At 41.4% G+C, this 144,179-nt stretch overlaps 9 protein-coding genes, 4 long non-coding RNA genes and 2 pseudogenes across 14 annotated transcripts in view; 10 read left to right on the top strand and 5 right to left on the bottom strand.

Moving 5' to 3' along the window:
* Positions 1-2,257, bottom strand: part of LOC115115975 (homeobox protein XHOX-3-like) — a 4,374-nt gene extending 2,117 nt beyond the window's left edge. Inside the window, exons 1-2 of the mRNA XM_029644459.2 lie at positions 1,885-2,257; positions 658-893 (exon numbers count right to left, since the gene is read on the bottom strand). Of these exons, the coding sequence (XP_029500319.2) occupies positions 658-893; positions 1,885-2,257 (609 nt within the window). The remainder of the gene's footprint in view (positions 1-657; positions 894-1,884) is intronic.
* Positions 2,258-18,702: 16,445 nt separating this feature from the next.
* On the top strand, positions 18,703-20,843 carry LOC115115974 (homeobox protein Hox-A13a). Its single transcript, XM_029644458.1, has 2 exons — positions 18,703-19,464; positions 19,900-20,843. The coding sequence occupies exons 1-2, from the start codon at positions 18,747-18,749 to the stop codon at positions 20,145-20,147; spliced, it is 966 nt and encodes a 321-aa protein (XP_029500318.1). The 5' UTR covers positions 18,703-18,746; the 3' UTR covers positions 20,148-20,843.
* An 11,833-nt stretch (positions 20,844-32,676) lies between these two features.
* On the top strand, positions 32,677-35,643 carry LOC115115972 (homeobox protein Hox-A11a-like). The gene is made up of 2 exons (XM_029644457.2): positions 32,677-33,418; positions 34,249-35,643. Exons 1-2 carry the CDS (start codon positions 32,776-32,778, stop codon positions 34,479-34,481), a joined length of 876 nt encoding a protein of 291 aa, XP_029500317.1. The 5' UTR covers positions 32,677-32,775; the 3' UTR covers positions 34,482-35,643.
* A 1,215-nt stretch (positions 35,644-36,858) lies between these two features.
* On the top strand, positions 36,859-42,756 carry LOC115115971 (homeobox protein Hox-A10-like). The gene is given in 5 exon segments (XM_029644456.2): positions 36,859-37,137; positions 38,759-38,946; positions 40,038-40,847; positions 40,850-41,068; positions 41,775-42,756. Coding segments are annotated over 3 exon segments (1,161 nt in total). The 5' UTR covers positions 36,859-37,137; positions 38,759-38,946; positions 40,038-40,180; the 3' UTR covers positions 42,050-42,756.
* A 286-nt stretch (positions 42,757-43,042) lies between these two features.
* Positions 43,043-49,414, top strand: LOC115115970 (homeobox protein Hox-A9-like). Its single transcript, XM_029644454.2, has 2 exons — positions 43,043-47,917; positions 48,309-49,414. Exons 1-2 carry the CDS (start codon positions 47,368-47,370, stop codon positions 48,551-48,553), a joined length of 795 nt encoding a protein of 264 aa, XP_029500314.1. The 5' UTR covers positions 43,043-47,367; the 3' UTR covers positions 48,554-49,414.
* A 78-nt stretch (positions 49,415-49,492) lies between these two features.
* LOC115115966 (homeobox protein Hox-A7-like) lies at positions 49,493-56,174 on the top strand. The gene is made up of 2 exons (XM_029644453.2): positions 49,493-53,729; positions 55,310-56,174. The coding sequence occupies exons 1-2, from the start codon at positions 53,369-53,371 to the stop codon at positions 55,690-55,692; spliced, it is 744 nt and encodes a 247-aa protein (XP_029500313.1). The 5' UTR covers positions 49,493-53,368; the 3' UTR covers positions 55,693-56,174.
* On the bottom strand, positions 54,926-57,689 carry LOC135571470 (uncharacterized). The gene is made up of 2 exons (XR_010463845.1): positions 57,601-57,689; positions 54,926-55,645 (listed from the first exon to the last, which is right to left on the bottom strand). It is a non-coding gene; the product is annotated as an uncharacterized LOC135571470 (long non-coding RNA).
* Positions 57,690-57,702: 13 nt separating this feature from the next.
* Positions 57,703-93,666, top strand: LOC115115962 (homeobox protein Hox-A3a-like). The gene is given in 6 exon segments (XM_029644442.2): positions 57,703-57,789; positions 66,009-66,116; positions 84,397-84,457; positions 88,012-88,410; positions 88,413-88,596; positions 91,995-93,666. Coding segments are annotated over 3 exon segments (1,266 nt in total). The 5' UTR covers positions 57,703-57,789; positions 66,009-66,116; positions 84,397-84,457; positions 88,012-88,128; the 3' UTR covers positions 92,795-93,666.
* LOC115115964 (homeobox protein Hox-A5-like) lies at positions 61,763-65,354 on the top strand (annotated as a pseudogene).
* LOC115115967 (uncharacterized) lies at positions 67,737-75,312 on the bottom strand. 2 transcript variants are annotated; one of them, XR_003861476.2, is made up of 4 exons: positions 75,210-75,312; positions 71,818-71,883; positions 70,423-70,476; positions 67,737-68,053 (listed from the first exon to the last, which is right to left on the bottom strand). It is a non-coding gene; the product is annotated as an uncharacterized LOC115115967 (long non-coding RNA). The 2 variants fall into 2 exon arrangements; XR_003861475.2 differs by lacking the exon at positions 75,210-75,312 and adding an exon at positions 74,521-74,610.
* LOC115115965 (homeobox protein Hox-A4-like) lies at positions 73,748-76,381 on the top strand. The gene is made up of 2 exons (XM_029644452.2): positions 73,748-74,683; positions 75,196-76,381. The coding sequence occupies exons 1-2, from the start codon at positions 74,269-74,271 to the stop codon at positions 75,534-75,536; spliced, it is 756 nt and encodes a 251-aa protein (XP_029500312.1). The 5' UTR covers positions 73,748-74,268; the 3' UTR covers positions 75,537-76,381.
* LOC115115968 (uncharacterized) lies at positions 80,187-82,944 on the bottom strand. The gene is made up of 2 exons (XR_003861478.2): positions 81,287-82,944; positions 80,187-81,145 (listed from the first exon to the last, which is right to left on the bottom strand). It is a non-coding gene; the product is annotated as an uncharacterized LOC115115968 (long non-coding RNA).
* LOC115115969 (uncharacterized) lies at positions 93,121-95,706 on the bottom strand. Its single transcript, XR_003861479.2, has 2 exons — positions 95,299-95,706; positions 93,121-94,060 (listed from the first exon to the last, which is right to left on the bottom strand). It is a non-coding gene; the product is annotated as an uncharacterized LOC115115969 (long non-coding RNA).
* An 86-nt stretch (positions 95,707-95,792) lies between these two features.
* LOC115115963 (homeobox protein Hox-A2a-like) lies at positions 95,793-99,580 on the top strand. Its single transcript, XM_029644449.2, has 2 exons — positions 95,793-97,452; positions 98,105-99,580. The coding sequence occupies exons 1-2, from the start codon at positions 97,089-97,091 to the stop codon at positions 98,863-98,865; spliced, it is 1,125 nt and encodes a 374-aa protein (XP_029500309.1). The 5' UTR covers positions 95,793-97,088; the 3' UTR covers positions 98,866-99,580.
* A 6,524-nt stretch (positions 99,581-106,104) lies between these two features.
* LOC115115976 (homeobox protein Hox-A1a-like) lies at positions 106,105-108,066 on the top strand (annotated as a pseudogene).
* The last annotated feature ends 36,113 nt before the right edge of the window (positions 108,067-144,179 follow it).

Below are 144,179 nucleotides of genomic sequence, written 5' to 3'. Positions count from 1 at the left end.
GCCTTGAGACAATTGAGACATGGATTGTGTATGTGTGACTTTGAGGGCGAATAGGCAAGACAAAATATTTAAGTGCCTTTGAACGGGGTATGGTAGCAGGTGGAGGCAGGTGCACGGGTTTGAGTGTGTCAAGAACTGCAACGCTGCAGGGTTTTTCACTCTCAACAGTTTTCTGCCCCGACGAATTGAGGCTGTTCTGAGGGCAAAAGGGGGTGCAGCTCGATATTAGAAAGGTGTTCCTAATGTTTTGCAAGCTCAGTATATATATATATATATATATATATATATATATATATATATATATATACTATAGGCCTATGCAAATTCCAGCTCATTAATGGATACTTAAGCTCGCCCCTTAAATGTTTTCTGTTTAATCATTAACACAATGATTTAACGTTTAATTTAGGTAAATATTGCCCGTGAAATTGCATTTACTGTATTGTTTTGAGAACCCACATAAATATAGGCTGAGTCGCCTAGGCCTCCATTTGTCTGATATGATTTCAAGTGAACTCATATTTTCTTTTTAGATTTGCAACTAAGATATGTCCTTTCTATGCCAAATATGTTATATTGGAAATAGGCTTATATGTTGTAGAGAAACATTATGATGTTGAAATAGGCCACTGTTAAAGCCGAAGAGCCTCATCTTACCTTGATTGTGGTCTCTGGTAAATTTAGTGAAGCCGCCAGTTCACATCTCCTCGGCCTGGACACGTAATTCTCCCGGTAGAATTCCTTCTCCAACCGACCGATTTGCTCCCGAGTGAATGCTGTCCGGTACCGTCGCATCGCGTCGGCCCCGTAGGACAGCGAGCCCTGTCCCGAACCCATCTTACCAAGATCCATGCCGCTGTCACTCGGGTGGCAGGGGGAATCACCGTTTCGACCTGGAATGGGTTTAAAACATGAATCAGATTATTAGTTATAGAATAGCCTAAAGGTACATTTGATGACAATAGTATCCTACAATTAAGTGTTGTACAGGTTTTCTTTTGTTATTTTTGTTTTTGTATAATTGTCACTGCAGCCTTTATTTTTCGTTTGGCTGAGGTTGACAAAAATCACCACAACTAGCTAAAATGCATCTCATCATAAATTAAGCCTATGTAGGCCTAGAGTAAACTAAATAATCCAGATAAATGAATACCATAGCTAACTGCTGAAGGGATAATTATATTAATCCATCATTGTGATAGTTATATGTTACGCAGAACCCGATGTGAAGATAATAGCATATATAATCATTCGTTCAACATGTAGGATACTGTTTCCCATTCATTTGAAAGCAGGACCTAAAAATACATATGTTAAGCATTAGACAATTCATTTGGAGCCTCTTTTTCATAAAGACATGACCAGTCTGATGTCAGTTCTCCTGGGGTATGGTCCCTAGATAGTTCCAATCAGTCTCTACTAGCAGTATGCGTGCAGATTGGTTCATTTGCGACAGGGTATCTGTCTGGCCCCGGGGTAACTCGTTTTAAAAGTGACACTGGTTAAAACCCTAGCTAAGAAGGTGCAACCCAATAACAAGCTGAGATCTCTCATGAGTGTGGATGTAACAATCTATAGAGAAATTAATTCATTACAAATTAACGTTGTTATAAAAACAATAACAATTATGTTCAGTAAATTGTCACTCCCTATCCATAATTCAATCGTACGGAATATCTTGAGTATGTTACGCCATAATTTACTTTTTTTTTAATTCTGGACTCTACATGCACAGAGATAGGCTACTAGCAATCGATTGTAGACCATGTTTACACAGTCACATCGATTGCATTCATTAATTTACATTTTCCCACCTTCAAAATCACATCCATGCAATGTGTTGAGAAAACGAAATGAATAGTGTCATGACGTTTTTTCCATTACCTTTCCCATTGGGGTAGTCCATGCTTTCTGGCGTGCAGCTCACATCAATTTCCTCATAGAAGTCTGACTCAGTGTCCGAGCTGCTGGTTTCTTTGTTGGTGTGATCTATCCGGTGTCTCTCGGTAGAAGAGGACATGCCAACCGGCCTTACATCAGCGCACACGCGTCCCTGTGCGCCTTCCACCTCTTCGTCCGCTCTGTCTCGCGAGTAGGGTGCAGAACCCGGGCTCAGGCAGTTCCTGTTGACCGTCTTTCCTTGCGGTTCTTGCGCGGGGCTTCCAACTGCTTCCGAGAAATTAGAGCCCGTCTTGCCAACCACGGTGCCAAGTTGACCTCCCTCCGCGAGCATCACCATCTCCTTTCTGTTTTCCATTACCGACGAACGAACGAACGCGCGTGGAATGAACGGGCGCCAAATCACTATGGAGAGAGCCAAGCTGTCTGTGACACTGCAGGCTACGGATGGCGAGGGGATTCAGTCGTGAGAGTGGAGAAAAAAAGAGTAGAGGAATTGATTGAAATGAGAGGAGAGAAGAGAGGGGGGATGTACGTTCTGATCCTGCGAGGCGAGCGCTTCAGAGTGCGGCACAAGCCCTGGGAGGGATCACCATTGCATTCTCTTTCTCTCGAGCTGTCATTCTTAATAGGGCAGTCGTCATAATGGCACCCCTGATGACGCCACGCATCGATTGGATGTGGATAAACAGAGAACGAGCAATCACAACTGCGGGATGAGAGATACTAGGGAAGACAGGCATCTTTGGACAGTGTTGGCTACAAGCACATTATTACCGCATGAGAAACGAGCAAATTATTTTGTGCAGGTATAAAGAGTATATATAGTCCACTGAACGTCAATGTTCTCTAATCCTCAATTTCCACAATGGAACAAAACCGTTCGAAACGAGGAATTCTGAAAAATCTTCAAGATTTCAATTATATATATTTTTTAAACCGTTCTAAGGGTCATTCTTAAGAGGTACTCAATTATTAAAATTATGAACAATATTGATATGTCAATTATAATGATAAATAATTATTCACTAATTTATAGGACACCAGGTTATGTGTAATGTGATGCCATGAAATAATCCATATTATTAACCCACTATTTACATGACAAGGGGCAAATTATCTGCGTTGTTTGTTGTGACGTGGTCATCAAATAGCCCACACATATTTTTGGAGGGAAATATTATAGTGGTTATTTGAAGCTAAATGGTGAAGCTAATTGGTTTACCATTGTGATATTTGTAATCCACAGCAGGAGCACAATATAACAGTATGGTGAGGTTTGTTGCAACGTGCAAAGGCTCCCCTTTAATTTTGTCATGTAGTACTGTATGTGTGAGTGAATCTGAAGTTGTCAGCTTTCAAAACATATGGCTTGTCTGAAACAAAACCCTGTCTAATGTGAAGAACAATGCATAACAATATAAGGCCTGTTATTCAATTGAAAATCTGATTGCAGGAAGCTGCACTGGACAGAATGAAGACCATATTAATGTATTTGCCAAGTTATTCAGCTTAAAGGAAAGCGTTGCAAACAATACAATCAAAACCGTTGTAGCCACCAATGCATAGGACCATCTTATAACAAAATGACCACGTTGTTATAATACATTGTCCCTGAGACTTCCATTCCACAGGGAAGTTAAATCAGATCTATTCTCAGTGGTGCTTAATAGAGGCGTTTAAAACATGTTCCATTTGGATCAACATGCTTTGTGGGCGCCTCGAAGCGTCTAATGAAATGGAGATGTCCACTCTTTAGTGGCCTGTCCAAGTGTCCATAGAACCCTGCGTAATTGGAACAGAACACGCAATCTTCCTCACATCACAATGCCCCGTCCTATCCCTGTCCATCCCCCCTGTCCCTCTCTCACCCCCTCCTCTAAAGTGGTGTCAAGTAAAGTGCTCAGAGGTCAAGTCCTGGTGGTCAGAGTTAAGATTACCTACCATTTGACATATTAGTCTGAACAACCAACAACATGGGGCTACACAGCCTGGTCTCATAGACTAGACGTAACATAGAAATGTAAATCCGGGACACTAAAAGTAGTATATGTTACTTGGTATGGTTACCTAGATGGTTGCTTAAGGCGAAAACGAAAGTAGGGTGGTTGGACAGGATGGATGGGTGGGCGTATAATGCAAACGTCTAGCAACCCAAAGGCTGTGGGTTTGAATGTTGTCCTGTCTCAGCCTCCAGTATTTATGCTACAGTAGTTTATGTGTCGGGGGGCTAGGGTCAGTTTGTTATATCTGGAGTACTTCTCCTGTCCTATTCGGTGTCCTGTGTGAATTTAAGTGTGCTCTCTCTAATTCTCTCTTTCTCTCTTTCTTTCTCTCTCTTTCGGAGGACCTGAGCCCTAGGACCATGCCTCAGGACTACCTGACATGATGACTCCTTGCTGTCCCCAGTCCACCTGGCTGTGCTGCTGCTCCAGTTTCAACTGTTCTGCCTTATTATTATTTTACCATGCTGCTCATTTATGAACATTTGAACATCTTGGCCATGTTCTGTTATAATCTCCACCCGGCACAGCCAGAAGAGGACTGGCCACCCCACATAGCCTGGTTCCTCTCTAGGTTTCTTCCTAGGTTTTGGCCTTTCTAGGGAGTTTTTCCTAGCCACTGTGCTTCTACACCTGCATTGCTTGCTGTTTGGGGTTTTAGGCTGGGTTTCTGTACAGCACTTTGAGATATCAGCTGATGTACGAAGGGCTATATAAATCAATTTGATTTGATTTTGATTTGATTTAATGGACAACTTTCGCATTTTTGCTAATAAGCAACTTTTATACTACTTACTACTTGTAGCTACTTTGCAACTACTTAGCATGTTAGCCAATTCTTCCCCTTAACCCTAACCTTAACTATTTGAGCTAACCCTTCCCCTAACCTTAACCCCTAACCCTAAACCCTAGCCTAGATAACTTTAGCCAGCTAGCTTACGTTAGCCGCCTAGCCACCTAGCTAGAAGATATTATACACATTTGTAACATATACTACTTTTGCAAATTCGTAACATATTGTACGTTTTTCTAATTATTAACTTATAATACGAATTGTAATTCATAACATATCATACCAAATGGGTGATGGACATCCACAAATTAACACATACCATATGAAACGTAATATATCATACTAGATGGTGTCTCTCGGATTTAAGTACAGAATAATACGAAATACTGTGAAACCAGGTTGGGCTACAGGAACATTTTTTATTACAGCCCAAGACCTATAATTTAGGAAGCATTGTTTTACTGTAATTGCATAGGTTTACCAGGTATACTATAGCCTTCATAATGGCTAGGCATATTTGAACATAGAGGGTGAAACTTTAGAAAATACAAAATAAGCATGTCGCAAACGTCTGTAACTTCAGAAATATTAGAGGGCTACACATTACTGGACTAGTCAACCATTTGATTATTGTGATTTTTTTTTGTTTGTCCAGCCATGTCTCCCGAGTAAAACAAAAAAATATATATTTCTGACATTCTATGTGCACACACGCCTGTGTTCTATGGGGGATTGCGCAAGCGCAGATAAAGGCGACGCCGTGCATGTTTTCTGGATGCGAGACGTCTCCCAACCTCTCTTTGATCCATGTACTCTAGCGCAGTAAACATTCACTAAACACAGCGATAAAGGACAAGGCTTTTATTAAGGCTATGGCCTTTGGGGGAGGTTGAACTTGATATTACCACTTTAAAGATTTCACGGTGTTTTAAGTTGAGCCCTGGAATCGTAATGGGGCCCATTACAACTCCCTGTCTGTTTCTTTTCTGCTTATGCGTCACACATTACACATTACACATAGCATCCTAGGTATTCTTTCTCATTACTATTGAAGGATGGGCTCATATAATTAGGGATTAGGATACCTAATATTAATTTTATATGATTTATATGAATAGGCTAAATATAAGCATCCAGATCAAGCTGTTATTACCTCATTGACGGAGATGAAGTATGGAAAGCTGGGTCCCGATTCTCCAAAATTCTACCAAAGTGCACTTGCACAACAATAACCATCATGGATAAAACATGGTGCTTACACCAATGCAATGCTTTTAAATTCATGATGAGGAGTGTACAAGTGCACGCTTTGGGCGAAGGGTGGAGAATCGGGATGCTAGTGCTAATCATTCTTTCTCCACTCCTTATTGGACTATCCAGTTCTTGTGTCCTCTGATTCCACTGTTAGATTGAGCAGGTTAGGGATGGGGCAGGGAACATGTCTGTAGAATAGGTGCATTGACTCATATTACATGTCCTACAGTTCATACACAGTATCAGTGTACTGGGGACTAGGATGACGTCGTGACAAGGGGATGCCACCAAGCAGTCTCGCGCAGCCATTGCTGTCCTCGTGCGCCCTCGCCTGTTGAAAAATAGGAAGGCACATGAGCCCTCACGGATTCTTAGGGGGGCGACTGACCGAGTGAAATTCCTCTCTCACATTGCACACAGGCCCATCTCCCCTTCCCCCTCTGTCTTCCTTTTCTTCTCTAGCTCTCACTCCCTCTACTCTCCGCTTACAATGACAGTTCACAGTAAAGGTGTTTGAGTCGGTTCTGTAAGGATATTAGATGCCGTTTTTAAGGTCTGCATCTTTTATCTCGCGATTCTCTGTATCCCTCTGAAACACACTACAGTATACTGTTAAAACTATAAACGTTTCAGATTGGATTATACTCTCATTCCTTTGTCTAATCATAGGCTACTCTCTTTGCCCATAGGTCAATTTAGACTTGCATAGGAATTGTTGTATTCTTTATCTCCCATCTGATGATGCTCTGTCTGGCAAAAGCAGTAACTTGTTGCACAATAATTTTGAATCTTCTGTACTAAAAAGCAATTCAGGGAATTATATCTTTTAGATTTATATTTCTATTTATATTTCTGTCTGTCATTTAATTTTGTAAGAAATGTCACTTCAATCATTTGAAGCCCTAGTAGTCTACCATACAATTATTCCACCTGTATGATAAACTTGAAATTAAAATGAGAAAGTGGAGAAAATAATGTTATGTTATTGTCCCTCCTTGAGAAGTTATCATTGAGGACGTTGTCAGTGCTAGATAGATAGATAGGTAGATAGATAGATAGATAGATAGATAGATAGATAGATAGATAGATAGATAGATAGATAGATAGATAGATAGGTAGGTAGATAGATAGATAGATAGATAGATAGATAGATAGATAGATAGATAGATAGATAGATAGATAGATAGATAGATAGATAGATAGACAGACAGCTGGACAGACAGACAGACAGACAGATAGATAGATAGATAGATAGATAGATAGATAGATAGATAGATAGATAGATAGATAGATAGATAGATAGATAGGTAGATAGATAGATAGATAGATAGATAGATAGATAGATAGATAGATAGATAGGTAGGTAGATAGATAGATAGATAGATAGATAGATAGATAGATAGACAGCTGGACAGACAGACAGACAGACAGACAGATAGATAGATAGATAGATAGATAGATAGATAGATAGATAGATAGATAGATAGACAGACAGACAGACAGACAGACAGACAGACAGACAGACAGACAGACAGACAGACAGACAGACAGACAGATAGATAGATAGATAGATAGATAGATAGATAGATAGATAGATAGATAGATAGATAGATAGATAGATAGATAGATAGATAGACAGACAGCTGGACAGACAGACAGACAGACAGATAGATAGATAGATAGATAGATAGATAGATAGATAGATAGATAGATAGATAGATAGATAGATAGATAGATAGATAGATAGATAGATAGATAGATAGATAGATAGATAGATAGATAGATAGACAGCTGGACAGACAGACAGACAGACAGATAGATAGATAGATAGATAGATAGATAGATAGATAGATAGATAGATAGACAGACAGACAGACAGACAGACAGACATACAGACAGACAGACAGACAGACAGACAGACAGACAGATAGATAGATAGATAGATAGATAGATAGATAGATAGATAGATAGATAGATAGATAGATAGATAGATCAAGACAAGCGCGAGAGACATAAACGTTTATGACGTATTCGATCCACCGAGTCACAATCGGAACTATGGTAATAAAACGTATCATTAGAACCTAACTAATATTTCGCTTTTTACTTCAGCAGATACAATTCCACGGTTGGGAGAGACACGAGAGGGAAATGATTTCGGTAAGTCAAGACTGTTTCCTTAAGCCTATGTCCAGAGATAGGGACCTGGCTACCTGGATCAATCAACACTACTGAAAGTGTATGAGTTCCTCGATGTTTTGAAGTTCGAGTTATCAACAAGACATAGCCTACTATGTTTTAAACTATTGTTGGTGGTTTGAGAAACTTTGCGTTATAGGCTATACCCTATATATACTATATTATGTATATACTGTATATACATAATATATAGTCTATATTCCATTGAGCGTTGTTGTATTCATAATATTGCATTAATTGATACCAAAATGTCTTATTTCTTCAAACTATCTTACTTGGATTTTGTTAACACTTAAGGATACTGCCGTTAGTCCTATTGTGTAAATAATCATTACTAATACTTGTTCAGATTAAGAATGACTTCCACACCATGATTCATGTTGGGGTGAAGTTTAGGGTTAACCTGCTGCCATAAGTACAATGTAATAATGAGTAACTAACTACAATACTAATAAATGCTGACCACTGTACCACGGGGGTCTAGGCCTGCTTATAATGCCCCCTTGTATTCATAATATTGGATCATTTAAAACGAATTGCATTTAATACTGTGTAAACCCGAAAATCCCAACGTTTCCATTCCAAAAACATATGTTGGTTAGGCCATTATGCTAGGTTCCACTCTCATTCAACTGTTTTCCCTCCATTCATCTGGGTTCAAGGAAATACACCGACTTGTCTGAGAACACTGAACCTTTTTTTATAGCCCAAGGCTAAATATTTGTAGTAGACATACCCACAATCACAGCCAAATGTAAACCCTCTGTGTATTTTGGCAGTAAAGCATGCCAATGGCTACTCCATAGGCCTAGCTACATAGTTGGTTACCAATTGTTTTATTCTGAATCTCTGATCTGATGATACCCTCTGTGGCATAATCAGTAAGTATCTTTTAGGTTTCTATATCTTCTAGTTTTGCAAGATCATTTTGAGTTTTAAAAATCATATAAAACTTGTTCTACATTAAATATGTATTTGCATAATCCTTTGTGTGGGGTGAAATATAAATGCATTTTTTGTGCTGTAACGCCTATTGAAAATGGATTCCATTGGTCTGTATTTGTTTCTATATACCAAGTAGACGAACATTAAAGTGAAATATTTTTCTGCAATATTTCTTGTAGGCCTACATCACACGTTTCCATTTCTTGTGTATTAGTTAGGCTGCTACACGTTTTGCAATTAATTAATTAATCAGGTTGCATCGGGTATATTAAACATCTAATTTAGAGAATCATTGCAAATATAAATATTTAAATTGATAGTCGTGTTTTATTTTCAATTAATCCCTATGGTGAATTCGGTATAAGTGGGATCCAATTTGCATTTCAGTCTTCTGTTACCTCTTTTGACATCTATCCAACACATTAGCCCAACACATGATACATCTCTGAAATCCTCAAGATGTCTCCTAATCACACTCACACACCAAAAAAAATGATATCTTATTCACAGGAGGCATGACACACCCATTTGTGCTTTTGGGAAACAAGGCACTAATACTCTAGTGGCCGCTCTATCAATGAAAATAAATGTCTTAAAAAATGGAAGGCAGTCGGGAGGAGGCAAGATCAGGTGGGACCATTCTAGCCAATGAGAAGACCAACAGTCTCCACTAGTTACCACAGCCACAAAGTCGGAATTGGGTACATCATAAAAATGTATGAAAACAACCATTTGCTTTTTTGTTTTAATTTAAGTTTATGGTTAGGCATAATGTTCACAGTGTGGTTAAGGTTAGGGTTAGCTTTAAAACACATTTTAAGAAGCGGGGTTTACGACTTTGTGGCTGTAGTAACTAGTGAGAACAAGCCACAACTCCGATATAAAGTGTTTTTTCTAAAAGTTGCCGGGATCTTAGGTGTCTTACTTATATCAGTGCACTTCTAACAACCTACTGATTACGAATCTTCAATTCAATCAAATAAGCAACACATAGCAAATAAGCCATTCAATTTATTGTTACCCAAATTCGACACTCTCTCATTGACCTCCATACAAAAACTCTGCGCTTGGTTAGCGAAAAAACTAACTGTAGAAGACAGATTTTGGGCTCAGTTGTACCTCTCACTTCGCCTCTTCCTCTCTGGTTAGATAAATTGGACACTATTATTATAGTCCTAATTATACGCCAATGGGTTTCAGAAATGTATCATGTGTTGGGCTAATATGTTGGATAGATGCCTGAAGAGGTTACAGAAGAGGGAAATGCATAAAGTGTCCCACCTTTTCTAAATTCAGTCATATAACAGTACAAACAACAGTACTACAATAAATAAATAAATGAACAGGATATAGCACTACAAGAATCAGAGCTCTGCCTAACCTAAGTACAGGGGTCTATAATGGAAACTGGATATCTTTCCTCCATTGGAAAAGCCTATATGACTGTCCCACTTTAGCTACTCCATGCTGTCCTACTTTAGCTACTCCATGCTGTTCTACTTTAGCTACTCCATGCTTTCCTACTTTAGCTACTCCATGCTGTTCTACTTTAGCTACTCCATGCTGTCCTACTTTAGCTACTCCATGCTGTCCCACTTTAGCTACTCCATGCTGTCCCACTTTAGCTACTCCATGTTGTTCTACTTTAGCTACTCCATGCTGTCCTACTTTAGCTACTCCATGCTGTCCTACTTGATCTACTCCATGCTGTTCTACTTTAGCTACTCCATGCTGTCCTACTTTAGCTACTCCATGCTGTCCTACTTTAGCTACTCCATGCTGTCCTACTTTAGCTACTCCATGCTGTTCTACTTTAGCTACTCCATGCTTTCCTACTTTAGCTACTCCATGCTGTCCTACTTTAGCTACTCCATGCTGTTCTACTTTAGCTACTCCATGCTGTTCTACTTTAGCTACTCCATGCTGTCCTACTTTAGCTACTCCATGCTGTCCTACTTTAGCTACTCCACGCTGTCCTACTTTAGCTTCTCCATGCTGTCCTACTTTAGCTACTCCATGCTGTCCTACTTTAGCTACTCCATTCTGTCCCACTTTAGCTACTCCATGCTGTCCTACTTTAGCTACTCCATGCTGTCCTACTTTAGCTACTCCATGCTGTCCTACTTTATCTACTCCATGCTGTCCTACTTTATCTACTCCATGCTGTCCTACTTTATCTACTCCATGCTGTCCTACTTTATCTACTCCATGCTGTCCTACTTTAGCTATGGTTGGGTAAAGCCAACAACAAAAATACTGATTTATAAAATTGATACATAATATTGGCAACTTTTATTGTGCATTTTGATGCACCAGTACGTACATAGTATGCACATTTACATCACAATTTGGCACTGTGCATCATTTATGACAGTTTTATAACCTTAACATAAAAAACAGAATAAAAGCTATGTCACTGATCATACCATGTGCTTTGTGTGGTGAGCTTCCTGTGATGTAATATTGTTCATGTGGTTTCTCTTCAAGGGCTTTAACAATCGCTTTTATTTTCTCTTGCCAGACCAAGAAATAAACACATCAGGAGTAAACTGTTATGATGCCCCAATCTTTCTGAATTCACCCTACCTCTTTTTCACATAGACATGTCTCATGCTCTCTTGGGATATCCTCGTTTGCCACTCTTTGTGCTATAGGATACCAGATAGCCCCTGTGTTACCTGTGAGGAGTTATGCAACTTTGCAGTCAAGACAGATACTATCTTGTGATCTGTCAGCAGATAAGCTAACACTTATAATGCTCTTTTGCGCAATTCAAAGGTGACCTTGTTCGTTTATAGTAGTGGCACTTTATTGTGTGTGTTTTAGATAATGGAACTGGGAGGACAACGGATGAGTTAATATGACTCGTTCATTGTTGGATATACCCAAATACATGTCTGTTCTCCATATAGGTGGGCAACATAAGTGCAAGAACCGGAAGGAAAACGGGACACAGTGTGTTGTGGTTTTGCTCTAGTCTTTGCTATAGTGTCTTATACACCGCGATTAAAAGGGGAAGCGGCCCCCTCAGCAGACATTGCAGATTGCGCCCCTCTCGGTTTTACAAGCGGGCCTAAGGTGAACTTGACCATGGAGTCTGCGCAGTGCGCGATGCAACCCTACTGTCTCAGTATTTTAGTTTTGAACGAGAGTGAGCTATTCCATCAATACCCACCTGGGCAAAACAAATCAAACACGTTCAATTTCAATGGATTTGGTTAGGATTGTTAGTAAAGAGGATATGCCAACGGAAGAATACGCCCTAGCACCTCCACCATCCCGGCTTCAACTTGGCCTTGAAACTGGATGACGCAGCCACCAGAGCATTAAATGCTTTGACCTTGAAACGCGCCCGGAAATATGTCTAGAGAATGCAAGGTGGCTCGAGCTGGATATCTCTTCTCTTGTCATTTTAAGCCCCTCTTCATAGCTCCTCGCGATTCTATTTGTTACCTCTAACTGGTCTTCTCACACGCACTGCATTTCCGTATAACGAAGAGATTAATGAGCCACTGAAACCTACATCACCCCATTAAAACGAAAACACCATTCAGTAGCCGACGGTATGGTTTACCACAATGTCATCCGTAGCGTGGAAAACCGTGACACGCAACACTCACCTGGCGCGAACCTGAAACGCTCCATAGGCCTACCTGTTTTCATCGTTATAACTATAACTCGGCTTTCCATATATTGGGCTTGAAATAGACTCGTAATAATATATAGGCTAGTATATATTTCACCTTCATTCTACCGCTGTTCTAGTGTAGGAAATCAATGTAGAATCCTTATCGATCCGAGTTATGCTTTTGAGTTGGTAAAGCCTATGGAGTACACAAAGCTTGCCTAACTGAAAAGCCAACACACCTGATCCGTTGTCTTATGGTCGAGGAGATCCACATGTTGGCTTTGGGAATCGAAAATGGAGAGCGCCATGCCTTTTCTTTAACTTTCCAGGATATGAAGCCATTGAAATTATAGTATTTTAGAAATATGGCCTTCAACGAATATCTTGACTTTATGTAGCCTATTGCATCATGGTCACACGTTTATTTGTGTTTATCCTTTACAAGTTTGACCAGGTTCACCGAAACCTAGTTTCACTGAAGACCAAATGTTGACCACATAATTTGTAGCCTATGTGCAAATGTTATATTGATAAAGAAGGTGAGACGAGGTGGGTTTGTGCGTTGGTTATATAACAATGCAATTGGAATGTAGCCTAATTTGATATTAATTGTATTGTGTCCAATACGATGTTCATGTTGTTATCCGTGTGTTATTGTGTCTACCTGTGATGTATTGGGAATTATGTTGTGTCGTCGACCCATTGTAACTTATTGACGTGATGAAATGTCTATAGAACTTTTTGAATGAACAACTGAATCTGACATTGTGCAATACTTTGTGTTTCTTTAAGAATGTATATTTGGTTTATGTGAAATCGAAGCTCGTTGTAATGTGACTAACATGGCATGTCTTTGAATAGATTTTATTTGGCATATTTCAGAATGTGAAATAAAGGTTCTATTTTATTCGATCTATTAATTTTTCCCTTACAAAATCGTGTATAGCGGATAACCATTTTGCACCATTGATTGTTTGTCTTACGAATGCAAAACATGTAGGAATTTCCTTTACAAAAATGAATTTTCCTGATGAGACATACGACTAAATCACGACGGATTAGAAGTATTTCTTAACCGAAGTAAAACATAAAATACAATTCCGTTCACAGGAATCAAAGGTCTGTGAAGTTTAGACATTTTTAATCAAAACCAACGGATGTCAATAAAGATGTATTTAAAGTTTGGCTTTTGCACAAATTATGTTAAAAAAAAAAAAAAAAACTAGGAACGGTAAAGCCCATCTAAAAATGTAGGCTAGCCTATATATTTAGGCGAATGGGCATTATTGTTGAACACTTGCAGACTATAGATTATAGGTTTTTTGGTGTAATTTGTTAACACTTTTTTGATGTTCGTTTCCGTAAACTATTGTGTAATATAGCCTGCTGTTTCTGCTTTTGCTGTTTATTGTTAATGACGAATCGTTTGGCCATACAGAAACGCAAATGGTTATACATAGTGAAGCGTTTGTGCCATAGTAATAACGTCATCAGGAAAGAAATTGGTCAACGAAAATGTTAGCCTAATTCCATGGTGACTCGATCTGAGTGAACTTGTTGATAGAGTAGTGATTCACCTTATGACCTCCAGTGGAACAGTAGTGCATCTAGTGTACCTAACTTGTTGATAGGTAGTGAGTGGCTGGATGTTCTGAGCATATATACAGACGTCTTGATTAGAATTTGCTTTAAACATAATGCATTTCCCTTTGTATGTTAACTGGAAAGAGTTCCATGGCCTCGTCCTTGGGACAATAATGTGTAGGAAGGGCTCATTCATCAGAAAGAGCAACAGTATCTTACAGGGGCTGGTGCAAATTAGCCTAATCAGTCCACTGATGGGGGACTGGTAGCGTTCGAAAATACAACAGATGTGCAACTGGCTAGCGGCTGAAGTTTCATTGAAATTAACTGTAGGCCTATATATTTACTGGGATTCCAATGTGGCAATAAATGTAACATGTAGCTTACGGTTTTAGCAGCCCGTTAACAAAATGTTTAAGACTTCCACTTTGTGACACTTTGAGTCAGAGCGAATGTATAACGGAGCTGTCAGTCAAAGGTGCGATTCAAGAGCCACCCTGTTGACTCTTATTTGCCAATTTCCTTTTTATTTTATCCTTTAGTGCCACATCACGTTAAGGGCCGGAGAACATAGAAGAGTTACGTGCCAGGCTGTCCTGTGGTTCACTGGCTCTACCGCAGAAACATATTTGTATTGATTTGGCTTTACTTTCTATACTACAATTTAGTTTCACATCACACCACAACAACTGGATAAGGCACATTTTTCTCACTTTATGGATTGGAAAGAATAGACGGGTTGGGAATAGGCCCGCATCTTTGCAACGTATTCTGCATTTCACCAATTGTCATTGGAAAACGGTAATATGATGATAATTCATAGCTTTCCAAATGGTTTAGATTTTCCTTTAATGGTTTTACAATTATTTTGTAAGCCTATTGTTACGTCACATAGGATGAAAACATTGTTATTTGCTGCGAAATGACAATGCCAGTCGAAACTAAGAATGTCTATGCTCTTGGTAATGACTTTACAGACGGGTCTCCCTAGCCAGTAGAATGTCTGGGCATTGTTGTGGCGCATGACGGTGGTCAGTTCCTCGATAGGGATGTCTATTCGGGTCAGACCACCAAAACAGACTGCATCTGCGCGCGCCATGGTCTCCGTGACAGCTCCCGATTTTTTGATTGCAGGCCCTGCGCCAGAAAACCCGGGTTTAAGACAGAACTTTGCTTACATTGCCATTTATTTTACAAGTTCATGTAAATATTTAATGTAATGTATTACCATTTCAAACGTTTGATTTTGGAACATCTTTGTTGGATCAATACATGTTAATGTGAGCAAAAAGAGAAAGTCCAAATGTAGCCTGACGATTTAAACCTGATTCACAAAACCGTTCTATTTGTGTCATAGCTTCATTGTTATAGGTTAGTTAGGCCTTTACACATCATGGTTAGCTACATAGAAAAGAAAAAGAAATAGCTAGATATTTGATAACGCTAAATCGTGTCATTTCACGATATATATTGAGTAGCTTTCTCAAATTTGTTCATGACTAATTAGGCTATAAAGATAAATATAAAGTTAAGCACCGGATGTGGATTATGTCTAATAGGCCTATCTGAAAAGCTGACATATCAACTTATGTATCACAGATTCTCCTTCCCGGAACATGAAATTGATAAAACATAGGCTATAGATTGGACATATAAGACACATATAAACCACACATATAATTGTTGGTTAAAAAAACCACACACTTATTTCAATATTGCAAGAATAGATTGCCCGTTCACAAGACAAGAGGTACAACGTCAACAATCTATGTCCGACGAATCAGGACTGGGTTAGTTTAATCAAGTTTTTCTAGGAAGATATCAGTCGTCTACTTCTTAAGGATATACATCATGAAGAATCTAGGCTATCCTAACAGCCGAACATATGTATTGATGTGTTTTAATGTCCCGTTACGGCATGTTAACATCTGAGTGCATGCGCAATCTCTGTCATAATGTTATATTTAAAAAAATGTTTAATAAACTATCGCAGTCACCGGCGGCAGGTAGCCAAGTTGTTAGAGCGAAAGGTTGCTGGATCGAGTCCCAGAGCAGACAAGGTAGAAATCTGTCGTTCTGCCCCTGAACAAGGTGCCGAAGGCCTCCGGCGAAAACCGAAGGCCTACCGGCGAACAGTGGGTTAACTGCCTTGTGTTTTATCTTATCCAGAATATGCAGAATATACAAATAACTACAAAGAATTAACTGGTTTGGACCCTACACGCGATCGTGCCTGTATAGCCGACAGGTTAAACAACATTGAGTACATTTGTATTGGAAATCATGTGGAACACTAATGTTAATCAATAAGGTTATGTTTTTCAACGTTTTTCGGATTCAGATAGACATTGTTTGAGGCTTTATGTTCTGTCTCATATTTGACGTCTGTAGTAGTATTTATTAGGATCCCCAATTAGGGGATCTATTCTTCTACTCTTCCTGCGGTCCAAGATGACTACGACAGTTTATTAAGTCCCTCATCCATCAAGAATATTCAAATAATAGGCCTACAAAGAAATAACTGGTTTGACGTGCTAATAATGCCTACGTTTGTTATTACTGTGTAATGGATCATTTGGACCCTGCACGCGATCTAGCTTTAATATCGAATTCGTAATGGTGGTATTTATACTGTGGCTGAGGCACAGTGCTTTTGACGTTTTTATTAACATTATTATGACGTAATAATAGATGAGAATGCCTATGGAAAAATGCATCCTGAATTATGTGATCGCACCACAATAATAGTATTATGGCGCGAAAATAGGCAAGAATGTCTATGAAAAATGCTTGAATTCTATATGAATGAATCTTTGAGCACTTTTGTTGGCTTCCATTTATATATAGCCTGAAACAAACGTTGCCATTTGACGGCTTGCATTATTTCATTTAGGCCTATTATTGTTTTTGTTTTTTTCTTCATGGCATTATACTGTACCAGAGAAAATAGGCTATAGGTAAGTCCAGGCTGGTTTTGCCTATAATATTCTTGCTTTTTTCTCCTGAAACAATATATTTGGAAGGAGAGCCTTAAGGAGAGACATAAACACGACAAAGCAGACAATACACAACGACATGCCTATACTACTTCATATCATTTTCACCCGTCTTCACCAAAAGTCTCCAAAACACGAGACTGGTTTGCAAATGAAACTTTCCGATTAGCCTACTTTTCCAACGTGTGCAAAACACATGATGCATAAGATGTTTCCTTAGACACAACGAGAATAAAACGTTCGAGAAAACAAAATGATAGTAAAAGTTAATGCCCTCCAAAGCTTTCATTAGGCCAGGAATTCTCACCCCTCTTCCGCCCTTTTCAAGAACTCACCCGGGTCCTTCAAAGACTGAATAACCCAACAGACTCGTCGGCTAGACAGCAACTTTCAACTTGACCTTGGCCTCTAACCGCGTCTACCCCGTAGGCTATGTGAAAAACAACCGAGTTGCCAACATTGAGAACTGTTTTCTGTCTTTGCATATTGTAAACATGTCGGAAGCGAGGGATCTGGTATTTGTTGGGCACACTGTCTATCCGAATTCTCACTCATTTCTTGAATGCTCGAACCTGTCGCTCTAATTTGAGTGATATGAAAACGGGGCATTTTGATTGAGAGCATCTCCCATGGATTTGAGCTTAATTATCTTTAGTTGAAAAATGAGATGGACGTGTTGTTCTAAAGCTTGTTTATTTCCCTTCTTTATTCCACTCCCTATCCGATAAGTGTCTCTTGGATGAGTCATCCGTGTTCCCCACAGTGGTTCGGTCTGTTCAAACACTGTTAACATTAGCTAGTAGTCCATCTCCATTGTCGTTTATGGGATATTGGGAAACGTGTCCTTACGCTATGTACTAATTATGTGAGCTGTATTGGGGTGTGTGGCTTTGAATGGATTATACTTTGTGGAATTAATATAGGCCCACCATGTACAAAATAATCAGCAATGACATTGTGTCATAGACATGTTTACACGGACTGCCTTTATGTGCGTAAAAGCAACGTGTATGGATGTATTTAAGTTGGTGAGTCACCGCAGTCTTTTGAAACCGTCTGGACTACTAGGTCCTTTTTATTTAGCTTTCCAATGATAAAATAAAAACCCTTTTCAAACCAATTTAGGTTTGAAGTGTAACCGTATATAGGAGTATATATAAGTATAGATATATAAATATAGATATAGATATTTATTTTTCTATTTACACACGAAACCCTCTCGTTTTGAGCGGCAAAGACAAGCCAAATCCCTTGATAGGTACGGTCATCTTACAAAGCTGCATTTTTTCTACATTTAATTATCCACACTGGGAGATATTTATCGTCCCCTTTGCATAGCCTATCACGTGGCCCCTTCTTGGCCAATAGAGGCGCGACCTTGGTGCACCCGGGCGCGTCAGCGTCGCTTACTCTCTCGGAATCAGTATCTCCTTTTTTCAGCCTCTATGCTTTTTAAAAAAAGAGCCAGAAGCCTCAATGCTGGATGTCGTGCTATGACAACGTCACTGCTCTTCCGTCCTCGCTGGGTCGACCCGTCGGTGATGTTCCTCTACGACAACGGCGGCGGTTCCGATGAAGTGAGCAAGAACATGGACGCTGGCGGTGGTGGTTTTGCGGGAGGCAACTTTGCGGCAAACCAATGCAGGAACCTGATGGCGCACCCCGCGTCCCTCGCTCCGAGCACGGCATACTCGTCAAGCGACGTCCCAACCTCGGGAATGGGCGAGCCATCCAAGCAGTGCAGCCCTTGCTCGGCTGTGCAAAGCTCCTCCAGCGCGTCCCTGCCCTATGGATACTTCGGTAGCGGCTACTATCCGTGCAGAATGTCGCACCACAGTAGCATAAAGTCGTGCGGAACGCAGCCCCCCTCTGCGTACGGGGAGAAGTACATGGACACATCCGCTTCGGGCGATGACTTCACCTCTAGGGCCAAGGAGTTCGCCTTCTATCCGAGCTATGCGTCGGTCCCATACCAGCCCGTACCCAGTTACCTGGACGTGCCAGTTGTACCAACTATGAGCGGGCCAGCAGAACACAGACACGAGCCCCTGCTGCCCATGGAGAGCTACCAGCCGTGGGCTCTAACTAACGGCTGGAACGGGCAGGTCTACTGCACCAAGGAGCAGCCTCAGCTCGGACACATGTGGAAATCCTCCATACCAGGTACAGCATAGGTCCCTCAGGTTTTACGCAATAAACCAGAACAACTTTTCATTGTGTTTGTTTTTGCTTAATCCACAACAAAATGTTAGAGACGATGCCTTTTCTGTAAAAAAAAATAAAACGCGTGTTTGTAAATTCGTTTATGAGAATACAGTCTTAGAAAAAAGGGTTCCAAAAGGGTCATTCGGCAGTCCCCATAGGACAACCCTTTTTGGTTCCTGGATGAACCCCTTTGGGTTCCATGTATAACCTTCTGTGGAAAGGGTTCTATATGGAACCCAAAGGGGTTCTATCGGGAACCAAAAACGGTTATTCGAAGGCTTCTCCTATAGGGACAGCCGAAGAACCCCTTTATGTTTTAGACGTAACCTTTTTTTGTGTATGGTTTGTGAACGGCTTACTATATCCATTTCGCTTTCCGTTTTGCTCCACCAGACGCGGTGTCTCCTGTGGGAGGGGACCTGAGCTCCTTCCGACGTGGAAGAAAGAAGCGCGTGCCATACACCAAGGTGCAACTGAAGGAACTTGAGCGCGAGTACGCGGCCAATAAATTCATAACAAAGGACAAACGAAGGAGGATATCGGCCCAGACGAACCTGTCCGAGCGACAGGTCACTATCTGGTTTCAGAACAGACGCGTAAAGGAGAAGAAGGTGGTCGTCAAAGTGAAGAGTATCAGCTAGTTTTGACTGACATACAACAATGGGATGGGAATTGAACACACACACACACACACAATATGCTATTCACGCCTTTTGATTGGAACAATTTAACCCTTATTTCCCACCGAACATGGTTCACAAATATACTCGTGCCGAGACCTTTATGGAACGAAAATGTAGAAAAACTCTGGACCTTCCATTTTCCTCCATTGTGTATTGTTCTGGGTGAATGGAGACCAAAGCAAGGAGAAAGTTAGGGCCGTATAATTTTTGCAACTGGCATGCAGTAACCTCAGGAAAACAGACACTCTAACTTCACCGTGTGGAGAAAAAAAAACATTTGGAAATCCCCAGGAAGTGACGGCCTTTAGGATTATAGCTTCCACGGTTAAATATTAATCCGTTCCATTTCCCCTTCAACACTCCACTAAACACGTGCATCTTAATTTAAAGTTTAGCTTCTTCAAACGGTTCTCCTGCTCTCACTCATAACCAATCCAAGGTGCAATCCCGCTTGTAATGCATACATCATTTTCTGGAAAATGTGTGCCCATGTGAACCATATGTATTTTATATTGTGTGTGTATTCATGTGGTTGTATATAAAGGTAAACTATACAGACAAAAGTATAATATGTCAAGGCTATCTGTGTCTGTTAAATATGTCGGTGTAAAACTATTGACACAAAAATCTGTCCAATAAAATCCGGACATTGTTGAATCATATATGATATCCACGACCTCTGATTTGAACATCCGTCCAGTATATTACAGAGATGGTTTCGTTTTTGGTGTGACGTTTTGAATGTCAATCGTGATATTTTGTCATAGCTATTCAAATGTGAAAGGATTTGTCATGAATTGGTTGAAGATATTGTTAGATTCAGAAGCAGTGTGAGAGGCTCAATTATCAGGCCTGTTCACCGTGTTGTGAGGAACATGTCTGACCGGCGTATGATTTTATGCTTGAATGCGGAAGATCAGTGTTTGGCCAGACTGTAGAACTACTCTGGGCTCTATCCATTTCGACGTTAATTCCAGGTGTCGCCTGGGTGCGATGGTATTACGAAGTGTCTGAATCTACCTGTTGAGTGCGAAATGTGCATCGAAAATGTCTCACTCAAGCAAATGATGGAAGTGTTGTTGTGTGTATGTGGATTATTATAAGGCCTATATCGCCATCTAGTGATGAGATTGTCTCAAGCACTACAGGTGACTGTTAGTGGAGACACACTTGCATCTGAATAGGCCTAGTCTACCTACGCTACTTCAAGTAGATTTACTACCACAATCTGATAGTAATAACAACAACAACAACAACAATAATAGGCCTATAGGCTACATTTACACGATAACATTGTTGAAATATTTAGGAACAATATTTACACAAACATTAGCCTATTTGAAACGATACGCCTACTTGCTCCAACAACTCTTTGTTTGGCCAATAGTGTTTCCTGTAGACATCAGTTGTGTGTACGTTCAGTTATTCTTTATATTCACTTACATGGTCTTGTTATTTAATACACTTCCATAAGCATTCTTATCATCAAGTCGTAATAAGATGAGGAGAATCTTCAGTCTGATGCACGTTGCCTCAGCCACAGTTAAAATTACCACCACTGAGTCGGTCACAGATTTCAACTATTTAAAAATTGCTTCCATATAAACGCTTCAGCGTCACAGAGGTATCAAATTTGTGTTTTTGAAAACGAGTAGGCCAATGTGCTGCAGATAATAACCATGCAGAGTTTATTGTTGTTTTCCATTTCCTTGAGGTCTTGCAATTAGCTTTGGTTTTTAAATGTATTTTCAATCAGTTCTTCAATCATTTCGTCATCCCAAGGACAAAGCATGCATGCAAATGTTTACCATTTTGGCATTTCTTAATCCCCAAATATGACTGATCATATTTAGTTATAACTGGTGACCGTCTCGCTATCATGTCTGCTGATAATAACAGGACTACCGTGTCAGTGAGGTAACTTGATGCGCAAGGCCATTAATGCTCTCACTTTTTAATTTTCATGGAAAACAAACTAAAATATAGATTTGGATTCTTAGGCTAACTATTGCAGTGTTGGCTGATTACATGCACATCTGTAGTATGTAATGTAGGCCTATAGCCCTTGAATGTGACATCGAGAGAAAAAATGGGCCTCTGCATTTTTATTCGCTGATGATGCAGTATTCCACCCACCAGCCGTAGCAGTACAACTATTAGCCTATACGATTGTGACTAATAAAGGGTTTAAATTTATAATTTAAAAAATATCAATTTCTTAAATACTATTTTGACTTGCACCATGATTGATGAAGATCATCATTTCTAGCGTGTTGCCTACCACTTATGGTTATATTATTGTATTAGTGACATCATATCCGTTTAGTCTCTGTGCACTAGGTTTAGGCCTGCATCATAAATTTATACTATTGCACAGCTCACTGGGCAAAAACTGGTTAAATCAACGTTGTTTCCACGTCATTTCAACAAAAAAAGTAAATGTGATGATGTTGAATCAACATGGAAAAATGATAGAATTTGAAAAAAGTCATCAACATAAGGGAATTTCGTATAGTTGTCACCCAACTTTGAACCTGAATCCAATGACATAGTGAAATGTTTTGGTGATTTCACGTTGAATTCACGTTAGTTGATAACTTATTCCAAATGTAAATCATAACTAGACGTCGAAATGACGTCTGTGCCCAGTGGGAGACCATTCTGCAAATATAAAAAACAACGCAGACATGAAACTAGCAAAGCAAACAAACACATGGTGATTATAGAAGGGAAGGGGTTTACACTCACAGATGCCAATAGCTCCTTGTTGTTATCGTCGTGAATGCAGGCTATGCACATTTACTACAAGCATTTCATGATCAAATAGAAAAAAATGAATCCTGCGGTCACTGAATTTAGCCAAAAAATATAAACACCTAGAAAAAAAGTGAATGAAAAATGTTTTTACAAGCTGTACTAAAATTTCACCCACGAATCACACTGTAGGCCTTCGCCAAGTGTGGCTACATATTTCAATTTCATTGAGGTAAGTTATGTTTGTTTTATGAATAAATATGCTGAGTGCAGGCTATGTCGCATTGCACATACAATGCGTTTAACGCATGAACCAGCAAAGTCAACCATGAAGCCTATATACAGGAAAACATACAAACATATTCGATATTTTCGCCCTGTAGGAGGTTGTGCTATCCATATTTTGTAAAGATATTGATTTCATTGCTGCGGGAGAGTAGGCTTTAACAGAAAATGTATATGCTTAAAGAAAATGTCAGATTTGAAGAAAAGCCTTCGTGTCATAGGGCGTAGTAGGGTATAGTGCCTAGGGAAATAAAGACAGCGTAGTAGGGTATAGTGCATAGGGAAATAAAGACAGCGTAGCCTACCCTACACCTTATTCTTGTAAGCTACCTGTAGCCTTGTCTTTTGCTATTCTGAATCTGGGGACTCACACTTGTGGTGCATGGTATTTGCCTAGCCACCTCTCATTCGGAATCACACATACATTTGGATTAGAACCGTCTCGTCCTTATATTTTTGCTGGTTCGAAACGTTGTTTCTATGATGACAACGATTTAACATCGTTGTAAATTTTATTTTCATAGTCTATAGGCCTAGTCAATGGGTCATCACATCAAAATGGTATAACTTATGAACATATCTAACCCAAATGAGGCTATAAGCTTAAGGCCGCAAGTGCTCAAAATAAATATATATACTTGTATTTAATTCTGTATTAGGCTAATAGTAATACATTAATAAAATATGGTTTATGGTTGAAAATAAATTAGGATTTTTAGTTTATTAAAACATTTTTTTAAATTGGTAACAAGCTATGTAATAATAACTGTTTAAACAATGATGAGCACAACTTAAATTAATGTGTTGTCCAAAATTCATAAAGAATTATAATGTCAAAATATGCTAAATATATAAAGACATTTAACGTCTTAGTTTGTTCATTATTATTTATTAAACATGACACTATTCCTCTTTCTGACAAATTGAAGTCAGGATCAAGAACGCTTCAGCTGAGAGCACAGTCTGCGTGCGCTTGACACGGTTCAGACGCAAACACACGTGAACGTGCACACAACCCAGGGAGAGAAATATTCAAACTGTGGCAGGCGGACAGAGCAGAGCAGAGCTGGACTGGATTCCATATTTGACACACTCCCAGTGCTCACTGCATTGTTGGAGTTTTGCTGCCACCCAAAGGCAAAACTAGGAATGACAGCTTCTGCAAATACTCCATGGAGCAATTCAATTTGGAATTCCCTGTTGCGTAAAATGAATTAAATAGGTTGAGAGAGCTTCACATTACTCACTGTCTTGCTTGATTCACGCTTAGCGGCAAATGGGCAACGTGAAGTAAGAAGTACATGTTCGTCTGTAAATCTTTTTTGCTGCGTTATCAAATCAATCTGATGTGTTTACAGGCTATGTCATTTCACTATACATTTTCCATTTAATATCTGCACTAAAAATTGTTGCCTTCTTCCATGGAGTACGACTTTTTTATCCGTTTTAACAGCTGTTGATGTCGAATCACACGAAACAAAAACACAAACATACATTTTTGTAAGCTTTCAAACATGAATAATGAAATATAAATCCACATGAATAGCCTATATGTAGGCCTATTGTATTAACCGAATAGTTGTCTGGTGGATGAGCAGCCTATACTCTCACACTGAGCCTCGCTCTCCAGTTTGTCAGGCGGGGAGATGAGTAAAGGCCGGGGCTAATGGTGTGCTCTTTACTTTGACCTTCACTGTCTACCTGGGTTATGGAGACTATGGCGAGGGCTGTAATCTTCAACTGGCTATAGCCGAGAGATACCGATAGCGTTTTCCATATGCCTAGCCTGCTTGCCAGAATAGCGCATACAGTTGTGCCCGGTAGACAACGTGGGATACTCCATTTTAAAAGCAGTCAACTTTAGGCTGGTAAACACCGTGAGATACCGGTGTTTTAACAACAGTTAAGCAGAGGATCTTGCCCGAGACTACGTTCAACACGCCTCTGTAGGCTGCACTCATGCCCTGGCCTATTCATTTACTAATTTGTGTAAACGGTGGTATTTTATCCTCTGACGATATACATCCGTAGGTTAATTCTCAATTTCCACGAGGAAGGTCTATGGACACCAATACATGATTTTGTAGTCCTCTCCAAAATTAACCTTGTGTGCGCGCAAATGAGTCTGGCTGTGTAGTCTATTCTTTAAATGAGGTCTTACTTACACACTTTGTTAGTCATTTGTGTCTTAATTACATGATGCTATTGTTCTCCACTTCGTATTGACGGAATTACAGGTAGCCTATACATCCGTTTTCTTGGGCATTTTGCTTTGTTCTCGATGGAATTCTTTGTTATTTTGAACGGCAACACAGCTCATATAAACTAAAGAATAATCTGAGCATACGTATCATTATAGACACATGTGGTTCGTTTTCGTTTCATACCAATCCCTATATAATTTCTTCCCGTATTTATTTTTACTCCGAACTCTAAAACATGATATTATTTTATGGTATAGCCTACTATACGTTAGTTTCATATTTAGAAGTCTAGTTGAATACACTGAGTTGTATGTTAGCTAGGCTATATTCTCTGTTACTGTTCTAGCCTAAAATAATATCACGCAGAACATAGGCCTAAATCATACACACGCCATTTTTTAACATTTTGTTACTCAGATATATGGTGAATTTAGAATCGGAGAAAATCAGCGTATGTATGATTTAGGCTTGTTTGTAGGCCTATGTTCGGCGTGATATTTGTTTAAACTAGAATAATAACGGATAATGTAGCCTAGCTAAAATACAGCTCAATGTGTTCAACTATTCTACTTAACATGAAATGAAAAAAGGCTACAGTGGAGGCATAATTTAGTTTTTGATTGAGCTAAATGTCGAATTGACCCAAGGAACAGTGCACGCGTATACATTGTTGTCACACCTCTATATGGGCAATTCTTTTTACTATCACATTTTTTTTTATTTCACGAGTGCATAATGTAATAGAATAATCACACGTGACGTCCATATGAGAAAATCAAGTTCAAACGCACGAGATGCGTCGACAAAAAGCAGGCCTGTTTTTGTTGCTTCTGTCGCCGTCAGAGAAAAAATATTTGGATATACATAGTTTGCTGCTATTGGTGGGTCTACTTTACCCTATTTTAGACTACATGCCCAAAACTGCTGTGAATACTATAGAAGGCTATAAAATGGAGAGAAAAATACGCAGTTTTGTTTCACAATTTATTAAGCTATAGCCATTGCAACATTATGTACATAGGCTAAGCCAAAGGTCCATGGCGACAATTTTTAAAATGTAGCTTTTGCCTTGTGAAGTTATTTGCTCGCCAATTCTGAGCTAAATCTACATGATTATAACCCATATTCCAACACAAGGTTAGTTCGGTTCTTGCGGTTGTCCACTCTCCATCGCTGATGTCATTTTACTCGTTTTGTGGTACTCTGTCCTTGAGAGTTAAATGAGAGACTGATATCAGTCGTTTCCCTTGAATTGATCCAAGAGATAGTACGGCTAAAGCCACGTCCTCCCATTGACCATGAAGTTGAATCGTGTTCCCACTAGTCGGGGTTTGTCCTTGTGTGGTCCCTCCTCTGTCCCTCTGTCGTCGCCATCGCCCTCTCCCAACATTTCTGTGACCTGTGGATAAATCAACAGTTCTTTACTGATTTAAATAAAGTTCACGCCTCCTGGTATCTTCGTGTTTGTTAATTCGTATTGACGTACATGCCAGGGCTTTTTGATCAAGTTTCATATGAATATATCTGTGTAGTAGTAATCGCCCTCCTTGACGCCCTCTTCGCTTATAGTCATAGACTTGATAACGGCCTACAACTCAACAGCCAATATGGGATATAAGTTTTAAAAAACACCTATATATTTTTTTATAATTTGGGAATGAGATAATCGTAAACTACATTTTAGTTCTACTTTTTACGAATCAAAGGAAGCACGTGTTTGTATGGAAATCCAGAGCAGTCACGTTAATGGTAAAGGCTTTGTGTTTTGTGTTGAGGTAATTGAGTAGCGCCTATGTACAAAATACAAAAAGGTCGAATACTGTTCATTAACTGTTACGTTTCAAGTTTTAATGTCACGTGCACAAGTACAGTGAAATGCCTTTCTTGCAAACTCTAAACCTTTTATCAATATCAATATAGCACTAAAATAACATAACGTAGAACAAAAACACACGATCAATACAAATAAGAAATAAGAAGAACACGATAAAGTAAGAAGCTTTCTACAGGGTCAATTCCAATACCATATTTAGAATGTGCAGGGATACTGGAGTGACAGAGATAGATATGTAGAGGGGTAAGGTGACTAGGCATCAGGATAAACCATAAACAGAGTAGCAGCAGCGTATATTATATGCTCACACATTTATACTGACTCTACACAGAGATATTCTGGGTTAGGTTTAGAATGAATGTTATTGTAACGCGAGAATGGGTTGATGAGATAGATACATTATGCATATAGCCCCATTGGAGGAGCGTATTCGATGTTTACTTTCAACATGTAAACAATCATTCAACTGCAATTGCTGAAGATGTATAGGACAAAGTTTTTTCTTTGAAAACAGTAGACTTAATGCAAGGTCAATTTGAGTAGCATGCGACATTTTGTTTCCCATTCATCGACTCTAAGCTGAACAAATAAACGGTACACAAAACATGGTACACACCACGAAACATGGTACACGCCACAAAACATGGTACACACCACGAAACATGGTACACGCCACAAATAAATGGTACACGCCACAAATAAATGGTACACACCACAAATAAATGGTACACGCCACAAATAAATGGTACACACCACAAATAAATGGTACACACCACAAATAAATGGTACACACCACAAATAAATGGTATACACCACTTTCTGAATGGTAAAATCGCACTTTGACCAACAACAAAAGTGAATGATTGTCAACCTCTAACTTGCTATTGTTGTGTAGGCTATCAACAACCCCTGGGCTTTAGTAGTACGTTTAAATATAATTGAACAACAGAGACAGAAACAGTGTAAAATGTAGGGACATTTTAAAGACATATCCCCGGACAGTAAAGATTGAATTGTTTCATCATGTAAAACGATGTATGCCATGTGTGCCATATTTGTCAAAGGAAACGACAACCAATACTGCAAAAGTACCTAATATTGACTTAGATATGTCTAAAGTTAGTGTTTGGTCTCTCTCTTTAATAATGCTTACTCTGGCAGTCATTTCACCTTCATTACCATCAGTGGGACTATATAAATCCCTATTCATATCCCTTTGATGAGAACAGATCTGGTGAAGTGAATATTTTACTGTGCGTAAAGTGCATTGTTTAATGTAGCAAATGGAGAAGACTATAATCAATGTGCTCTTGATCATTACAATTCTCTGAAGTAATATCAAGTTTGCAACTAATCTCAGTGTAAACTTACTGGTGTCTAGGGTTCTACTGAAAACTACACCAAAACATCTGCTAGTCTAGGACGCAGTCCACGCAAGTTAAGTTCATTTTTAGACCTCACTTCACACATGCAGACGTCGATCGGTCTGGTAACCTAAAGCCACCTTCTTCTTTCCTTAACTCACAGAGTTGCTGCCAGGAGCTGAAAATGCATTTGTAATCAGGGAAACTTCATCCGGGGCATACCGTGCCCTTAAATGGCGTCTGCAGTCCTTCCTTTAAGGGCCTACCCCGTGGGCGGTGACCCTCTCCCTCCCCCGAACTTGAAGTCGACCGCACAGACAAAGCTATGGCGTGGGGGCTTTTACGCAGAAATGCCGTCTCGTTTTTTGGCCACAGAAGAAAAGCCACAATAACTAAAGAGGGATGTCTTAGGGTCGACATGAATCAAGTGTGTTATGAAGCGTCTTCCTCGAACATAAAAACTGTTTACATGAAATGTTGAAACTTAAATGTCTATCTATTGCTTGTTTCTAACTTTAGCTAACTATTTAAAACATCTGGGTCAGTATAGACAAATTGTTTACATTGACAAAAAAAAGTGTTTGCAGCTCATTTCAATTTTGATAAGAGAAAGTTAGAATCTTACCTGTTTAGAATGTCTGTTTTTTTATATGTCGCTGCACGGCTTTGGCTCCTGAGTCCGTGTAGGTGGCAACTTCCTATCACGCCTGGTCGGTTTGATGGTGTCTGGCGGAGAAGGAAAAATAGGAGCTAAGGCACTATAAAAACTCAGGTCTGTGCAGAGCAGCCACTGGTTTTCCTGGGCACCCTGTGCTCAATTACGGCTTAGCACAAGTCGTAGAATGTGTCTGGTTTGACGAAGAGGCGGAGCGTGTGGTCGCGAAGGCATTGTGTTTGTTTGTGTCCCCACAATTATTTAACGTGACGATGCATGGACGGATAACCAGGGATATTCTAATGCTTCTCTTTTTTTTGGAAGAGGGGTTTAGCTCATACTACGTACCGTTTCTTTGTACATGTTATGCTTTCGAAGTCGTATTACATTAGGCCTACATGTGTCATGTTGGCGCGTCCTGAAGCTCCGTGTGTGTGGAGGGAAAGGCAGAGTAGATTTGGGTAAAGCGCTGCGGGACAAGGAGAGAGTCCCCGCGGTCCTAATCCGTCCTCTGGTTGCTCGTTCACAGAACATTGGAGTCAGATTCCACAGTCTCACAAGGCACACAGCACACCGCTGTGGTCCTTTACACTGTTGTTGTGCTTTGGAAATTAACGCATAAGAGAGAACGCATATGAGAGAACAATGCTATACTCTTAGCATTGTAATGAAAAGGTATCATCAAACAACACACTCCAAAAGGATACATCGAGATAGATATTGTTTTTTTTTATTTCAAGGCAACAACTTAATTGTATAATATACTTTATTGGGTTGTTAATGATTCATATGCCTATGTGTTTTCATTCTATTTAATGGTTGCGAAATGGGTAGGCCTACAACACTCGCGAGGAACATGCAGTTTATTGTATTTTGTGTAATTATGAGATAGAGCGGTGGCCTTTTTTTAATGTTTAAGCATTAACCTTTTTTGACTAGTGTTCCACCTTTGGTTAGATTGTCTATACATCACGTGTTAATGATGAAATAAGTGTTTACCCAACATGGTCTTCAGAACGAATAATGGTTTCGAAAATAAATATTGCCCATAGGCCTACGGATTCTCGGGAAATTGTTTAAACGTTTCTCGGGAAATTGGGTTTAAACGAGGATAATATCTGGAGAAATCATTCAAAACAAAAAGTTGATTCAAAATCAATGTATTCCACAATAGTGACAGTTGTAGTGTGTTGACGTTCTCACCAAGAATTCGAATATTGTCTGGACTATTTTCTGGACCGCTGAAGGGGGCTCAGTCGGCAAAAACAAAATTGTATTGTATTTCACAATGTCTTGTAGATCATAGAGGCATGTTTATTTACTCAATGCATAGAAATATCTGTGCGTGAAACGGGAAGTTACGCATTGTGAGATCTGTGCGTATTAATATGCACAGAGCAATATCCGTGTAGGCCTATCATTCACAAGTTGTGGAGTTCAAGCTGAAAACAATCTAATTGTGTAGTAGAAGCCTAATTGTGTAACCTAACTAGTAATGAACTATAATATGTATGATTCAACAAACGTCCATTTCCAATTAGGCCTTTTGTTGGTCTAGCTCTGGGTTTTTCCAAATATCCAGACACCCACAATCGCACATTTCTCTCTATTTATTTAAATACTTCCTGTGTTCCAATATGAAGTAAGCCTACTGATCCAGTGGCTCCCTGGTTATTGCTGTCGTAAATAATATTGTGCAATATTGGCAACTTTTTAAATACCGTTTACAAAACGTCCGTCTTATTTTAGGTGGCAAAAGTAAGATGATCTACGGGTTTGGATTATTCTAAAAGCCAAGCGTCGATATGAGCTATGTCTGTTGGTGTTGTATACGTGCTGCATGGCCTAAAATGTCTGTTTGGTGGCCGCGTCGTCGACACCTGACTGGAGACATGGCCAAACATCAAGGGTTACTTCAACATGACCCTGATTGACAAATGTTGCCGTGAAGCCAAACGGTCATGATATAATATTGTAAAGTATGAGCACACACCTGTGACAAACATCAAACATAACATGAAAATAATATTTGAGTTGTTCTTTTTGCAACTGGTGCGCAGGTAGCCTAGTGGTTATAGCGTTGGGCCAATAACCGAAAGGTTGCTGGATCAAATTCCGGAGCTGACAAGGTAAAAGTATATTGTTCTACCCCTGAAACCCACTGAACCCACTGTTCCCCGGTAGGCCGTCATTGTAAATAAGATTGTGTTCTTAACTGACTTGCCTAGTAAAAACAATCATATTCAGCAGTATTAGAAAAAGTGCAATTCATGAGCGATCAGTGATTATCTGTCCACTACAATACTCACTGGGCACAGATGTCAGATCAACGCGCGATTTACATTTGGTTGAGTTGTCAACGTGAATTCAACGCGTAATGATCAAAAACAATTCACCATGTCATTGGATTTAGGTTAAAAGTTGGTTGAAAAAAAAAATCGAAATGCCCTTACCTTGATGACTTTTGGCAAATCCAATTACTTTTCCACGTCATCACATATATTTTTGGGGGTTGAAATGATGTGGAAAAAACTTTGATTCAACCAGTTTTGCTCAGTGGGTATACACAACAAAACACTATGTCAACTACAATGTTAGCTGTAGGCCAGCCCGCAGGTCCCACTGGTCGTTTTAAACATTCAGGAGCCTTACTGTCGCTGGGACAAAGGATTGTTTTGCACTATTACTTTATGCCCTGGTGCCCTGTGTCATCTCCCTGAGGGGAGTAGCTCAAACTCCTGGTAAAGAGGATGTCTGTGGTCCATCAGTACATTTCGGGCTTTTGTGAGGGCTCTTATATTATAAATGACCTCCAGACCTATTGATTGAAATGCTCGTCCTTTGGTCAAGTCCAGAGGATACAGATATTACACGTGTTGGCACGCCTCAAATGCATAAGGTTTTTACCAACGACGACATCAAACCCTCAGGAATACCATAAAGCTTACAAGACGCATGGATTCAACGAGCACCCCCAGATTAAATGTCGAAATGCACATAGCATCTTTGAAATTGATATTGAATCAGGTTAATCCTTCGATAGCAATATGTCACTTCTATACATTTTAACAACCAATGCAATTATTATTTTTTTCTGACTTGCAGCATATAAGGGAATTAATTTTAGACCGACATAGCGATAAACCACCAATGTCAAGCTTCAGGACAACTTGCAGTCTGTCCCACACTCACACTCAGTCACTGAATAACTCCTCGTGCTCGCACACGCGCGTTCACACTGACTCACACACCCTCTCTCATTGCGCACACACACACGCTCTCATACACGCGAAAGCTGTCAATTTCTGCCGCTGGTCACGTGACCCACGCCTCCCTGGAATGGATGGAGATTGCTCTCCACGTCAGCCTACGTCTAAAAATTTCTGCCTCGCGGACCTGCTTCAAAGAGGCAAGAGCCAGGGCGCTCCAGAGCCATGTAAAGGGCGGCTCTAGAGGCATGACCCACATAGAGTAGTAGAGTGAAGGAGTGATGGATTTTGACGAGCGGGTCCCCGTCGGTTCGAACATGTATTTGCCCAGTTGCACCTACTACGTCTCGGCGGGGGCAGACTTCTCCGGTCTACCCTCGTTTTTGTCCCAGACCCCGTCTACTCGGCCCATGACATACTCGTACTCCTCTAACCTGCCTCAGGTCCAGCCGGTGAGAGAGGTGACGTTCAGGGACTATGCCGCCATTGACGCGTCCGGTAAATGGTCACACCGGGGGAACCTGCCCCAGTGCTACCCCACCACGGAGGACATGGTACATCGGGACTGTATGTCCTCGCAGCCCACCATGGGGGAAATGTTTGCCAAGAACAACCCTACCGCCGCTGCTGCGTATCACCACCACTCCGGCGCGGGCTGTGCAGTGTCCAATTTCTACGGGAACGTTGGCAGAAATGGGGTGCTGCCCCAAGCCTTCGACCAGTTTTTCGACACAGCGTACGCCAACGCCTTAGAAACTCCGTCGTCTAACGACTACTCAGGGGACAAAACGGCCACCAAGCAGACAAGCTCCGCCGCAGAACACGCGCTATCGTGCCGGGAAACGGAGGGGAAGGAGCCGCGCGAAGATACCAGCAGTCCGGAGTCCTCTTCCGGCAACAATGAGGAGAAATCGAGCAGCAGCAGTACGTATTAAGTCAGCACCCTGGTTATGAGAGAAAGTTTGCAATCTAGCGCGCTGCAGTTAAATTTTTTATATGCTGTTTTATAAGCGTATAAGGTTTATATAGGGCCTGTAGATTTCCCCCAACAAAACTTTGTTATAAACTACAGGTTCACGTGCTTTGAATTGAAATTGGCTGTGAAAGACATCAGGGCTAGTGATTTTTCTAAACATTCCCTAAAGTATAAAACAAGCACGTAGTTATGACTGTGAATTGTAAGGTAGCCCTAACACTCCTGGTCGAACATTCATCTTTTGAATCATAAATGTAGCCTAATTTCACGGGTTTCTTGGCGTTAAAATAGCACTCCCGTGTAATGAGGGTGGTGCCTCTGGTTTAGGGGTTAGCACATTGGAGCTCGTGTCCTAAAGCAATCAGTCAGACTGTTTTACACTAGTATGATGTTATTTCCTAACGTGAGTAATCATGACGCTGATCAAATATCATCTATTGATGTGTTATTACTGTTTATATTATTTAAAAATTAATTTAATTTTGTCTATACATACATGCATGCTGCAAACTGTCAATGATCATGTATTAGTGTACATTCCTATCCAGAACACTGCATATGCTATTTCATGGTTTCATAATGTCATTTAAATCACTGCATAATTAAGCTGTAGAAATGAAAGGTAATGGCAATATTTTATTTGGATTGATTTGGCCAATGCGTAATTATAGTCTACCTTAAAGCCTATATAACCTTGCCTATAAATCCTATAACATAGTCATGGATGATTTGAGATATTTAGATTTTTTTATATGACCGACATTTTCTTCTCTTCTAGATGGACAGAGGACTCGTAAAAAAAGATGTCCTTATACAAAATATCAGATCCGAGAACTGGAGAGGGAGTTCTTTTTCAGTGTGTATATCAACAAAGAGAAGAGACTGCAGCTCTCTCGTATGCTGAACCTCACCGACCGCCAAGTGAAAATCTGGTTCCAGAACCGAAGAATGAAGGAAAAGAAATTAAACAGAGACAGATTACAGTATTACACCACGAACCCGCTGCTTTAGGAGTGACTTGTCATATGCGTTTACAGACTGATTGACTCGCTGTGGTCTCTTTCCCCTGACATATGTGTCAGCAACGACAACACAACAACAGCAATGGCTGTAGCTGCAACACGATGCTCAACTGTTCATTTCAAGTTCGTGGACAGGCAACATAATCTCTCCTGATTTCAAACCGTTTTGAGAATGAGCATGATTTAACTGACACACTGACGGTATTTTGGCCATCAGACTTTAAAAAAAAAAAATCTGCGGATGTTGTCCTCACCAAGACTATGTTCTCTTTCTTGTGTATCCTAATATTATTGTGACACAGAGTCGCCTTCATTTTCTTCTCAAAAGGCGGAGAGCCTTATCAGTCTACCAATGACTGACCGGGGTGATTAAAAAATACATCCTCTTGTAAATGAAGTTTTCCGTTTTTAAGATCGTACAAGTGGTGGCGTGGTAGGACTATAGGTTTCCTGTTTCCTGTGACAGTGAATATGTGATGTTGTGCATTTAATAATGGAGGCTAGGACTTTGGTGTGACCAAATAATGAGACTTGGGAGGGTGATATTGTAAACTGTCTTTTTTTGTAAGGTTATTTATTTTGTAGCCACTAATTTCCTAAAGAATGCCAACTGCAAAGCTCTATCAGTAAAATTATAGGGATTCGGTGTTACATTTTGTTGACCCCAAACCCTCTACCATTGTAATATTTTCAAAACAATTCATGTAATCTGGTTGTTTATATTTTGTGTACTTGATTACCACACCCAATTTGGCTTTGAATTTGATGTTAATGCACGGAAAACCCACAATGAGAAGAATGTTAACCCCATACAGACAGAACCAGATATAAGCTTGTTTAACCTCATTGCTGTAGCAGCCTATAGTCGAATTGTTGCCTTGCGACATGCGTGTAGATGGTACAGGTAACGGACAAGGCCGCAGTCTTTTGATACCCAGATTGAGAAAATATGCATCCAGGTTTTGTTCAAATAGGACGAAATATTTTTTTCCATTATTCACAGGTCTTCATGTTTTTCATTGAATTAACATGAATGTTAAATGCGTTTTGAATATACTGTCAGGGACATAATATTGTATCATCTGCTTGTTATGTCCGACACATTCTGTATTATCCTATATTTCCAAATTAAAAATGAAAATATTATTGAAGGAATGTACAAATGTGACTGGTTATTGTACTCAGACTCGAAACTGTTTTGAAAGCTGTTATTTCCGAACACTTCACCTTCGCATAGGCCTTCTACGCACAGCTCAAAACATTTTACGCACAAAAATAAGACAATAAAATAATTTTGAATTGTTCAACCTGTTTTGTTAATTAATAATTGATAGATTAAACATCCAACATTTGGTAAGTATGTTTAAGAGTAATTTACTCGAATTTGAAACTCGTGTGAACTATATTTATGTGAGATATTTATTGATTAATACCATTATTTCTTCAAGCTACTAAGATTACTTATTTATCGTAAACGTTGATATGCACATACATGTTAGGCTACTAATTAGTTAGACTTATATTTCTTATTTGTGAGGTTGTATTTTCTAATGGCTTTTGCTCATTGCAATTTTATAGGGTGACATGCATGCTTCCCACTATAGTCAAAAACTGGTTGAATCAACGTTGTTTCCACGTAATTTCAACCAATAAAATCAATGTGATTACTTTGAATCAACGTGGAAACGGATTGGATTTGCAAAAAGTCATACATTTATGTGATTTTTTCCCCACCCAACTTTTAAAGTAAATCCAATGACTGGGAAATTGCTGGTTGACTTTACGTTGAATTCACGTTTGTTGACAACTCAACCAAATCTAAATCAAAAGTAGACGAACTGATGTATGTGCCCAGTGGGTTATCGCTCAATGGAGTTCATTCATTGGCTTTGAACTTTGAATATTTTTGTCTCAGTTACCCACAACGCTGTGGTAAACAAGCCTAATACAGTCTCCATATGCATCTAATTTTCATTCACCTGCTTGTGACTTGTCTCTCACAGATCAGATTAAAACCACCCCTTCTTGCACAACATCCTCCTAAGTGAGAACCGCCATATTTGCTGTTATTATGACTCTGTTTATGAGTGCCAGCCGCAGCGCAATGGCGTTCATATATGACAGTCAAATGGGCCATTAACGCAGGGAGAGAGAGGCTGAAGTTTATGGTTGCCTCTCTCCGCCATAGTCCGGCCTAGCCTTGCCAGGCTCATCCTTTATGGCGCGCTGGAATTCCGTCCCTAATTACTAGACATCCTCCCCGTTGCCGCAGCAACGCGACCATAAAACCTGTCTGAGAGTCTGGAGCATTTGTACAATTGGAGTGCAGTGCAATAAACCGTCTGAGACCCAAGGTTATTCACTCTCTTACCAAGGAGACGAGAGCGACGATTGAGGAGAGGACGGATAAGAAAAGCCTCTGCTCACCGGCTGCTTCGACTTCATTTGAGAGTGCATTTCCCCCATTGCAGGTTGTCCTTCTTGGATCAGAGTAGTGGCCATGGCCTGGTGCTCATTCGCAGACACTTCCTCCTGCCACCGGGCGGCGCTGTTGAGATCAAAGTCATTGCCGTGGATCTTTTCATCTGCAAGAAGAACCCAGCGTAATAAACCTTCAAGATTCTCGAGGGAAACTTGAAATGCAGGTAGATTCTCGAACAAAGCCCTTGCATAGCTTCATATTCTGTGAGATAACTGGCTTATCCTGTAAGTCGATTCTTTGAACAGTTGTATTATGTCCTGCTGTATTTAAATATTTATTTAATTTAGCTGTTTTGATCATTAGGTTGCACATGTCAATATGGTGGTCAGTATTAGAGTGATTGGCAGTAGAATTGTTGAGGGCCTAGCTAAGATATGAAATGTAGTAACCTAATAATGCAACACATCTGTGCGATGCTGTGTGCTCTGCTAATTTTGTTGGACTTGTATATTTTATATGTAAGCTAGGAGCAAGGCCCAAAATATCTTGCAAAATCTATGCCCAAAATATCCAGCACACAGGCCTACTTTAAGATATCGAGGCTATTTACAGGCTGAACGTATTCTTTCTCAATCAGAGACAGATGTAATTAATGTCTTATCTGAAGTTTTTCATAATTAAATCTTCAGTCAGCGGGTGTTAAATATATATATATACGCGACCATAATATATAATTCATGATTTTTCTGATGACCTGGAACTAATGTACGCCCTCTTAAATCACAAAAATCACATATGAAGTCACTACTCTCACTCAAAGCTTAGCTTTTTGGATCAATCTGCCTTTGGTGTCCTTCCAGAATGCATTACACTCTGGGCGGTGCCAAAGTATAAATTATGTGATTGGGAAAGTATTTGATTGTGAAACGCCAGGAACGTGTGTCCCTTTCCTTCCTGTTATAGAAAGCTAAACAGAGGGGGGGAGATTCGGTATCAGTCCAAGCGGCGAGGGGGGTTCTCCATGGCTGTTGCATGCGCGTGGACTCCCGTCTCCTACTCCTTTGTTTCTCGTGAAAAATAAATACTTCCGCCGGATGTAATAAAAATCCGCATTATTGTTCATAACTGCACACGCGACGAACATGATCCGTTCGAAACGGTCTCCCCGGCCACCATTATATGAGGTTGATCAAAGACATTGGCCAGAGTAAACTGTTTTGGTGGAAATGATAGCTGGACAGCTGTGAAATGAAGATTTAGTAGCCACAATTAGGCTAATAACTGTAACACGGAGATATAACTGATAGGCTACAAGTCAATACAGGAGCGTGGGGTGTGTGCTGACGTTTCCGAGCTGCATGTGCACAACATTAATTAATGTCAACATTGAGTGTTGAATTTCCAATGGCTGATACTTCATAAGATCATAGGATATTTTTTGCTGATGGTGTTTTTGCTGATGTGTCTGGTAGTAAAGTTCACACATAATGTTATGCAAAGTTTACTCATTGTTAATTTTATAGAACAGGCAAATAAATGGTTGGCGCACGGCATTCGTCCCCGGTATATAGTCAACCCCAGTTATGCATCATATAAACATTTTCCTTCCTTATACTTTAGAACTGAATAAACTAATACCAGTTTCACATCTATGTTTAATTGTGAGACATTATATTAAATGTAATTTTTCCTGACTGGAATTTGAAATAATTTCTAACCCTCGAGTAGCCTATATCACACTGGACCTACAACTATGAACCTATATAATGATGTAGAAATGGGCATCTAATGGGCATGCTGTTTTAACATGTTAATGTATCATTCTATTTCCATTCTGCCTTCAGATGGACACCACAGGGTGAAAACCGAGCCGGGAGGCCACAAGCCACCTGGTCCTGGTCAAAGCTGTCCGATATTAACTTCAACCTGAGGATGGAGAGAAGGCGCAGCACACCATGGACGCAACAAAATGGAGGGATACCAATTGTGTCCCTATAATACCCCTAAAAGGGAAAGGGAATGACCTGAGCAAGTACGTAAACATGGTCATTGAACATACATGTGTCCTTAAATGTATACCTATAACCCACAGTGATGTTATGCACGTGGTGTGAATAATGCATGTACAGATAGGACATGGCACACCTTTTTATATTTCGATAAAATCCTAGTAATTAACATCTGCAATAGTTTTTATTTTACATTGCCTTTAGGCTATAACACGCTTTTACACATGGTAATCACACACAATGTACATCAGCAGGCTATATGTTATCATGCTTCGATGCTAAATGTACAATTATTTACAATTAATCAGACACCCCAAAATAATCTAGTGCTGCTATTTGAGTCAGATATACACAGTCTCTTTTGATATCACCATATTTATATCTTATATATATATGAAATAGATGTAAAGCAACAACTCCTTTGAACACCGATGCAGTTGCCGCGCGTGAAGCTTATTATGTTCCTGGTCATTAGGCCTGCTGCCTTCATCAGTCTTTTATTTCTCTAAACCCCATTGACTTGTCAATGAATTAGACCCAGGCAGTGATCTCTTTTATTAAAGCACTGTAAAAGAAAGTGTCGTTTACTTTTCGTGTTGACGCCCTGTTTACTATACCTGTTTGAACATGGGAACCTTAATGTTGCCTTACACGATTGTTGAAAATGTTTGCGCATGAAAAGGTATAGGCCTTTATTGGGCCTGTTGTTGCGTCTGTGTCTTATTTGAAACTAAAATGGTTTCCATGTTGTCTTCTTCTGTGAGATATATGCATATGGAATGTATTAACTATAGAGGCATAGGGAGCAATAGGGAGCCATATAGGGCTTATAGCAAAACGAATACTTTTATTATAATACTTTTATGTTATGCACAGTTCAAACGGATAGGGGTTCAGACAAACTTCTCTTAATGCTGCAAACCAAATTGATAGTCGATAGGTATGCTGCACAACCCCCCTATGCTCATGCATGGACGTGCATATACCCCTTTTTTTATTTTCGAATGTCTGCATTCTGCACATAGGACCTCGCCCCTCCGGCGTTATGGTGGTGCATTAAAGCGAGGTGAGAGATACCCACTGATTGCTGTGCTGTCTTCTTTATCTGCCTCAGACCCATGATGGATATGGTCCCGGTTGCTACGTGGCTCTGGAAGGGGAGGGGCTCTGCGTATCCGAGCGTTCCTATTGGCTCCAGAGTCTGCACGGTGGAGAGGGGGGTACCTCTAATCATATCCAGCATGTTTTGCACAAGAAATGTCAACCAGAAAGGGCTATCTTCTCCCCTCGCCAAAATACACCACAATAATGGCATGCTCGGACAGCCCCGCAGGAAACGCGTTTTTTGTGGATTCTCTGATCAGCGGCCGGACCGAGGGTGGAGGGGGACACTACTACCCGGGCAGCAGCGTGTGTCTACCCCATAACGCCGCATCAGAGGTGTCTTACGGGCTACAGAACTGTGGATACTTCCCAGGTATAGGCAAGCGGAGCGACGCAGGTCCCCAAAACATGATGTCTGTCGCGTCAGGCGCGTATATGTCAGGCATGGAGATGTGGATGGACGCGCAGAGGTCGTGCCGAATGGACCAGCAACAAACTGTGGGTCCCCAGGTCGCGCCCTGCTCGTTCCCGCCGAACATTAAGGAGGAGAGCGCGTACTGTCTCTACGAGCCGCAGAAGTGCCCCAAAGCCTCGACCGCCGAAGACCTGACATACTCCAGGCTAACCACTACAGGCCCAGGTTCAGGCTCGTGCACAGTCACCGACGGCGGCGGTGGTGGGGGTACTGTACCAGTGCCTGGCTACTTCCGCTTGTCTCAGATGCACGCACACTCTCATAAAGTTTACCACGGCGCCCAATCGAACCCCTCTCATTCTCACTTTGGCCTACACCCCCCTGCACATACTCGCTACCACACCCCGACCCCCCACCGTCTTCAGCCTTGGCCTGTTCAGCCACGGCGGCTTACAAGAGAAGAGACACCGAGGAGGCTCTGTCTTCCGGTACCGCGTCCCAGCCCCAGCAGACGCACGCCCCACTGGGGGACGAGGAGGCACGAGCGTCCTCCGACGCGGAACCTTCATCTCCCGAGGAAGCTGAAGAGGAGCTCGAGAAGGAGAAGCCAGCGAAAACACCTAAAGGTGAGCTGAGGTCATTAAAAGGTGTGGTCACTCACTCTGCCACGGTTGGTTTTATTGCGGGCTGTATAGTAAAGCAGGTATGGGGATGCGTAAAAAGGTTATATGGTAACACCTGCCGAGAGACTGATTTCGTCTTTTGCATTCTAAGGTCATTCGGGTGTTTTTATTTAGTGATTATATATGGTTTATGTGGGTCATGCCGTAACCCAAAGGCTAAATGTTTTGTCATTAGCATTAGCAGAGGAGACACCATGCTTTAGTTCAGAGAATTTCGCTGCCTAAAAGTCAAGCGGGTGTTAAAGTTTTGAAAAAAGAATAGAAGTAAACCAGTAAAAATACTGTGGTAAAAAAAAAACTTGTATTATTAAAAATAAATGCAATTACTTGCTTAGGCTTAGACTACTGCAGGTTTCTTTGGACAAAAAATGACTTGACTGGCACCCAATTTAGGGCTAACAAATCGTATATCTACCCATAAACAAATAGGCTACTAAAACCGTTTTTATTTTGGGGCGGGGATATTTGTTCTTATTATAGTAGAGCTAGAATGATAGAAAATGTTTTTTGTTATTATTAGCAAATGTTTCAAGTCCAAGCAAAGTACACAAGGCCATGGAACCTATATCAAACCATTGACTTGCACAACACACACACACACAACCTATCTTATATCTTAGCCTGAAAACATGTATACCATTTTCTTTAGGAGACACAGAAAGCGAATGCACGGCCAACTGGCTAACAGCAAAAAGCGGACGGAAGAAACGTTGCCCATACACCAAGCACCAAACACTGGAGCTCGAGAAGGAGTTCCTCTACAACATGTACCTGACTCGCGAGCGTCGCCTAGAGATCAGTAGGAGCGTGCACCTGACGGACAGGCAGGTCAAAATATGGTTCCAGAATCGCAGAATGAAACTGAAGAAAATGACACGGGAAAACAGGATTCGTGAGCTCACGTCAAATTTTGGTTTCTCGTGATAACTTTGAATGTTTTCAATAAACTTTGTATTGAACTAGCTTTAGTTAAAATGCAAGATGTAAAGGGCACATCTTTAATAGGCCTACATAAAAACCTTGTCTTTGCATCGTCCTATATAAGCTACTGGTAAAACGTGAATGTTATTGGGTTTTCTCTTTTTCTTTATTTTTTCTTAATTGTTCGTTGATTCGGTTCTGTTGCTGTCACTTGTTGGGATAGGTGTGTTGAGTAAAACAATGGAAGGAATTTTCTTTGGGTCTTATAGGATTGTAGCCTACTTAAAATACTTAAAAATAAATATATGTTTGTTGTAGATACAAATATAAATCGCAATTGAGATGTAAGTTTATATTGCATATATGTGGGGAGTTTCCTTTACATTTATACTGCATGAAACAACATGATTCAAATCCATCTTTTCCTGCATTTTGCAATGTGGATCACACTAAAATGTAAGGCCTGTAAGGGAATAAGATGAGTCGCCCTGTAAATGTATTCTTCCGATGTAATGTATGGAGATATTATGATGATTGTAAGTGTACATAGAACAAGATACATTTGATCCACTTTAGGATAATATTGTTGTGCAGACTCGAACTAAGGGAAATGTAGGCTACGTGAGCAGTCTACGTTGTGAAATTGTTTTTGTTGTGTATATCATTATGAGGTTGTGTTTTTGTGTATTGCGTAATAAATTATCAGTTCACAAAAACTCTGTATTTCTCGCTAATTCTTTGTCTGTAAAGAGAATAGGCATTTTGTACAGGCCAGTTGAGGTTGTAAGTGCACTTTGGGTTACTTGTGCATTGCTTGGCTTTTGTCTTCAGAAATGTTTTTAGGATCCATGGAGTAGCTCTCGGAAACGATTTAGATATGACACCAGCCATTATGTCTCAGCGGTATAGGCATAGAACACTGCAAGCCTAACCGGCTTTAGTAGAGTTTTATGACTTGCTCGTATATGACGATTTTCACTCTCCCCAAAGACTGGCTTCAGTCGAGAGAGCCATTAAGCCGGAGAGGAGGCTAGAGACAGTCGTAGAAAGTTACACTGCATTTAGACAGAATTTGACGAAGTCATCTTCTTTTTTCTTGTGATTGGAATAGCGCAATAACTTCGATGAGTGGGTGAGTCAATTTGTTGTTTTGGATTTGGGTTTTCGGGACGCCACATGTTTAAAACATTCAGGTTTCCAGCGTAAGATTTGATACTGAACATGTAAAAACATTGTAGGCTATTTTTAATACAGGCCTCTTATGAACAGCATGGGGGATTGAGATCGAAAACCAAAAGAAGACGTGGCGTTATGCATTGGCGTCGAGCGGACTGTGGAGTGGTTTAGGTAGTTTCATGTTGTTGGGATCCATTTTCTACCTCTACAACACGAAACTGTCTTAATTGGCCCAGTTTAATACATCGAAACGTCAGTCAACTTAATCTGGGACACATGCAATTTAACTGGATTTGATAATATTGAATAGTATTGGGAGTGTTATTTGTGGTGACATAAATAAAAAATAGGACCTTTCTTTCTAAAGACTTGCTGTCGTGTATATCTCTTATCATATCGTCAGTAATATTTATACAACCTCTATTTGTTATTTTTCATCGTTAAATTAAGCCCCTGGATGCCTGCGTCCTATATTTATCTTGGTAAAAGCTCAGCTATAGGAGGGTTGGACTTGGAATTAGCGTAAAGCTATAAGCATGTTTTCTGTCAGTCGTGACGCGGCGACGTCAGACAAGGCCTCGGTTACGACCACTGCATTGGAAAGGAAGTTGAGTGGGCAACAGCGACCTCAGTGGCGCGCCGGTGGGCAATAGAGCCGGATGCTTCCGCTGCGCAATATAGCCCGAACACAAAAGAGGCGAAGGGCTTTATGGCGATATTTAGATCCGCCAGACAAGCTGTTATCTGTGGGCAAAATAAGTAAATAGCCCCTGCGGTTAACTGGGTCCGTGTTGAAAAACACCCTGATTTAGTTTACAGCCTTAAAGTGCCATTGCCTTCCCTTGTGTCTTTTCTTTTGAAAATGCCTGTCTGTTCTGTGTTTTAGTGCGCATAGCCTTTCCCTATCCACTATCCTTTTTGTTTGTTTCTAATGTCTCTAACACATTTTCATCCATGCCTTATCTGATTCTGCACAGTGGTATACGTTCGAGGATGAAATATTATCTGTTCAGTTATAGGTGTGTGGCATAGCCTACTGTTTTTTCATTCAGTAGGAAAATATGCTGGAGTGGATTCTTTAGCAGCAGTGAACCGCCTGTGGCCATGTAGGGTGTTGGCCTAGCTTTCACTTTTATTGGATGGTAATAAATAGAACACGTATTCTGTGTGCAGCTATCTCCATTCTCTAAGGCTATGGTGGGGGGTGGGGGGGTGCAAGGTTCGACACAATGTCTGTAAAGTGTTATGCAGGCGTTACCTCTCTTCCTACTAGTCCATATAGTATCATATGTTGTGTTCAGACTTGGGGTGCACGTTCAGTAGTTTCTCACCTGCTCTTGAATGACCCCACATGTATTAGTTACCCCACAAGTATTAGTTTGTGTTGTGTTGCTTATCCATTCAAAAGATACACCTGAAAATCAAATGCATATATAGTGTAGGCTTGACTATAATTTCCAGCGTCCCTGTCTTGGTTTATATTTGGTGTTTTAAGTTTTAATGTCACATGCACAATGTCACATGCACAATGTCACATGCACAATTACAGTGAAATGCCATTCTTGCAAGCTCTAACCTCAACAATGCAGTAATCAATAACAATGCAATACTAAAAATAACATGAGGTAGACCCAAAACACACAGGAAATAAAAATAAGAAATGAGAAGTATTCGCGAAAGTAAGTCCGCGTACTATATACAGGGTCAGTCAGTTCCAATGCCATATTTACAATGTGCAGGGATACTGCAGTGGTAGAGGTAGATATGTAGGCAGGCCTATAGGGGTAAGGTGACTAGGAATCAGGATGTATGATGAACAGAGTAGCAGCAGCGTATATGATGATTGTATGTCAACGGGTGTGTGTAGAGTCACTATAAATGTATGTTAATATAATGTGTGTGTGAACACATGATGGAGTGAGTGTTTGTGTGTGTGTGTTGGATTGTCAGTGTGCGTGAGTGAGTGTGTAGTATCCTGTGAGTGTGCACAGAGACTTTGCAAAAATAAAATACAAGGGTCAACTCAGATAGTCATTGTAGCCATTTTGCTAGCTATTTAGTTAGCTATTTATTACTCTTATGGCTTGGGGATAGAAGCTGTTCAGGAGCCTGTTGGTGTCAGAATTGATGCACCCGTGCGGAAGCCAAGAGGACAGTCTATGGCTTGGGTGGCTGGAGATTGAAAATGTGTTAGATTTCTGCTATCAAATTTGATTACAACGTGATCTATGTGTCTGAATGACATAAACAACCCCATTTGTAAACTAGTGCCTATCTATTATCTATTAGTTGCATGTAAATGTCACGACGTAGGCCGATCTCCATTTTTTTTGTAGGGAAACTCCTAAACTTCTAAGTGATTTAGTAGTTTACATACATCTTTGTTATAATTTTCTACTTTGTTGTTTTCGTTAGCCACGGCGCATTTCATAATTGACTCGATAGTGCTGATATTTGTAATAGTGCTAGTGTTTCTTATGATATAGTGGTCTCTCATAATAGGCTAATAACATTCCTAGTAATAATAGGATAATGTATTTAATAGGATAATGTATTTAAAAAAGAAGCCAGGTTTTACATGCTACTATGTGCACACTATTTTCTACGACGAATTTTCATAATTGTCGTTTATTTGTTTTAGCTGAATGATTTAAATATGCCACAACTAGGCCATGCTTTTATGCTTCACCATTGGGCTTTTGAGATACATGAATAAACATGTACGTTTTTTCTTCTTCTGTACGCTCAATATAAAAGTTGTTTAATTCCTCGGTTCTGTTTAATAACCAGAATACGTTTTTATCTTGTCCATGGATATACGAATATAATATTAGCCTAGGACAATAGCATGATTCTTTCCCAAATGTATTTTTTTAAGACATCAGTAAATTAACGAACATATTAGGGTTCTATAGCTGTGAGTAAATGGGCCTACTATGCAAACACAAATACAATTCTATGCTAATTTCCATTTTCATGCTCAAAATAATCTTACATTTACTGCATTTTTTTTCCAGTAGCTGATATATAAACAATATCATAGGATGTTGAGGAAATAACAAATGAAACAGTCAGATAGTCAGATATTATTCTCAGCAGGTTTTTAGTCCGATTAGTCTTTAATCTGATATTATATTATTATTGTATAATACCAAACTAATATGTTAATAGGCTATACAAAATAGCACGATATAGCACAACATTATGTGCTTATCTTTAATAGGGGGTGTGCGTAAAACGTTTTTTCTTTGGGAACGTTTGGACATAACTTCTCTGGTTCGAAGACAATGAAAATATGAAAGGTTGAAACATTTTGACGGAAGATGAAAGAGGTTACATACTAGGATGGAAAGCCTATAGGGCTTTAGTTTTAAGGAATAATATCTACATAATTTACGTTATTTTGCGCCATAGAAATAATGCAATTTCAGACATTTGGTTTTGTTAATCAGCCCCAATATGGAGAAGTTATTCTGGTTCATTTCAGCCACTGCGGGTTTTGTTGTGAGTATCATTGGTAATGCTTATTACCCTGTAACGTATGTGTAGATATCCCTCGTTAAATGTGTGTTTTACCTCATTTGGGAGAATTATTTGGGGGATTTACTGGCCTATGCTAACAGGGACAGATACTTTCAATTGTATTTTTCTCAATGGAGTTCAGCCTCTCCCTTGTCACGGGCCAACATTTATATCAGAAATTGCGTACTAATCATATAAAATAATAATAATTTGCTTTTAAAACTAGACGTTGTCACGTTTTAAGACAAGAGACCCGCGAGCATTTAATAGTCAAAGGGATTGATTTATTATTTATTGTTCAGCCTTTGTGATCACGTGCGCGCATCACCCAATCGAATGGCAGCCCTGCGTCCGAACTATTAGTAGACTGTAGTTCTTTGTGGTGCCAAGTTGCTACTTGATTTCTTCAGATTTTTATTTTGTGAGAGTGGGGTTTAGTGCGTGTGTATGTGTGTGTGGTATGTGTGTCGCGCTTGTATTTGTAAGTATCAGTGTATGTGTGTGTGGTGTGTGTGTCGCGCTTGTATTTGTAAGTATCAGTGTATGTGTGTGTGGTGTGTGTGTCGCGCTTGTATTTGTAAGTATCAGTGTATGTGTGCGTACATGTGAAAGTCTCTTTTGCCATGTCGACATCTGGAACGTTGACTAGCTACTACGTCGACTCCCTCATCTTGCCTGAGAGTGAGGCGCTCTCCGCGCCTAGATACTCCTCCGGTCCGGGGGGGCTCCAGCACGCGAGGCAGCCCACATCGATCACCGATCACACTGAGCTTGGGCCCTGCACCTTCCCGACGAAAGCCCCGGTCTTCAGCCCGTCCTGGGGCCATGTACCGACCCAGTTTCCAGCCGCCGTGTCGTCGGTGTACCACCACCCTTACGGGAATCACATAAGCCCGGCTCCAGGCGACCTGGAGGGTCGCTACATGCAGTCCTGGCTGCTGGAGCCCATGTCAGGGTCCTTGCCTTTAACTGGATTACCAACGAGTCACCACTACGGGATCAAATCCGAGAGCCTGGATGCGGGAGCGGACAGCGTGCTGCCTGGATCCCACACCGCGCTGCTCCTGTCCGATTTCGCCGAAGGAACGGCGGCGACTGCATCCCCGGTGGACAAGGACACACTACCAGGCCAGACCGGGGACCTGAACGAGGAGAAACCGGCCCTTGATCCAAGTAAGTGCTGCTTCATCCTTTGACATTTGGCCATGCTATGTTCTGTAAAGCTGTAGGGATGCAGATAGAAATGTGTGAGTAGTAGAGGGGGCGCGTGTTTGAAAATATGCCATTCAAGGCGTGCCATTCATTTATAGCGACTTGATAATAGGCTAGCGTTCTCTCACTCATTTCCGTGTTGTAATAATATGGGTTTCAGATTTTAAACAGGAGTAAGAGCCAAGGATGGGAGTGCATTGCTACTTTGGAACGCATTTATATTTTTATATTCAGAATTAATATCCAGAGCTTTTGTTGTCAGCCTCGTCCCTTGTGGGTCATATGTTTTTAGGACATTTTGCCCAGCAGCACCGGGCTCACACCAGTTTCGTCTCGCACTCCTTCTCTCCAGATAACCCGGTATCCAACTGGCTCCACGCTAGCGCCACGAGAAAAAAGCGCTGTCCATACACCAAGCACCAGATCCTCGAGCTGGAGAAAGAGTTCCTCTTTAACACGTACCTCACGCGGGACCGTAGGTTCGAGGTCGCGAGGCAGCTCAACCTTACGGAGAGACAAGTCAAAATCTGGTTTCAGAACCGCAGAATGAAGATGAAGAAATTTAATAAAGATGGTGGACCGAAAGATGATTTATAGGTATGATTGATTGAATGAGAACGTAAAAACATATCCGAAATAAGGGGGGTATCTGTGAAAAGGCTCTTTCTCTACTGAACTGCATTTTTATAGTCGTTGTTTCATTGTTTTATCCCTAACAGAAGCTGTTATGTGTCTTGTAAAAAGCATGTCCGGCTCTACTCGTCGTTTTGATGCAACTAACTACCTTTATATTGCACAATTTAGCAGTGCGCATTATTTTTTGTTATTGTTATTAGGATGTTAATGAATGAATTAAAGCCTCGGCTGTGAGGGCATCTGTGCAAGGCATGTACCCTATTGATAGGCCTGTTCTCTGTGCTCGTTTGTGTGTGGATGTGAGTAGCTATATGTGTGTGTTCTCCGGTTTGTAGATATAGGCCTCTGTGTATTTCAGGTTAAACTGAATTTAGTTTCAAATGTTGTTGTTGTTGTCGTTATTTCAACTATTGGTCTATTTGAGTTGGAGGGATTGGCTAACGTAATGGTGGCATTTTGAAGCGGGTGCATGAGCATCAAAAAGCCTCTTTAAAATGCATATTGGCCTGTTGATAATGTTACTAGAAGCTACATACAATGATATTGTCTCTCAACTACCTACAATTGCAAGAACCTCATTTCATTTTAACATGACTTTTCGTTGTGAAGAGACTGAATGCTTGTATAGATCGTAAACTATGTCTGAATTTCAGGGAGTAACATTTGAGAGGACATATTTGTTAGAAAGGAGAGAGACTAAATAAACAGAAACACTGTATGCTACCTAATGAATACCTCATGGTCTGGGGACTTTCAGATTTTTGGTTCTCAAATGTAATTTGTACTATTTATTGAATAAAACAAATTATATCTGCGAATGCAGCCACGTTGAATTATTATAATTTCTTGTGCATTTGCATGTCACTGTTCACTCTAAGATTTAATTCAAATGAATGTGATGCTCTAAAAGAAAATGGTCAAATTCTTAAAGCTATTGACACTCAGATGTATTGTAGTTTACAAAATGTAATGTGTATAGGACTATTCTAACATTAGTTTGCACGTATATTTTCTCTCAAACAAAATATTGGAATAATACTAGCAAAAACACTATTCACGGGGTGTTAGAAAATAATAAAAATTACCCATTTATTTCATTTTCCGTGAGGGAATTCGATATTTTGAACGCGCACTTTGTTATTCTTCCTTCAAGCTCGCACGCAACACACACACACACACACACACTATAAAACGGTGTATGTGGGGGGGGTTCAAACAGTCTGTAGTCCGGGAAAACAGGCAGGCCCGGCGGATCGCTGCACGCTTGCTGCTCTGCTCCGCGCGCCTTGGCAGAGGAGGTTGTTAGCTGTATACAGCCATAAAAGACAATTACCACTATAACCGTTTATGGGGTGCAAAGCGCTGCAGGGCGAGAGGACACAACACAAGAAAGATGTCGAAAGCTTTGACAGCTGATGCCTAAAATAATGTAGTATATGTATTCTTCAGCTATGATCTGACACCACCGCTCAGTTTAGACCCGGTGCTTCTGGACACATAATGGTCGCTATGTTTTGAAACCGTCAACATGAGCAGGGCGGTCGACGTATTCAGCGTTCAAAGATTTACTATTTAAAATGTAGCTTTGGCGTCATTCAGATTACAATATATTTGATCTGAGCTTCTATTTAACATTTGTATCAAGAATGAGTTATGTCTATCGATGTGGGCCTGCTTCCACCAAAAACCTTTGGATTATAAATCTAGAGAAATTCCCTCAAATCTGCGCTGTAGCCTAGCAAACAATTTATATCGACAAAAGAGTAGCCAATAAAAATGTAAATGATAGATAGGCCTACTTGTGAAATAGGCTCCAACTGGACCTTGGAACTGTAAAGACACATCCTCACAGAACCGCCCTTGTTTTATCAGACAACATCATTCACATCAGACACGCACATATATTTTAACGAATATATTAGCTTTAGTAAATAAAAACAAGGAAATTGCAGTTGTATGGAGCCATATAGTGGTGTTGTGACGCGCTAGGCCTCGAGGACGCAGATGGACCCCAAACTTCAAAGGCTCAGCCAGAGACATAGCAATAAAACGCCTGGTCTGCTATACTGTCTGGCATTCCACTTTTAATGGGTTTATGGCCGTCCAGACACAATTAGACCGTTTCCAGAACTCGGCACCCATTTGTTTTTTCTCTTTTCTGTGGGACTGCAGCATGGACAAAAGGCCTAGCGGAAATGATCAGCTTTATTGGCCTCTCCCCCGAATGTTGCTCGCCGGACTCATGGTCATCTCGAGCGACCCTTTGTTTGTACCTGGCCTGGGAAAGTTCTCTCTCAGTTTCTCTGGTAGTAGCTAGTGTTCTGTTCACGCGCTGAAAAAACAAAAAGGGCAATAAAACAACAGCATTATATGAGTCAAGACCTAATCTCAGTATAGATGAGACCAACATGAACATTTTAGATATACTACTCTCGATTGTCATCATCGGACCTCCAACATCTATATTCCATGTGGAAATAGAACTGCAGGCAATGAGAGCCACATACATTAATCGCATTCCTATTATGTGATTTATTTATGGATTTGGCCCCTAATGGGGAATGGGTGTGATTCCAGTTCTCAGGGCACTGCACCTTTTCCACACTGCAACTACGTGTAGTGACCAGAGGATGGCGCTGATGTTCCATAACAAGGCTCAAAATGGCCTCGTTTAAACACTTACCCTTTCTGATTATTTTCGGATGAACATATTTTGACATGTTTTGGCCTATTGGTGGATTTTCGTTTTATAACATTGTAATTCTAATTGATGCTTGCTATTATAGTCTTTATAATGATGTTAGCTCTTGTAGACGTTGACACATCCGCGGCAGTATTTAATATTTAATAATAATATACATAAAACATTTAAAATAGTACGCCTTAGTCTAGTCAAATTTTTTTTTGTATGTGTAGGCCTATCTTTTACTTGACGCTACAGAAAAACCTGAAACGTAGTTGTTCCGCGTGTCAAATGAAAGAAATCAGGCTTTTAAAAGGCCTAACTATTATAGTTCAAATGTGTTTATTTCCATCTTTAGTTTAGGCCTATAGGAATAGTAAACATAAGTAGTGCTTTCTCAACGAATGGTTTGTACATATGATACGTAAAGTAATTGGAAAATAATTTGCCCTTTTCAAATAGGCTTATCTTTCATACTCTACATTTGCAATAGCCCTACATAAAATGTGATATGTGTTCAATTTGCTTTAGGCTAATCAATTTTGGAATATTATGATATGGCGTACTAAAATATCATATGTTTGGTGGTAGATGAGCCTAAATGGGTTAGCTATATGCTCAGTAACTCCACATACAGAATTTAGTTCGTTTTTTTGTCCCTTCTGTGTTTTTTTCCAGATTGTGGAATGCGGAAGAATTTACATAAACGTTACCAAATTAGGCCACGGCCTATTGCATATAAATATGTATAGCTATCACTCGTTAAATGTGTGTTTTACATCATTTGGGAGGATTCTTTTTGGGATTTACTGACCTATCCTAATAGGGACAGATACATTCAATGGTCTTTTTCAATGGTATTTTTTTCAATATATATATATTGAGAAAAAAATATATATAAATCTGATTATTTCAACCTCCAAGAAAGCAAAAATAATACAAAAGTAGTAGACGTTTAAATGTAGCTCTGCAAATAACGGTGTTAGTTTTAAATATTCAAATTGACTTATTTAATTTGCTTAACTAACTTTTATGTTTTCAGTTAATACTTTGTTTAATCTAGCATTAGGTTACCACTCAAAATAATTCTAAAATATTTCACTTAGGCCTGTACTTACTTGCAACAATTACTTTTATATTATCTTATTTGAGACGCAACAATGGTAACTGAAAATATTTACAATTGTAAATGGTATTATTTCAATCACCACAATATCAAAGAAACTATTGTAAAATGTTTCAACTGTTTCAATTGATCAGTCCTTTGTAGCCTATAATACAATTATCATGTTTTGATGTTTGTTGTGTCACATAGTTCAGTTTTACCCATATGGAGAAATATATTTATATGAATTGAACAAAACCTTTTGAATGAGTACACAATGCAGTTTTATACTCTTAGTTGTGTATACATTACATATGTTATGAGGTGGTGTAGTATGGTGTGTTATGAAAGGCTAAATGCCACAGTAGACGTTTATTTTATTTTGATGACATTGTATTTTGTGTCATTTCATATGTATAGGCTTCCCACAGTGTTTATGAGAGGGTGTGTGTCCAAAGGAAGAGAAGGTGTCTGTGTGTGTGTGTGTGTGTGTGTGTGTGTGTGTGTGTGTGTGTGTGTGTGTGTGTGTGTGTGTGTGTGTGTGTGTGTGTGAGAGAGAGTTAATCCTGGGAAATTCCATGGTAACAGAGTGATGCTGAGACTCAGATTGTCCACTTTAAAATGTCTAACAAAAAACAATGATTGCAAAGTTAAATAAATCATACAACTCTATGCACAATGGGTACTTTTACACATTTCCACTGTTTTTTGTTTGACATATATTTTTAAGTGAAAATTCGGAGTCTCACCATCACTCTGTTACAATGGAATGGCCCTCCTACTCTGCAGTCTGTGCATTATAATGAAATCTCTGGCCCCGCCGGTGATTGGCTACATCGGTCACAGGGGTGGATCACGTGGGTGAGTTCTTTGGTCCTGGGGAAAATGGGGTTTGGTGTAAATCCAGGGTGTATTGCTGTCATATATCACACTACCTCGTAAAAACGACACTGAAGATTCTGGCCCAACAAATCACAGAGAAAAAAATATGAGTTCTTATTATGTGGATGGTCTTTTTAACAAATATACGGCGAGCGGTTCTTTCTTCCCAAACGCAGACCTAGGTTCGTGCACTCTTGTACCCGATGGAGAAGGACCCGCATCTGCTCACAACGCCGCAGCCCCTGCCTTCCCACCGTCCCTGTCCGGACTTTACAACGTGAACAATGCAATCTACCAGAGCCACCCGATGTTTAGCCCTGGTTATGGCCAGGGACCGGACATTCGCAGTCTGCACTGCAGCTCCTTCGACCAGAGTCGTCTGTTCGGGGACAGCTGTGTCCAGCCGGGGCCCCTCACCTCGCCAGAGGACAAACACTACCGGATGTACCCCTGGATGAAAACATCAGGTACTGTCTAAGATGAGTCCTTCCTTCCCAACCGGCTCCTGCAGAGCTCTGCTGTAATGTCAATGAATCTACAAAACCTTGGGATTACTTACCGTGGTCTTAATGGCGCAATTAATTACTTGAAGCCATTGGTATTTCATGGAAAGAATTGTTCAACTTTTATTGCGCAAGTAATGAGTTCTGTGGCCATAAACGTATTATCCCTTCGCTTCTGCAATGCTTTTTGACTCTGCTTTCTTACTGCTTCTACTCCCCTTTGTGACAATAAAATAACAGACTATGTAACGACAAAATAAAGGAAACACCAACATAAAGTGTCTTAAAAGGGATTTGGGCCACAACGAGCCAGAACAGCTTTAATGCTCCTTGGCATAGATTCTACAAGTGTCTGGAACTCTGTTGGAGGAATGCAACACCATTCTAACACCAGAAATTCCACCATTTGGTGTTTTATTGATGGTTGTGGCGAATGCTGTCTCAGCCACGCTCCAGAATCTCCCATAAGTGTTTAATTGGGTTGAGATCTGGTGAATGAGTGGGCCATCGCATATGATTTACATCATCTCCATGCTCATCAAACCATTCAGTAAACACTCGTGCCCTGTGGATGGGGCATTGTCATCCTATGGGGGCATAGCCATGGTAGCCAAAATAGTGGCCTACCCAACATTTTCTATATGACCCTAAGCATAATGGGGTGTTAATTGCTTAGTTAACTCAGTAACCCAACCTGTGTGGAAGCACCTGCTTTCAGTATACTTTATATCCCTAATTTACTCAAGTGTTTCCATTATTTTGTCAGTTACCTGTATGTTATAGTGTAAATCAGTGACCGTGCGCTCTGCAGTTCAACCTTTTGAATGGGATAGGGATAGCAGATGTGATTATCCTCATCAGTTTCAGAAACCTTTTTGTAGACATGGATATAATCTATATTAATGGTGGTTGTAAATAATATCAATGGTTGGAGCAGTGGTAGCCTATTAATAGTATAGTTTCTGGCTAGTAGGGAATTGGTAGGCAAGCCAGTGTTTACTAAAGATATACCCTACCAATGAAACTAGCAGTAGTAATTGCTTATGGGCTATGTGGGTATGACCTAGAAGTGGTGGACAAGCACATGCTTCTAATTGGAGAGGCATGCAGTGCATTAGCTATAGGCTACAGGCTAGAATCCCAGCTGGAATATTTTTAAGGAAGTCTTTAAAAAAAGTTTATTGAAGTGTATATAGGCTACACGAGGCAAAACATCATTGACTGTCCTAAAACATTTTGAGAAAGACATCTTAGTAACAATGTCACAGGCACAAAATGTTTTTATTTATTAATTGATTAAATTCTATAGAAATAATACATGAATGCAAAATCACATATGTCATTATCAATATCATGATATTATCAGAGTTATTACATATGTCATTATCAATATCATGATATTATCAGAGTTATTACATATGTCATTATCAATATCATGATATTATCAGAGTTATTACATATGTCATGCTTGTGTAGAACATGGTTTTAGTATTTTAGTATTTTTATTCTTGGACCTAGCAGATTGAAACCCTTTTCTCTTGTAGATCCAAACCGAAAGCGTGGACGTCAGACCTACTCCCGGTACCAGACACTGGAGATGGAGAAAGAATTCCACTTCAACCGGTACCTGACCCGTCGGAGGCGCGTAGAGATAGCACAAGTGCTCTGCCTGACCGAACGCCAAATCAAAATCTGGTTCCAGAACCGGAGGATGAAATGGAAGAAAGATCACAAGGACGAGTCCTCAAGCTCGACCCCCGGTGCCACCAGCGAGGACGTAAACGAGGATGATGACAGTGATCCGGTAACCGACGGACAGTCCAAGGCCGAGGACGCCGATGACGGAGATTCCCAGTCCACCCGTGTGGCGTCAGAAACCCCTGCAAGAGGAGATGGAGACAAGGAGGCGATTAGAAACACTCCATAAATGTTCATATTGGTCACTAAGGAAATGTTATAGATGCAGACTGTCACAGAATCGATACACTCTGTTCGATCAGAGCTTAGAAGCCTGATTGAGGAAACGACTTGCAGGGCTGAAATTGAGACGCACTAATTTAATATATACAAGCTAGTGAAAACACTGGCTATAGCTATAAAAATGAATATAGCTCAAGGAAGATGAAAGGGAACGGTACTACCTATTTACTCTACGCTATTACTATGAAAACTCAATTTGATCTTTGAATGTAGAACAAGTCTACTGTAAATGTTTTTCAATATTTAATGTTAATCGTTGGGAACTATTAGATATTTTACTACTGAAATAACATTCCTGAACAGATAACTACCTAAGGCGACAGTTGCGTTCATGCAAAGAATTTACCTCCAGTTTCAATTGACTTCGAGGAACCCCTTTCGCGCTCTTTTTTGTCTCTATTTCAAAGCGAAATAAATGCAAATGTTGAATCATCTGGTGAATATGGCTTTTAACGTTTAACTGTAGCTTATTAACGTTGCATTGCGCTGCTGTCTGTTATCAGGTCTAATGTTGTGAGAGCTTGTCTTTTGGGGTCGAGATTTGTAGAGATTTTGAATAGATATTTGCATGATTTCCAAACAGCAATCAAAAAAAATGAATTGTCCAATTTGTATACCCTACCTCAGATTTTACGTCAGAGACTAAACCTATAGCCTACTACTGTCTCACTGAATTTCAACACTGCCTAAGAAGGACTTATAAACACTGTATTGTAACGTCGTGTTGCTATTGTATTTTCATCTCCTTTTTTGCTTTCAATTATTCTAACTAGCTATAGCCTAGGGTCAATACCATTGTTATAGACGTGAGTGTGTCTGCTTGCACGTGTAAGCCTGTAAATTAAGGAATTTGTGTGTTTGTTTTATTTGAATCTAGGCTATAGAAGAGAAGCGGTCCAGTGTTCAGAAATTAGCATTTGTTTTGCAATGTGACTAGTGTAAATAGACTGCATTCGACACTCACCGCTTTCCCTCTGCGGTATTCATATTGTGACATTATGTAAGATGCAATAGTAATCGAATAAAAGCAAGACCATTCGGTTTGAAAAATAGCTTCGTAACGAATTTCCTGTAAGCCAACCATACATTGATGAAATTTTTAGCCAAAACGTTATGAAATTCAACTTACATGCCAAAATCGATGGTACTACCTACCCTACATTAGGCATGAGTGACCTTTTCACGTTCATTTAGTTATTCTAACATTTTGACATTTAAACCATTTGTTTTTATATGACAAGAAATACTGAGCCTACAAATACGCTACATAAGAACACGGTGGCCTATTTTAACATAGTCTATTTAGCACGAAAAGTAGATTTAGCCAATGCAACATTTGCTTAATAAAGAGACTAAAGTATGTTCACTATGAGGACACAGACTGTACCGGCTGTGTGTGTGTAGCCTATTGTGAAGGGGAAATTACTGCATTCCCCCTCCTTTCGGTAAAATGGCGCCCAAGTTCTGACCTGCCCCGTCCTCTCCCTCTCTGTTTCTTCCCCTCTCCTCCTGTCGCTCTCTCACTGGGTCATAAATCCGTTGTTGTTTATGAAAATTTACAACATTGCAATGCAACTTTACGAGGCTCCTCGGCTCCCCATTGGTCACCGCTGGTCACATGGCATGGAGCCGTGAACATGAACTTTTTATACATAATTTCCTTTTCCAGAATAGAACCGCACTCATTTAAAAGCCTGTGTCTGCCATCCAACCCTTTCTGTAATGTAAAAGCTTTCGCTCTTCCATTTCTTTTCGTCGTGGGTAACGCTGTTTTGCTTTTTAGTTGTTGTTTATTTAACACGCAGTGCAAGGAGCAGTTCCCTTCTCATGGAACCGGACGGTTTGGATTCATTACCGGGGTCCTCGTGACGGTTTGGCACATTGGACGGGTTGAGTGCGTCGTTGCCTGATCCCGGGAGCGTTTGGATTCGTCCAGGATCCAGCTGTCAGAACAGGGGATCTGGTCGCTTTGCGCCAGCGGCACTTGTCCGTCCTCTCCCTGTGACATCACCACACACCATGAGACCCGAACACCTCACATACGGTAAGAATACTACTTGCTTATCATGATTGGATATGATTTTGTAATCATGCAAAATCATAATAGAGTGAGCATTCAAGTAAAAACAACTTTCTATGCTTGTTTAGTTTTAAATAGCGATGGCTTTTCAGAAGAGTGGTTGGAATATTGTGTTGTAGGGTTAAACGGGTTATGTCCGAAAATGTCATTTGATAATAAGAATATGATAATTATTTGCATGATTAATATCAATGCTATGGTTCGTTGATTGTGGTCTCTGGGCTTGACCTATCTAAATATGTTATTCAGTACTAATGTAGGCAAATGCTTTTTCATTATCAGGATTTGAATAATTTATTGGCGATGCATGCTATTTGTGTTTATTTGTTGCTATTCAAATAGGATGGTCTTTCACCAACTCCGAATTGGAACTGTGGCCAATAGGCCTACTCATTGTCGCCCTCTTGTGGGAGAAGTGTGGTGGTGTTTTGGCCACAGCGTTCTGTCCATTTTCTCTCATTTACATTCTATGTGTTAATTGTGTCAACACAGAACTTCCCTTTGTCTTTTTATTCGTGCTATTCGTTAAACCATAAAACAGGGTTGTACATTGCTGTTTGTATCATGATAGCATGGTTTCGGCAGATGTTGCAGTTGTTTTGATTTGAGGAAATTATAGATTAGCTTAATCTAGAGTATTCTTGCTCCAATTTTCCTCTCCTCCATGATGTAACATCAGAACCACATCATCGAAAGGACCTTTCATCAATGACCCATTAATCTCGATGATGTTCACGCTTATAATATTTAGAAACGATATGGCTACAAAAAATATGCTAGTAATGCTATTTTGCTGGTAATATGCAATTCATTTTCATAAGAGTTTTAAATCCTCTACATTGGCACTGCATAAGGCCCAATATAGCTGGAATGTATTGTTCTGAATAGCAGTAGTGCTCAACGTTTTGTTATTAAACTATATGATAGGTAATACTATCTTTGAGCTAATACTACATATATTTTGTCTGTGTTAATTCAGACTAGATATAGAAAATGGCAAGGTGTAGGGTTATGCAAAAAACCTGCAGAATGGTCAAACATCAAGACCTGATGACGAGATAACACCGAAGGAAATAAATGCAATCATTATGAGCACAGGCAGAAAGAAAATACACTCCCCCTTAAAATGGAGTTCTGATTGTGACAACAGACGGTCAAGTGTTCTTTACATAAGATCACCGGACATCACAGAGAGCCAGAACGTCACAATAGACACCATTCATATAACAATAGATTGTCACCTCCAAATGATGTCATAGAATAGAACCTGTGAGACACAATTGATATGGCAAGATTATTACCTCAAAATATGACACAAATTAGACACCGAGAGACCGAAATGTCACAATAGGCATCAATACCATGGAAAAAGTACCAGACAATAGCCTATTGTTGTGATGCATTTTATTACTGTATGCGTGCCTGTCAGATTGCATAGTTTTCTTCGACGAGTTGCGTTTTAGAATTGAATCCGTTATGGTTCACCTCTTAAATGTGTTTTTAGAGTTCCGTTTACCTTAGTGGCTCCAATTCAATATCCTCCTCGATATTTACAGTGGTAATGAAACTAGTCGAGAAAACATTTCATATATTCAGATTAAGAGTGTTTAATAGTCACATGTACAGTGTTCCAGGTGTGATTGCAGGGTACAGTGAAACCCTTAGGCTCCGAGCTCCAAACATTAGAATATAGCCGTGCTGCTACTCCCCTACACTATACAAAATCTAAGGTATCTGAAATGCTGCTTGAACAGTTTTGTCTGTTACGCACGTAATACATCCTATCTAGCTAATGAAATTTATGAGCAAATAAAACTGAAGCATCGTGACATTTTACTCACTCATCAAGGAAGCTGCATTTCAAATTGTTAGCATTTTACCATCTGGAGAGCACGCGCCCCTCCCTGCTCTGTGCGCCACAAGCACGCACACAGAGTCCCTAATCCTGATTCTTTTCTCTCTCTTTTTTCAATTTTTTTACATCCTGACGTTTCTAGCAGATGCAGACACTTGAGTAGAACGCAACTAGTCCGGTCGTTTTTTTTACTCTCGCACTTCCTGATTTGCCCCTGGGTGGGATAATTTCTTGGGAACTTTGTTTCTATTGGCCATTGATGAATCAGATGTTAGCTCTTAGACTCCCTAACAACCTCTTTAAAGCCACAATCACAAACACTACTGGACATTCTAAAGCACAGAACCTATCCTTGCTCCTTCCAACTTCCGGAGCATGCTTGTATGCGCTCTCAAACTATCCCTGAAATGTAAGACCCGGGCTCGCATACAGGGCTCCTTTAGACACCGCTGTACACATCTGGTCCTGAGTGCAGCTTGTTCCTCGGCTACTGCAGTGCCTGAAGGGGCCCTATTACTGCTGTGAGTCTGCATCCTTCGTACAGCGTACTTATCCCTCACGCAGTTAGTGCCGACGCTCTAAACTGACTGTGTGGGGCGTCGTATAGCCTAAATACGGGCCATCGTCTTTTGGGGACTATAGGACCCAGAGGTCCAATGGATTTTGGATAACTAGGGCCTTCGTTGCCAAAACGAGACTACTGTAAACCTGCAGTCGCGTGCCCCAGTTTCTAGTAGCCTAAATATACGTTCCAGATTAACTGCACCATTTCCCGTTTACTAGCCACGTCTCTTTTGTAAGGCTACATGATTTAAAAAGTTATCGCTCTGCCTGTCCTGCCTGTACACTAATATAACCCTGCTCCAGCTATAGAGTCACATTCTCATCAACTATTATTATAATCATCACCACTTCTCCGATTTTAGTTTAGGCCTATATACAGTTTATCTCTACGTTACACCAACAAACCTGCAACTCAACACCGATGAACAGTAGCTATAATCAAATAGTGCTAAATGAATGTCGTCATATGTTTGTTATTGTTATTGCTTGTATTGATTGGGCCTACATTATTATTACTTCTGCTGTTACCGATATATGTCTTTCTTCATATCATATTTCGAACCTAATTTTAGATTGTCATTACATAGTGCCTTATCTTTGTATTTTGAAAACTTGACAACACTTATCACTTAGCCTACTTCTTTCGCTTCCTCACTCCGAGGACATTATTGATGGAAGGAAATGGGTGTGGGGAAGATGCCGAGCAAGGCCAAGGGAAATCATTTCATTTTCCCTTTGCTATTTATCCATGTAAAATGAACGAACATTCCTACACAAAAAGATCAAGTTTATTTCGCCTATCGTCAGACATTCTTTGAAAATGTATCTTCTAATCTGTGTTTAGATTAAAACATGTGTTTAGATTAAAACATGTGTTTAGATTAAAACATGTGTTTAGATTACAACATGTGTTTAGATTACATGTGTTTAGATTACAACATGTGTTTAGATTACATGTGTTTAGATTACAACATGTGTTAGATTACATGTGTTTAGATTACAACATGTGTTTAGATTACAACATGTGTTAGATTACAACATGTGTTTAGATTACAACATGTGTTAGATTACATGTGTTTAGATTACAACATGTGTTAGATTACATGTGTTTAGATTACATGTGTTTAGATTACAACATGTGTTAGATTACATGTGTTTAGATTACAACATGTGTTTAGATTACAACATGTGTTTAGATTACATGTGTTTAGATTACAACATGTGTTTAGATTACAACATGTGTTTAGATTACAACATGTGTTTAGATTACAACATGTGTTTAGATTACAACATGTGTTTAGATTACATGTGTTTAGATTACAACATGTGTTTAGATTACATGTGTTTAGATTACAACATGTGTTAGATTACAACATGTGTTTAGATTACAACATGTGTTTAAATTATGGCATGTGCTTACATTACAACATGTGTTTAGATTACAACATATGTTTAAATTACAATATGTGGTTAGATTACAACATGTGTTTACATTACAATATGTGTTTAGATTATTTTCAAACATACCTATAATTTTTCTGCTCCTCCTTTTCCTGTTCTGAAAATGGACTGTAGTTATCCATATTTGCAAAAAAACTAAAGCAAAATGTATATTATTGTTATGCCATTCATGTTTTCTAGAGATGAGGCTATTCATTACACACCACACAGCTGCAAGATTTTATGCAGATTTTTTTTGTGCCTAATTATCTCATTAGCATAATTCAGTCATAATTTGTTGATTAAAACCTGGGTTATTTTCATTCAGACTTCTAAAAGTATTTATGGAATTTCACTTGAGGGGTGAAGTGTTGTCTATTGAGACTACTGTATTGTAGCCTACTTTCTGTCGTCATCTAAAATACGAAACTTACGTTGTTTCAAATGCCAAATTTTTTGCGTATCTAACATTTAGGAATGACTGCCTTTCTATTAGATTGGATTATAACTGCAGGTTGTGACGGCTCTATGCATATCAGTAAACTAAGCTTCACCTGTAAAATGATTATTAGTGATAAACACATTTGCAATTGATTCAAATGTCCAAAGAGTTGATTCATATAGGATATTCCAACATGGTTTAACGAAATATTTAACTAAATTTAAGGTTCTAGACATATATATTTTTCTTGTACTTGTTTTTTCTTGTACCGTACGTGTTTTATTCCCAACGCGAAGGTTAATGAGGATAACATTGAATACAGATTTCTCTCTATACTCTCTATCAGTGGAGAGGTTGCATATTCAGTATACACTGCGTTTCTTGTTGTATTGTTTGGGGAGACCATGCTTTTGCCGCAATGGTCGTTAACCTCTGAACGACCCCGTTCGGAGCCCACGCCTCAAACACTGTCGCAGGCAGTGCCAGACTGCGACCAGAAGATGGCGCGCGACGATAATCCAAGAGACGCAACCCGGGCCCCGCGAGCGCCCTGCCTAGGCGCATACCCAGGCGCGCCTCCCTAACATCCCACCAAGATTTCCTATTTGTGCACGAGTTTACCTCTGGAGGTCATCAAGCAGGATTTACGACTGGTCAACAAAAGCACGTGATTCTCAGCAGTACCCCATATTTGGGTGCCTACGTAAGAGAGAATCAAGTACATGTTCTACTCATTTCCATAATTCATCATAAATTGTGCAAGGGTGCTATAGAACGCGCAAAACCATCAAGAGCCACAAATCAAGTACACACGTTATTACTTTCTCCACAAAAAGCAACAAATACCTGCTAAACAACAATATTGGAATTATCAACCAATGAGCTCCTATTTTGTAAACTCATTCTGCGGTCGCTATCCCAATGGCGCGGATTTCCAGTTACATAATTATGGAGACCACAGCTCTGCAAACGAGCAATACAGGGACCCCACGACCATGCATTCCAGCAGGTACGGTTATGGCTACAACGGGATGGACCTCACTGTCAGTCGCGGTAACGGGCACTTTATGGCCAGCGTGCGGGCACAGGGCTACTCCCCGAACCAGTCGGTGGCGACAACAACGTCCTCGGTCGAGACGCCCAGGTACACCCAGCCCGCGAGCGCCACCGAGACGACGTCCCTCTCGCCTCCACCTGACCCGCTCCCGTGCTCCTCCTCTGTCGCGAGCTGCTCGTCTCCGGTCAGCGAGTCTCAACCTCAACACCGAGACATAAAGAACTCCATAACGAGCCCCTGCACGACCCCGAGTTCGAATGGAGGCACTCTGTTGAACCGGGTGTGTGTGTCTAAAGCGTCCCCCCTCCAGGAAGAGAAGCCCGCGGGAAGGGCGCAGACAACTTCCCAAAATGTCACCGACGGTGCCCAGCCCCATATTTACCCCTGGATGAGGAAACTGCACATAAATCATGGTAAAACAGCTTTGTATTTTGTTTAGGTCGACGCTTGTGTTTGTGTTTTGTACTTGATTACAGCTCGTCTTGTCTCTGTGTGGGTTTGTGGTGTGTGTGGGGATGGTGTGCCCTATAGCCATTTTAAGATGTGCTTGTTTCCATTTTCGGAGCTCAAAAGTATTTTCCCAAATCATTATATGAGAGAAAAATCACATCTATTCGATCTTGTATTAATGGTAGTTGTAAGGGGCGTGTGTATTGGCGAGATGTACGCCACCTGTTTAACTGCATATTGTACCTCAGGCGTTGGGGAAATAATTCAACGTGGCATGAAAACACAGGACATTTTCTTCTTACCAAAATGCAGGAGTGGAACATTTGATTTAAATATAGGATGATAGGTTTTCTTTTGCCATTCTTTCGGATTATTCTATATTTGGATGGCATTTTTACAAGACACACTTTGTGAAATTGATTGGCACTTCCACTGCGTTTTAAGGTGTATGTGAAATGTGTGTGAATGGTGTATAAAGCTGTGTTTATGTGGATTAGGGCTCCATGGAAGAGTGATCAGTCAAATGTATTTCCTGCATAAAGTGTTAGTACACATAGTTGTGTAGGTTGCTATTTTGATTGTGGGCTCATGGTTGCATCCTGTGTGTGTTACCACCAGACAGTCTGACCGGACCAGAGGGAAAGAGGGCGAGGACAGCCTACACGCGTTACCAGACACTGGAGCTCGAGAAAGAGTTTCACTTCAACCGTTATCTGACCCGCAGACGGAGGATCGAGATAGCGCACGCGCTCTGCCTATCAGAACGCCAGATCAAAATCTGGTTCCAGAACCGGAGGATGAAGTGGAAAAAGGACAACAAACTAAAAAGCATGAGCATGGCAGCGGCAGGGGGTATAGGTTACCACCATCCCTGATATTCGGTTCCCGGATGAGCACTAATAAAATAATACAAATCTTGGGAAAACTCCCCATCATGTCAAAAGCCCAAGAGACTTTCCGAGGGCTTCTTAGGACAGTGAACATCCACGTGTCCATGCAAGCTCCAGCCTTTAAAAAGAATTTCCTCTTTATTTATTTTATTTTGACCATGATAATGCTTGTGTGAGTAAAAACAATAACTTGCGTTGTGTAAATGTTTGTCTTAAAGGAAAAACCAATGGGAAATACATGTTTGTTTAACTTATTTCTTGTTCAATATTGAAAAAACTTACCACAAATAAGTCTATTAACTATCCAATAAAAGTTGTGTAGCCTATTGCTCTCATAAAACAGTATAGAAACTCAAATAAATAATGACTTGATAAGAAATGTAGTTGCTTTTGTGTATAGCCTTTGTTTTATATGTATGTATGTAAGTAGGCCTATGTATTTATTTGTTGAATGTATTGTACCAAACTCAGATAACTTGTTCCTTATTGTAGACAGACTTAATAAGCCTTATGTGATTGTTGTGCGTTGTGAACACGTGATGGAACCGCAGTTCTGACCCAGTGTGTGTAGCTGTGCCTATGTATCCTTCTTTTGCACGAGCTGCTGTAAAGTTGTTTCACCTGGCGCATCTTCTTAGAATGTGTTTCTGTCTTTTGTGTGTACGTTTTTTTCCTCGTTAGTTTGGATGGGAAGGGTTACATAGTGGATCCCATCGCGTAAGCGCCATCGTGATATAAGCTTTTTGTAAATGTTTTTAAAGAATGACTGGAAAATTAAAATAATATTGTGATGGTGACGCTGATTATAATAAACTTTCTACGGGAACAACAGACTGTACATGATTTGTTATTTCGATGATTTCTTCATGTGCCTAGGTGGTAAAACGCATGTTTGTATGTCTCAGAATTGTCCAACATTTTAGTTGTTGAATGCAAACTTCATAGGCCTGCTGTAACTTGTTTTTGTAGGTCAAGACTATGCCTAACTGAAATGCAGTCCTGAAATGTACGTCCCCCCCTCACTGTAACCCTTTCACCCCATTGATCGCATTTGAAACTTAAAAAGCTACACTTTCCCAGCTAGTTTCAAGGTCGAGAAAATCAACAGGTAGACAAATCTATATCCGCTTTCTTTACTCACCTCTGCACGTGGGTCAAAAGTGGGTCCTAGCCAGTGACCTGCTCTAGGGGCTCTGCGTCCCCTGTGCTCGAGCTCACTACTCTCATGAAATCCGTTCGACTTTTTGAGCCGTAAACTTTATTATGCCGGTTCCGGCCTGACATTTGGGTGCCAAATGAATGGGGGTTTTGTCTATGAATTAGATCGTAAAAATCATCTAGAACGCGGCCAGATAGGCTCACTGGCCATAAACGGTCACGTGGTGGCCATTAAAGTAAGTTTTATGGTTTTGGGGAGTTGACAGTATATTTCACATAACGTATAATCGCACTGACGCGAGGCTTCGTCTGACTCTCTCCTTGCAGGCAGTAAAAAGTGTTCCCTGCCCGTTACAGCTGCTCCTCGTTCACCAGAACGCCTCGCGATGGACCCTGCGCACCAGACTCACATGAGGAGAGAGCTCCTGTCTCGGGGTAAGTTTCTGCCTCTATTGCCCTTGGGTAGCCTGTAGCCTTCCATTCCCTTGGCTCCGAACAGCCACCCTGTTCGAAACAGCATTATGATTGTATTCGGACGCTCTATTTGTCCTTATTAGCCCATTACGCTAATTTGTCAGTTGGTTATGAGCTGAATACTGGTCTTTCTCGGCAGATGTTGGCCAGGGTTGGGTCCGGCTCATGGATATTTAATTGCTTCCTTCCCAGTGGAACTTGTTTCCCTCCATCTGTGGTGAAACTCATAATCCATTACTGCGTGTGGGATAATTATGCTTCTGTCCACTTCCACCCCCACAAACTTCACTTTTTAGTAGGTTGTTTTTTCACTTCCTGTATAACACAAGGGGGGTTATTTGGCCTCTTCATAGCTATTCATGTGCTGGACAAGCCAAAAAGCTATTTGAGCTGTTTTATGGTGTTTGCATTGTCATTGCTTAACTGAAATATGTTTGTATACAGTACTTGACTATCATACAACACTTTCGGTATAATGATTTTTGGTGGGTGAGTGGGAAGTTAAAGCACAACTTAAAAACTTTGGAGCTGCAGTTGTCGCTTTGGTCAGGTTTCCTCATGTGTTCCATAAACACACTGTAGAGTTAACACAACAAATGACAAAAAGCAGCAGGGCCACATTTAAAAAGGAATTCCGTTTTGTGTCAGCCACGTCATTTTGTGTTTTGTGGTTATAAAGTTCAGTTGACCTCTTGGAGAGTGTCACTCTCGCTGCATGGTGACCTCTTTGCAGAGCCTGGGCACGTACGTCCGTGCGGAGGTGGTCACTCAGATACCAATATCTCCAGGAAAGGATAGATTTATCAAAGTAGCCAATTTGTAAATGCGTCACAAAAGTGTGTGTAACTTTTGTATTGTGACGCATTTTCACAATCACAATAGTTTCCTTTAGATTGCGTTTTTTTCGTTTGCTAGGAAAACTGCTCTGCATCAGTTTCTTGTTTAGCTTAGTATATAGCCTAATTGCGTTGTTGTTTTGGCTGTAATGTAGACTGTAATGTAGACTCTGTGGCAACAGTCTAGGTTTAGTTAAACTGTGTTTCTAGTACGTAGCTATGTGTCAGGCCTATTTGATGTGTATAACAGTGTTTTACTATTGACAGTTATGGATTTCTGACTCAATTTCCATCGTTGTGTGTTGCTCTTATATGTTGACACATTTAAATTAGGCCTTTATCATGTCGTGATTATTAAAGCATTTGGATAATGGGTGCATTGCCCATGTCTAATTAAGAAGTACATGTTGACCTACTGTAAGTAGAAAACATTATATTTGAAGTATCAGAAATGTTTATCATAAAGTCTAAAGTCTAAATTAGTTCTTACAGTCTATTCATAACCTCTTTTTTCATCGGTGAATTCGATTTCAATCAATGTAATCTCAAAGTATTTGATTGAAATTCAATGAATAGATCTGAAAAAGATGATCTTCATAGGACTTTATATCAATACATCGATTGAATTCAAACTGACTCATCTGGTGATTTGACGTGGTTTGACCCCAACCATATTCCCCATCCTCCCCTTCTCCGCCCAGTAACCTCATAGTTGACATATATCACTAAGTCGTGTAAACAGATAGCCAATGCAACGAAATGTAACTTTATTTCCATTACAGTTTGTGGTGTAGAAAATATAAGTAAAACCATTATTCTATGCCATTATCATTGTGACGTCTGGGGAGAAATTTACACCATTGTTACACAATTAAAATGTCCAAATCGGGGTCCCTTATGCGTTGCACAGCAAGGCAGACAATGCCAGGCAGAAAAAAAGAACCGTCCCCAGCGCGCGGTTCACCGCGAGGTCAGCCATAGCAGAAAGATAAATCTGCATCCTCCCGGAGCCACCAGCAGAGCTCGCTTTAGGCCAAGTTCAGTGTCATCCGCAGCCAGCTTCTGATAGGAGGAGAACACACGCGCACGTACACACACACACACACACACACACACACACACACACACACACACACACACACACACACACACACACACACACACACACACACACACACACACACACACACACACGATAGTAGGATAGGACACACATATACTTGACCGGTTTGCTTGCCTTAATACATACACATTGCAGTGGCAAAATAACATTTGCATATTACATTCGTTTTTTTGTTGGATAGCCTGTGGTACATTTGAGCAGTATGGCATAGTAGGTAGATAGATGTGAGGCACACAAAAGTATGAAGGACACACATGCATCCCTGAGTGGTTTGCTTGATACAAACGAATGAATAACGTAAGTTGTTCTGGATAAGAGGGCCTGCTAAATGACAAAAATGTCATTATAAACTGGGTGGTTCGAGCACTGAATGCTGATTGGCTGACAGCCGTGGTATATCAGACCATATACCACTGGTATGACAAAACGTTTATTTTGACTGCTCTAATTACGTTGGTAACCAGTTTATAATAGCAATAAGGCACCTCAGGGGTTTGTGATATATGGCCAATATACCACGGCTAAGGGCTGTATCCAGGCACTCCGTGTTGCTTCGTGAGTAAGAACAGCCCTTAGCAGTGTCATATTGACCATATACCCCAACCCCTCGGGCCTATTACTTAAATATAATGTACATACTGTATTAGAGGTATGCAGAGCGGTGTGTTGTAACCAAAACACACAGTGAGACAGTACAGAGATACAACTACAGTTATTCTGTTATAGGTCTGCCTTTATTGTTACTATAGGATACCATTAATTATAATATTCATGAGAATAATTACAGTAATGATAACAGAAATGAATATAGAGCAAATACATTTTTCGTCCTGAGCAGCCAGAAACCTCGCCTGGGCAGCTAAGCCTCTCAGGGGTGGGACTGATGAACTCGAGATAGCGGGGAAGAGGAGGAAAAATTGGGGTCAAAAGTTTACCCGCTGAACAAGTCTCCTTCATCTGTTCAGCCGGGGCCTGATGCCAGCGTTATAATAGCGATCTTGACTCTCCACACAAAAGATAGAATAGCTTTGAATTACATATGTTTGACGGTGCACTCCAGGTGAACCCTGAAAGCGGGGTGACCCCGAGTTAGTGACCGAGGGGAGTGGACCCCCGCCCGTCCCCAGTCCCAAGATTGAGTGGCCAGCATTTTATTAAGGCTGTGGATTGGTGAATTTCCTTTGAATAAATTGCATTGGTTATGTTTAGGGACCAGGGCAAAATTAGCATTTTGAGGATTGATATTCTTACCCCGGTCACAGGGTGATGGGTAGGCTATGGCCACAGCCCCCCAAATGGAGTCTCCGGACTCCTTAAAAAAACATTTAGCCTTTCTCTCGCTCTGCTAAGCAACACGTCTTGTTTTTTGCCTTACAAAAAGTCACCCACAAGTTGATTTTGGTTACAAAGAAGAAATATGTAAACATAATAATAATAATAATAATAAATGAAAACCGTGAAGTGTTATAAACTTTTCTGAATAAGAACAAAAACACCGTTATAATTGTATTAGGTTTTGAAAATGCGTTAGGCTTTAGGCTATAAAGCTTCTAAAGGGATGAAGCTGCATAAAGAGATCGAACACAAGCGTTTTCCTTTCCCGTAAAACTGTGAGAATATGAGCCCCATCCCCATCTAATTCTGCATGAAAATTGCTAACCCAATGCGCTTTCATGGGGATAATTTTTCTGAAAATATGCATCTAGTCTATATTGTAATAGATACAATTGGTTTTCAAGACATGGCAAAATGTAGGCTATTTTCCTAAAACGTCTAATGAAACTGTGCACTCGAAATTGTGAGATCTGCCATAGCCATGTCAGTAACTATTTATTCCCAAACTGTTCATTCATATTTCCTTTTGTTAAACAAACAAGTGGCCTGTTATAAAATAGCCTAACTATTGGTTATTCAATCTTCATTTATTTAAAAATAGTCAAGAGCTAAAGGAATAATATGGTAATTGGAGGTGTGTCTTTATCATAAATAAATAAGGAAATAGCTCCCGCAAGTGATCTTTTTCTTATAGGATAATAACGAATTGGGTTATGGCACAATTCTAACAACTGTTTATTGAAGAAAATTGAGTATATGTTCTGTCGTATAAATGTAGAAGATACGGATTGGGCAAAATAGTATGTTATGATAACACAGACCTAACTAAGGCCTTGTTGTTCGAAACGTTTGTGTATCACTAAAATCTCCATAAAACACTCGCTTGATGCAGTTGTTTTTGCTTTGATTTATGTCCTATTTTTAAGACGACAACTTAAACAACATGTTGAAAGTAATATAGTATTTCACCCACCCATTTTCCTCTAAAGGTGTGTTGAATATGCAAGGAGCTCTGTTGGGGGCCTTCCTGTTTGAGCAAACATATCAATATATCGTTATACAAAACTCACAACATGTTACATGATCAAAATCCTTCAATTTGCAACAATAATTTGCACCCTTACCTTTACCACCTAGTGAATATTTTCCTCTGCAGCCTGGTCCTCCTAACAGACAAGGGGCCTTGTAGCAACCATGTGTGATCAGTCACTATCATCAGAGCACTTTTCTTACTGTCTACATTTACAGCACTGTGTCAGTTTGATATATATATTATATTCGTTATATGTGGGAAGGACAGAAGGCGTGGCAATACACTTCTTTCTCACACATTACTTTAGCAAATGAATAGAATAGTAGGCCAGATTTTTCAAATTTATAACTAGACTTTTTGCTCTTTTGCTAATTAACTTAAGATGCCCTGGACGAGTTTTATTTAGAATAATTGTTACAGAAACGTTGCCGTAGCCTGAGTCACATTGCACAAATAAGATTGGTACCAGTCCCATATTTATTAATGCTTCTTTTTTTTATATTGTGAAAGTCAATTTATCATATTTCACATTTTCCATCTAAAATCGTAAAACACTGAATGTGTTTGTTTAAAATAGCATATTTATGTCGCTGAAAAGTTTATAAGATCCTCACGTTTGAGAAGTGTCCAAAGAAAACTTGTGATTTTACCTAAGTTTAACATTAGGTCATAAAAAAACATGTTCAACTTCAGAATAAACACGTTTTCCCATCTCAAGATGTTAAATAAAAAATGACTATAGTAAGTGCAAAAAGCAGTGTATTAAACGCAATCAACTGCAAATAGCTGTAAAGCATTACCGACTTAGCCGGTCTCTCATTCAAGGTTAGGCTACTGTATGTCTAGAGAGTGGATAATAGCCAACCCTGCCCATATTTATATAACACATATATAACACACTGACTGTACATTTCATGTTTAAAGTTTTCTTTGTCACATGCACAAGTACAGTGAAATGGTTCAATTGCTAGCCCTTCCCAACAACATTTACATTTACATTTAAGTCATTTAGCAGACGCTCTTATCCAGAGCGACTTACAAATTGGATGCAATATTTAATATCAAAATACTATTTTTTATTAAAAAGAAGAGAAATAAGAAATATGAGACAGAATTGTTGTTGTTGTTGAGAATGTCAGTTATATACAGGGTCAGTGTTAGTAGCACATTTACAATGTGCAGGGATACTGAGGTAGATGTGTAGCTTTCATGTAGGCAGGGATCAGGAGAACGTGACTGCTAGCAGGAGAAATAATCATAATAATACACCATATGGCAGCACCATAAGTGGTGGGTGGGTGTATGTGATTTAGATATCAAGTCAAGTATTCTTACCTTGGATATTATCTTGATAGATAGGCTCTCAGGTGGTCTTGGCTACATGCGTTCTGGAGGCCAGATCTACAGAATAAAATATCCCCCCTTGTCATTCACGATGAGTTACAGGTGCAGAATACATTACATCGTAATATAACACCTGTCAACTTTGGCTATTTAGATGCGTAGAATACCATAGGCCTATATCTGACAAAAATACAAATCCCATAGAGATGGCTTTCGTTTCCGTCTTATCCATACAAAGCTCGGAGCAGGACCTTGTTTGAACGGGAAAAACAGGAGCCTAGGTGAGCAACAATAACATAAGCCTAACAGTATGATACCATTTGAATAAATATACATATGTATATCCTTCTAACTCAAACCTTGACAAGGATACACTGAAGCGTCCCTTCAGTTGGCTAACATCGCTACAGGAGTGGCACAATCGACGTAAGTATTTTTAAGGATGGTCTTACGTGGGTTTTGTACTGTTCAACAAAAAAAATAATTACAAAGTATTATTATTTTTGGGGCGCTGTTGGGTGCTGACCCGTACTAAGTGCACCGTTATCTCCCCAGAGTCGAGTAGACCCGAAAACCGAAGTCCAAGTCCGGGGTGAACTTCAGGTCACTGCGTCTAACAAATATGAAAATGTCGCCTCTTTGGAGAAGTCACGCCTTGTTGTTTAACAAAGACTGTCAATGGGCAAGATTAATCAGAAACAAAATGGAAACGGTGTCACTTTGGGGTCAGGGAGAAGTTATCGCTGTTTAGGGGAGCGAATAGAAAGCGGGAGCGAAAAAATAAAAAAAATAAAGCTTTCAATATTTCCGAAGTTTGGCATCCCCTTGCCACCGCACACCGGGCCTTCTTCACGTTGACAGTCGCGGACACTTTCCCTAGAGTTGTTCGTGCAGTTGAGGAGGCTTCCTCGATATTTTCACATCGGATTCGGAATAGTGAGATGGAGGGCAAGCAGGTCGTGGAGATGGCAGTTGACAAGACACTGATGGCACAGAAGAGATACGGTCAGGGATGCTGCTATTACAAACTGTATATAATTGCACTTTTGTCATAGTGAAATGACACGAGAAGTGTGTTTGGTTATTTGTAGGATACATGGTCGTGAGGTTGAATATATTTTCAGGTGATGGCTTGAATATTGGTATTTTAGGTCTAGTTGTTTATTTCAGTTGTTTGGCATTGCACTTATTAATAGTATACTATATTTATGATGATTATTATTATTACTATGCCCTTAGACTTATGTTGTAGGCCTAATTATTATCTGACATCAACCTCAATAGTTTCAAATGCTGCACAAATGATGGGTAGCCTAGTAAAGTAAACTATGTTAGTTATAGTCAATCGCATGCAGTTACTTCTAAACATGAGTCGTATAGGCCTATCTTTGTGATTACTGACAAGCGCTTTGTCAGTTGACGGTGCGTCGGTAGATAGGCCGATGCATGTTGATCACTTACTTTTGTATTGAGTTGCTTTTCATTTCAACACAAGTGTTCACTTCTCATCTACTAACATCATTGCAAATTCGCAACCGGTTATCTGGCCTTCTTTTGGCCTTCTTTTAAGATGCCATCTTGTATATGATGAGCCAAATATAAACTATTTGATGTTACAATTAAAATGCAGAGTTATCATAGGTTTAAGTGACAATGTGTACCGCAGAGCCCCGTAACTGCGCACAGGCAATGTTTTATCTTTGCTTCGCTTTGTTTTGTGTGTGTGTGTGTGGCACAAATCAAGTTAAATATTTGACTTCCTCGATTGTGCGTGCACATAATCTGTCACTCTCTAGTCTCCAGTTCACGATCAATATCAGTATCTATGTAAACAAGTTTCCATTTCATTTAGTTCATCACCATCAGTAAAATGTTACAATACAGATTTACATTTTACGAACGGAATTACCAACTGAGAATTGACTAGAAAGAAAAGGATTTTGGAAAGGAGTGGATTGGAAAGGCGCTCCAATGTCATCTTTGACAGAAAATAAGACACGTACAGTTTGCTTGTTTCCAAAGAGCCCATCCTTTTCCTGGGCAACAGTATGAGATACCCAACATCATCATCATCATCATCATCATCCTCCTCCTCCTCATCTCCTCAAGGCCGTGGTCTACTGTGGGTTACTGCTAAATAAAGGGGTTACTTACACTAGTTGAGTCAATGTGGTAAACAACTGGCTTGATACTTTTTTCTTTATCTATTTTGATTAAATAAGGAAATCACCAACGTAGGCTAGTCTGAGACATTTTCGTTGTGCCAATGCCAGGCTTTCCATTGGTTCCTGTTTACATGATGCCCACAGGAGACGCGGTGATTGGTGGCGGTTTACACGTGACCAGACAACTTTGTACATTTGACAGAGAGTAGGAGGGTTTTGTGGAGATCAGAATAACGACAGAGCGATAAAAATTAGTATTGTTGCACTTCACAAATTAATGATCATGAGTTCATACTTGATAAACTCGAACTATATCGAACCTTCCTTTCCTCCATGCGACGAATATCAACAGAACGGATACATCCCCGCCCCTACTGAGTACTACGAACGGCCAAAAGATTCGGGCTTTCCCCATCACGACGAGGCGTCCTATCCGAGGTCAAACTACACAGAACCGAGCTACGACTACGGTAATGTCCCTAACAACGGTCTCGACGATTTCACCGACAGGCATCACGCACAGGCTCACCCCGTTGCCCAGAACCATGGCCCTCGCCTCAACCCAGTCCCAGACAGCGGTGCCGTGGCGGACGTGAGCAAAGACTGCAGCCTCGCCACTGAGTCTTATTCCAGCGCACAGAAGGGAAAGGAAGTGCCGGTGGTCTACCCCTGGATGAAGAAGGTCCATGTTGGTGAGTTATCGCCACGTTTAAATACCGGAACCACAGAGCAAGCCACCACTGGAACGTATGCACGCCCATTGAGGCAGCACTAGTAGCACCCCTTACAACGGCAATTTACGACCATCGAGCAGCGGGGTCGGTAATTAAGAACCCTCATAAATTTTATTGCCTGTGTTTGTCTGCCGGGGCCATGTGTCTATGTTGTCTTTTAACTAGAACTATACCTCCATGGCTGGACCCCAGCCAAACTGTAATATACAACCCCGCCGATTTTGTTAATCATTTTCTAAGGCTTGATTTGTCCCTGGATGCGAGCGCTTGTACACATGGAGTCTCCAAAGAAATTGAGGCGAAACCCCCAACAAAACATCGTAGGCTTTATACCCCCATTAGACACCCAACGAGCCTTTATGGAGAACAACAGTTGTAATGTATCCAGTGGAGGTGGTGTTTGAACTGTAGTGCTTCATGTGGCAGTAACAACTGCTTGCTTGTATGTGTGTGTGCTTGCTTTTCTTCAGTCAATGCTACTTACAATGGAGGAGTGCCCAAGAGGTCTCGCACTGCCTACACCCGCCAGCAGGCTCTCGAGCTGGAGAAAGAATTCCACTTCAACCGCTACCTGACCCGACGCAGGCGCGTGGAGATCGCGCACACGATGTGCCTGACCGAACGTCAGGTGAAGATCTGGTTCCAGAACAGAAGAATGAAGTGGAAGAAAGATCACAAGCTGCCGAACACAAAGATCCGCTCCGCAAGCTCAGCCTCGTCCTTGGGAGCACAGCAGCAGCAGCAACAACAGAAAATCAAAACAGCCACGCACCAGCAGCTTGTTCCCACGCCTTGCACCGCGAGCCTATAGTGATGGAACCCTCGCGCCAAACCAACAGACTGAGAACAGAACACAGAAACAGAATTTTGTGGCCCGATTCTCGAGTATGGCCCCCATGGTATTACCCCATTCCCTTGGCCTTTGGGCCTGTCGCGTCCTTTCAAAACCATTTCCCCTCTCAACCTCCTCTTTCTGTTTGTTCACTCTCTGCTCATTATTGAGCTCGAAATGCGCCACGTACTGCCCAAGATGGCAACTGAAATGTATGTACTTGTTTATTAAGACAGAAGGTTAACGCACATTCAAATGCACCACAGGACCTTGGATTATTATGTATCATTGCATAGAATAAAAAGAAAGAGAATGAGTCGAGAGATATGTGAGGCCGCGTTTTTCTTTTTCTTCTATGCAATGTTTTTGTTTATTCTCGTGGAAAGTTTTAATATACTTGAAAGAATGACGATGTTTTAGGAAAGCTCGAGTGCCCGGTCTGAGACCTATCACGAGGTTTAGAACGGGACAGGGTAGTAGTTAGGGTTTAGCTCGTGATGTGTGAATGAGTTGGTTTACTGTTGAATGTGTTATTAACTCGTGTAATGTCCAGGTGACTTTCACCCCTAATGTACATAGACAAAGCATAGCGAAGGCACAATACTGAATCCATTTTGTCGGCTAAAAAAAGACAACCTCGTTTGTTTGTTCGTGTAGTAGTGTAGATTCGTTTAATCTGTGATAGTGTGTCCCTATTTTGTGGTGTGATCTAAACTGTGAATATTTGTATATGTTGTTTGATTAATGAACGGTGTAATAATGTATTGTAGTTTAGGCACATGCAAGAAACGTTTCCCGTGAAATAAATATGTACTTCAATTGTATGGCTGATGTTGGTTTGCATATAATATTGTAAGATATTTTAATATGCATTGAGTTAGATCAAATGTTTGAATGCTATGGTAACAATAGCATAACTTGTCTATAGCGTAGGCCGCACAAAGGTTGTGGATGATTTAACAAGGCTCACAAACTCAATACGCATAGTGCTTGTTTCTTTAACGTTTAATGACGTTACACTATTCCCGAACAGAGATTGAAACCTTTGCATGAGCTAGCCAGTGCTTCGAATGTGCGTGCGTAATGAACGTTATAAGAAATACAATTCACCTAATTATGATAGCTGTGCTGGGTGTTAAATTTTGCTTTGTTCGTCCACTTTCGTTTTTTCTGGACAAAACAACTCAGACCAGTGATATTCCAATGGGCAGCACCTAAAACGTCAGTAAATATATACAAAAGCCCACTCCTTGCAAGTTCACAGTCCTAAAACAGTCCTAAGACATTCAGTCAATGTAGTTTCACAGCCAAAGACGCGCAATTATCCAGAAATATCGTTGTGCATAAAGTGGGCATACAACTCCAATAACATTTTATTTTTCACCCAGATGCATCTTTCTCAGTGGACTTTCCAGATTGCTATAAAACTGCTATTAAACTAAACAAGTTGATTTACGGGCCATGTTTCTCTGTTACAACATTGCACACACAGTTAACACAATACAAAACTAAATCGTGTGTGCATATTTGTTAATAATCTGTAAACTACTACTATAGGAAAGTATTTCGAAAGTATGAGAGTGTTGCAAATTGAAATAGGATATTACTTACTACCATAATAATACATGTTCCACAAACTTTATGTAGCCCCATAGAGACCTGTTATATTCTAGCGAAGTATTTGGCCACACATTTGGCTGCTCCTGTTTTCGTTTTTTATTATAAGGATAATGTGCATTTTCTTCTCAAACCCTAGTATACCAGCGTGTGTTGGTCACTACCTGCTACGTCTAAACAATCAGAGGGTTCAACGGGAGGACACATCAGTATCTGACCAATCATCGACTAGCAGCACTCCGCTTGACCTCTGACCTTACGACACACAATGTCCAGTCCTCCATAGCTTTTAATCTATATATATATTTGCCCACGAGACAATGCGGAAACAAACATTTTGTGAAGGTGTGCAAATTTGCTGTTCATTCACTCAAAGTCGTCTCTACTGCTATTCGTCCCACAAACGCCTCTGTCAGATCATGAGTGCAAAAGGAAGATTGAGATAGACCAAGCTTAGAGCTATTAGAAAAAAACAACTTTTCCATTTACTGTAGCTATAAAAGGGACCTCGTTGACCTCTCCAAAGGATCTACATTATTCTAATAAATGAAAGCCATTCTTATAATTATGGACTCTAACATTGAGTTTCGAGTAGATATGTTAACGAAATGAAAAAACAGTTATTCAAGGCCATTATTATTGTTCGCCATAAGCAGCATTTTGTCTCTGTATCTGACTTTACAAGCATTCATAATCCATCCTTGATAGACAGAAGCGATTGCTATGTTATATATATATATATATATTATATAAGTAGGCCTGAGTGGAATGTTATAGCATATGCATAACAATCAGCGTATTTTCTTATCAAATGGCATTGGGCAAAGCAGGAAAGGAATGCGTAATATGGCTACATCTTCGTAAACTCCATCTGAGCTTTAAGTGGATACAAGTGCAATTCAATGTAATGCATTATGGAAACATTTTAAATTACACAGAATTATCTTGCCAACTTAGTCTAGGCCTTTTCTGTGCCAGCAGTTGGCGTAGGCGTGGAGTGGAGAAATTGCCATTTTGTTTGATTGGCACAGGTTTTACGCAGTCTCTCACGATGTCAAGATAGTTAAATTAGACATTTGTGCTAATTTAATACCCGAATAGAGGTCACCCCCAATGTACTACATTTTAATATGATAACTCACGTGACGTATTCAATAATGAATGCCCTCGGGTCAGAAATAGATATGAAAATCGGCAGTATTTTCATTTGAAATGATCCTCGGCAGAGCACGAATCAAATATTCCTCTCTGCTAAATTCTCGCTCCTGTCCGTCCGTTCCCTGGTGGATAGAGCCCATGTTGTCTGATTGTGAGTAGATTTGGACACTTTCTGTCCTAAATAACTTGTTTTTCATTTCTTTACATAGCGATATGTTAAAGGTTGAGAGCAATGTAATTGTCCACGTCATTGGTATTTGGTTGTGACTGATTTGTAACAGTGTATATTCAGCTGCTGCTTTGTTATAAGGCTTTCTTGCTCACCAGCATCAACCTCCTGTTAACCCGCTGCTTTGTTATAAGGCTTTCTTGCTCACCAGCATCAACCTCCTGTTAACCCGCAGCTTTGTGGGTTAGACTCCTCTGCTAGGAGACTGGTTCCTTGTGGCCAAAATGCGTAAGCGTTACCGTCACGTAGCAATTTAAAAACTTGAAAACTATCAATTTCTAAATTGTTACCTGGAATCTTAATATTACTCATATGAAGATATACTTTTCCAATGATAATAGACTATATGAGGCAGTTATTATGGTAGGATATGGCATTCAACTTGTGATCAAGGCTCACACCCAGGCGTTATACACAAGGCGCATCAGCATGTGGAAAAGTACAAACTTCTGCATAGCATCTGTGCTTTTCCATAATATAACATTTCTGGCTAAATTTACCCTAAAATGACTCAAAAGGAAGAGGAGGGGGATACGGAATTGCAATGTGGCAGCAACGAACTTTTATAATTCTGAACATTTAATTGATAAAATGTGAACTGATACCCCGTTGTTATAGGACTGCTGCGATTGACAAAGCTGTGCAGTGAGACTTCTTGTTCGCTTCTGACCTGTGGCTTACATTCAAGGGTGTAGAGCCCAGAAATGCCACTTCGTTAATTGAGCATAAATAAAGTAGGCCTAATTGAAAATAAACACCGCAATGAACTCAAATGTATATTGGCATTGGACATAAGTGATCACAAGATTACCTTAGAGCAACCCAATGACCCTGAGCAAGGAAGAGGTTCTATGCTTTTTGCACACTCAACTTACTGTCACATTTGTCTCTGATTGTATAAATAAAGTTGCGTTGAAATTAATTGAAAGGATTGTCAGATTCTGGTAAAAACAATGCATTCACGTAGAAGTAGTACAGTAATCATTGACTGTATATTCCGTTTTCATGAGGTATAGATAACTGTTTTCAAAGTATTTTGTAAAAATACACTTTTATTAACAATTTATGTGCATGTTAACCCATGTCTGGTTTTGTGAGCCACACATGCAAAGTTTTAAAAGGCAAATATCAGGCTATTGTGCATGAATGAGTTGTCCACGTTATTGAATGGGCGCCTTAAACAGAGAAGGCACAAAGAACAATCAAGAACTAAGTTAAACATTAACAGATCACCATCCTGTCCACGAAAGACTGACTTTAGGCTATAAGGCTGTTATTGAACATTAATGTAACATACAATATAAACACGTGTAATAACGATAAGTGTAAAAATATGTTCAAAATGACTTTGAGCGGTTACTTTTAGTTTTAGCTTGCCAGAGGCTAGTTGAATCAAATGTGCCATTGGTAATGTGTAGGCCTAATATTATTGTTAATATTATTAATATTATGATTATTATTATTATTATTATACAGCATTATTATTGCTTTGAGGTCAAATTAGGAAGTTTAGTCTCTTGTTCTTACCCTAAAAATTGTATAATCAGCTCTTCAAAGCACTAAATATAACGTTAACCTATCAAAAGTGGCAATTGAAATATATTTTAAAGTATTACAACAAAAAGTCCAAATTAATACAATTTTATTTCTACAATACGTACTGAAACAAACCAGCAGAACAGAAGTCAGTCCGTGTAGTCGTGTATAAGCGAGATCCACCGAGGCTTCTTTGTCTTAGCTTGGACGCCAAGCCAGTTTAAGGCGTTGAATTTCGCATTAGCCTTGATGTTGGTCAATGTAAACCCCTGAGAAAGAGTTATCTTCTGCTGAGTGTATCGGTAACCCAAGGCTCGCTGTTAAGAGCTTCAAATGTCAACATTGTGGGGAGATATGTAGCCTATAGCCACCGCCGTCTGGCGAACACCCAACGACAGAGGGTGTGGAGAGGTCGACAGCTCAAGTCCTCTTGGTGGCCGGGGAATGTTGGGAGTTTGATATATCTGAAGAAATAACTCAGAAAAAGTATAAACAAAGAAACTAACCAAATGCTGTAATAGGCTAATCATCTTGTGTGGTTTTTATTCTTGATTGCATTTTGTATTATATGTTCGGTTATTTTATATAGTATTATCACTAGTGTATAGTATTACTATAGTATTATCACTAGTTTATAGTATTACTATAGTATTATCACGGATTATTGGAACTAGCTCTCAAATCAAGAATTCCACTGTACGGTTTTACACCTGTTGAATTCTGTGCAGTGGCGAATAAACTTTGAAACTTGAAACTGCTGAAAATGACAAACACCCATCCTAAAAAGTATCCAAAACTGAAAACGGAGGTTTAGCTATGTTCGTAATTGGTTTTGTAGTCTCCATCCTTTCCTTGTTTTTGACCCCAAATAACTTCACACTCGACTCTCTGGGCCTCGGCTTGGGTCAGGAAAAAGTTCAGGTGCGGTGGCGAAACCCGGCGTGGGAGAGAGGGTCTGTTTTCCGTCCACCGTCAGCTCCAGTCACAGACGCTCCCCGGCATGCCATGCATGTGCACTCTGGTGCAGTGGTATGCAAATCTGGCCGAACTAGAACAGAGAAAGACATAAATCACATTTCTGTATCACCAAAATGTATCCCAAAGTAAAGGCCTTTCTCTGAGTTTAAACGACGTCCCCTCTTCACATAAAAAAAACAAAAAACAATTATGCTAATCAAATCTGATTTACCCATAATTCTAACCCAACATAAATCATAAAATCAGAACATCCTCACTCCCAATCTTCCACAAAGTAGTCTGAAAGGTAAACTGATAAGAGATGGTCCCCTCCTGCTCGGATTTTTAAAAGTTTAAACGGCTCAAGTTGTAGTTTGAGAAGACAAAGGGTGGCGTGGTGTGGGAGTGGGATGCGCTCCATGTCCGCTTGACGTGATTAATAGTTATGGTGGAACATTTCCACGCCCGCTGCTCAGTGTTGACAGAAAACAAGCGCCAAACGGCGCCGAGAGAAGGGCTGCTCTTCCGGACAAGGTTTAGGCTGTACCCGGGAAGTCTAAACGATATAATGTAGTGGGCCACCATACCGTTCATAACTTAAGTTGTGGGTCTATTAGACATTGCAGTAGAATATACATGTATTTCAAAGATAATTATTATCGATGACCCTCATCTCATACGTTTTCATGTGAACAAGAAGAGTAGGCTAGTTGCCATATTACCACCTGATCCTTCCCCCTCCCCATACTGGGATTTGAGTATGTCCTCTGCGCAAACCTATAATTTCCAGCATCACTCAACTGGCGGTAGGAAATGCGTAAGAGCTGCAGGTTGAATGGAGGGTCGCTGCACTGACCAGGGGGGTAAAGAACCAGCTCATTGCGCTTACTCGTGCACTATCTCCTCTCAGATCAGCACTGACTGACTAACTGACACTCACACCTCCCGGCTACTGGGACGCACACCTTTACGCAGCGTTCGGACAGGTAACTATGAGATATTTGATTTCGATTCGGCCGCCAGTATGTGGCTATTGACTGAGTGAGTGAGTGGGTGAGTGATTGGTTGTATAGCTCGGGGGTGTGGGGTGATGTATAGTGGAGTGGTGGCGATATTGAGTGCCTCTGCACACTCTGCACACAATAGCACCAGCCATATCTCTCTATAAAAAATAAAGGGGTGACTCGGGTGTTGAGTGAGCAATCGGCCACCCATAAGGGGCTTCCTTGAGGAAAAGCCCTCTATCTATCTCACATAGTGAGAATTGTCACACCACCACGCCAAACACATTCCTGGCTCTACCCGTGGCCCAAGGCTAGTTAGCCTAGCATCACAGTATTTTACATCGGGATTAGCGCTCTCTGATTACGTTAATAGGCACTAAATATAGGAGCCTTCAAAACTGACAGAACACACACGCCTCGGAATCAGGCGAGTTGTGTGGAAGTAGAGAGGCACTGCGAGAGTCCTGTCCCATCGTACATTGTAGTCTCATGTACCCTTCTTTTTCCTCCCTCTAAAGTGATCCGTTTTCCTCAGGGGCAATGACTGCCTCCATGAATGATTCACGGGCTCAAATAAAAGGGATTTAAGTTGACGTGGTGTCACGTGAGCAGGGCGCATAATACGGCGCGGTGTTATGGCACCGGGAGAAAACCGGAGCCTTGGTCTGGCCATACGATGCTGATTACGCGCATCCCCCCACTTTCCGTGAGTTTAGTCGGGGCTTTGTAGACTTTTGCTGAGGAGAGAAAGAAAGAGGGAACGAGAAAGAGAGAGACAGGGAGAGAGGGAGGTTCTTGCTTGTTGTGGATGCTATTATACTGCTGTCACGGACGGATATGTTTTTCCTCGCGGACAGAGTCAGAGCTTGTGCTTGGGGATGATGGATTTTATTTTGAGGTATTTCCGCCGATTGTTCATTACTGTCGTGAGTTATTGCCGCGCGAGGCAGAGGTCAGTAAGCAAAAAAGACTCCATGTTTGTGTCGGGCTGGAAAATAAAACTGAAACATTTTTAAAGAGTATATATTGTCATGTTGTTAGAGATATCGTCGATTTTCAGTGTCAGGCTACTAAAATGAATTATACTACATGAAACATAACTTCCGTTATATTTGCTTCACTATCCTGTGTGAACATTTTAGCTTGGCTTCAAAGTCCTCACAACAATTCCCCATCCCATGGTCTAGCCTTACTCCATTGGTGTTATATATCACAATACAATATAGATGTTTAAATGTTTGATTTTCAGTTTCATTTTGATCAGATTCCTAGCTCAGAATAGTGCAGACACTCAAGTGTTTAGCTAGAAACCCGTATGCAGTTCATGCAGCCATAGCCACAGATAGCCTACATCAGATTTGCAGTTGGCCTAGATAGCCGTTTGTAAATAAACCCAGCCATTTAAACCTCTGCTGGTTAGAAAATAAGAAAAAAAACTGAGGTGAAAGCAGTCGTGACGTCCTGCTCCGAGGAGTAATTCATTTCCCTATAAAATACATCAATTTGTGGTGTTAAACATGGGTTTTCTCGGGAAAGGATACATCAAGTTGAGGTACATAAAAAGCGTAGAAAGGCTTTGGGGTTGTGCGGCTCTGCCACGGAGACGAGGATAATGTTAGACGGAGTGCCATATAGGACCGCGCGGCCGCGCTGAGGTCACGGCGCTCGGGTGTGATTTATGGGCGCAGGGACTTGGGGCAGCCATTGCACGAGCGCTAATGACAATTCCAATGTGGGACAAAAATACACACAAAAACAAAAAAGCTACAAAAATGATTGTCCAAGTTACTTTTTTTGTTTTCTGGATAGTTTTGTTTTTGTAACATTAATGTTGAAATATAAATATACTGTTTTGAAAATGTATTATTTTTATTACTAGCAATAATTTGATTAATAAGAGAAAAATATGTATAATAATGTGGTTATTAAGTTTAATTTAAAGAATATTCACTAACTTTGTTGCACAACGAATACATAGGATTACAATATGATACAATATTTACATTTGGACACAAGATAGGCACATTAAAATTCTTTAAACTACTGGGCTAAAGCCTATTATCGTAAATTTGTGTATTTACTTGACTGGTTTTGGCTGCTAATGTTGAATTAATTTATTGTTCAAAGTAATTAGTCTATTGTTAGGCTACTTGGAGTTGTCATTAGGCCTAGCCTACTCTCTTCTGGAAATATGATATTAGCCTACTAATATATTATGCACATTGTTATTATTGATATGAACTTGGCATTTACATGTTAGGTGGAATATTGGACCTATGGGTTTATTAGGGAAAAAACAGGTTGGCTAAAGTAACATGGATTTGACATTTTCTTTCAGAATTCTACCTAAATAAATCACATCCATCCTACGGTCTTCACGAGACCCTGCCCTGCCTTCGGTAAGTCCATATTATGTCCTCATTGATTTCTGTTAGAAATGCTTGATGGTCATATCCTGATTCAATTCTAATAAGTAGCACTGAGACGCCTACACCAGCACACTCACACACAGGCCTGTACACACACATCCATAGCCTGTAGACTTCCTATATAGCTTATAGTGGTGATATGAAACGCCTGAGAGCAATAATTCGTTCTCTTCCACATGTCTTTTGTAGTGTAATTTGTCACTATAAAAACGACGGGGGAATCGCAGCTCTTGCAGCGATGCCTTGTTCCTTTCAAAAGATCTCTCTCTGAAAACCATCTGCCTTGGCGAAGGCTATAGATTACACAAATATTACTCCCAAAAAGTAGTTTTGGGGTGGTTTGTGTTCGTGCTTTTTGTAATAATATCAAGCCGCCTTCTGTTCCCACTATCTCCATGACATCTAACCCCGTAGCTAGGGCCCAAATGAAGGAAAATCATGACTCAGCATTTCGAGAAAACACAAAGCAGTAAATAATTATACCAAGTCACTATTCTGCTTTGAAAAAAGAAAGGCAACGTTTGCTAAAAAATATCCTCACGCACGAATTTTGGTCCCACTCACCCTCCCACGCCGTCTGAATGTTCTACCTTTTTATTGTGTGGCTGAATCTGTCCTTCTATCCATCCACCATGCGGCTTCAGACCAGAGAAGCAGTGCTCTAGACGTGTTTACTGCCTTGAGATGCAAGAGGACATAAATCGTTTTGCTTTGTCCGCAAACGACACCATTCACATGCAGAGGGATTCCCCATGCTCTCGGTTTCTCTCTCACCGGTTTCTCTTGTCTACCTCCTCTGTTTTCCCTTTTGGAGATGTCTAACCCGATGGGGTCTTTCCCTTGGTTCACCCCAACCAAGGCTTTGATCGGTGGCGTCCCCAGTTCATAAACGCATTTATGTATTTTCTAACCATTCAGGAAAAATACATATTCGATCCTAGGAATTTAGAAATTTGTCGATTATTGCAACACACACAAAAAAGTAATAATCCAAGCACAATTCGTAAATGAAAGGCTTGATAAGATAAATCAAATGCAAAAGTGTTGGTTAATGATTAAGCTGCGGATGGGCGCCCTTTATCCCTCTCATAGTAATGGTAATGTGCGGTTGTAACCATCAGCTGTGCTGCGTAAAGCTGTGCACTCTCCCATCATTTCATCCAGTCATTATTCGATTCTGTGTTTAATAAATAACAACAAATGCCATGAAACACTTGGGATGGGTGTTCGTGGTTTTTGTGATGCTTTTTTTTGGAGGAGGGGGGGCAGGATTTGATGTGACTTTTTGTGTCCAAGGCACTAGTTCATTTGCATAATCTTCCTTGTCTATGGTGACGCTATGTTTCGGGGAGTTCACTGTTCTGGTGATGTCTGCATGGTACTTGTGCCCAAACACATAGTCCATAGCCCATTATAGTCCATTATTGGTATAAGACATGGGCACTGCTCTAGCATGTGATAAGTTCAAACCCGAGGGCCGATAGCGGTTATATGGACGACCCGAGTGCTCGCGCCTGCTTTCATTATCTTGGTTTACCCTTCAAACATCGAACAGAAAAAAAGGGATTTTGTTTCTTCTACACACAGAGCCTCTCGCCCCTTCCCTTTTTTGTTGTGGCGGATGAGTCCTGTATGAGCTTGGCGCATGCTGGTGCTGCTGCTTATACCCCAGCTCGCTCTGCCTAAACTTTTTCTCCGGGACTACTGTTTTGATCGATTTCGTCGCTGAATGAGAACATATTGTCTTGTGCTTTACATTCATCGTCAGAGGATAAGGTAAGCAGGCCAGAAATTGTCTCTCTCTCGGTTGTAAAAGGCAGAGTTCGTGTCGCGCGGTGATTTATCACCGTATGACTTACATCTCGGTTCAGGAAGAGTTCACACACAACACAGGCAGCCAGATTTCTCTCGCGCGCGGAGCGGGGGACTGAGTATTCGAAGGCTCGAACCTGTCTTCTCTTTTCTGCCCTGTCTTTCTTTTTTCGACCAGACTACTATTTATTTTGGAAATGCATCAAAAAGCTTTCTGATATGTATTCCAAAGCAATGCTTTCATTGCAGATCTGTTGATGGGATGTGATATTCATTTGAATTCTGCGAGGGCAAGAGGGTCTGGTTTTCAAACCGTTTTTGCTTGTCGTGGTGTGTATTGTGCTGTAACGAGCCGTAGTTAACGAATCATCTATCCATTTTCTTTTATAAAAACATATCTCAGGTGATCTAATATGAAGATCATGGTCATGTTTAATATTGACATGATTGATTTATAATAGTATCGCTAGGCCTAATATTACTTTTGCCCAAGTTAGTTCTATATTGTACTAAAAGAGTAGTAATATATTTATTTCTAATAAAAATACAATGAATATCAATCATTATCACAAACATTCTCCACTTGTTGGCTATCATCATTTTATCGTGGTGGTATGTCTCTTGCACTGCCTTAACTAGGCTACACAATAGGATGTTCATGTTTTCATTTTGGATTCCACTATAGCCTACAATAACCTGCCTATATTTCCTTAGCTATGAAACTAGTTTCACATTTGATACTGCTGCATCGAGTAACTCGTTTATTTTTAATGATTCACATAATTTCCATTAGCAGGTGTGACAATAGCTTTTGCCTATAGTTGCTATTTTATCCAGACTACAATGCTTCACAAATTAAGCCTAAAATCCTTCTAAGGAAAACTCTAGTATTTTATTTTAAAGACGTGTATGTTGTACCCATTTGCCCACATCGATTATCAAAATATATACACATAATTTCAATTGGATAGTTTTTCAATTACTTCTCAATTGATATGACCCCAGTTTGCCTACCTCAGTGAGTAGACTACTAGCAGTAGTTGGGCATCCCACTCATTAGATCCACAATAGCTATTTCCTAGCCTAGAAGTACGCCTATATTTCTAGGCTACATTCCTAAATACCGAGCCATAGCCTAGCTGTTCACCGGGCCGCTGTCTGCAGTGCGCCATCCCGCCCTTGCATACATCACCGGGATGCGCGACTTCGCCGACAGCACCGACAGGAGCCTTTATTATAGGCCTGCGAGGGAAAGTTCACGTCGTGGTCATGGAGATGCAGTTTTACAGGTTTCTTCCTGGCCCTACTCCACCTTGGTTCCACACACACATGCAGCAAAAACTGGGGAATGTGGTTGTTTATGCTTTTAGCAAGGTGGCTGGGCTGGGGCAGAGACTACAGCACACTGCGGAGAAAGCATAGAGAAGTCATAGGCCCAGTTCACGACAGGCCTTTCGTTTGGTGGTTTACAATTAATTGTAATATTGCACAATTGGTATGCTTTTATAAACGTATTTATTTTGATTCAGTTAGGTGCAGATGAGGTTTGTGCATGCCTTTGTTCCCTTTGTTGGTAACCAGAAGGTAAACGAGAATAGCCAGAGAACTGTTGCCCCTATCTTGCCTCCATAGTATCTGGTGTCAGCCCTTTATTGAAAAGTAAGATGGATCGCCACCATTTCTTCTCCTCACCGTGCTTCTTGTAACCCTAGGTTCACCCGAGGAGGCCATTGGCGAAGAGGTGTCACGTGACCAAGGGGTGCCAATGTTATTCAACAAGGGTGTCAAGACCCTGTCAGTTTCTGAAATAAATATTGGGAAACGGCGAGATGCAGAAGGCAACCTACTACGACAGCTCCGCAATTTACAGTGGCTACCCGTATCAAAGCGCAAATGGCTTCAGTTATGATGCCAATCAGGTCCAATATCCCCGGGCCTCTCATGTGGAAAGTGAGTACCATCGACCAGCCTGCTCCTTGCAGTCCCCAGACGGCTTGGTCGCCCTGCAGAAGCCGGGGGAGATGGCGGAGAACTGCGATAGGGGTACGGCCATCCAGGCAGCGCAGCCACCCGTCCTCACTGAAAGCAATCAACCGCAGATGTCGGTGTCTGTCCCACCACCCCTCCCCAGTCACAGTCCCCCGGTTCTCTCAGCCAGAACACGAGCAACGGCTCCTGTCAACCCAACTCAAAGAGCTCGGTGCACAGCTCGCCGACCACCACCCGGAAGCACATCTTCCCCTGGATGAAAGAGTCCCGTCAGAACCAGAAGCCTAAAACCAGTAGCTCCAGCTCAGGTATATTACCTAGACGCCACTTCTGAGGAGACACGTGATAAAATACACCCCATTATTCATGCGTGGTTCTGTGATCCATTACTGATACATGAAACAGTTTACATCCATACCCCCCATGTCACCAATTATATATATATTTTCATCAGATGAACCAACATGTTTGATTATTTCCATATTATGCATACATTCGAATTCTCAAACTTTTCCCTCACAGTTGAACAAACTATAGTTTACCATTATGATGTATGGCTTCTTATCTATTATGCAAGTCCACTCAGAGCCATGTATTTAGAGAGTTGGGCCATTCGGCATCCTGATGCATTTCAAATCTTTCCTTCTGTCCCTGAACAAGGCACTTGTTCAGTGGGTTAACCCACTGTTCCCCGGTTGAATAAGGATAACACTTCAACGTGTTCATGTTAGCTCCCCATTAACGTTACATGGAGAATATTTAAACAAGGCTATGTAACTGTATGTCAAGAATTAGAACGATGTTCAAAAATGTGGTTAACTCTGAATGTATGGCTCGGGCCTACTCCATCGTGATATTCTTTATGATCTAGTTCTCAAGGTCCGTGCAAGGAGACTCACAGCTCCGCTTAAACCGTTGACAACAATCAAAGGATTGTTAAATATTTGGTTGTAATATCATTACCCCTTGAAGAGCAGAGTCAGACCTAAACAGGTCCAATAATTTAACTAGGCAAGTCAGTTAATAACACATTCTTATTTACGATGTCAGCCTATGAACTGTGGGCCTTGTTCAGGGGCAGAATAACAGAGTTTTACCTTGTCAGCTCGGTGATTCGAGCTATCAACATTTCGGTTACTGGCCCAATGTCTAACCACTTGGCTACCTGCCGCTTCATGCAAAACAATGATCGGAGTTATACTGCATGTAACTGCATCAGTACACATCAAGCCTCACGACATATCTCAGTACTGGCCACCATTAATTGGATATTTGAGTGATATCAAATAAAAGTGAAATATACCAGACAAGTATGAATGGTTTAGGTTCATTTCCCATATTTTGTGGGCTCTGCCTGTCAAGCAGCAGAAGAGCGCATATGCCGTGCTACTGTCAGCTGATAATGTTTACTTTGCATGCTATAGGTAGAAACTGTACAGTTAGCTGAACATATAGTGAGTGGTAAGTAGACCTAATGTAGGCTACTTTTTTCTCCAAACAATGTTGGCTTACCTATCGAAGTTAACTAACATGATCCCCTTTTCAACATTGTTTTTAAGAGTATTTAATTACAATTGCTGCTGACAGACATGATATAGGTTACATTGATTGATAGACCATGTCAAATTGGCTAGCTAGTTAACAAGCAAACTTTCGCGGGATAAATTAGATGACTATATCCAAATATTGCTTGATTTGCTTGCCATCTATAGTGGAAGTGACCGTAGAGCCGACTGACAACTTTACCAGGACTTGCCGATGTCAAGCTCTTTCCAAAAGCCTAATCTCGGATGAAGCAAGCTAAATGATAGGTACCTTCACATATCTGAAATTAGGTTATCATTGATGTTTACTGATCATGTTTTGCATGGAATGGTCGTAAATTTGTAGTTATGACTATGCTCAATAGGTGATGATATTAAAACCAAATATTTATAACATTTATTTAACAATACCTTGGAAACCGCACCTAGTTGCCAAAGGTTTTTAGCGGAGCTGTAGTCTATTTGCCCCCCAGAAGCCAAATCGAACGTATTGTGACGTTTTATTGAAAACGACCTATTTCGTATAATACCCCTATTACGCACACCCTCTTGTGATGTCAATAGGGTCCCCCATTAGTATGCATTCCTTATGATCTATTATGATGTATGCATGTTCATTAGAAATACTCAATTGTGATCCATTCCTCATAGTTTTAGGCCTAGCTCCACCATTTGTTGTCCATATGCTCTATCGTTGACTTTCTGCTAGAATAAACATAATATATTGTCCGTGATCACACAACATTCCATGCAGGACAACAAACAAACATACAAAAACAGTTGTTCCAATTTGTTCTCTTGTTTTGATTAGAGGAAAAGCTAGGAGACCTGGGGGAGGAAGTTGTTTACCCAAAGTTGAAAGATGCTTAAATTCCCATGGCCTTACCAAATCGTGTTGTCTCCATAGGCTAGTATGCCTATTTATGTCCACCTTTTGGGAATATATTTGGTCAGAAGTGAATAAGTAGGGCATCCAGGCATGTAAAAGGTCTGCTGAATCCCATTTATCATGAGTCTGTCAAGATGTCTGCCAAATTGATGCCAAAGGGACTATTTCAAACCTTAGCCTAAGGCTTACCCCACTGGGTAAAAACTGGTTGAATTAACGTTGTTTCCACGTCATTTCAACAAAAAGATGTGATGACATTGAATCAACGTGGAAAACTGATTGGATTGGCAGAAAGTCATCAATGTAAATGATTTCGTATTTTTTTCACCCAACTTTTAACCTAAATCCAATGACATGGTGAAAATATTTTTGATTTCACGTTTAATTCACTGTTGATTTTCCAGCAAATGTAAATTAAAACTAGTCTTTGAAATAAGTCTGTGTTCAGTGGGTCTGCTTTTTGCAATAATTCTAATCACAGATCCCTCAACAGTAGCTCCTTAATGAAACAAGATCATTTTGAATATTACATTTTTTATTTGGATAATTATTAGGATTTGGATTATAGCCCGATTATAGTATTTTTCGAATAACAGCAGTATTAGTAGCCTAGTTTCTGAAACAGAGATGGTGAAAATATTATATCCCCATTTATAAAGAAGAGCTAACTCATAACATGATGCCATGCTGCATTCCTCACGCCCAGCTTCTGGCTGTACAGTAGCTAGTAGCAACATTTATTAGGTGTTGGCAGCCTGCCATAAACGGTAACTAGACCAACACCTTGCTGTGAGGCGGCAGAGCCCAAGCCATTCAGCATGGTGAGACTCATAGGAGATGGCAAGGCGAGATTTAGCTCATGCGCAGTGAGGAATACAGATATTTGCATTGCACATGTGTGTACTATGAGGGTTAAAAAGCTACAGTGGGAAATATGAGGTAGTTTAACACACACACACACACAATTATAATCACTCTGATTTGGCCTTTGAGTAAAGTATAGCTAACAGTTGAGAGCTGTCTCCAGCAGGTATACAGTCATAGTTAATGTTATGTCTGATATAATTGCACTGGTAACATCCACAGTCTAGTTGAGGACATCTCTGATTTTGTCTTTATTTGTAGAACTCTTATTGATATGTGTATTTGAGTCGGTTCATGTGGAGAAACGTGTGTTATCAGCTATATGTATCTTGTCACTCTGTGTCTTGTTCTTGTGCTTGCTGCTGGGGTTGGTTACTGATTGACTGCCTTCCTTTTCCTCTTCCGCCAGTTGAGAGTTGCCCTGGAGACAAGAGCCCCCCGGGCGGGTCAGCCGCGTCGAAGAGAGCCCGGACGGCTTATACCAGCGCACAACTGGTGGAACTGGAAAAGGAGTTCCACTTCAACCGCTACCTCTGCAGACCCCGCAGGGTCGAGATGGCCAACCTGCTCAACCTCACGGAGAGGCAGATTAAGATCTGGTTCCAGAACCGCAGGATGAAGTACAAAAAGGATCAGAAAGGGTGTGGCATGATGCCTTCTCCCGGGGGACAGTCCCCTCGGAGCCCCCTCGGCCCATCACCCGGAGGCGGGGGTGGAGGATACCTCAACTCTATGCATTCTCTGGTTAACAGTGTACCCTATGAGTCCCAGTCGCCAACGTCTTACAATAAGCCCGCTCATAATGCATACGGTATGCCTACGTCATATCCCCCTCCCCTGAACAGCTCCCTAAACAACTGCCCGCCCTCTCAGAAGAGGTATGCCGGGACTGGCGGCACGGCCACGCCCGAGTATGACGCGCATCCTCTCCAAGGAAATGGCGGCTATGGGACGCACTTGCAGCAAGTCAGCCCTGTGTATGTAGGCGGAGGTTACATCGATTCGATGCCCAACAACAGGGCCTCCGTTTTCGGCCTGACCCATCTCTCGCACCCGCCGTCCACAAACATGGACTACAATGGAGCAATCACTATGGGCAATAGTCACCATCAAAGAGTGTGCGATCCAAACCCGACATACACAGACCTTAATACGCCGCACTACTCTCAGGGAAGAATTCAGGAAGCGCCCAAACTGACACATCTGTAGCCGGGTTGCACCCTGGATCACTCCGCCCCATTGTCTTACCTGATGAACCACCATCGCTTTGTTTCTTTTGTTCTTTAGTAGCTTTTTCCACCTTCTCTTTGTTCTAGATTATGTTTGTTCTTTTTTAAAATATAGTTTAATGTGTGAAGTAGCATAGGAAAGTAATCACGCTTGCTTCAAATGTTCACTCTATTTGCTATAGTGTTATTGTTCCGCACAGACCTATTATCTGACTGAGACAACACGCGCGGGGGCACATACGCATAGACCTATTTAATCTTTAACTTGTTTCTAAAAACAAATCAAACAGGGTATATGAACAAATCTTATGGTATTATTTTAATGTGAATGTGTTAGTTTTTTGCTATTTATCCGCAGTTGAAGATTTGTTTTGTGTTATTGTTTTGCATTTTGTTGCACTTGTGGAAGGATCCTTAAAAAAGGGAGGCCTGGAAGCTCCAGGCTACGATCTAACCAGCTTGTGTTTTGTTGGACTTTCAAAATGTTATTTATTTATATGACGTTATATGGAGTTCTTTAGTATTATTTGACCCCCCTGTGCTCTTTGTATGTGGAGAGAAGGCTATTGGAACCAGGCCTAGGCTCTAGTTCTACCCCTTACCTGACAGCAGACAGACGACAGAGAGACAGACAGACACAACACTGATATGTTGGTGTTATTTGTTTCTTCTTCGAGGAGGTATTTTATTTCTCTACGAATGCAAATCAACCAGTCACGCTTGGAAGGACGGACCAGATATTAGACGTTTCTTTATTGAACAAATATTCTAGATATCACCAAGTTTCTTTTTCAGTGTCATACATTCCATGCTGCTCCAGTTCGAATAAATAAAGAAATGAATTTAAATATGCATTGTATCTTTCAACCTGGATTTCGAGGGTATTTAAACATATAACACATGGCACAAACTACAATAAGGAAGCAATAATAATAACAAACATCTTATTATCCCATAAATGATTTATGAGGAGGAAAAACACTGGTAGGACTTTAGAGGGCATGCTATTTCATCACAAAAATGTAATTCACATTATCTCAGAATCAATATTACCTATAATAATCTATAACATAATAGTTTATTTGATAGTGACAATAAATACCGAAAACATTGTATAAAAGCCTCTCGTTTTGTCTCCCTTAGCGCGTGGGCACATCAGAAGCTTTTGCTGTAGCCTTGTTCCCGCGCCTCCTCCGCACGAGCACATCCATAATAATAAAAGTGTCACGAGGATCTTCTGCAGTATCTGTTAGCATAAAATAGGTTAAATGAGAAACCGTTAAGGAAAAAAAGTTTGCTGATAGGCCTATATTCAATCAATCACATTTTGGCCCCATGTTTCACGTTTATTATGGCGCTATAGGACTGTTCATAATTATAGTTCTTTACACATGTAAATTAGACTAAATGAAAGGATATGTAATACAGGACATATTAAATATTTGAGTCATAGGCTATCTGATGCAGCTAAATAGGCCTATGTGGGCCTGGATTCGCTGCACACGATAACAATTACAAGCGTTTACAAGCAACAAAAATTAATCGACATATTTTCAGCTGTTATTATTGTGCAATGGTGTAAAATAAGTATGAAAATAATAAGCTTGTGTATGTCTCTCTTAAGACTAACTTTTGGGATTGTGTACTGCAGTTTCCTTTGTTGTGGCAGGCCCAAATTCAATTCACACAAAGAACTTTGACTACATTCAAGTTTTTATTTTCAAATATAATTCAGTTAGTATATTGATGAAATGTAGGTCAATATAAGCCAATGATGGAGAACACAATTCCACATACAATGCCATGCATTGTGCATTCAGAATTTCCCAACAACAAACAAACAATTATCAGTGTAGTAAAATTATAGTTATCACCTTCAAATGTTTTACAAAATCTGTACTCGAATTTATTTCCTTTATAATTTCGACTAATGACGTATTACAGGGATGGCACTCTACTGATCCTGACATATGGTTAGCAGGGAAACCTAGAACAATTGAACCATGGTCTGTCAGCATAGACAGAGCAACTCTGGATCCAAAACACACAAACACACACACGCACACACTCGCGCGCGCGCACACACACACTCACACACGCACACACACTCCATTGATTTGACCCATATGTAGGAGATTTTAACGCAACATAAATAAGGTATTGGGTTGAAAAAAGGAATTGTCATTTTCCATCCGTGGGAAAGGTGTTCTAAATCATTCCCCCAGAATCCCCCTGTAAAAAAAATGTGTAGGTCTGAGTAGGGTTCACAGAAAGCCGCCACCCACTCCTTGCCTCACACACAAAGCCTATGCGTAATTCCAAAAATCCATCCGTCTCCTCCTCAGGCCCGTCCTTTACCACAGACTCTGCTCACCACCAACAAACCCAAATGTATGCTCCAACGAAAATAATTACGTTTTGTAAATACGCCCCCAAAAAATCCAGAAAGAAAATGCAGTGGCGATGTTGGTTTAGCTTACTCACCATTTACGCGCATTATCGCCCTTCTGCAAAATGTTCCATGTATTTTTAATGTCTTAAAACATCCCTTAAGCGACAGAAAAGATGTGACAGCGAACAGAAACGTGTTATAATCTAAATGGCCAGCGTTGCTCGCCGCTTCCTGGCTGCATTTGATCCGGGGGAGAGTTAGAAGCCTTAAATGTGTTCTGAGGGCACCGAGCTGTCAGACCTTTTGGCGAGTAAGATTGATCGCGCGCAGGCTTCCAGGATTCTTTGTTTGCTATATAAGCAATAAACTGAGCAAGGCCTACCACTTATTTTCCTCCTCTCCCACTCACTCTTCCAATTTTATTTCCTTTGAAGCATACAACATAGCTGCTTACTGGCTGTTTGACGAAAAACATCCATAGTGTGGCTTTTACAGATTGTACTGGAAGGGTACATAGCCAAACTGTGGGAGCTGCTCAGTCGATACACAATTCCTTCTACAGAATCTCTCCGCAATAAATTCGTTAAAATTACCTATTCCAATGGCAGGGGTTTATTAACTGTGCAATAGCACAAGTTGAAATGTGTGAGAAATAAGGTTAAATGTAAAGAGGATCATTATGCCCTTGTCCACCACCCACCGGCTGGAAATTGTTTCCCTAAACATAGTATGTTGTTAGCATATAGGTCAACCTTGCTTTAGTGTAACTGGGAGGGCTCTGCAGAGTGATATAATTGCAGAGACTGAGAAAGAGTATAATTATTCCACAACAATTCCAGACTCAAATGAAACAAAACATGATTGGTATGCATGCACACAAAATGTGATATTTTAAAGCCATATTTTTTTTGCATTAGGTGCATATCATTTTAGCAACATCGGTTGTGTGTGAGTGTATTTGTCTGAGGTTTGTCTGTGTGTGCTTACATGCTCCATGTGTATTTGGGTATCTGGGCGTTAAACACAATATGTAACTACTTCATCTGTAATAAATGTACTGCATACAAGTGGATTACACTAAAATGGTATAGTAGGCATGATTAACCCAATCCTCCAGAATAGGTATGACGTTTTGTTCCCAGTTGTATGCCTCAATTAGTAGCTTAACCTATAGCTCATCTATGCTTGAATTGAAAAGAAAGTCTATGAACACAGTCATACATTGTCACACATTGTAATCTCTACCGTTTTGGAACACATTGGATTGTTAGTGGTTGTTGCTGTCAGGATCTCTAAATATCAGTTTTTGGGGTGTTTTTTCCCCGAGAGAACTCTACATGAATGGCTAACTTTGCTAATGACTGCATGCATAGTGTGTAGCTACTGGTGTAATTTGTGTGGCGCGGGGGCGTTCTCTCCAGACATACTCAAGCAATACGAGAAAATAGGACTGCATGAGCCCGGGCAATATAGTTACTTTACTTTCACAGCGCTCAGGCAGCCATTCTAAAAACACATTTATAGTTTAGTTGACTAGGAGGCTAGGGGACGATAAACTGGGGTGGGCGTAAAAAAGGTGTAAATACAAACAACCGTCCCCATAGAGACAAGGCGTTCTTCACACCAGAGTTTTTGGATCAATCACGCAGACAGTGGCTTCTTTTGATTAAACCCCAAATTGTCATTGGGCAGAAGTTATCATGTGACTTGGCTCCAATTTCAACCTTGTCTCCATGAATTCAATAGTTTAATAGCTGTTCGGTCACCATACGGCCGTAATCAGTGAATTTGAAAAAAAAAATGCCACCACCTCTTTCTCATTGAGCCGCTACATTTATAAAAATACGCGCAGCAAACTTTCCTCGGCTCTCAGCGAGCGGAGATGAATTACGAATTCGAGCGAGAGAGCGGTTTTATCAATAGTCAGCCTTCGCTTGCTGAGTGCCTGACATCTTTCCCCCCTGTCGGTGATTCATTTCAAAGTTCATCAATCAAGAGCTCGACGCTTTCACACTCGACACTGATTCCTCCTCCTTTTGAGCAGACCATTCCCAGCCTCAACCCAGGCATCCACCCGAGGCATAGCCGGCCCAGACACAGCCCCGATGGATGCATCCCGCTGCCCACCGCCTCCCTACCCCCGGAATACCCCTGGATGCGAGAGAAGAAAGCCTCCAAGAAGAATCACCTGCCGACTTCCACCGCGACTGCCATAACGAGTGGACTTGTATGCTTCTCCCCGGAAGGTGGGTGGTTTTAATGGGGTAATTTAGAGGGCAGACATTTTTATTCAGAATGCACTTTCCAAGCTCTTGAAGGACTGGCAATAGGCTAGCCATTACCAAGTTGCAGAGCCTATTCGAAATTAATCTGCTGGGCACAATGGTGCATTGGGTTATCCATATTGTTACTCTACTCGGAAAAGTTTGGGCAAAGTTAAGTAATGTAAAATGATTTATTTAATTTCCACGGTGCCCTTCCTCGCGGAGCAGTGCCAGAGTTTTGATGTGTGACAGTAATGAAGAGTGATAGAGTAGTGTAGCAGTGCCGGGCAGCTGGCGCATTCATCAGTATAGTAGCCCAGTCTGTACCACACTACTGCTCTCTGTCTTTCTCTGCTGTATTTTGGGGGAAATTATGTACATATGGTGCGCTATAGGACTTCGTCCAATAGTGTGCATTAATTAGTCAATAGCCATATTACAAGTAGGCTATTTTGTGGGGGAGAATGCATAGGGTGCTACTATGAGCAGCCATTTTGCTGCAGTATAGCCACTGTGTTAAATAGGTTGATCTCTGGTGGTTTGTGTTTATACAGGAGTAATATTGCATTATCAAGTCATAGTGGTTAATTGTGTAATGCTTCTTTATCTCGTGATTTATGTGCTGCTGTCTCAGGTTCGCCGGAGATTCTAGAGAGCGGAGGAGAGGGTTCCCGGCGGTTGAGGACGGCGTACACCAACACACAGCTCCTGGAGCTGGAGAAGGAGTTCCACTTCAACAAGTATCTGTGCCGACCGAGGAGGGTGGAGATAGCCGCCCTGCTCGACCTCACCGAGCGGCAGGTCAAAGTATGGTTCCAGAACCGGCGCATGAAGCACAAGAGGCAGACCCAGTGCAAGGAGAACCACAATGGCGAAGGGAAAGAGCCGAGTGCTGAGGACAGGACCCAGAGCGACGAGGAGGAGGATGAGGGCTCGGTGTTTGAGCAGAGCCTCAATATAGTGACCGGGGCCCTTATGGAGAGAGGGGCCTGCTCCTTTCAGCAGAACTCACTCAGTACTTCCCAGCAGCTCCAGAATGTTGGCCCGCACAATGGCGTGGCCCAGAGTTACACAGTTTTACCACTGAGCAGCAATGACAAAAATCTGAAGCATTTCCCCAACCCGTCACCCACTGTTCCAGGCTGCGTGTCAACAATAGGGCCCGGCTCTGCACCTGGCCAGGACAATGGCGGTAGTCCCGCGGCCCTGGACGTCTCAATACAAGACTTCCAAGTATTCTCATCGGATTCTTGCCTTCACTTCTCTGATGCCACCTCGCCTAGTGTGTCAGAATCCCTGGACAGCCCCGTGGACAATCTGGACATATCTACCGAAAACTTCTACTTTTTCTCGGAGTCATTAACTACAATTGACTTACAGCATCTGAGCTATTGAAATCAATGAAAAATAGAGCGAGACATTCAACCTGGAACATTTAAAGAAAGAAAAAAACTCCGGTATTAACTATGAAGTAAATTTTGGTGGTTGTTTGATATGATCGGCACATTTCCTTTTTATTGATTAATTGATTAGGCCTAGTCGATTAATTCAAGGTAAGAGTCTGGAAAAATATACCATTGTGGCCTGCAATTACAATAACACAATGATTTCTTAAGATGCAATATTATGGGTATGTGAAAAGTTGCACAATAGTATGAATTCTGGTCATTTTATTTTTGTATAGCTTACAGTGCCATTGATATTTTTGTTAGAATAAATCTGACTTGCTCTAAGGAACTTGCAAGATTGTGTTTTGTTATTATTATCCAAACCTTTTTTATCAAGTGTAAAGTGTATTTTTGATCAAATTTATTTTTATCAACCCCCCAAAATAGAAATGAGGCATTACCAATCGATACAATGTTTAGTAGCTCATTCTGAATACAAATTTACTCTAATTAATTTGCATGTCAAAATAGTGTGATGAAAGCAGGCTAATATAGCCGTATGTCGGAGTATAAATCCTATAGTTATTCTAATAAATGCATGGTTTATATTCTATTATAGGCTAAGCATAAATGTTTAGTCGATAAAAACGAACCTTCATCTTGGAGGCATTGAGCCCTTGATATTGTATTCTGTTTATGTTAATAAAAAATGAGCACCTTTATCATGATTTTTCAGTGATATAAATAGCTGTCTAATTTGAGAATGGAGTTCAATAGAAATATCAGCTTACAATTTTGAATCAGAAACTCTTTAGAAAACCTCCCTTGTCCAATTTCAAGCAGATTCGAGTATACAGAAAATTTCACAGGCTACTACAATACATCGAATAAATCTCTTTTACTTCCCCTGGTTGTAAAGTTAGTAAAATTGTGAACATACTAGGCTAGAAATAGCACGTCTCCCTATTGCTAGCTCCCTTTGCTGTGTGCATGTGGAGGCAAATGCTCGAGCCATGTTTGCCTTCACGAGCTCATAAATCAAACCCCGTCATGAATGAGAACGTTATCAAAGAGACCAATTGTGATATATAATGCACAAATAACAACCCTCTTTACTTTTTCAGATGGGATTCGTGAATCGAGGCCAAAACTCTGAAGCTTTGTAAGCCTTTGGTAATAATGCATTTTTATAGCTGTTCAAACACGCGGGCTCTCCAAGCGTGCAGCAGCGTCTTCCCCCTCGTGCTATAAGTAGCCTAATTCAAAACAGGCCGTTGCAGGCCTATACATTAGTATTCATTTTACACGTTTTACATTTTCTAAAAATAGCTCTAAACCTTTTAGTGATTGGGGAGCAGTGTATGCCAATAAATATATTTGATTAAATTGAGATGTTCATAACAATAACCTAATAGGGCAAAATGGCTTTCGGCTATAAACGTTTTATGTCCTTGTGCAGAAATATATTTTCCACAGCCTTTGAGAAATGCATGTTTTACTAATTTCACCTTGGAGTTGTATGAGATTTGGTCAGAAATATTACAATTCTGTAATAATTTTGGAATGGGCTACTAGTTGTCAATATTTCACTCAACATGCTAATGGTTGTGGTCATACTAACCACGGGTTGCTACATAGCATGGATCGATCGTAAAATGTATCATTGCATAGCAAAGTGCATAACCATATTACATTCAACTGTAGCGTATTGGTGGAATGACGTTTAGCCAATATGTAATTTATTAAAAAACTGGCAGTGGACGACTGCACGCGTAGGCTATAGGTTATGCACATATTCCATGCACATATATATGTCAAGAGGAAAGCTACTTTACAACTCTGGTCCAACTTGGGCTTTCCTTTCCAAAGGCTGGTAACCAAATAATTCCGAAACAAAGCGCCTTTTCTCTCACCCCATTCCACGTTCGCAGAAAAAGCATTCCTGGAACGTTCACGGCCTGGCGAAGAGTGCTGCACCCACGCGCTATGTGCACGGTTGAAGAGAGCGAGAGAATGAGAGAGCGAAGCGTAGGTAGTGTAGGATACTTTAGTACTGTCTCATGGTTCGAAACTAAGGAGTCTTGTTGTGTCCAAGATGAGTTTTGCTAGGGGACATAGTGAACAATTTGCAGTTTTATAGCTAATATCATGCTATTTTGCACAATTTGCCATGAGGTTGAGAGAAAATGTTGCTGTTTTAGAGATAATGGATTCTTAAAAGAAGGCACAATCTTACTTTTTTCCCCGCAAATATTTGTTTTTATAGTAACAACATTTGAAATATATATTTTGATAGACCAAAGTATCAGCTATCACACCATGTAAAGAAACAACCACATTTTTATTTCATTTTTATGAAATGCAACTAACTTTCATTTTTCAATTAGTGTCCAACAAGAGATACAAATCTAAGGCAGTTGATGCTTTACAGAGTTGACAAAAATTGCATTTTTTTATTCATTCAAGTGGCGTACACAGAAGCAATTTAGTTTTTCCTCAGTTGCTTTATGACTCTAAAACCTAATTAAATGTAACGTATTTGAATCAAAATTCATATTCTATCTTAGCTATCAGGAAGAAATATCAGGAAGAGTTGACCGTTTATGGTTGTGACCATGGTTATTGCAATATTCTTTGTTTTAATCTTCCAAAAGTACAGAACTTTACAGACAATGAGTGCCATGAGACCATGAGTGCGCTACATGTAATGAAGACATGAATAAGGGGTCCTTATGGTATAGTTGACCCTGCTCATTCCTGATTCATTTTAGAGTTTACCAAATCTCCGGACACATCTTTTAATCACAGTTTTCAGAGAAATATTCTTTAAAGTCACAAAGGGCTATTGCAAGTAACTACATAAGATAATTTCCCAGTTAATATCCACTATTGCCAGTTTTTAGAATTGTAGACACTTTTTTTTAAAGTTTGAAATTGGGACATTTTGCTACAGACAAGGGCATTAGAAAATTCCATAAATGTAAATTTTACAACCACTTCTCACAGTCTCACATCAGAATCGGACAGTCATCCATGTTTCTCAAATTTCGAAGTTGTTCCAAAAATCACATTTTACATTTAGGCATTAACTCCACATTTTTAAGGTTAGGGTTAAGTTTGACCTCTAAATTCACAAGGTTAGGCATTAACTCTGAATGGTTAAGGTAGGGTTAAGGTGTGGGACAGGCTTAAAACAAAAATATAAAAAAACAACTTTCTATGCTAGATTCAAACATGCAACCTTTGGAATCAGAGGCAGATGCTTACAATGGTTGCTAAAATTGTAATAGTTGTAATAGTTCACCTAATTTCAGTTTATGTGACAAAACAAGCAGGTATAGTGTAGAGAATCATTGTAACATCTAAACCGCTGTGAAATATATTTTCCATAACCAATAATGTTGTGTTTTCAGCTGTTTGAAGCTGGTGTACAAAACCAAAAGTAATTAATGCAAAAACGAAACTTAAGCACGGGAAGCATACATAATGCAGCTTTAAGGTAAGGGTTAAGGTCTGGGATAGGCTTAAAACAACATTATGAAAAACAATTTTATATTCCTATGGAACCAGAGGCAGATGCGTACGCCAAAACCCACTTTAAGGTAACAGCGCTCACTTTTACCCCTAGTGGCCGCTTTGCACGTTATCTCTCGATATCCTTGGATATGAATGGACGTCAAATACTGACTTGTATCAAGGTGACCTGCCTGACATTTTTGTTTCCCTGTCAGACAAGGATTGTCCCGACTTTCAAGAATCCTTGATCTAATTTCCTGCTGTTCTACAGATTTTCCATGAGGTTGTTTTGCAGTTTTAAAGCTAATTTCCTGTCATTCAAAAATGTATAAAATAATGGCTTCTGATATGTTCATATGCTATCTGGGGGGCCCGACCTCCCGCGGAACCCCCCCTTCTGGAAAAAAGCCCGTGAGAGGTCCAGCAGAGGCTGTTAGAAGAATAACCACCACTAGGCCATACAATCCTCTTATCATCCAGTAGGGGTGCAAACAACTATTCCCCTCTTATCCCTAGCCCCCCCCCCCCCCCCCTCTCTCTCTCTCTCTCTCTCTCTTTTACAGGTTTTTCAATTGCTTTGGTACTTTTTTAAAAACCCTTAGTACAAAACTCCAAACTGGTAACACGTGTAATCCGCCAAGTCTTATCTTCAAAACATTTTATTGTGCTTTCATTTTGTTTGGAGACATCTTTCACCACACACCCATTGATCCAAAATATAAGTTTACTGTGAAATACCATGAGAACATTGATTTAATCCCCGAAACACAACATAATGATATCTTCTCAATTTAGTTGTTTTAACAACAAGTTAATCAATAGAAAACAATGCCCTTTGAATGTAATATGCTACATTACTGGTTTTAACATTAGGAAATACACTTGCTCTACCCATCAAAAATTGACCCATCAAAAATGTCCTATCTAATTTCCATAATTTCTATCCCATGTGTGATAAAAATGGTCATCATTAAAGACAGATTTTACAATCACTGATGCAAATATATATTGTTCAGATATAATTACAACATTATCAAACATTATCAAACACATCAAAACAAATTAAATGAATGAAATAAATAAACATAACGTTTAGCAGTCACTAGTTTGCATCAAGCCTGTCTTGAGCATTTGGCCATAGGTTCTCATTAACATCGCAGTAAATGTCCTCATTGTTTATGCACATGGGGAAAAACCTTTTGGCATGGCAGATCCAAGCCTCACCTAGGTCTGGAATGATGTCATTGAATGCCTCACCCATGGCATGGAGGAGGGTGGCACACTCATGGGGATGGCAATCATATACTTTCCACCTGTATTGTAATCATGTATTGTATATTTTACAGTATTGCATTGTTGTTATGCATTGTAGTGGTCATGTGTTGCTCAGTTAGCATGGCACTAGCAACACCTCGATTCTGGGGTCACACAAACATGTGTGGATTGTTGTATCTTTGGATAAAAGTGTCTGCAATGTAAATAGCCTATATTACGGTACTACAGTCCTGTAATGCCCTAGGGTATTGGCCAATGACATGTTAGTACAGCAGTGTGAAGCCCCCCCACAATAAAAACTCCCCAGATACTTCACCTTGGATACATGTTGACTCTATAGGAGATGCATTTCTTTCTTGTTTGGACCTTCTGAATGATTTGCATATTGGTTTTGTATTGTATTTCTATTGTATTAATGCACTGTTGGATCTATAGAAACACAATCATTTCGCTGCACCTGCTGTAACATCTGCTAATCTGTGTACTTAACCAATAAACATGGATTTGATTTGTTACGTTTCTGAGCTTGTCAATATCAGATTTAATTTTTTTAATCTGTGAAGTAAAATCATAATGGTCATCATCATAGTAGTACATTTGAGTACATGTCATACATTTTCATTATGTAGTTCTCTAAATCTTTTGACAAACGTTTAAATGATAATCAATTAAGAGCAGTCGGATTAAAAAGTAGTACTTTAACAACAGAGAGGAGTATCATATCAAAAGTAATGTGAGCATTGCATTGTGAAAGGCAATTACTTTGTATGAACATATATTGCGATGTGAAACATGTATTTCTAGATTAAACTGATTACGATTGGTAATAAAGTGACTGTGTGATTTTATTTGTTGTACTTAGTCAATAAAAAATGTGCTTAGAGTTTTGAAAAAACTGCCTTTTAGTATGTTTTGAGTTTTGTACTAAGAGTTCTGAAAATGTAGCCTACCACATACTTGTGAAAATTGCACCAAACCGATTGAAAAAAAAACTGTAACGTGTGTGTGTGATATGTGGCGATGGGTGCCTTTCTGTATAGAAAAATAAATAAAGAGAGCATAACAGAGAGAGAGAGAGAGAGAGAGAGAGAGAGAGAGAGAGAGAGAGAGAGAGCGAGCATTTGGCACCAGGAATGGGAGCACCAGTCCGGCCCCCTTTCTCTGCAACATAAAATTTAATCACCATTAATTTCTCAAACGGCCTCATAACAGGATGATCAAGCAGCAATTTCTCCTGAGGCTGCAAGAGCCTTACAACACCGACATCCCGTTATTAAATCAACTGATCATTCTACATAATGAAAAGGAGTGGGCGTAAAATGACACACTGCATGCTGGCTTTTGGCGCAATGCTATTAATATTGTGTCACTGATTCTTTTTGATGGGCCAATTCTTGTGGTCTTCGAATCTCTACATGTGGCTCAGCGAGCCTGCCTCAATGAAATAAAACCCCATACAATGCCTCTGTCCCTCTATCAATGCAGATAACACTTAAAACGACTTAGATGTGCAGTCCGCAATCGAGTGAAACAACATAATGCACGTTGAATCATTCGGTTGTGGTAAGGTGCAGTTGAGAGTGACTGGTGCGCCAGACTCACGTCTCCATGCCAACCAGCTGACGCTATTGACTGACAACTTCACACGCATGCACGCGCAAACACACACGCAATAGTGTTATAATAAATGGATAGTTATCCCGATCGAGTGTATTTAAGGATTCTTGAAAGGTTGTGCAAAAGCTGTGCTCGAATTGATTTCCTTTATAATGTCGACAAAATGACTGATATTACAGGGAAAGCACTCTATTGATCCTGACATATGGTTAGCAGGGGAACCTAGAACAATTTAACCATGGTCTCTAAGCATAGACTGAGCAACTCTGGATCCTAGACACACACTCTCTCTCTCTCTCTCTCTCTCTCTCTCTCTCTCTCTCTCTCTCTCTCTCTCTTTCTTCTCTTTCTCAATACATTCAGTTCAATTTTCATGTGCCCCTTTGTTCGTCTTGAAATGCCACATTACCTACTGCACACTGAAATCATATTAGTATATATTTTTTGGGGGAGGGTCGTCGTATATAACTCTTCTCCTGACAGTCATTCGAGCAGGGCAGCTTAGCAGAAGCCTTGTTTGCTGTTCCCCGCTCTACATGGGACCTGAGCGCCATCCACCGTCGTCTGCCTCCCAGCTCATTGTTTGCTCCACCAATAAATTAGTGGTTAAGCACGTCACCTTGATCGACTAATCGGAATTTAAAGACCCACTCAAAATCTGTCACGCTAAGGGGACACGGCTGAGCACCTCACTGGCTGACCCGGGCCACGTGACTGCCCACCGTTTCATTGATAGCGGTAAAGGTGATATGGTTACCCAGGGTGAGACAGATAGAAAATCATCAGAAGACCGGGCCTGTTGTGGACTGTCTCTCAGTCCTGTTGAGACGATACTACAATGAGTATCTCCTTAGATTACTCAGTGAAGAGCGATGATGGCAGGTCCTGCTCACTGAGGTCATTCCACTCAGATCACAGAATTACAACTTTCCAGTTATGCTCGGTCATTAGAACAACTGTGGGGTAGATGCGCGCTTCATGCCCAGTAGAGATGGTATCCCTCACAGACATGGTCATACCAGACTCCTACCAGCTCTCTGGGTTTAGCCTATGGTGCCCATCCTGCCTGCATCTTGGGTTATGGACACCAGGGCTTCTGTACCACCCACAACCATTACGCACTGAACCAGGATGTGGAGTCGGTCACTGGGTTCCCCCAGTGCGCCTGGTTAATCTACTCCAGGAACATTTCCTCATCCATGGTACCGCAGCATTGCCAAGGTTACGGGGTGCGGCCCTTGGTCAGCTCCATTGCGCTCATTCTACCTATGGTGGCGAGCACAAGCAGGCCAACCTGTGTCCATTCAATGGGTGCTTGAACCCGCTGTCACCCCTGCACGTGGCCCACCTTGACGCGTGCTGCTCGCCCCTGTCAGAGAGAGCCTCCAACTCACAGACCTTCGACAGGATGAAAGTGAAAAGGAACCCGCCGAAGACAGGTGAGTGTCATGCAGAATGGGACAGGTGAATGCAGATTGATGCAACACCTCTCTGTATTGGGTATGGATAGGAATGTAGCCATAAAGGCATAACTCCAAGTAATATACTGAAAGTACAAATGCTACATACAACAATTTCAATGATTATACTGAGTTACAGTTCAAATAAGGAAATCATTCAATTGAAATAAATGTTAAAAAAAGTGTCAAACACAATATTGAAGCCAAGAAGGCTACTATCTATGGTGATGAAATGGACAGCACTCTCCAAGGTGAGTCAATGTAGCAGCCAAGTAGGCTACTATCTATGGTGATGAAATGGACAGCACTCTCCAAGGTGAGTCAATGTAGCAGCCAAGTAGGCTACTATCTATGGTGATGAAATGGACAGCACTCTCCAAGGTGAGTCAATGTAGCAGCCAAGTAGGCTACTATCTATGGTGATGAAATGGACAGCACTCTCCAAGGTGAGTCAATGTAGCAGCCAAGTAGGCTACTATCTATGGTGATGAAATGGACAGCACTCTCCAAGGTGAGTCAATGTAGCAGCCAAGTAGGCTACTATCTATGGTGATGAAATGGACAGCACTCTCCAAGGTGAGTCAATGTAGCAGCCAAGTAGGTTACTATCTATGGTGGTGAAATGGACAGCACTCTCCAGGGTGAGTCAATGTAGCGGTGGAACAAATATAACAATATCGGAATATAACTTCTCCATCTCCGGCTGAATCTGACTCACTAGTGGGCCTACTAGCTAGTGGAGATGCCGGTGGTGATGCTGAACTGGCGGGATTAGCATCACCATCAGGAACAGTTTGCTGCTCACTCCTCTCCTCCGGCAGTGACAGTTCTCTGACTCATTCTGGGTTTGATTCACCATCTTTCTCTGGATTGTTGGACATGAAAAATGTCTAACTCGATTGTCTTTTCTTCTACATTTTTCTTTGTCTTTCCCACAATTCAAATTCAGTAGGGAGATGACTAGACTAGCCTATGTGACATGATTACGTAGGGACCTCTTCATTAGCTGACCACCACTACCAAGACCTGAGTCAAGATCAGTTACTTACCCCACCGGCCCTCTCCATAACCCCTACGTACAAATAAGAAAGCAGGTTTGGAATCAGTTCGGCAGGATAGGATGATTACACAGAAGGATCACCGTGCTTGAGAAGGAGTTCATCTTCAACAAGTACCTGACCCGGGCACGGTGCGTGGAGATCACCACAGCGTTTCAGCTAAACGAGACTCAGGTCAAAATCTGCTTCCAGAATCGCCGGATGAAACAGAAGAAGCGCGAGAAGGAAGGCCTGCTGCCCAACAAAGCCCCTGTGTCAGACCTGGTGATAGCTGCCTGGTGAAAGCAGACGATGCCGAGTCTGAGAAGTCCCTCTATGCCCCTTCCACCTCTTCACCCGCCTCTTCAACAGTGTCCTCTGGGAGTTAAAGAACCCTTACCTCATGGCAACAATGGTCTACATATACCAAAGACGATATACATGTCCTAACTCGGATATGTTCAATTAATTCTAAAAGAGCAAATATAAAAACACGTATGCACTACTTGGGGGATACTGAGACAGCGAGAGTGGACAAAGAGATTGGACTATTGTCCAGGCTAGGTGGTTAATCTATGGCAGAGGTAGACAACCCTGTTACAGGAGTGCCACAAGTACTTCAGGATTATGTTCCTACTAGGCACCACACTGAGCTACTTAGCTAATTGATATGTTGAGTGATTGCCTAAATTAAACACACTTGGTCTTCCAGGTCAGTTAAATGAAAAACTTGAAGGACCAGGGTTGCCCACCGCTGATCTATGGTGTTGAAACTTCAGCCCGTTCTCTTATGGAACACACCAAGAGGTGCCGATTCTGCAGGTTCCAGATTACGTTTGGACCGGGGGAAATGTGGAACCTATACTGTCAACTACTTGAGCGACTACTAGTAGGTTTGCGGCTTGACAAACAACTTATATATGTCCTTTATCTTTAGCAACTGTAACTTCAGTTCTGGGGTAAATGAGTTGAAATTTAATAGACTGAGAACAGAACTACCCCAACGTTACTATTGTACTTATCGGTGGGGCGGGAGTAACACAGCCTTGGGACTGGAGTAACACAGCCTTGGGACTGGAGTAACACAGCCTTGGGACTGGAGTAACACAGCCTTGGGACTGGAGTAACACAGCCTTGGGACTGGAGTAACAGGTGGCGAGAAGTGCACATGATCTCCATGTTTCTGGTTTGTAATGCTCCTTAATTTACAAATGTACTATAAGACATAATTTAACATTTGTGTCAATTTGAATAATTAATGCTATAGCTTTTGAAATGTATGAAAATGAACCATGTCTCAACATCCAGTGTTGCGCAACCACAATATTTTGCATGACAATATTAATCAGACTAAAATGGGTCACATAGTAGAAATTTGAACCGTACTTTTCTCATCTCACTTATAATGGTAATGTAGAAGGATGTCTCTCACCATTTTCAATGACTATTCATACTTAGCCCTAACAATCAGGTGCACTCCAGATGTCCTTGTCACTTGATAAAATAAACATTTTTATTCTCTTCACAAATGGGAAACTCATGAGGCTCATCCCATTTCTATGGCTTGACGAGGTACTTAACCCCCATATTCATAAAGAGATATATTTTTAACCACTAAACCCGTCGATGAAAGCTTAAGTGAGAAATGATCCATCAAGCAATAATGATTTTGTTTATTTATTTAACCTTTATTTACCTAGGCAAGTTAGTCAAGAACAAATTCTTATTTACAATGATGGCCTACCAAAAGGCAAAAGGCCTCCTGCGGGGACGGGGGCCTGGGATTCAAATAAATATTAGGACAAAACACACATCACGACAAGAGAGACAACACAATACTACATAAAGAGAAACCTAAGACGACAACATAGCAAGGCAGCAACGCATGACAGCACAGCATGGTAGCAACACAACATGACAACAACATGGTAGCAACACAAAACGTGGTACAAACATTATTGGACACAAACAACAGCACAAAGGGTCAAATAGGTAGAGACAACAATACATCACACAAAGCAGCAACAACTGTCAGTAAGACTGTCCATGATGGGGTCTTTGAATGAAGAGATTGAGATAAAACTGACCAGTTTGAGTGTTTGATGCAGCTCGTTCCAGTCGTTAGATGCAGCGAACTGAAAAGACGAGCGACCCAGTGATGTGTGTGCTTTCGGGGCCTTTAACAGAATGTGACTGGCAGAATGGATGTGGTATGTGGAGGATGAGGGCTGCAGTAGATATCTCAGATAGGGGTGAGTGAGGCCTAAGAGGGTTTTATAAATAAGCATCAACCAGTGGGTCTTGCGACGGGTATACAGCGATGACCAGTTTACAGAGGAGTATAGAGTCCTATAAAGAGCATTAGTGGCAAATCTGATGGTCGATTGGTAAAGAACATCTAGCCACTCAAGAGCACCCTTACCTGTCGATCTATAAATGATGTCTCTGTAATCTAGATGGTCATCTGAATCAGGGTTAGTTTGGCAGCTGGGGTGAAAGAGGAGCGATTACGATAGAGGAAACAAAGTCTAGATTTAACTTCAGCCTGTAGCTTTGATATGTGCTGAGAGAAGGACAGTGTATCATCTAGACATACTACAATGTACTTGTATGAGGTGACTACCCCAGGCTCTAAACCATCAGAGGTAGTAATCACACCTGTGGGGAGAGGGGCATTCTTCTTACCAAACCACATGACCTTTGTTTTGGATGTGTTCAGAACAAGGTTAAGGGTAGAGAAAGCTTGCTGGACACTAAGAAAGCCTTGCTGGAGAGCATTTAACACAAAATCTGGGGAGGGGCCAGCTGAATATAAGACTGTATAATCTGCATATAAATGGATGAGAGAGCTTCCTACTGACTGAGCTATGTTGTTGATGTAAGTTGAGAAGAGCGTGGGCCCTAGGATCGAGCATTGGGGTACTCCCTTGGTGACAGGCAGTGGCTGAGACAGCAGATTTTCGGATTTTATACACTGCACTCTTTGAGAGAGGTAGTTAGCAAACCAGGTCATAGACCCCGCAGAGACACCAAAACTCCTTAGCCAACAAGAATGAGAGAATACTATAGACATCAAGAAAGCCAGTTAGTTGATTATTGAAAAGTTTTTCCAACACTTGATAAACAGGGCAAAATAGAAATAGGCCTTTAACAGTTAGGATCAGCTTGATCTCCCCCTTTAAATAAAGGACGAACCGTGGCTGACTTCCAAGCAATGGGAACCTCCCCAGAAAGGAGAGACATGTTAAAAAGGTTGGAGATAGCCTTGGCGATGATAGGGGCAGCAACCTTAAAGAGGAAAGGGTCTAAACCGTCTGACCCAGAGGGTTTTTTGGGGTCAAGTTTCAGGAGCTCCTTTAGGACCTCAGACTCAGTGACTGCCTGCAGGGAGAAACTTTGTTGCGGGGCAGGGGAAAAAGATGGAGAAGCATTGGGGATAGTCACATTAGAAGGGGTGGGAGATGAGGAAATGTTGGACGGGCAAGGAGGCATGGCTGAGTGAAATAGGAATCCTGACTTAATGAAGTGGTGATTAAAGAGCTCAGCCATGTGTTTCTTGTCATTAACAATCACATCATCAACTTTAAGGGACACGAGGAGGGTTTATTCTCCAGGTCTTTAACCGTTTCCAGAACTTCTTGGGGTTAGACCCACAGAGAGAGAACTGCTCCTTAAAGTAACTAAGTTTGGCATTCCAGATAGCCTGAGTGCACTTATTTCTCATTTGCCTAAATAATAGCCAGCCAGCCTGAGTATGCGTGTGCCGAGCCTTTTGCCAAATGCAATTCTTGAGGTGGAGTAACTCTCCAAGATCACGGTTGAACCAGGGGCTCAACCTGTTTTTAATTCAAATTTGAATTCAAATTTAACAATACCACTGAAAATATCAAAAAAGAAGGTCCAAGCATCTTCGACAGAGGGGATCAAGCAGATTCTATACCATTTTACAGAGGCCAGTTCATGAAGGAAGGATTGCTCATTAAAGTTTTTCAGCAAGCATCTATGACAAATCAGAACAAGTCGTTTCACTGAGCAGCCATTACGAAAACAGGCTGTAAAACAGTGATCACTAAGGTCATTACAGAAAACACCAGACTGATACCTATCAGGATTATTTGTGAGGATAACATTGAGGAGAGTAGCCTTTTCTGGGTGTTTGGAGTCATACCTTGTGGGATTGGTAATAATCTGAGAGATTTAGGGAGTCCCATTGCTTTAGGACTTGGTCAAGTGGGTTAAGCATGTCCCAGTTTAGGTCACCTAGCAGGACAAATTCAGACTTAGTTTAAGGGGCCAGGAGGGAGCTTAGGGCAGGTAGGGTACAGGCCGGTGCTGATGGAGGACGATAGCACCCAGCAAGAGTCAACAAAGAGCTATTTGAAAGTGTAATACTTAAAACTAGCAAATCAAACTTGGTGGACTTGGTGGAGACAACCGAGCACTGAAGGTGATCCTTGGTAAAGATTGCCACTCCCCACCTTTGGAAGATCTGTCTAGCCGAAAAAGGTTATAACCAGAAAGGTTAACATCAGTGTTCAAAACACTCTTTCTTAACCACGTCTCAGTAATGACCAACACATCTGGATTGGAGCTGTGAACCCACACTTTCAATTGACCCATTTTTAGGTAATAAGCTTCTAGTGTTAACGTGCAGAAAACCCAGGCTTTTACGAGAGCAGAAATCAGTGAAGCAGATATCAGAGCACAAGTCAGAATTGGGGCTAGCTACTGTAGATGATGGGCCAGGGGGTACATGCACATTTCCAGATATCATCAACAGTAATACAATCAAGGCACGGCATAGTACAGGGAGAGCTCTGCTGTGCTGATTTATGACATCTGAATGTGCATCAGATGGCAACAATATCATATTGTACAACAATTTCATCAGGTAACATGAATACAAAGCCAGCAAGAGGTGGTTAGAATGAGATGGGAGGCCAAAAGACCGTGTAACCAATAGAGAGTCAGAGTCCTGAGTGTGGGAACAAGCATAGTCTGTCCCACAGTCGGGTAAAGAAAGTTTGTAGTCAACAAAGCAGGCAAATAGTGAAATAGAAAAATGCACAAGATTAAAAAAAATATATATAACGACTTGGGGCTAGCCATTGAATGTTCAGAGTCACTCGCCCCAACAGTGCCTGTGTGCTGGAGGCGAGCAAAAGCTCAGGAGAGAGGAAGGGGGTGGGGGGGGGGGGGTGTGTGAAGGTAGGGGAGACAACCAGGGCAGACGTTGAACAGATCACCAGGTGGAATCCAAGCAGCTGTGCAGCAGGCAAAGGGAGTAGGTGTCACATCCACTTGGGAGAAGCTTTTATTTCTGGAGAGAGATTTCTTGTAGGAAATGCCATTTTAGTGATGTCATATATAATTTTTAAACATTCAGTCACTTGTTGATATTTTGCTAACAGTATACAAGCAATATGAACTAGAGGAGACATTGGCCTGTCGCTTAAACTTATATTTTATTTTATTCCAGGTCATCAGTTATCATTGTGCTATTTTCGTCCCATCCGTCTCTTCTCCCAGACAAACACCCACGACTAGCCAGCATGATACTTAAAACCTACGCTGTCATTTAGTCACTAGATGGGGTAAGAAAATGACCTGTTTGGAACCTTAAACAACTAAACAAAGCTCAACAACAGAAAAACACTTCCGGGTCCGTTTAAAAAAAAACTTACTGTACATCGCTCAAAACCATAACTGGGAGAAACATGGTGGGACTGGGCTGTGTTTTTGCAGGGAGCTCGTCTTCCGCATTAGGAACATGCTGACTTCACTACCTCATTGTAGCTTCTGTCTTATCTGAGAAAATGGGCGTGCTACTTTCACCTCTTGTTACTTTAGTCCTGGCTCTACCCTAATTCTATTACTGCAGTTATGCCATGGGTTGGCGTTGTATTTAGAGATTAGATTGTGTAATTTGTGGTTTGAACAGTGTAGAATATCTAACCAGCCTATGGAGTTGTGAGTTCAAATTTGTCCGATTTGTATTCCACTCGTACGTTCGTGTGTAATGCTATACTCTCCCATGTCAAAAGATGCCGAGTGTACGTACCATTGTTACGTAACGAGCTGGACTAAATAAATACCTGTGTATCAAATTGATTAATCGAAAAATGCATCACTGACACAGACAGTTGGTTGCACTTGAAGTTGTGTTTTACGTCACAATCAGCGAGGAGAACTCATATGGAATCACTGCTGCTACATTCTTAGAATACCTACTGAATCATGTTCAAACATGTGTTTCTGGCCTGTGTTTGTAGCCTGCTATCCTAGTGTTGTGTGTCAGTCTGAATGTATTGTGTGAGGTTTGCATGATATGCCACACTTTCATGTCGACTATACTTGATTGGACACTGAGTTTTATCAGTTAGGAGGTTGATTATGTATTATATGCTTGTGTCTGTTACTATCTGTTTGAGCAGAGCACATGAAAAGTGTTTTTCAGCATGTTGTTTATGGGTCAGAATACGTGTATTAAAGTGCTTTTGCCTCTATGACTTTTGTAGATATGTTTATTGTGACGCAAACGGTGCAGGCCCTTTGTCTTGCCATGTACGACCAAACCTGGATCTCTCATCAATATAATAATAATAATTATTACTATTTTTTTTATAGCACTTTTCATTTACAAAGACAATCTCAAAGACGCTGTAAAAATGTATAAAAGATCTGTCAGGTCTTGGGCGATTGTCTTCCACAGATTCAGATGATAATGTGTTGTTCAGACAGGCAGTTCAGAAAGGCTGGGCAGTAGTTTAAGAGGAGGGAGCAGCACCAGTTAGTTAGACAGGTCCAGACTCGTAGCTCTTCATCAGGCAGTTCAGAAAGGCTGGGCAGTAGTTTAAGAGGAGGGAGCAGCACCAGATACGTAGACAGGTCCGGACTCTGAGCTCTTCATTAGGCACCTCGTTTGTTGTCTCCTCCTCCTCTGTAGTTAGGCTGGATAGTCCCCTACTCAAGTGTAGCACCCATCTGAGTGATGCTTCGGCAGCTATAAGCGCCAGAAAGACCGCTACACCTCGGCAGTAGTCAGGAAACAGTCCACTATGAGGCAGGCCTCTCTCAACCCCTCACATCACAGTCCACATCAGTCATGAAACCAGGATCAGCCTGGTCTCATAGACTAGACATAACATAGTAAACCTAAATCTGGGACACTCAAAATTCGTACGATATATTTTGTTTGGAATGCCGAAATAAGACATATGGTTACTTAAGTCAGAAACAAAAGTAGGGTAGTTGGTCGGGATCGATGAGTGGGTTTATAACATGAACGTCTAGCAACCCAAAAGTTGCGAATTTGAATGTCATCACGGACAACTTTAGCATTTTAGATAATGAGCAACTTTTCAACTACTTACTACTTTTGAACTACTTAGCATGTTAGCTAAGCCTTCCCTAAACCTAACCTTAACCATAATCCTTTCAGCTAACCCTTCCCCTAACCCTGAACCTAACTTTAACCGTTAAACCTAACTCCTAAACTTAACCCTAACCCCTAACCCTAAGCCCAGACTAGCTAACGCTAGCCACCTAGCTAGAATTCATAACATATCATATATTTAGTAAATTCATAACATAATGTACACTACCGTTCAAAAGTTTGGGGTCACTTAGAGATTTCCTTGTTTTTGAAAGAAAAGCAACATTTTTGTCCATTAAAATAACATCAAATTGATCAGAAATACAGTGTAGACATGGTTAATGATGTAAATGACTATTGTAGCTGGAAAAGGCAGATTTGTTTATGGAATATCTACATAGGCCTACAGAGGCCCATTATCAGCAACCATCACTCCTGTGTTCCAATTACAAAAGGGTTTTCTAATGATCAATTAGCCTTTTAAAATGATAAACTTAGATTAGCAAACACAACGTGCCATTGGAACACAGGAGTGATGGTTGCTGATAATGTGCCTCTGTACTCTGATGTAGATATTCCATAAAAAATCTGCTGTTTCCAGCTACAATAGTCATTTGCAACATTACAATGTCTACACTGTATTTTTGATCAGTTTGATGTTATTTTAATGGGAAAAAATGTGCTTATCTTTAAAAAACAAGTACATTTACAAGTGTACATTTAGCAATTTCATAACATATAATACAATTGTAATTTGTAACATGTCACACGAAATCTGTGATGGATATCCACAAATTAATACATACCATACAAAATGTAACTCATCATAGTAAATGTTCTCGTATTTATGTACAGAATAATACGAAATGCTTTGAGACCAGGTTATCAGAATAGGTGAAAAAATGCCAGTGCTATATTGATGCATCAAATGATTGAATAGCCAGCTAGCTACTTAACTACCTAGCCAAGCCAAACTAACTGATTTGTTAATAATCACGCAACTCCATGGGTCAAGATCACCAGATATTATAGCTCAGAAACACTCAAGAAGTCAAGAAAAAAAAGTTTGTTAAAGAAATATGACTCAGAGAAGTTTTTTAATGACAAAGGAGACCAGTGGAAAGTAAGACACAAGGGCTCATAGAGGCTTGTACAATAGTGTTATTTTTTATATAAGAACATTGCAAGTTCATAAATCTATGAGAATGACCCGACCATAAGAATAGGCTACACTAAAATACACTCTTAGAAAAAAGGTTTTGGATAAAACCAAAAAGGGTTATATATACTTGCTTCAAATTTGGCACCCCTAAAGGTTCTATATAGAACCCTTTTTTAGGGGGCTCTTTAATCAGAACCCCAGGGGTGCTTCTTCACTGAACCAACATTGTTCCGTATATAACCCTTGGATATGGAACCAATTTTGGATCAATAAAGAGGTGCCATATATGAAGCAAGCATAGAACCCTTTTTAGTTCAATCTATAACCTTTTGTTCAACGAGTGTAGCTTAACCAACTGGGCACAGACGTCAATTCAACTTCTATTCCACATTTGGTCAACGTAACTGAATTGAAATGACTTGCAAACAACGTTGATTCATCCACTGTGTGCCCAGTGGGAAGGTTTTTCAGTCCAACGGTAGTATGTCTCCAGCATAGGGCTTTAAGCGTTCCACTAAAACGCTCTCAATGCATGCAGCAGTGATCGCATTGCCCCTGTCTCATGTGGTAAGCATTATTGGCATAATAAAGGCAGGTTTATCCATGGAGGGGATGAGAGCGCTAACATCATTGTCATTTGCGATGACAACCTTATCGAGCTGCTGGCTCATTGAATGGACAAAAAGAAAGGCCATTGATTAAAACATCGAGAGGATGATATTGACACAAATGCGCCCTTGGCCCTGTCATTGTCATTGTGTCTGTCAGGCTCCTCAAGGTACCAGAGAGGTGTGTCATCTCGATCTGATGACAGAGTGCTGGTAGAAGACAAGTCAGAAAGGATGCTCCGGATCCAAGGTTGAACATGAGCAGTGACTTGGTTGTGGCAATACACATACAAGTAAGTATTGCAATGTTCATTGCTGTTCTGGTTAGTGTTAATTGGCTTATTTCACTGTAGAGCCTCTAGCCCTGCTCATTATACCTTATCCAATCTTTCAGTTCCACCACCACATTTACATTACATTTAAGTCATTTAGCAGACGCTCTTATCCAGAGCGACTCCCCTCACAGCTCCGTAGGCAAGCACCATGGTCTTGTAGCGGATGCGAGCTTCAACTGGAAGCCAGTGGAGAGAGCGGAGGAGCGGGGTGACGTGAGAGAACTTGGGAAGGTTGAACACCAGACGGGCTGCGGCGTTCTGGATGAGTTGTAGGGGTTTAATGGCACAGGCAGGGAGCCCAGCCAACAGCGAGTTGCAGTAATCCAGACGGGAGATGACAAGTGCCTGGATTAGGACCTGCGCCGCTTCCTGTGTGAGGCAGGGTCGTACTCTGCGGATGTTGTAGAGCATGAACCTACAGGAACGGGCCACCGCCTTGATGTTAGTTGAGAACGACAGGGTGTTGTCCAGGATCACGCCAAGGTTCTTAGCGCTCTGGGAGGAGGACACAATGGAGTTGTCAACTGTGATGGCGAGATCATGGAACGGGCAGTCCTTCCCCGGGAGGAAGAGCAGCTCCGTCTTGCCGAGGTTCAGCTTGAGGTGGTGATCCGTCATCCACACTGATATGTCTGCCAGACATGCAGAGATGCGATTCGCCACCTGGTCATCAGAAGGGGGAAAGGAGAAGATTAATTGTGTGTCGTCTGCATAGCAATGATAGGAGAGACCATGTGAGGTTATGACAGAGCCAAGTGACTTGGTGTATAGCGAGAATAGGAGAGGGCCTAGAACAGAGCCCTGGGGGACACCAGTGGTGAGAGCACGTGGTGTGGAGACGGATTCTCGCCACGCCACCTGGTAGGAGCGACCTGTCAGGTAGGACGCAATCCAAGCGTGGGCCGCGCCGGAGATGCCCAACTCGGAGAGGGTGGAGAGGAGGATCTGATGGTTCACAGTGTCGAAGGCAGCCGATAGGTCTAGAAGGATGAGAGCAGAGGAGAGAGAGTTAGCTTTAGCAGTGCGGAGCGCCTCCGTGATACAGAGAAGAGCAGTCTCAGTTGAATGACTAGTCTTGAAACCTGACTGATTTGGATCAAGAAGGTCATTCTGAGAGAGATAGCGGGAGAGCTGGCCAAGGACGGCACGTTCAAGAGTTTTGGAGAGAAAAGAAAGAAGGGATACTGGTCTGTAGTTGTTGAGTGTAGGTTTTTTCAGAAGGGGTGCAACTCTCGCTCTCTTGAAGACGGACGGGACGTAGCCAGCGGTCAGGGATGAGTTGATGAGCGAGGTGAGGTAAGGGAGAAGGTCTCCGGAAATGGTCTGGAGAAGAGAGGAGGGGATAGGGTCAAGCGGGCAGGTTGTTGGGCGGCCGGCCGTCACAAGACGCGAGATTTCATCTGGAGAGAGAGGGGAGAAAGAGGTCAGAGCACAGGGTAGGGCAGTGTGAGCAGAACCAGCGGTGTCGTTTGACTTAGCAAACCAGGATCGGATGTCGTCGACCTTCTTTTCAAAATGGTTGACGAAGTCATCTGCAGAGAGGGAGGAGGGGGGGGGGGAGGAGGATTCAGGAGGGAGGAGAAGGTGGCAAAGAGCTTCCTAGGGTTAGAGGCAGATGCTTGGAATGTAGAGTGGTAGAAAGTGGCTTTAGCAGCAGAGAGAGAAGAGGAAAATGTAGAGAGGAGGGAGTGAAAGGATGCCAGGTCCGCAGGGAGGCGAGTTTTCCTCCATTTCCGCTCGGCTGCCCGGAGCCCTGTTCTGTGAGCTCGCAATGAGTCGTCGAGCCACGGAGCGGGAGGGGAGGACCGAGCCGGCCTGGAGGATAGGGGACATAGAGAGTCAAAGGATGCAGAAAGGGAGGAGAGGAGGGTTGAGGAGGCAGAATCAGGAGATAGGTTGGAGAAGGTTTGAGCAGAGGGAAGAGATGATAGGATGGAAGAGGAGAGAGTAGCGGGGGAGAGAGAGCGAAGGTTGGGACGGCGCGATACCATCCGAGTAGGGGCAGTGTGGGAAGTGTTGGATGAGAGCGAGAGGGTAAAGGATACAGGGTAGTGGTCGGAGACTTGGAGGGGAGTTGCAATGAGGTTAGTGGAAGAACAGCTAAATGACTTAAATGTAAATGTAAATGTAAACAGCATCTAGTAAAGACCCACACATGCGATGACATCACCAGGTTTCAATTATGTTTCTAGAGACAATATCTCTCTCATCATCACTCAATACCTAGGTTTACCTCCACTGCATTCACATCCTACCATACCTTTGTCTGTACATTATACCTTGAAGCTATTTTATCGCCCCTAGAAACCTCCTTTTACTCTCGGTTCCGGACGTTCTAGACGACCAAATCTCATAGCTTTTAGCTGTACCCTTATCCTACTACTCCTCGGTTCCTCTGGTGATGTAGAGGTGAATCCAGGCCCTGCAGTGCCTAGCTCCACTCCTATTCCCGAGGCGCTCCCTTTTGATGACTTCTGTAACCGTAATAGCCTTGGTTTCATGCATGTTAACATTAGAAGCCTCCTCCCTAAGTTTGTTTTATTCACTGCTTTAGCACACTCTGCCAACCCGGATGTTCTAGCCGTGTCTGAATCCTGGCTTAGGAAGACCACCAAAAATTCTGAAATCTCCATTCCGAACTACAACATTTTCAGACAAGATGGAACGGCCAAAGGGGGCAGTGTTGCAATCTACTGCAGAGATAGCCTGCAGAGTTCTGTCCTACTATCCAGGTCTGTACCCAAACAATTTGAAATACTACTTTTAAAAATCCACCTCTCTAAAAACAAGTCTCTTACTGTTGCCACCTGCTATAGACCACCCTTCGCCCCCAGCTGTGCTCTGGACACCATATGTGAACTGATTGCCCCCCATCTATCTTCAGAGCTTGTGCTGCTAGGCGACCTAAACTGGAACATGCTTAGCACCCCAGCCATCCTACAATCTAAGCTTGATGCCCTCAATCTCACACAAATCAAATCAAATCAAATTTATTTATATAGCCCTTCGTACATCAGCTGATATCTCAAAGTGCTGTACAGAAACCCAGCCTAAAACCCCAAACAGCAAGCAATGCAGGTGTAAAAGCACGGTGGCTAGGAAAAACTCCCTAGAAAGGCCAAAACCTGGGAAGAAACCTAGAGAGGAACCAGGCTATGTGGGGTGGCCAGTCCTCTTCTGGCTGTGCCGGGTAGAGATTATAACAGAACATGGCCAAGATGTTCAAATGTTCATAAATGACCAGCATGGTCGAATAATAATAAGGCAGAACAGTTGAAACTGGAGCAGCAGCACAGTCAGGTGGACTGGGGACAGCAAGGAGTCGTCAGGTAGTCCTGGGGCACGGTCCTAGGGCTCAGGTCCTCAGAGAGAGAGAAAGAAAGAGAGAATTAGAGAGAGCATATGTGAGGTGGCCAGTCCTCTTCTGGCTGTGCCGGGTGGAGATTATAACAGAACATGGCCAAGATGTTCAAATGTTCATTAACAATGAACCTGCCAGGTACCACCCCAAAGCCGTAAACACGGGCACCCTCATAGATATCATCCTAACCAACTTGCCCTCTAAATATACCTTTGCTGTTTTCAACCAAGATCTCACGATCACTGCCTCATTGCCTACATCCGTAACAGGTCAGGTCAAACGACCTCCACTCATCACTGTCAAACGCTCCTTGAAACATTTCAGCGAGCAGGCCTTTCTAATCGACCTGGCCTGGGGTATCCTGGAAGGATATTGATCTCATCCCGCCAGTAGAGGATGCCTGTTTTTTTTAAAATGCCTTACACACCATCTTAAATAAGCATGGCCCTTTCAAGAAATTTAGAACCAGGAACAGATATAGCCCCTGGTTCTCTCCAGACCTGACTGCCCTTAACCAACACAAAAACATCCTATGGCGTTCTGCATTAGAATCGAACAGCCCCCGTGATATGCAACTTTTCAGGGAAGCTAGAAACCAATACACACAGGCAGTTAGAAAAGCCAAGGCTAGCTTTTTCAGGCAGAAATTTGCTTCCTGCAACACAAACTCAAAAAAGTTCTGGGACACTGTAAAGTCCATGGAGAGTAAGAACACCTCCTCCCAGCTGCCCACTGCACTGAGGATAGGAAACACTGTCACCACCGATAAATCCACTATAATTGAGAATTTCAATAAGCATTTTTCTACGGCTGGCCATGCTTTCCACCTGACTACACCTACCCCGGTCAACAGCACTGCACCCCCCACAGCAACTCGCCCAAGCCTTCCCCATTTCTCCTCCTCCCAAATCCAGTCAGCTGATGTTCTGAAAGAGCTGAAAAATCTGGACCCCAACAAATCAGCTGGGCTAGACAATCTGGACCCTTTCTTTCTAAAATTATCTGCCGAAATTGTTGCAACCCCTATTACTAGCCTGTTCAACCTCTCTTTCGTGTCGTCTGAGATTCCCAAAGATTGGAAAGCAGCTGCGGTCATCCCCCTCTTCAAAGGGGGGGACACTCTTGACCCAAACTGCTACAGACCTATATCTATCCTACCCTGCCTTTCTAAGGCCTTCGAAATCCAAGTCAACAAACAGATTACCGACTATTTCGAATACCTTCTCCGCTATGCAATCCGGTTTCAGAGCAGGTCATGGGTGCACCTCAGCCACGCTCAAGGTCCTAAACGATATCTTAACCGCCATCGATAAGAAACAATACTGTGCGGTCGTATTCATTGACCTAGCCAAGGCTTTCGACTCTGTCAATCACCACATCCTCATCGGCAGACTCGATAGCCTTGGTTTCTCAAATGATTGCCTCGCCTGGTTCCCCAACTATTTATCTGATAGAGTTCAGTGTGTCAAATCGGCCTGTTGTCCGGGCAGTTTCTATGGGGGTGCCACAGGGTTCAATTCTTGGACTGACTCTCTTCTCTGTATACATCAATGATGTCGCTCTTGCTGCTGGTGAGTCTCTGATCCACCTCTACGCAGACGACACCATTCTGTATACATCTGGCCCTTCTTTGGACTCTGTGTTAACAACCCTCCAGACGAGCTTCAATGCCATACAACTCTCCTTCCGTGGCCTCCAATCGCTCTTAAGTACAAGTAAAACTAAATGCATGCTCTTCAACCGATCGCTGCTTGCACCTGCCCACCCTTCCAACATCACTACTCTGGACGGTTCTGACTTAGAATATGTGGACAACTACAAATACCTAGGAGTCTGGTTAGACTGTAAACTCTCCTTCCAGACTCACATCAAACATCTCCAATCCAAAGTTAAATCTAGAATTGGCTTCCTATTTCGCAACAAAGCCTCCTTCACTACTCATGCTGCCAAACTTACCCTTGTAAAACTGACCATCCTACTGATCCTCGACTTCGGCGACGTCATTTACATAATAGCCTCTAATACCCTACTCAATAAATTGGATGCAGTCTATCACAGTGCCATCCGTTTTGTCACCAAAGCCCCATATACTACCCACCACTGAGACCTGTACGCTCTCGTTGGCTGGCCCTCGCTTCAAACTCATCGCCAAACCCACTGGCTCCAGGTCATCTACAAGACCCTGCTAGGTCCCCCCTTATCTCACCTCGCTGGTCACCATAGCAGCACCCACTCTGTGTTGTTGTACCTGTCGAACTGCTTTGCTTGGCCAGGTCAAGTGTAAATGAGAACTTGTTCTCAACTTGCCTACCTGGTTAAATAAAGGTTAAATAAAAAAAAAAAAAAAAAAAAATATTGCAATATAAACACTCCAATGTGCCAAGTGCCAACGGTGTGCAATCGGAGTCATGTTCTTCCAGTTCTCCTGTCTACATTGAGCAGAAAAAATACAGGACAGATGTAGGCCTGTGTCCAATATATGACCTGCAGAGAAATGTAAATATGTTGAGGTAATTCCTAACGTGCCGTTATAACACAAGAAGTGTCTGTCATAATTACTGGAGTGAATAAAGTGTGGAATAAAGTCAAGTGCTGAAACACACACACACACACACACACACACACACACACACACACACACACACACACACACACACACACACACACACACACACACACACAAATGCAGTGTGTTTCACCAAGCAACATACCTAGGCCTACTTGTGCTTAGCCTCCCAAATATTGATTGGGATCAAATCTCTGACAATTTTTAGGGCCTTCCTCCGACACCGCCTGGTATAGATGTCCTGGGTGGCAGGAGCTTGGCTCCAGTGAGGTACTGGGCCTTACGCATTACCCTCTGTAGTGCCTTGCGGTCGGAGGCCGAGCATTTGCCATACCAGGCAGTGATACAACCAGTCAGGATGCTCTCGATGGTGCAGCTGTCAAACCTTTTGAGGATCTGAGGACCCATGCCAAATATTTTCAGTCTCCCGAGGGAGAAAAGGTTTTGTCGTGCCCTCTTCACGACTGTCTTGGTGTGCTTGGACCATGTTAGTTTGTTGGTGATGTTGACACCAAGGAACTTGAAGCTGTCAACCTGCTTATCAACAGCCCCGTCGATGAGAATGGGGGTGTGATCGGTCCTCCTTTTCCTGTAGTCTACAATCATCTCCTTTGTATAGATCATGCTGAGGGAGATGTTGTTGTCCTGGCAATAGAGATCTGTGGATCTGTTAGGGCGGAGTGCAAATTGGAGTGTGTCTAGGGTTTCTGGGATAATGGTGTGTGTTATCATGGTGATTAATTTTGATACATGTGGGCTGGTACTAACACCTCTATTGTTCCTCATTTCAATAGCTTCTAGAAAATAAATAGAAGAAACATGGGCAGTGACTTGGTTGTGGCAATACACATACAAGTAAATACTGCAATGTAAATATTGCAATGTAAATACTGCAATGTAAATATTGCAATGTAAACACTGCAATGTGCCAAGTGCCAACAGTGTACGATGGGAGTCATGTCCTTCTGGATACCCGGTCCACATTGAGGAGGGAAATTACAGGACATATGCAGGCCTATGTCCTTTGATTTATTTGAGACTTAAAGTGCATTCGAAAAGTATTCACACCCCTTGACTTTTTCCACATTCTGTTACGTTACAGCCTTATTCTAAAATGGATCAAATATTTTTTCCCTCATCAATCTACACACAGTATCCCATAATGACAAAGCCGAAACAGGTTTGTAGAAATGTTTATATGTATATGTATTTTTATATATATATATATACAGAGAAAAATAATAGAAATACCTTATTTACATAAGTATTAAGACCCTTTGCTATGATACTCGAAATTGAGCTCAGGTGCATCCTGTTTCCATTGATCATTCTTGAGATGTTTCTACAACATCTGTGGTAAATTCAACTGATTGGACATGATTTGGAAAGGCACACCTGTCTATTTAAGGTCTGACAGTTGGCAGTGCATATTAGAGCAAAAACCAAGCCATGAGGTCTGTAGAGCTCCGATACAAGATTGTGTCGAGGCACAGATCTGGGGAAGGGTACCAAAACATTTCTTCAGCATTGAAGGTCCCCAAGAAGACAGTGGCCTACATCATTCTGAAATGGAAGAAGTTTGGAACCACCAAGACTCTTCCTAGAGCTGGCCATCCAGCCAAACTGAGCAATCAGAGGAGAAGGGCCTTGGTCAGGTAGGTGACAAAGAACCTGATGGTCACTCTGACAGAGCTCCAGAGTTCCTCTATGGAGAAGGTAGAACCTTCCAAAAGGACAACCGTCTCTGCAGCACTCCACCAATCAGGCATTTATGGTAGGGTGGCCAGAAGGAAGCCACTCCTCAGTAAAAGGCAAATGACAGCCCGCTTGGAGTTTGTCAAAAGGCACCTAAAGGACTCTCAGACCATGAGAAACAAGATTCTCTGGCCTGATGAAACCAAGACTGAACTCTTTGGCCTGAATGCCAAGCCTCACGCCTGGAGGAAACCTGGCACCATCCCTACGGTGAAGCATGGTGGAGGTAGCATCATGCTGTGGGGATGTCTTTCAGTGGCAGAGACTGGGAGATTAGTCAGGATCAAGGGAAAGATGAACAGAGAAAAGTACAGAGAGATCCTAGATGAAAACCATCTCCCAGAGCGCTCAGGACCTCAGACTGGGGTGAAGGTTCACCTTACAACAGGACAGCTACCCTAAGCACACAGCCAAGACAACGCAGGAGTAGCTTTGGGACAAGTCTCTGAATGTCCTTGAGTGGCCCAGCCAGAACCTGGATTTGAACCCAATCGGAAATCTCTGCAGAGACCTGCAAATTGCTGTGCAGCGGCGCTCCCCATCCAACCTGACAGAGTTTGAGAAGATCTACAGAGAAGAATGAGAGAAACTCCCCAAACACAGGTGTGCCAAAGTGTGGAAAAAGTCAAGGGGTCTGAATACTTTCCGAATACACTGTATGTCCAATAAAACACACACACACACACGCACGCACGCACGCACGCACGCACGCACGCACACACACACACACACACACACACACACACACACACACACAAAATACAGTGTTTCAACAAGCAAGGGACTGCCTTAGGCCTATTTGTGCTTAGCCTCCCAAATGTTCAGTGTGTGTTATTTTGATACATGTGGGCTGGTACTAACACCTCTATTGTTCCTCATTTCAATAGCTTCTAGAAAATAAATAGAAGAAACATGGGCAGTGACTTGGTTGTGGCAATACACATACAAGTAAATACTGCAATGTAAATATTGCAATGTAAATATTGCAATGTAAATATTGCAATGTAAACACTGCAATGTGCCAAGTGCCAACAGTGTACGATGGGAGTCATGTCCTTCTGGATACCCGGTCCACATTGAGGAGGGAAATTACAGGACATATGTAGGCCTATGTCATTTGATCTATTTGAGACTTACAGTGCATTCGGAAAGCATTCACACCCCTTGACTTTTTCCCCATTTTGTTACGTTACAGCCTTATTCTAAAATTGATTAAATCATTTCCCCTCGTCAATCTACACACAATACCCCATAATGACAAAGCGGAAACAGGTTTTTTAGAAATGTTAGCAAATTTATTAAAAATATAAACAGAAATTCCTTATTTACATAAGTATTCAGACCCATTGCTATGAGACTATAAATTGAGCTCAGGTGCATCCTGTTTCCATTGATCATCCTTGAGATGTTTCTACAACATCTGTGGTAAATTCAATGGACTGGACATGATTTGGAAAGGCACACACCTGTCTATGTAAGGTCCCACAGTTGACAGTGCATGTCAGAACAAAAACCAAGCCATGAGGTCGAATGAATTGTCTGTAGAGCTCTGAGACAGGATTGTGTTGAGGCAAAGATATAGGGAAGGGTACCAAACATTTCTGCAGCATTGAAAGTCCCCAAGAAGACAGTGGCCTCCATCATTCTTAAATGGAAGAAGTTTGGAACCACCAAGACTCTTCTTGGAGCTGGTCAGGGAGGTGACCAAGAACCTGATGGTCACTCTGACAGAGCACCAGAGTTCCTCTGTGGAGATGGGAGAACCTTCCAGAAGGACGATCATCTCTGCAGCCAGACGGATGCCACTCCTCAGTAAAAGGCACATGACATCCCCCTTGGAGTATGCCAAAATGAACCTAAAGGACTCTCAGACCATGAGAAACAAGATTCTCTGGTCTGAAAACCAAGATTGAACTCTTTGGCCTGATGGCCAAGTGTCGAGACTGGTGGAAACCTGGCAACATCCCTACGGTGAAGCATGGTGGTGGCAGCACTATGTTGTGGGGATGTTTTTCAGTGGCAGGGACTGGGAGACTAGTCAGGATTGAGGGAAAGATGAACAGAGAAAAATACAGAGAGATCCTAGATGAAAACCATCTCCAGAGCGCTCAGGACCTCAGACTGAGGGCGAAGGTTCACCTTACAACAGGACAACGACCCAAAGCACACAGCCAAGAAAAGAGTAGCTTTTTCTCACCCAATTTCGTGGTATCCAATTGCTACAACTCGAGCTCGGGAGAGACGAAGGTTGAAAGTCATGCGTCCTCCGATACACAACCCAACCAGCCGTACTGCTTCTTAACACAGCACGCATCCAACCCAGAAGCCAGCCGCACCAATGTGTCGGAGGGTACACCCTGCACCTGGCAACCTAGGTTAGCGCACACTGCACCCGGCCCGCCACAGGAGTCGCTGGTGTGCAATGAGACAAGGACATCCCTACCGACCAAGCCCTCCCTAACCCGGACGACGCTAGGACAATTGTGCGTCGCGGCCAGTTACGACAGAGCCTGGGCGCGAACCCAGGGACTCTGATGGCACAGCTGGCGCTGCAGTACAGCGCCCTTAACCACTGCGCCACCCGGGAGGCCCACACATCTAAATGATATGAAAATGAACCAGAACAGTAGGCTTTGTAATTGATCAACATCACAACTCTCAAATCAATCGGACTTTTTGCATGCGTCTTTTGAATTTGGATTGCAACCATGTGCTGTTGTAAAGTTGCTTAGCAAAAGATTGGCATGAATTTGATGAGTTTCAAGCTGTCTCAAAACAGCAAGTGATCCATTAATCATGACTCGATTTCAACCTCGAGCTCTTCTTTTTATGGCAGGATCGACTCTCACCTTGCACACCAGAAATGAAAACATTGAAAGAAATAGAATAGACCTATATGCCAGCTAGCAGACATGTTTTCATTGATAATTGGAAAATTAAGTGTTCAAATGTAGGCAATAGATCTTTAAATTAAAATCTCTTTTTTAGGTCAATGTGTGCATGGCATATGGACATAAGCACCTGCCCCTCATTTCTAAGGTTACAACTTCAAATCCAACAATAGCAACAATAGCAATATAATTTATTTTAAGCCTATCCCAAACCTTAACCCTTACCTTAACCATTCGGAGTTAATTACTAACCCTCTGAAATATGATGTTTGGGACAACTTCGAAATTTGACGTTTGAGACTGTGAGAGCTGGTAGCAGCCCCCAGATTGCATGAGGCCGCTCGTTGCACTCCCAGCAGATAGCAGAGACCAATGAGACTAGATGCATAAGTAATTCTATTGTAATTATTCAGTGGAGTTTGGGTCATTTTTTTGTTATTTCTAATGATAAATTATCTGTTTTTATTTCACATTGTCCGTACTGGTTTGAAATTACGGGAGCATTTTGTCAGTTTTGGACCAAAAAATCTGGATTGTTTGATTTGACATGGGCATTTTCTGGTCCCATTTAACCTTCTTTTGAGGGTAAAATCCATAAAGACACCCTCATTCCTGAATAGTAGGGTTGTTTCTGTGTAAATAATCATAAAAGCCATTAGTGTGGACCCGTTGATCCTTTTTGTAAGGTTAAATTCCAAAAAGGACACCCTTATTCCTGAATAGTGTTTCTGTGTAAATAGTCATAAATGTAAAAAGCAGTGTTGATCAGGGGTTTGGTATTTGTGTTGGGTGATAGAGCGTACCAGTCATGTTGGTCGGTTGTCCAGCCTCATTCAAACAGGACAACCAGCTATTTTAGGCCCTAGGCTGTGCACAGTCAAAGTATATACACTGCATGCTATTTAGACCTATACATATAGGCCTATGCTATTTAGACCTATACATATAGGCCTATGCTATTTAGACCTATACATATAGGCCTATGCTATTTAGACCTATACATATAGGCCTATGCTATTTAGACCTATACATATAGGCCTATGCTATTTAGACCTATACATATAGGCCTATGCTATTTAGACCTATACATATAGGCCTATGCTATTTTCCTATAGCACACTTTTCCTACAATGGTTCATATTTGTGACCATAAGTTCCCAATAGTCATTTTTTCCCCCAATACATTTTATTTTTATTTTTATTTTTATTGAACCTTTATTTAACTAGACAAGTCAGTTATGAACAAATTCGTATTTCCAATGACGGCCTACATAAAGAACATCCTTTCCATAACATGTTACACCAATGTTTAGCCTGTGACATATGGAAAATAACATAATAGTCTTACATGATTTAAAATACAATTATATTCCTTGCTTCACATTTATAAAAATAAATAATAGAAATATAATGTATTCAAATATTTACAATATTAGGGACTTTTCTATAATATTAAATTCGACAAATAGCCTTTCGAAATTATTATATTTGTTTTCTTTCTGCCTTGAGGATAGAGACCTCTAGTTTCTATCCTTTGGGTCACGGTTCAGGCCTTTGCGTACGAAATCATTAACGCGATTACTTGTTTGGACTTGTTTAAAATGCCAAAAATGCACGAAGAACAGGGAATTAATGACATATAATAACATAGGCCTATTGGAAAATAAATGTATGCCGATGTTGATTGTAAAACATGTCAACGTAATTGTGCATGCCAGAGTGTCCTATAGCTAAAGACAAAGTCGCCTGCAGGGTATTAGTCCACAAACAACGTTTAATTCATTTATTTGTAGTTTGACAATTTGAATCTCAAAATACATGTTATTTATATATTATAATGTTCTAGTTTCATCAAAAATAAGTTTACAAAATAGAAAATGCAATTTCCAATAATATTTGGAATAAAACATTGCTCTTGCAACATTAATTCGGTAGTCTTAATTCTTCACTATTGATCCATGGTTAAATTTAAAATGTATTTTTTTTAATGCAATAATGTTTCACAACTAGGACAAACTGTCATATATTACTATGGTCAGTGTTTCACTAGGCCTACTACTATAGCCTATACTAGTCAACATATGTTTGGCAACTACTCTACAACTATTATGCATGATATTATATACATATCAATGTCTGTTCAGGTTATATGTAGGCTATACTTATATGCAATTGAATTCAAAATACTTTTTGAGTGTTCTTTCCATCTGTCTATAGAGCCCTATCCTCTCCTTTCATTATCTTCATTATTTATGTAACCTGCATGAGCCTTTTGGAACCGCTGAACTTTATCGTGCACTAGCTACAACCCCGTCAGAACCCTCGGTACCAGGGGTGATGCGGATTGGATTAGAAACACACAGTTGACCCCCAAAAGAAAACTCGGGGTCGTTCAACGGTCACCGTTCCTCTCCGAGTTTGTTGTTACAGCAGCCCCGAACCAACACACCAGTTTACAGACCACACTGGGCAAACAACAAAGTCACAGTCTAGCTACAAAGCAATACTCAGTCTCTGTTTTAGCAGGACGCATCTGTTGTATATATAATTCACGTTTTTAAAAGCCTGCCCACTGGGCAAAAACTGGCTGAATCAACATCGTTTCCACATCATTTCAACCCCCAAAATCTATGTGATGACAATGAATTAACGTTTTTCTCACTGCTCTGACTATTTTCCTCTGCTCATACAGGTGTAATAAAGGCCCAGTGCACGAATTTAGTGGGCATTTACATTTTTTATATGACTTTTAAAAATTTAATTCTGTGATTAGGGGGTGCTTTAGCACCCTCAGCACCCCTACTTCCCACTGCTATGTTCAGCTGGTGTTGCAGGTCGACATGATTCCATTATTAGATGGAGATGATGAAAACCAGAACTGTTTCTGCCCTCCAGGACCAACATTAAACAGCCTTGGTATTAGAACCATTTCACTGGCTCGGGCTAATAGATTCTGCTTACCGGTGTCTTCTTATGCAGTTTGGTACCCATTAGGCTTGCAGATAAATCATTATGGCCTCATGATGAGGTAATCGATGTTTAAAGACTGAAGGAGGTGAATGAAGTAGATTATGAAAATTGAAGAAATATTTCATTGTGAATCCCATCTGTATTTGGACCAGGATAGGAAGGGCAACTTGTGCCAAACCATTTGAGTGTTGGAGGACGCAATGCAACAGTTTATTCTCCAAATGTTAAACAACTTTTTGACAATGAGTGCTCACATGAAAGTTTCAAGGGAAATCAAAATATGGCTGCCCTTCTATTTGTCTTGAGGTATGCTAGGGTAGGCCTACTTTCAGCCTTATTTACAAACCAACCATGAAGTTTTTTACCGGGGGTAAAAGTATTTGAGCAGGTGGTTATAACTGATTTTCGGATAATTGATTATATTTATTATATACATGTATTATATATTTATTATATACACTGATCAAAAATATAAATGCAACATGTAAAGTGTCGGTCCCTGTTAGTGACCATTTCTCCTTTGAAAAGATAATCTGACAGGTGTGGCATATCAATAAGCTGATTAAACAACATGATCATTACACAGGTGCACCTTGTTGAGGGACAATAAAAGGCCACTCTGAAATGTGCAGATTTGTCAAACAACACAATGCCACAGATGACTCAAGCTTTGAGGGAGAGTGTAATTGCCATGCTGACTGCAGGAATGTCCACAAGAGCTGTTGCCAGAGAATTGAATGTTAATTTCTCTACCATGAGCCATCTCCAACGTCGTTTTAGAGAATTTGGCAGTACATCTAACCGGCCTCACATCCACAAATCATGTGTATGGTGTCATGTGTGCGAGAGGTTTGCTGATGTCAACGTTCTGAACAGAGTGCCCCATGGTGGCGGTGGGATTATGGTATGAGCATAAGCTACAGACAACGCACACAATTGCATTTTATCGATGGAAATTTGAATGCACAGAGATATAGTGATGAGATCCTGAGGCCATTCATCCGCCCCCATCACCTCATGATTCAGCATGATAATGCATGGCCCCATGTCTCAAGGATCTGTACACAATTCCTGGAAGCTGAAAATGTCCCAGTTTTTCCATGGCCTGCACACTCACCAGACATGTCACCCACTGAGCATGTTTGGGATGCTCTGGATTGACATGTATGACAGCATGTTCCAGTTCCCGTCAATATCCAGCAACTTCGCACAGCCATTGAAGAGGAGTGGGACAACATTTCACTGACTGATCAACTCAATGCGAAGAAGATGTGTCGCGATGCATGAGGCAAATCTTGGTCACACCAGATACTGACTGTTTTTTTATCCACACCCCTACCTTTTCTTATGGTATCTGTGACCAACAGATATATATCTGTATTCCCAGTTGTGAAATCCAGTGATTAAGGCCTACTGAATTTATTTAAATTGACTGATTTCCTTGTATCAACTGTAAATCAGTCAAATCTTTGAAATTGTTGCACGTTGCTTAATAATGTTCTCTCTCTCAGTGTAATGGAGCAGTTTCAGACAGATTTCTTTTCTCTTTTGACTCGGTCATTAAGCTCGTAGTAAAATGTCTCCAGGAGATTTTTATGTTCATTTTTTTCTGTACCCAATAGACCAATATAAAAACTCATCTTGTAATGTGCAATTCAGGTAAATCATTTCAAATTTGTTTTCAATTTGACTCAAAGTACAGTATGAGTTGACGCATAACAGTACCCACCTGGCACAGACATCAGTTTAACATTTCGTTTTGATTTACACTTGTTGTCACTCAACTCACTCTGACATTTTGATTTGAGCCTGGTTGAGGCCACTCCCAAACGCATTGTTAACAACAAAAATAAATAAGTATTTGTTCAACAGTTTACTTTAGTTTCTAACTATTTTTGAATCTGTTGCACCAGGCAATGGTTTCGGGATCTATGTGGTGTTTGTCTATGTGATCTGAGCAAGAATGATTGAGTGAGGCCGTCATGAGGAGGTCATTTTGGTTGGCTTGCCCACTTGTTGTGCCTCCAATAAATGCTGCAACAATTTGTAAAACTTAATACGTTCCATTTATAATCCATAACCCTCTCTGAAGTTTGAAACGTTGTTTTTCATGAATCTGTCCATTTCGTTTTCTATTCATCAGACTCAGACTGGTTTTAGTGAACCTGTTTTCTCTGTCAAGGTATTTTCTTCCTGACACATTTCTCTTTTTTTCTCAACGTAATTCAAAGTTGTGAAAGTGATAGCGTCTCCAAGGGCTATGCCGTAAACGGTTTACAGTTTGGCATTGGTGCTCAATGGCAAGAATAGCAGGAGGTCATGTTTGAACATGCCAAATGTAGCCTACAATTCTGAGACACCCACCGTTGAAGTCAGTGAGCTCTCTCTCGCTAGCAATGTCTGTCTGCCTGTCTGTCTGTCTGTCTGTCTGTCTGTCTGTCTGTCTGTCTGTCTGTCTGTCTGTCTGTCTGTCTGTCTGTCTGTCTGTCTGTCTGTCTCTTTCTCTCTCTCTCACTAGCAATGTCTGTCTGTCTGTCTGTCTGTCTGTCTGTCTGTCTGTCTGTCTGTCTGTCTGTCTGTCTGTCTGTCTGTCTGTCTGTCTGTCTGTCTGTCTGTCTGTCTGTCTGTCTGTCTGTCTGTCTGTCTGTCTGTCTGTCTCTTTCTCTCTCTTGCTAGCAATGTCTGTCTGTCTGTCTGTCTGTCTGTCTGTCTGTCTGTCTGTCTCTTTCTCTCTCTCGCTAGCAATGTCTGCCTGTCTGTCTGTCTGTCTGTCTGTCTGTCTGTCTGTCTGTCTGTCTGTCTGTCTGTCTGTCTGTCTGTCTGTCTGTCTGTCTGTCTGTCTGTCTGTCTCAACCTATACATCTTTGTGGAACTATTTCACCTTCTATACGTAACCTAGAGACCTAAACATATTATGAAGAAATGCATGATCAAGCAACACTTTCTCTATCTGTGATTAGGTATGACAGATTAGGTATGATTAGGTATCAGTCGTTGGGTAGAGAGCTGCAGAAGACTCATCTGATGGTGAATAGAAGCTGATAAAGAGATGACAGGAGGTCATCGGCAGCCATCAGAGTATCGAAGGGACAGGACACCTGAAGGTACACAGGTATTCACACACAAATACGCACGCACTCACACACACACACACACACACGCACACACGCACACACGCACACACGCACACACACACACACACACACACACACACACACACACACACACACACACACACACACACACACACACACACACACACACACACACACACCGCCGCAGTGTGTTATGGATACCCCTCCTCTCGAAATCCGACATATAGATTTTGGCTCAGAGGGATGAGTGGAGTATGGACATACCAGAAGGTGAGAGAGAAAAAGAGGGAGAGGGAGAGAGAAAGACAGAGAATTCAAGAGAGTGAAATATAGGGATCACATTTACATACATCTACAGTGAATATTTACAATATGAATTGGCTTACTGACTCTACATTGAAGATGAATTCATAATGACTATTTGCCACATGCCATGAAATGTAAATCACTTTCTCTCCACTCTCTCTTGTGATTTTGAAAGCTGTGCCAGGTGTCAGGAAGTAAAGGTATGGATGGGACATGAGATCCCTCTCACTGCAGCTCCTGAGGGCTCCTGGCTAAGAGCCAGGTAGGGCTATGACCACACCTGATCAGCATATGTTTTGATCCACAGTACACGTAAACACCCACAGCACAAAGCCCTTAGGGCCCGTGATACAACTGATTGCAGCTATCTCACACACGCACATGCATTTGCACACTATGTTACAAATGCACACACACAATGTAACATATACTGTAAAAAATGTGGATCAATTTTATGTTATTGTAATGGAAAAAAATGTGATATTCTTTCAAAAACAAGGAGAGTGAATGGTAGTGTATACTCTACATGACCAAAACTATGTGGACACTATGTAGGCAGGTCAGTTAAGAACACATTCTTATTTACAATGCCTACCAGGGAACAGTGGGTTAACTCCCTGTTCAGGAGCAGAACAACATATTTTTACCTTGTCACCTCTGGGACTTGATCTAGCAACCTTTACGGTTACTGACCAAACACTCTAACCACTAGGCTACCTGTCGCCCCAGCTACAACAGCCTCCATTCCTATGGGAAGGCTTTCCACTCCACTACATATTGGAACATTGCTGTGGGTGCTGGCTTTTATTCAGCCACAAGAGCATTAGTGAGTTCGGGCACTGATGTTGAGCGATTAGGCCTTGCTCGCAGTCAGCGTTCCAATTCATCCCAAAGGTGTTCGATGGGGTTGAGGTCAGGGCTCTGTGCAGGCCAGTCAAGTTCTTCCACACCGATCTCGACAAAGGTTTTCTGTATGGACCTCACTTTGTCATGCTGAAACAGGAATGGGCCTTCCCAAAACTGTTGCCACAAAGTTGGAAGCACAGAATTGTCTAGAATGTCATTGTTCAGAATTACCCTTCACTGGAACTAAGGGGCCTAGCCCGAACCATGAAAAACAGTCCCAGACCCTAATTCCTCCTCCACCAAACTTTACAGTTGGCACTATGCATTCGGGCAGGGAGCACTCTCCTGGCACCTGCCAAACCCAGATTTGTCCGATGGACTGCCAGATGGTGAAGAGTGATTAATCATATCAAATATGAAATGAAATTAAATCAAACTTTATTTATTTATTTAAGAAGAGTTAAGAAAATATATACCAAATTAAATACATTTAAAATTAAAAAAAATATAAAAAGTAACACAATAACATAACAATAAGGAAGCTATGTACAGGGGGTACCGGTACTGAGTCAGTGTGTGGGGGTACAGGTTAGTTGAGGTCATTTGTACACGTAGGTAGGGGTGAAGTGACTATGCATAGATAATAAACAGCGAGGAGAAGCAGTGTACAAAACAAATGGGGAGGGGGGTGGGGGTCAATGTAATAGTCTGGTGGCCATTTGATTAATTGTTCAGCAGTGTTATGGCTTGGGGGTAGAATCTGTTAAGGAGCCTTTGGTCCTAGACTTGGTGCTCCGGTACCGCAAACCGTGCGGTAAGCAGAGAAAACAGTCTATGACTTGGGTGACTGGAGTCTCTGACAATTTTATGGGCTTTCCTCTGACACCGCCTATTATATACAGTTGAAATTGGAAGTTTACAGACACTTAGGTTGGAGTCATTAAAACTCATTTTTCAACCACTCCACAAGTTTCTAGTTAACAAACTATACTTTTGGTAAGTCGGTTAGGACATCTACTTTGTGCATAGCACAAGTAATTTTTCCAACAATTGTTTACAGACAGATTATTTCACTTATAATTCAATGTATCACAATTCCAGTGGGTCAGAAGTTTACATACACTAAGTTGACTGTGCCTTTAAACAGCTTGGAAAATTCCAGAAAATGATGTCATGGCATTAGAAGCTTCTGATAGGCTAATTGATATAATTTGAGTTGGATGTGTACCTGTGGATGTATTTCATAGCCTACCTTCAAACTCAGTGTCTCTTTGCTTGACATCATGGGAAAATCAAAAGAAATCGTCCAAGACCTCAGAAAAAATTGTAGACGTCCACAAGTCCGGTTCATCCTTGGGAGGAATTTCCAAACGCCTGAAGGTACCACGTTCATCTGCACAAACAATAGTACGCAAGTATAAACACCATGGGACCATGCAGCTGTCATACCGCTCAGGAAGGAGACGCGTTCTGTCTCCTAGAAATAAACGTACTTTGGCGCATGATGTGGCAGCATCATGTTGTGGGGGTGCTTTGCTTCAGGAGAGACTGGTGTACTTCACAAAATAGATTGTATCATGAGGAGGAAAATTACGTGGATATATTGAAGCAACATCTCAAGACATCAGTCAGGAAGTTAAAGCTGGGTTTCAAATGGGTCTTCCAAATGGACAATTGACAAATGGACAATGGACAAATGGACAATGGAAAAATGGACAATCATCCCAATCATTCCAAGGTTGTGGCAAAATGGCTTAAGTACAACAAAGTCAAGGTATTGGAGTGGCCATCAAAAAGCCTGACCTCAATCCCAGAAAATTTGTGGGCAGAACTGAAAAAGCATGTGCGAGCAAGGAGGCCTACAAACCTGACTCAGCTCTGTCAGGAGGAATGGGCCAAAATTCACCCAACTTATTGTGGGAAGCTTGTGGAAGGCTACCCAAAACATTTGACCCTAGTTAAACTATTTAAAGGCAATGCTACCAAATACTAATTGAGTGTTTGTAAACTTCTGACCCTCTGGGAATGTGATGAATGAAATAAAAGCTGAAATAAATCATTCTCTCCACAATTATTTTGACATTTCACAGTCTTAAAATAAAGAGGTGATCCTAACTGACCTAAGACAGGGAATTTTAACTAAGATTAAATGCCAGAAATGGTGAAAAACTGAGTGTAAATGTATTTGGCTAAGGTGTACGTAAACCTCTGACTCCAACTGTATATCCTAGATGGCAGGAAGCTTGACCCCAGTGATGTACTTGGCCGTACGCACTGCCCTCTGTAGCACCTTACGGTCAGATGCCGAGCAGTTGCCATACCAGGCGGTGATGCAACCGGTCAGGATGCTCTTGGTGTTGTAGCTGTAGAACGTTTTGAGGATCTGGGGACCCATGCCAAATCTTTGCAGTCTCCTGAGGGGGAAAAGGTTTTTGTCGTGTCCTCTTCACGACTGTCTTGGTGTGTTTGGACCATGATAGTTCATTGGTGATGTGGACATCAAGGAACCTGAAACTCTCGACCCGCTCCACTACAGCCCCGTTGATGTTAATGTGGGCCTATTTGGCCCTCCCTTTTCCTGTAGTCCACGATCAGCTCCTTTGTCTTGTTTACATTGAGGGAGAGGTTGTTGTCCTGGCACCACACTGTCAGGTCTCTGACCTCCTCCCTATAGACTGTCTCATCGTTGTTGGTGATCAGGGCTACCGCTGTTGTGTCGTCAGTAAACTTAATGATGGTGTTGCAGTCGTGTTTGGCCACGCAGTCATGGGTGAACAGGGAGTACAGGAGGGGTCTAAGTACACACCCCTGAAGGGCCCCAGTGTTGAGGATCAGCGTGGCAGAAGTGTTGTTGTCTACCCTTACCACCTGGGAGGCGGCCCGTCAGGAAGTCCAGGATCCAGTTGCAAAGGGAGGTGTTTTGTCCCAAGGTCCTTAGCTTCGTGAGGAGCGGCAGCTCTAGCCTTTAGCGTGATGTGGATGTTGCCTGTAATCCATGGCTTCTGGTTTGGATATGTACGTACAGTCTCTGTGGGGATGACATCGTAGAGGCACTTATTGATGAAGCCGATGACTGAGTTGGTATACTCCTCAATGCCGTTGGCTGAATCCCGGAACATATTACAGTCTGTACTAGCAAAACAGTCCTGTTGCATTGCATCTGCTTCATCTGACCACTTCCGTATTGAGCGAGTCACTGGTACTTCCTGAATTAGTTTTGCTTCTAAGCAGGAATCAGTAGGATAGAAATATGGTCAGATTTTACAATTGGAGAGTGGGGGGGAGCTTTGTACACATCCCTGTGTATGGAGTAAAGGTGGTGTAGAGTTTTTTCCCCTCTGGTTGCCTATTTGGTAAAAATTTGGTAAAACTGATTTAAGTTTGCCTGCCTTAAAGTCCCCAGCCACTTCGGCCTTATAGAGTTGGTTGAGTGCGGTCTTAGTGGCAGCATCGGTCTGTGGTGGTAAATAAACAGATATGAAAAATATACATGAGAACTCTCTTGGTAGATAGTGTGGTCTACAACTTATCATAAGGTACTCTACCTTAGGTGAGCAATACCTCGAGACATCTTTAATATTAGACATCTCACACCAGCTGTTATTGACAAAAAGACACACACACCCACCCCTCGTCTTACCAGACGTAGCATCTCTGTTCTGCCGGTGCATGGAATATCCCTCCAGCTCTACAGTGGGGAGAACATGTATTTAATACACTGCTGATTTTGCAGGTGTTCCTACTTACGAAGCATGTAGAGGTCTGTAATTTGTATCATAGGTACACTTCAACTGTGAGAGACGGAATCTAAAACAAAAATCCAAAAAATCACATTTTATGATTTTTAAGTAATTAAATTTGCATTTTATTGCATGACATAAGTATTTCATACATCAGAAAAGCAGAACTTAATATTTGGTACAGAAACCTTTGTTTGCAATTACAGAGATCATACTTTTCCTGTAGTTCTTGACTAGGTTTGCACACACTGCAGCAGGGATTTTGGCCCACTCCTCCATACAGACCTTCTCCAGATCCTTCAGGTTTCGGGGCTGTCGCTGGGCAATACGGACTTTCAGCTCCCTCCAAAGATTTTCTATTGGGTTCAGGTCTGGAGACTGGCTAGGCCACTCCAGGACCTTGAGATGCTTCTTACGGAGCCACTCCTTAGTTGCCCTGGCTGTGTGTTTCGGGTCGTTGTCATGCTGGAATTCCCAGCCACGACCCATCTTCAATGCTCTTACTGAGGGAAGGAGGTTGTTGGCCAAGATCTCATGATACAATGCCCCATCCATCCTCCCCTCAATACGGTGCAGTTGTCCTGTCCCCTTTGCAGAAAAGCATCCCCAAAGAATGATGTTTCCACCTCCACGCTTCACGGTTGGGATGGTGTTCTTGGGGTTGTACTCATCCTTCTTCCTCCAAACACGGCAAGTGGAGTTTAGACCAAAATGCTAAATTTTTGTCTCATCAGACCACATGACCTTCTCCCATTCCTCCTGTGGATCATCCAGATGGTCATTGGCAAACTTCAGACGGGCCTGAACATGCACTGGCTTGAGCAGGGGGACCTTGCGTGTGCTGCAGGATTTTAATCCATGATGGCGTAGTGTGTTTCTAATGGTTTTCTTTGAGACTGTTGTCCCAGCTCTCTTAAGGTCATTGACCAGGTCCTGCCGTGTAGTTCTGGGCTGATCCCTCACCTTCCTCATGATCATTGATGCCCCACAAGTTGAGATCTAGCATGGAGCCCCAGATCGAGGATGATTGACCTTCATCTTGAACTTCTTTCATTTTCGAATAATTGCACCAACAGTTGTTTCCTTCTCACCAAGCTGCTTGCCTATTGTCCTGTAGCCCATCCCAGCCTTGTGCAGGTCTACAATTTTATCCCTGATGTCCTTACACAGCTCTCTGGTCTTGGCCATTGTGGAGAGGTTGGAGTCTGTTGATTGAGTGTGTGGACAGGTGTCTTTTATACAGGTAATGAGTGGAGAACAGGAGGGCTTCTCAAAGAAAAACTAACAGGTCTGTGAGAGCCGGAATTCTTACTGGTTGGTAGGTGATCAAATACTTATGTCATGCAATAAAATGCAAATGAATTACTTAAAAATCATACAATGTGATTTTCTGGATTTTTGTTTTAGATTCCGTCTCTCACAGTTGAAGTGTACCTATGATAAAAATTACAGACCTGTACATGCTATGTAAGTAGGAAAACCTGCAAAATCGGCAGTGTATCAAATACATATCAAATTTCCCCACTGTATATTACCCGTGTCGACGTTCAGCCACAACTCGGTGAAACATAAGATATTACAGTTCTTAATGTCCCGTTGGTAGGATAATCGTAGGTCATCAATTTTATTTTCCAATGATTGCATGTTAGCAAGTAGAATTGATGGCAGTGGGAGTTCACACGCTTGCCTACGGATTCTCTAAAGGCAGCCCGATCTGTGTCCTCTTTTCCTCCGTCTTTTCTTCACGCAAATGACAGGGAACTGGGCCTGTTCCCGGGAGAGCGGTATATCCTTCTCATCGGACTCATTAAAGGAAAAAGCTTCTTCCAATTTGTGGTGAATAATCGCTGTTCTGATGTCTAGAAGTTATTTTCGGTCATAAGAGATGGTAGTAGCAACATTATGTACAAAATAAGTAAAAAAAAGTTGCAAACAACGCAAAAAAACGAACAAAATAGCACAATTGGTGAGGAGCATGTAAAACGTCAGCCATCCTCTTCGGCACCAGAGAACACGTTTCCACTGCTCCAGAGTCCAATGGTGGCAAGCTTAACACCATTCCAGCCGACACTTGGCATTACTCATAGTGATCTTAGTCTTGTGAGGCTGCTCAGCAATGGAAACCCATTTCATGAAGCTCCAGACGAACAGTTCTTGTGCTGATGTTGCTTCCAGAGGCAGTTTAGAACTTGGTAGTAAGTGTTAGAGCCAAGGACAGACAATTTTTACGGTCTTCAGCACTCTGCGGTCCTGTTCTGTGATTTTGTGTGGCCTACCACTTCGCGGCTGAGTCGTTGGTGCTCCTAGACATTTCCACTTCACAATAACAGCGTTTACAGATGACCGGGGCAGCTCTAGCAGGGCCAAGATTTTACGAACTGACTTGTTGGAAAGATGGCCTCCTATGACGGTGCCATGTTGAAGTCACTGAGCTCTTCAGTAAGGCCATTCTACAGCCAATGTTTGTCTATGGAGATTGCATGGCGGTGTGCTCGATTTTATACACCTGGCAGCAACAGGTGTGGCTGAAATAGCCGAATCCACTCATTTGAAGGGGTGTCCACATACTGTTGTAAATATAGTGTATATACACACACAAACATGCACCCACATCCCACATGATTCAATGACGTACGTCGAGATATTGACAGTCAAACAGACAGACAGAAAGTCAGACAGAGAGGCAGACAGACAGACAGATAGAAAGATAGACAGACAGACAAAGGCAGACAGACAGATAGAAAGAAAGATGGACAGACAGACAGACAGACAGACAGACAGACAGACAGACAGACAGACAGACAGACAAACAGACAGATGGACAGATAGAAAGATAGAGACAGACAGACAAAGGCAGACAGACAGACAGACAGACAGACAGACAGACAGACAGACAGACAGACAGACAGACAGACAGACAGACAGACAGACAGACAGACAAATAGAGAGATGGACAGATAGAAAGGCAAAACTCACTTATCAGGCTAGTCTAGTTATTGACACGTCGGCAGCCATTGGCCCCTCCCTTTTGAGTGGCAGCCAAAATGAATTCCACCATCGACAGATGTGTGTCTCCCGGTGCCGATAAAGGGATCGAGCCGATGGAGGGATTGACAGTATGCTCGAGAAACAAAGAAAGCGAGTTGACGAGAGAGAGTGTGAAAGATGACATCATGTCTCTGATGTTGCTAGTAGAAAGTGTGATGTGGTGTCAGGCAGTGAATACAGGCATTTTAAAGTTATTCTAGCTATCTCTAGTCCAGTGGCACCTACTGCTTAACACAGAGTAGGGTTGGAAAATTCTGTTTTTCCAGAAATCCCGGTTGGCGTATTCCCAGATTTCCTGCTTATTTCTTCCTGATTACGGACATTTTCTGGAAAAACAGGGAACTTGGGGAAGTTACCAGAATTTTGCAACCCTATGTATATAAGTCAACTAAGCCATTGAAGTGTGTCCATAATGAACTATAGAACATCAGTTTCACTATCACCTAAACAAGGCAAAATGGGGGAATGGCACCATTTATTGCCACCAAGGGTGAACTTTAGCTCAATAAACATCAGTAGTGGGCGGTCCCATGACTATTTCATTGGATTAGAAGCAAGTCTCACCTGTAGCTACATGGTAATATCAAATCAAATCAAATCAAATGTATTTATATAGCCCTTCGTACATCAGCTGATATCTCAAAGTGCTGTACAGAAACCCAGCCTAAAATCCCCAAACAGCAAGCAATGCAGGTGTAGAAGCACGGTGGCTAGGAAAAACTCCCTAGAAAGGCCAAAACCTAGGAAGAAACCTAGAGAGGAACCAGGCTATGTGGGGTGGCCAGTCCTCTTCTGGCTGTGCCGGCTGGAGATTATAACAGAACATGGCCAAGATGTTCAAATGTTCATAAATGACCAGCATGGTCAAATAATAATAAGGCAGAACAGTTGAAACTGGAGGCTATTACCCTTAGTTTAAAGATCCTCTCCTCAGCAGTCTTCATTCCCTCTGATGGAGGCATGAGGGATGGAGATAACAGAGAGAGAGGAGGGATGGAGAGAACAGAGAGAGTGGAGGGATGGAGAGAACAGAGAGAAGAGGGATGGAGAGAACAGAGAGAGTGGAGGGATGGAGAGAACAGAGAGAGTGGAGGGATGGAGAGAACAGAGAGAGAGGAGGGATGGAGAGAACAGAGAGTGGAGGGATGGAGAGAACAGAGAGAGAGGAGGGATGGGGAGAACAGAGAGAGTGGAGGGATGGAGAGAACAGAGAGAGAGGAGGGATGGAGAGAACAGTGAGTGGGAGGGATGGAGAGAACAGAGAGAGTGGAGGGATGGAGAGAACAGTGAGTGGAGGGATGGAGAGAACAGAGAGAGTGGAGGGATGGAGAGAACAGTGAGTGGAGGGATGGAGAGAACAGTGAGTGGAGGGATGGAGAGAACAGTGAGTGGAGGGATGGAGAGAACAGTGAGTGGAGGGATGGAGAGAACAGTGAGTGGGGGGATGGAGAGAACAGTGAGTGGAGGGATGGAGAGAACAGTGAGTGGAGGGATGGAGAGAACTAGAGAGTGGAGGGATGGAGAGAACAGTGAGTGGAGGGATGGAGAGAACAGAGAGAGAGGAGGGATGGGGAGAACAGAGAGAGTGGAGGGATGGAGAGAACAGAGAGAGAGGAGGGATGGAGAGAACAGAGAGAGTGGAGGGATGGAGAGAACAGTGAGTGGAGGGATGGAGAGAACAGAGAGAGTGGAGGGATGGAGAGAACAGTGAGTGGAGGGATGGAGAGAACAGAGAGAGTGGAGGGATGGAGAGAACAGAGAGAGTGGAGGGATGGAGAGAACAGAGAGAGAGAGGAGGGATGGAGAGAACAGAGAGAGTGGAGGGATGGAGAGAACAGTGAGTGGAGGGATGGAGAGAACAGTGAGTGGAGGGATGGAGAGAACAGTGAGTGGAGGGATGGAGAGAACAGTGAGTGGAGGGATGGAGAGAACTAGAGAGTGGAGGGATGGAGAGAACAGTGAGTGGAGGGATGGAGGGAGCAGGGAGAAGAGGGATGGAGAGAACAGAGAGAGGAGGGATGGAGAGAACAGAGCGAGTGGAGGGATGGAGAGAACAGAGAGAGTGGAGGGATGGAGAGAACAGTGAGTGGGGGGATGGAGAGAACAGTGAGTGGAGGGATGGAGAGAACAGTGAGTGGAGGGATGGAGAGAACTAGAGAGTGGAGGGATGGAGAGAACAGTGAGTGGAGGGATGGAGGGAGCAGGGAGAAGAGGGATGGAGAGAACAGAGAGAGGAGGGATGGAGAGAACAGAGAGAGTGGAGGGATGGAGAGAACAGAGAGAGTGGAGGGATGGAGAGAACTAGAGAGAAGAGGGATGGAGAGAACAGAGAGAGGAGGGATGGAGAGAACAGAGAGA

Source organism: Oncorhynchus nerka, linkage group LG4 (genome assembly GCF_034236695.1).
Source record: "Oncorhynchus nerka isolate Pitt River linkage group LG4, Oner_Uvic_2.0, whole genome shotgun sequence".
Taxonomy (NCBI): Eukaryota; Metazoa; Chordata; class Actinopteri; order Salmoniformes; family Salmonidae; genus Oncorhynchus; species Oncorhynchus nerka.
This window is presented reverse-complemented; position numbering and strand designations above follow the sequence as displayed.

Excerpts from the sequence above, each read along its gene's own strand:
- LOC115115974 (XM_029644458.1), top strand. The coding sequence starts at position 18,747 with ATGCTTTTTAAAAAAAGAGCCAGAAGCCTCAATGCTGGATGTCGTGCT. Across the intron at positions 19,465-19,899 it reads GTGGAAATCCTCCATACCAG|ACGCGGTGTCTCCTGTGGGA; the intron begins GTACAGCATAGG and ends TTGCTCCACCAG.
- LOC115115972 (XM_029644457.2), top strand. The coding sequence starts at position 32,776 with ATGGATTTTGACGAGCGGGTCCCCGTCGGTTCGAACATGTATTTGCCC. Across the intron at positions 33,419-34,248 it reads GGAGAAATCGAGCAGCAGCA|ATGGACAGAGGACTCGTAAA; the intron begins GTACGTATTAAG and ends CTTCTCTTCTAG.
- LOC115115970 (XM_029644454.2), top strand. The coding sequence starts at position 47,368 with ATGTCGACATCTGGAACGTTGACTAGCTACTACGTCGACTCCCTCATC. Across the intron at positions 47,918-48,308 it reads GAAACCGGCCCTTGATCCAA|ATAACCCGGTATCCAACTGG; the intron begins GTAAGTGCTGCT and ends CCTTCTCTCCAG.
- LOC115115966 (XM_029644453.2), top strand. The coding sequence starts at position 53,369 with ATGAGTTCTTATTATGTGGATGGTCTTTTTAACAAATATACGGCGAGC. Across the intron at positions 53,730-55,309 it reads CCCCTGGATGAAAACATCAG|ATCCAAACCGAAAGCGTGGA; the intron begins GTACTGTCTAAG and ends TTTCTCTTGTAG.
- LOC115115965 (XM_029644452.2), top strand. The coding sequence starts at position 74,269 with ATGATCATGAGTTCATACTTGATAAACTCGAACTATATCGAACCTTCC. Across the intron at positions 74,684-75,195 it reads GATGAAGAAGGTCCATGTTG|TCAATGCTACTTACAATGGA; the intron begins GTGAGTTATCGC and ends GCTTTTCTTCAG.
- LOC115115963 (XM_029644449.2), top strand. The coding sequence starts at position 97,089 with ATGAATTACGAATTCGAGCGAGAGAGCGGTTTTATCAATAGTCAGCCT. Across the intron at positions 97,453-98,104 it reads TGTATGCTTCTCCCCGGAAG|GTTCGCCGGAGATTCTAGAG; the intron begins GTGGGTGGTTTT and ends CTGCTGTCTCAG.